General features: G+C 46.3%; 4 protein-coding genes across 4 annotated transcripts; 1 reads left to right on the top strand and 3 right to left on the bottom strand.

Moving 5' to 3' along the window:
* Nucleotides 1–9,500: 9,500 nt before the first annotated feature.
* On the bottom strand, nucleotides 9,501–48,838 carry LOC119172044 (ammonium transporter Rh type A-like). The gene is made up of 11 exons (XM_075892852.1): nucleotides 48,644–48,838; nucleotides 44,339–44,474; nucleotides 26,799–26,982; nucleotides 25,018–25,168; nucleotides 17,995–18,139; nucleotides 17,120–17,283; nucleotides 15,391–15,528; nucleotides 13,932–14,065; nucleotides 13,651–13,832; nucleotides 11,545–11,705; nucleotides 9,501–10,176 (listed from the first exon to the last, which is right to left on the bottom strand). The coding sequence occupies exons 1-11, from the start codon at nucleotides 48,686–48,688 to the stop codon at nucleotides 10,105–10,107; spliced, it is 1,512 nt and encodes a 503-aa protein (XP_075748967.1). The 5' UTR covers nucleotides 48,689–48,838; the 3' UTR covers nucleotides 9,501–10,104.
* A 1,662-nt stretch (nucleotides 48,839–50,500) lies between these two features.
* Nucleotides 50,501–67,477, bottom strand: LOC119171406 (histidine decarboxylase). The gene is made up of 16 exons (XM_075892851.1): nucleotides 67,110–67,477; nucleotides 65,891–65,924; nucleotides 63,513–63,685; nucleotides 62,748–62,861; nucleotides 61,720–61,977; nucleotides 60,930–61,073; nucleotides 60,271–60,337; nucleotides 59,318–59,480; nucleotides 58,797–58,867; nucleotides 58,714–58,733; nucleotides 57,958–58,056; nucleotides 57,268–57,369; nucleotides 55,336–55,567; nucleotides 54,559–54,804; nucleotides 53,270–53,308; nucleotides 50,501–52,153 (listed from the first exon to the last, which is right to left on the bottom strand). The coding sequence occupies exons 2-16, from the start codon at nucleotides 65,916–65,918 to the stop codon at nucleotides 51,960–51,962; spliced, it is 1,950 nt and encodes a 649-aa protein (XP_075748966.1). The 5' UTR covers nucleotides 65,919–65,924; nucleotides 67,110–67,477; the 3' UTR covers nucleotides 50,501–51,959.
* A 1,724-nt stretch (nucleotides 67,478–69,201) lies between these two features.
* LOC119172690 (acetylcholinesterase) lies at nucleotides 69,202–90,357 on the top strand. The gene is made up of 3 exons (XM_037423839.2): nucleotides 69,202–69,280; nucleotides 76,947–78,426; nucleotides 89,867–90,357. The coding sequence occupies exons 1-3, from the start codon at nucleotides 69,202–69,204 to the stop codon at nucleotides 90,009–90,011; spliced, it is 1,704 nt and encodes a 567-aa protein (XP_037279736.2). The 3' UTR covers nucleotides 90,012–90,357.
* A 903-nt stretch (nucleotides 90,358–91,260) lies between these two features.
* LOC119172045 (acetylcholinesterase-1) lies at nucleotides 91,261–106,183 on the bottom strand. Its single transcript, XM_037423014.2, has 4 exons — nucleotides 105,512–106,183; nucleotides 102,020–103,105; nucleotides 100,942–101,369; nucleotides 91,261–92,198 (listed from the first exon to the last, which is right to left on the bottom strand). The coding sequence occupies exons 1-4, from the start codon at nucleotides 105,551–105,553 to the stop codon at nucleotides 92,027–92,029; spliced, it is 1,728 nt and encodes a 575-aa protein (XP_037278911.2). The 5' UTR covers nucleotides 105,554–106,183; the 3' UTR covers nucleotides 91,261–92,026.
* Between the last annotated feature and the right edge of the window lie 27,100 nt (nucleotides 106,184–133,283).

Below are 133,283 nucleotides of genomic sequence, written 5' to 3' on the forward strand. Positions count from 1 at the left end.
TTACTGCAGCTTGCGCCGTGGTCGCGCACAACGTTTTATAGGTTGACAGTGGACTACGCACCGCAGATGTGAGCAGGGATGGAAGGCAATCTAGCAGCGCTCATCCACCGGCCATAACTCCTTTTTTTTTTTTTTTGGCAACAGATGACGCTGAAAGCGAACGTGTTTTCTTTTGCTGTCAGTTGATGGCGCTGTAGGCAGCCGCCACATAAAGCCCCTAGGGGCTTTACCGCCACAGAGCACAGGCCACGCGTTCGCGTGTTCCCTTTTATAAAGGACGACAGTGTACACTGATAGCGGCAAACAGAGCGTCGGCCGTCGAAAAAATGTCTAGCGCTGAAGCGCGTCGGCACATGTACCATCTAATATTCCAGCGTTATTGCAAGTGCCCACGTAAGTTTCAGAAAATCTATTCGCGTTGTGCGTCGTAATCTTATCGGAAGGTTCTATGGGATTATCAAGATGGTTCTTATTGTCATTCGGCGTGCTCTGATTGATTGATTGATATGTGGGGTTTAACGTTCCCAAATCCACCGTATGATTATGAAAGGCGCCATAGTGGAGGGCTCCAAAAATTTCGACCACCTGGGCTTCTTTAACGTGCGCCCAAATCTGAACACATAGGCCTACAGCATTTTCGCCTCCATCGTAAGTGAAGTCGGGATTAGATCCCGCGACTTGCGGGTCAGCAGCCGAGCACCTTAGCCGCTAGACCACCGCGGTGGACCACCGCGGTTCGGCGTGGTCTGCGCAAGACAGCAGTAAAGTGCAATGGAACCGTAACATAAAAATGAAAAATAAAAAAAAATCGCGTTCGGCAATATTATTGTTGCGAGGCAGGCCAGGCGCTGTCATAGTCGGTCGTTCCAGCTGATCCGCAGCCCTTGGGGGGGGGGGGGGGGGGGGCAGAGGTATGGATTTTCCTTCACCCTAACAACTGATGAAAATGGGTCGACATATTGCAAATAACATTTGCTTTCTTTTTGACGAGCGTGATATCACCTTCGATGAGGTACTTATGAGCGCGTAGGTGTTGAAAATGTTCATGAACCGTAAGGCAGCACAGTTGAGGCGGAAAGGTCATACTTTAGATGCGAAGCAGCTCTTGACTAGTCTGTGTAACGCTATAGTAACGCTGTCCCTCCGTACCAACGCGCCGTAGGTGTTGGCTCAGTGTCAAGTAAAGTCACACCTGTGCTTCGCGGTGACTTCACGCTCCCTCGCCTGCCGCGCGCTTGCCACGGCGACCGCAACACCTGCCGCGACCACCGCTCGCTATCGCTACACCGCTGACTCGTCGGTTCACGCGCAATAAACCTGATGCGCCTAATGTATCCGTTGAAACATGTCTGCACGTGTATCTTACAAGACCATGCGCTAGTCATCGCTTCAAACAAATCTTCCAGCGCTAACCGCAGCACCCGCGTTAGCGCCGTTCAACCCATGCGCAACGCTGTTGCTTAGCGTTCAATCAGGGTTCCCTTCGGGGAGATGGTCCAAGTTTTTGAAAGTGCACTTGTAAATGTTGTCGCAGACCAAGGCGTTTATAGCGATCTCGAGACTTTTTTTTCTTTTTTTTTTTGGAAGGGTGGAGGATTGTGTTCCTTAGGTAAGCGTGATTTAGGTAAGCTAAATATGTGTATCAACACATGATTAGCCGCACGGTGGCAATGCAAAGAAAGCTTCTATGCAGCTACTTCTACCCTGGCACTCGTCAAAGTCTTTTACGACCATTGTAACGCGGAGCATCGGTTCTGCAGCTGACGACAGCCGGAGTAGACACTCCTTCACATCAATGCCCCCCTCCCTTCAGCACTTCAATGGCCCGGCTTGTCTATATCAGGGGGCGTGATCACGCTGAAATACAAAAGTGGTCAATACAGGCGTCCAATGATAGCGAGGCTGCAAAACCAGCTTTCGTACAATAAAGGGATAACGTAATTAACAGAAATAACCAAGAAATATTCGCAATAATTAAGCTAGAATGCTGCGGAAGAATGCGGCTGACACCCGCACCGTGCTAGAGCTCGCCAAGCCAGCTATTGCCCGTCCCACCGGGGCTATATCAAAAGGGGAAACAACGTGACAGTACTCGCTGCAGTCGAGAAGAGACGGCCTTTTCTCTTCTGTAGCCACAAGCAGGGATAAAGCGCAGTAGCAAGAAGCGTGCATGTCGCACACAGATTTTACGAATATCCCACACAAGATTGAATGATTGATATGTGGGGTTTAACGTTCCCAAAACCACCATATGATTATGAGAGACGCCGTAGTGGAGGGCTCCGGAAATTTCGACTACCTGGGCTTCTTTAACGTGCGCCCGAATCTGAGCAAATTGGTCTACAGCATTTTCGCCTCCATCGTAAGTGCAGTCGGGATTCGATCCCGCGACCTGCGGTTCAGCATCCGAGTACCTTAACCGTATAGGCGACCGCGGTGGGGCTCCCAAACAAGATTCCACTCGTTCCGGAGAAAACCCACTTGCTTAGCTCAAACATTGACGTCGTCAAAGATATGGTAAATCGAGCAGTGGGAACTCAACGAAAAGAAATCACCTGGTGCTCGTGACACACTCTTCCTCTAGTAGTGGAGCTGCATTTAGCGCAGTAATTAGAACTTCACCAATAGTTGTGCACGTTTTTTTTTTAATTTTAACTACCGGCTTGCCTGAATCTCTCGCCCTCCCCTTTACTGTCGCTGCCGTGCATGGGACGATGCAAGATCTTATGGCATTTACCATTTCGTCGGAACGTCACAGTAACAACAAATGTTTGTTTGGAGTGACCTATAATCGCTATCGCAACAAAAATAGACCGACTCGATAGGCAACTGCGCGTACATGCGATGGCACTACAATGCCGCACCACAGTAGTGCGTGATTTTGCGGTGGTTATTCTCTGCCGATAATATTCGCGAGGTTTGCGTGGCCAGCGCCGCCTCTATTTGGTCTTACTCGATAAGGTCGCTGTATCATCTCACAGTGCGATTACACTCAGTGATATAACCCATGCATAAGTTGCCTTTGCACTTGAAGCAGATGAAAATTCGCGGGTTATTGGTCTCATACAGTTTTCTCCAATATGTGATTGATCTATCCCTGTAGGATGCGTTGTATATGAAACGCTTTTTCAACATTATCAGAAAACGCTGCCAATCGGTGGTTGAGGCTCCCGAGATGAACACGCGAGCCGAATATATAGCGTAGCGCGTGGCCTGGAATATACAATAAATTCTCAAAGTCAGCTAAAAGTCGCTTTCTTCTTTCTCGACAGATGACGCTACAAGCTCGAAAATCAATGCGTAACAGGCCGGGTATCAGCCATTGGCTGATTTGAGCATGGCATGCCCGGTCGTTACATTGGCCGTAGCGGGAGGCCGTGACTTGTCCACGCGTGCGTGCGCGATTGCACTTGAAATCCAAACTCGAAAGAGAGAGAGAGAGAGCAAGTGCTCAAGTTTTACGAGGCGCGCGTGACACATTTACATACCCTGCGCCCTCCCTTCCTGCTTAAGCTTCCAGTGCTTTCGCCGGGACGAGAGTAGAGAAAATGCAGTTGTAGCGTGCGCCAAATTGTTGTAACTCCGCTCGTACTGGACGGAATAATAATAATAAAAAAAATCGGTGATCAATTCTTGAGGTGAAAAGCTCCTTTAGTGAAGCCATTCCATGGCTACTTGTAAAAGTGATGCAGGACCCCTTTAAGCTTTTCGGCACCGCACATGCACTGCGTCATAATAAGTGAACTAAATAAACGTAAAATTCTTGAACTCCTTCTCATTACCTCGGTCCATGTCAAATTAATTATTAGACTGAGAATTTTGGACAGAAAGCTTTCTGTAAAGTGGGTGACCGAAGACTTTAAAAATGAAGGCAATTTTCATTTTCATAAGCTGTGATTTTCTCGATTGAACGTGCTTGATGCGTCACGTATATCCATGACCCCCATAAATGCGGTACGTCTCAGCACCAGAAACATATCAGTTACAGCTATTTTGCTGCTTGCATACGCTTCGATGGCATGCTCGACCGACTCAATTAAAAGGCACTTTACGGACCGTATCACGTATCTTCGTCAAAAAGCAGCTTCCCCTTTTCTCAGAGCATGTCACGTACCAGATCGCTCTATTTTGGGGCAATTTAACGATTCGGAAACGATCGGTTGCGCGTTTCGGTGCCGAAGAATAGGAGGACTGTTGTATAAAGTTGCAGCTGATACGAGCTTCTTCTCACGTTGGACTTTCACCTCTCAAAGGCGCCGCCTCTCTGAATGGCCATGCTTCGCTTGATCGCCTTTCATTGGGATTTGCATTCATGTAGCCCCGCGGTTTCTACTATTTAAGCCACGATGCGTGTTACTTGTGCCACCCTGTAAGCTGTCGTTGAGACTACGGCTCAAATGGTAAGTGTGAGCATCAGATCATGTATTCCGACTTGATCAAGACGTAATCGTTAATTACTCGCCTAAAGTGAACCCCATTGCGAGACATGCCCGGGTTGTCACTCGAGGGGACTTCGCTTGGTTCGTGTGCAGAGCGCACACAAACTAGGCATTTTTCATTGCCTTACCTGGACTAGTTGAACATTAAACTTCACCCATTACACGGCGACTTCCGCAGTTGGGAGCTTTTGTTACGAAACTGAGCGCGCTTCTACGCAGCTGTGCCTGACTGTGCTCGTCTGGTCAGCTGTTGGTCACGTCAGGGCGGACAAGTGTGCTCCTGAAGGAAGCATAGTAAGGAGAAACTCATTTTAAACTTGCTATCACAGCTCTCAATTCCAATTCCAACACCAGATGCGCTTGCACAACCACATATCCGCAATATCAAGACCGAGGAATTTAAGCTATTGAATTAACCTGTTGAATAGTGGCAATTGATCAGATACTTGTAGCCTCGCTCAGCTAAGATGATTGCATTTTGCTCAGAGACGACACAGACAAATAAGGAAGTAAATAATAATGGTGTGCCAGCGTGTTTTGGTGCAGCAGTAAAAGCCATGTCCATTTCTGTGCTGGAAATCAGATTCAGGTGGCCCGAAAGCTGTGGAAAGCTTTGTGAGAAATTAACGCACTTAAAGACTTGGTAGCTTTTCTGACCTTTTACGAACTGTCACTTTTCTTGCATGTTTAATCTCTTTATTTATTTACTGGATGACTCAAGTGCCGACCTCGCGGTTGTGCTTGTGCACTGCAGCACTCAATTACGCACGGTTTGAAATGCGAAAATTTAAATCTGCCTATTATCGTTTCCAATGAGTACGTACAAGTATACCCTCGCATCGGCGTAATTTTGACTCAAACACTTGTTACCTTCAACGTTCAGATTTGCAGCGACATGATGAAGCTATCACGGGCAATCGCTCATATCAGTCGTTATACTAAAAACATTGCCTTTCAATCCGTGAGTACTGCACCTAAAAACCTAATGTATGTATGCATGTACAGGGGGAAGAGTGAAACGTTTCCAGGCCACTATCCCAGGTATTCATATGGCAGCGTGGCTAGGGAACTTCTGACCCCTCTGTATGTATGTATGTATGTATGTATGTATGTATGTATGTATGTATGTATGTATGTATGTATGTATGTATGTATGTATGTATGTATGTATGTATGTATGTATGTATGTATGTATGTATGTATGTATGTATGTATGTATGTATGTATGTATGTCACGGAGTCTGCTCGTTTTCCGCCAGCGTGTAGGCGTCATCCCTCTCCATTCTTTTCGTGCGTCTATGCGAAGCCAAGATCTGAGTGATATCCCATTTACGCCATTGTTTGAAGGCTATTCGTAACGCGGTATGCCGTTACCGACGCTTCCGTATATATAGCAATGACGCAGTGATACGGTGGCGCTGGGTAACACGCGCGCTGTGCCCGTCGCGCGTTCGCAGTGCAACTTCCTGACGCAGCCGTGCTGCTCGACGCTGACGTGCATCCGGTACACGCGCACTCTGGGCATGAACGGCATCTGCATGCTGGACGTGCAGTCGGGCGACGACTACAGCGTGCCCATCTTCTCGACTCCCGGGGGTCGCTCTGACGTCACGCCGTCGCTCCCGCCAATCACCAGGTTCACGTTGCCTCCCTCGCCGACGGGGCCGAGTCACTCGGCCAACCCAGTGACGCAGCACTACTGCTGTACCGCGACGTTCACCTGTAACCGCCGCTAGAGGGCTTGAAAACGCCCACAGATGCGAAAACCCGCAAACAGGGGTTGTGTGCTCAAGACGAAGCTTGGACAAGTGGACCTGTATAAACGTCGTCTAGAGCTGGCCTTGAAGCCTTCCAGCCTTGAAGTCCACTTGTCGAAACGTTGGCTTGAGCGCATAGCCCCGGTTTACGGATTTTTTTCATCGCCAACTTCCACCTTTCCTTTCCTGCTGCTTTTTTTGGAACACACACAAAGTAACTCTATAACAACATTCATTACCTGTTACAATATATGCTGCGTGAACCACACAGTTTAAAATTGTCCGGAATGATTGATACCTTGGGAATGATCAGCAGAAAGAACGATTGCAGGCGGTGGTCCTGGCAACTCCCCTGCGTTTACTGATAACGAATACAATCAGCCCCTCCTTCCCCATGTGATAAGAGTGTACGTAGTGAGCAATAAACGGCTATTTTTCAGTGACGGTTGCATATACGGAATGTTTTTGTATGCACGTGTCATTGATCGTTTGGTAAACAGAGGTGATATAGAAAGGTGACGTACATATAGCAGCATGCCCTTTCACCCATTCAAATAGGACATATGCATTGTACCTTCTCAAATAAAATCGAAATGAGGACGCACTTACGTAACGTTTGCAGTAAAGAGAGTGTCACGCTGGTTCTGAGCATGCTGCCCGTAATAATCATGATGCGTCCACACAATGCGCGCCATGTATTGTTGGTCTTGGGAGCACATATTTTGCTTTAACTGCCCCGCCGCGGTGGTATAGTGGCTATAGGGTACTCGGCTGCTAACCCGCAGGTTGCGAGTTCTAAACCCGGCTGCGGCGGCTGCATTTCCGATGGCGGCGGAAATGTTGTAGGCCCGTGTGCTCAGATTTAGGTGCACCTTAAAGAACCCCAGGTGGTCGAAATTTCCTAAGCCGGAGACTACGGCGTCTCTCATAATCATATGGTGGTTTTGGGACGTTAAACCCCGCATAGCAATGGTATGTTGCTTTGACTACTCAGCATCATCGGAGCAGCTTTTAGCAAGCTTGATAATTGACCTAAATTTTTTATTTAATCTCAAGCCTGCGACAGCTTTGAAAAGCGGGCGTTATCTTATTGTTTAAATCTTTCCAGAACTTAATCTCTTATATGTATACATGAACGAGCACTATATAGCGGGTTTGTCTTGAGTGCGAAATTAACTGAACTGTGGCGTAGGTTCAGAGTAGTGTTCAGTCAACTCACGGACTAGCCTCCCAGATTGCGGAACCTATAGAGTGCGCAGTAGAGCTACTCTATGTGCCACCAACGGTATCATATACACTACACCGGAGCCTGTGGGAGTGCCCCAGTTTGCTCATCGGGTATACTCGAGACGCCACAGGCTGTTCTGTTCGCTCTGTTTGCACTGTACACTTGACAAACTAACCTAACAGCGGCAAGTGGACTTTCGCGACATATATGCGGCTTCACATAGTAGTACAGTTACCGTATGCTCTCGCGTATGCGGGGCTGTGCGAAATGTGTTTGCACGTGGGCGGTATGAACCGTATGAACGAACAGCTCGACACGAACGCTTGCAGAAAGCGCGATTTAGAAAAGATCTGAATTTACGTGGTGTCTGGGCACATATCCTCGTATTTACCTTATTTCTGGCTTGTGTAACTACTTAATTGTCTGAAAAAGTTATATTGTTTGTAGTAAACGATATATCTTTCTATGTGTAACTCGCAGTATGGACTGCGTGGACGGCGCAATCGCCTTTCCTTTACTTTGGGCATGTCCTTAAGTACGAAAGAGACCAACTTATAGCAATGATAGAAACTGTCCACCTAAGAAGAATATTAACAGATGTGAAGCAGCTCTTTGACTCACGTATGTAACGCCGTATGTACGTGCGTCCGTACGAACGCACCACAACGCTTTCCCTTCGCCGCAGCTGGAGCGGTGCCAAGTAGGTCACGCCGCAGCTGCGCGTTGAGGGCACGCGCTCCCCTCCTACGCTTCCCTCGTAGGTGCACGCTGACGTCACTCTCTCCTTCCCGCGCGGCACGCTCGCCGCAGCGTCCGCAGCTGCCGACTCGTAACACACTTCTTTCTCGCGTCACCCTCTCCACCGCCCACAACGCTCGGCCGAACATCGAGTAGAAACACTCTTTCAGCTGCATTGTCTGCGATGAAACTTACACGAAACTCAACCCTCCTCCCGTGTCTTTGCGTTTCAAACAAAGGTTCACTCGAGTAAACGCTACACCGAGTTTCAGTAGAGGTTTTTAGTTTGACGTTTTTACGCTCCGCTTAGCAGCTAAGCGGAACGGGAACGCGAGTGCGCATGCGCCCTCCACTAAGGCCTTAAGCGGGTTACCGGAGCGGGGAATACGGTCCGCTTACGAGCAGCCTAAGCGGAGCGCGGTGCGTCACTGCCGTTTTTGCAAGCGGAAGGGCGACAACCCGCGCGCCCTCTCTCGTGCGTGCAGCAACTTTGCTCATTTCAAGATGGCTTCCTCCGGAGACGGCATGCTTTCCGCGAGTGCTGCAGCTTCGCCGTCACCTGCACAGTGCAAGCCGCGAAAACACAGTTTCAACGGTGAAAAATAAAAACGCCGCCACCACACACGCGTAAAATGCGCAAACAACACACAGTGAATGCTTGCAATGGATCTGGAACGGAACCTTGCTGGCTTTTGAGCGGCTACTATCAAGTCAGAGCTTGCTTCTTTGTCAAAAAAATAGGATGTTAATACATTGAAAGTGGATATCTAAATACTTCATGAAAAGATCATTTATACGTTATTGTTTTGCTTTGCATACGTGAAAAAATGTTTTTTATTTTGTTTTCCGACGATGAAAACGACCAGAGGGCGCTGCAACTGCGAAAGGTCCGCTTCGCTGTCGGCAACGAATAACTAAAAGAGGAAAATCGGCCGCCGCTCCGCTGCGGCTTCGCGGGTGCTCCCGGAGCGGAGCGGACCACAAAAACGTCCAACTAAAAACCTCTAGTATCGCTTCGAACCGTTCTTCCAGCACGCGCGTCGACGCCCGTTTCAACCACGTTAACTCCGTGCGCAGCGCTGCTGCTTGGCATCCCATCAGGGATCCCTTTGGTCCGTAATTTTTTTTTACGTGATGACACACTGGCCGGCAATGTGATCTTTGTATATCTGCAGTTCACCTGATGCGCATATCATTGATACCGTTGGAAGTCTTGTAGCGGGACTCGCTATTTCGAACTAGTTTTTGGAACTTATAACATGTTTTTATTGCTTTCACTTGTTCCGTCACAGAATTGTCACAGACCAAGAGTTCAACATATTGGAAATCAGGCAAAACTAAACAGAACAAACATTTTATTGAGATATGTCTGCGATGATGTCTTTCTGTAGCCCGTGATGAACCATCAGGCAGAGACTTCATTCAACCGATCTCTTTTCTTTTTCTAGCTTGTCGGGGTAAAACAATGATTGTGCTAGTGAAGCATAGGTAGAAATTACAAATAATATGGCGAGGTATTAATAGACAGCAACGTTGATGGTAAGACATAACGGCAGCTCCTAGCTTGTCTAAAAAAATCTGGTATATTTGTTCGTGTGGTTTCTCCACATTCTAAACGTACTTATATTTGGAATGTGCATGTACAGAACAGTGAAGACATGAAGATCATGAAATAACACTAAGAACACAATGATATTCGTTTCTTTTTATCGAAATGTAGTCTTATGTGAAACATGAGGTGCCCTCTTGTACACCACACTCGTTCGTGCACAACTACATAAAGTACGCTGGGGCATTGTGTGTATAGTTTTTTACAGTGAGTTGTTGCACGTCCAAGTGCGCACCGCTGTTGCTCCCTGATGACACGCTTGTTATGTCCGGAGTGGCAAACACCATCCTCCCAAAATATCGCACGTCCGGCAGCGTTCTTGGGGACGTTTGTTCATTGGGCTGGCGGTGGTGCATCGTAGGCGCCGTTGAAGTGTGCTGGGAGCCGTGCCCGCGAAGCGCTGTCCTGAATATGCGAAAGGAAAACAGGTTATAGATATTGAATCAAGGGTCTCGGCCTGGCACGTTTCAGCCTCGTTTAACAGGCATGTGCAGTCGCACCCAATATGGGTTGCAACATGCTGCCCGTGGTTTAAGTGGTGCCAACACTGCACGGTGGTTTCGGCATAGAAAACAATAAATGACTTAAGCATTGTTTCGACTAGTCTATACTAATATTTACAATACTCATGTCACGTTTACCGATGTTACAGTGTGGGCTTGGGGTTCCTTCCACCATGGCCACCGTTTTGTAACTCATTGTTAGCGCCACTGTACGGGTCACTTATGAAAGTTTAGACTTCCCGAGTAAGCATCAATCAATCAATCAATCAATCAATCAATCAATCAATCAATAAATAAATAAATAAATAAATAAATAAATAAATAAATAAATAAATAAATCAATCAATCAATCGCTTTACTCGTGGACTACTCCGTGGCAATAGTTCGAAAGTTGCAGTGTGTGTTTAGTGCTCTGGGTGGGGCAATATGGGATACTGAGGCATAGACTGTGGCTCTTCTATTGGTATCCTTCGTTTAGCACTGCTAACCATGCGTACAGAAGCTGAAGGCTCCACCATTTTAAAGTTTTGTGAGATAGCACTCAAAAATAGACAACGAAGCTGCCTAGTGCCGGATTCACATGTGGACAAAACCGTGGTCGCTAAATGATGAAGATAGCGATGCGGGCTGCGCAAATGCCGCTTTCGGTATTTTGCGTCGCACATTCGCGACGCTTCGCGCTATCGGTTCGTCTGAATTAACCAGGTGGCTGCTAAATGTGACTGAATTACGAGAGTTTGATCAATTGATATATGAATAACCTTTTTATGCCATTAAACGATACGTGCTCAAACTGTATTAGGGAAGAGTGAATTAGGGGACACTTCCACATTATCCGGTTTTATTTTTCAAACAAGTGAGGGTCAACTTAACGAGATTTTACTGTATTACTCTAGTGTATCTGAGAGGACCCGATGATTGGCCCTTTACAGGAAGAAAGATATTGGGAGCGCTGCTATTAGCTCAGAAAGCCCAGAGCCCTCCTTCAATTTTTGAACGCACAGAATCGAGCGGCCATCTGTGATATGCTGCTCTGTGCCTGTGTGGTGAAATGTGTGTACTAGTGGTTTTCTCGTTATACTTTTTTTGCCCCTTATTTCCCTCCCCACATGTGGGGTAGCAAACTGGACGTCTATGGTTAACCTCCCCGCCTTTTCTGTTTTCCTTAATTCTGTCCGTCTCGGTGTTAAAGGCCTGTTTAATCTAGTGAAATACTTAGTTTTATTGCAGCACTTGTAAAAGAGAAGTCGCGGTGTTGGCATGCACTTACCGGTTGCTGCTCAACCATAGCGATCTGGTTGCCCTTGGTGGGTTGTCTGGAGGAGGCCTCTTCGGCGCCGGTAGGGTCAGCCTCCACTTCCCACGACGGGTAGTCGTCGAAGAGCTCGTCCTCTTTGGGAGGGTCCAGCAGCGGAAGCCGCATCACCAGACCTGCTCCGCCCCGGAGAACCACCGACAAGTTCAGTCTGCTCTCATGTTTAGTACGAGTATGAGGGGGAAAATCTTTTTCTTAACCATTATGGATACCTTGCGGGATTCCGCACGACTGATTTGCAAGAGTTCGTGTCTGCTCGCTTCGACTTGTCGATTAATTCACCTAAGCTTCTGCTGCTAGCTCCCTCCTGATTAGCTCCATAGACAGAGCGACTGAAGGCATTGATCCCGCGGTGATGGTGGTGATGAAAGCATTTGTTCACAAAGGAGAGGTTTAGACGTCTTTAGAGGTCTCTGCAGACTAGGTGTAGTCTCTATCTCGGTTCCCATTGGTTAAAGCCGCCGTCCTGCCTCTCTGGACCAAGGCCTGCTGGGACTGATGGTCTGAGTAGCCGAGCAGGGCCGCCTCCCAGTCCTCTTGCCTAGGGTTTGGGTTAGGGGTAATGGCTGCGTTGTTTTGGCAGGCCCACACCATTTGGTAGGTGTCTGCCACCACCCCACAGTGTTGGCACTGTCCTGTCACCGTATGGTCGAAATATTTCACTATGGCAGGACATAGCAATGTATTCGTCTATAGGTGAAACAAAATACGCTCGTCTGATTTTTTCAAACCCCTTGCGGCGCGTCCTTTCTCCGGACGAATCTATCGGCCACCAAGAAGCTTTCCCTTTATAAAATGCTTGTGGTTTTCTTTGTGGCTTCGTGGTACAAATAGTCGACATCTATATAGTTTTCCTTATAGCACCTGTGGATTTCTTTGTGACTTTGTGCTACAAATAGTGCTAGACCTGATGGACCCTACCAAAGAGGACCAGCTCTTCAATGACTATCCATTTATTAGTTTCATTTATTAGCCCTTTACTAGAATTTATTAGCCGATTTGCATTGTAGAACCGATTTGCATTGTAGTTCGAGTATTCTGCGCACCACCACAGGTAGTCGAGCGCAGTAGAGCGCCTTTTAGCAAGAGGCATGTTTCTATAGGATACCACTGACAGGTTTATTGTTTCTTGAAGTATCATGAATGCTTTTCTTTGCTTTGAAGTGAAAACGTGAGAACGCAAGGTACTTCAGAGCTGGCTATGCTAGAATAATGAATTGTTTGCTCTACTGAAAAAGAAACAAGAAAATGTAGAGAATAAATCAAACATTAAAAAACACCTATGCGAACACAAACATGCAAGAAATTTCTCTTGAGAATACGCACAGTTTATCGCAAATCACCTAAAAGTCCACAAAATTCTTTGACACGTGTCGCTTTTCCCCTTCCGCTCCTTTCCCTCTTTCGTTTTCGTACCTTCCTTCTTTATTTAGGTCTTTATTCTTTCCATTCGACAGTTAGGTGTGGTTTCTCTTTCATAACTGGGGACACACTTGTCCCGATAGGGGAGACAGAATGAAGCGTCTTCTCTTTCCTTTCCCAAATACCCACATATATACAGCAGCCCGGTTCTTTTTGGGATCTTCGTGGTTTCTCGTAAGTTTAGGAACAACTACAACAATAACAACAACAACAACAACAACAACTACTACTACTACTACTACTACTACTACTACTACTACTACTACTACTACTACTACTACTACTACGACTACTACTACTACTACTGTAATGATATGTGGGGTTGAACGTCCCCAAACTACCATAACTACCATATGATTATGAGAGACGCCGTAGTGGAGGGCTCAGGAAATTTCGACCTCCGGGGGTTCTTTAACGTGCGCCTAAGTCTGAGCACACGGGCTTACATTTCCGCCTCCATCGGAAATGCATTCAATACCGCGACCTGCGGGTCAGCAGCCGAGTACCTTAGTCACTAGACCACCGCGGCGGGGCTACTACTACTGCTACTACTACTACTACTACTACTACTACTACTACTACTACTACTACTACTACTACTACTACTACTACTACTACTACTACTACTACTACTACTACCTGTGAGCAGTCCTCCGCCAACGGCGATGGCGAGCGTGCACGCCATGGCGGCGAGCTGGTAGAGCGCCTGCGTTCCGGCTGTGCGCCCTTCTCCAGCCGCCACCTCGACCGTGTAGTACAGCACCTGGCTCAGCTCGGTCGAGTTTTCCGTGGGCGCCCGCGCCGGATACAGAGTGTACAGGCTGCGATGGAGGTTTATTATTCGAAATCACGTCGACGCTGTCGAAGGGTTTTACGTCACCGTCACGTCTACCCGTGAGGAAAGAGATTAGCTGTCGTACCTGTACTTGTACTCGTCCTCGGTGGCACTGGCGGCGATTACGGCACTGGTGATCCCGGCCAGAATTCCAGGCATGCCGTGCAGGTTGTTCACGCCGCATGTGTCGTGTATCCTTAGCTTTCGGGACAGTAGCGGCTGCAAACCAGTCCGGGATGTATGTGCACATGCCTTACTGTTAGTGTGGACACACACGCACGCACGCGCGCGTTGCTCTGGATTTTCGAAACAACCTGTTACCTTTGTGTGAGAGATCGCAGATATCGTCACATCGCAAGTCAATAAGTTTGGTAAAATTTGATTGCCAGAAATACGCGTCGACTCGTCCTTCAAGCCATTCTATTTAAACTGATGCAAATACTCATGCATCGTCTGTTCTCTGCCGGCCCTAGCAAGCTTGAGTAGATCAACAATGTTCCGCGGGATTCCTGCGAAATAATTAGAGCGTGGTCATTGATCCTGGGTAGCCTGGAATCGTCGTATAGGCCTAATGGACAGAACAGTGGTTTTCACTGGGGCTTCTTTCGTCTCAAGAAGTCGTGCTCTGATTCACTTGCACAACATCGTGGCTTTCAAAATTTCTTGAAATGGTGGTCAGTATCGACGAGTATTTAATCAATACTTCCTTTCCGTACGCATTTTGTTCGTTCAAGGCTCTACTGACGACGGGGCAAGGACAACACGCGAGTTATCATTAAATGCAACGTGGCATCACTGGTTCGCTTTTGCTTGTTTATCTGTGTCTTTGTCTGCTAATGAAATGAAGAAAAATAAAAGAAATGAGATGGCAGGCCTACTATACATTTGATTAACCCGACATCTGCGAATAATACCCGCAATACATAAAAAAGCAGGGAGAAAATAGAAGCTAAAGTAACATCGCACACGAGTGCAAGCACTTGTGGCATTGCACTCGAGTGCGCCGGTTCATTTACGTGCGTGGTGGCCATAATGAGATGGGAGAGATATCAATCAAACTTTTACACTCAGGTGGGCCTTATAAATTATAACCGCGTGTTGCTTTTGGCACGTAAAATTTCGTAAATAATTTAGCATAAGCACAGTTTGACAAATTACCTGAGGCACCGGTTCAGTTCTCTGATAACATCTACACTAATAAGTATGCTGCTTTTTATCTGCTCCTGAAGGAGCGTCAAAAGAAGTGCTGTATAAAAGTCGCGTGACACATTCTTTTGAAAAGCGCGTAGGCGTATTTAAATTGGAAGGTGTGGGAGGTGCTCTCTGCACCTAGCATTCCTCTAGGTAGGACATCTTGTGGGGTGCTTAGGGACATCGCCCCACTACAACGCGGAGCTCATAAAACGGGCATTCTGATTAGAAACAATAAATTAGATTAGACTGAGAAAAACGCAATTTTTTTTGCCAATTTCGTGGTAACATACATGTTAGAGACACAGGTGCTTAAGCTTGTGTTAACGCGGTAGCGATACGTGTACACTCACCATCATGAACTTGAATCCGAAGACGGACAAAGCTCCGGCCAGGGAACCCAGTATGAGCGCGCCGTAAGGGTGGATCATCATGTCAGCAGTGGCTCCCACGGCAACACCCCCGGCCAGTGTGCAGTTTTGCACGTGAACCTGCGCACGGCACGCTGGTAAGCGTCGAGCGAAACCAAGGACTGTCATAACAGCCCTCCACCGAAAACCCTAGCGATAATTACTGTTACGCTTCTTCACAACTAAGATGATTAGTGATGCTCCTCTCTAATTAAGTAAAAGTTTGGTCGACACTGCGCATATGTATAGGCGCATATACGCACTCCCGTAAGTGCGTCTGCTCAATCTGACTGTTGTTTTTCCCCCTGCAACATCCAATATTACAATGTAAGTGAGTGAATAAACCTTATTTCACGATCCGGCATGTTTGTGGTCCGGGCTAGACCGCACGGGAAGGTGCCAGGAGACCTTGTCTCTGTACAATCTCTTTGGCTTGCTGGATAGCTCATTTTTGGTCCGTACCTCCGAACTGAGCAGCACTAGCCACCACTGCTCGTGCAGAGGGCCTCAGGAGAACGTTATGTTGCGACATTCCCACAATATATGTTTATAAGACGTCCTTTCTGTTATGTATAGCTTGCATTTATTGTCCGGGTAAAGCGTGGGTAGCTCCTGTAGACGTGCACAGGGTTTGGGCAGGAGTTGGTCTGTAACTGTCGATATTGAAATGCTTGTTGCCTGTCTAGACTCAGGTGAGGTGCGGGAAAGACGCACCTTGCTTCTCTGTAGTGTTGTGTGTATTCTGTGCAGCACGTAAATCAGTCTTTGTGTGGCACGTCGGTGGCACCAGGAATGACCACCGAGCGGTCTAATGAGGTTGCGCGGTGGGTTCATTCTCGCGACAACTCGAGAGCCATATCGTTCGGATTGGACGTATCAGTGTCTCTGTGCGCTGGGAATTATATTATGTATTTGTGTTTATCTACCAAAGTATATTTCCGACATTGGTTGAACCCGATTGATGTTAGTAGTGGTTTGTGCAACGCAGGTTGCATGGGTAGAAAAATGCATTCGAACAAACTCCACTCCTAATTTAGTAAACGCTTGTTTTCTGAATAGGTGGCTATTTGGAATCGTGAACATAATCGACTAACGAATTCGTATGCGTCTTTTGGCTTGTGCAGTTCGCGCAGGTAGAGTTAACGAGGTGTCTAACATGTTTCAATAAGCCACTCTTCTGTTTTAAGGCTTTATACCAGGGGTTAGTGGCAACCTTCTGAGGCGGACGGCCGAGTTGCATGAAGCCGATACGGCCGGGGCCCGCCTGAAGGATCGGAAGGGAGAGAAGGGAAGGAGTTGCAGTCCAAAAGATCAAGATCTGCGAATTGATTTGATTTAAAATACTGTACAACACCAAAATAGAAGTCATGTTTACTCTCAAGCATGTTACAAGGTTCCAGCGAATAGACATATAACAAAGTAAAAAATCTATTTCCACGTGAATTTTGATGTTGAACATTCTGAGCCAACTCATGTTTTTGTAAATCAATATTGCTCACCGACAGACGCAGAAAGTTAGGCAGTTGTTCATCAGTTAGTCGGGAGGGGTTAATCAGTTACTTAGGAGGAGGGGGGCTGGCGTTGCAGGCGGCCACGTAATATACCGCCCCGTGGGCCGCTGGTTCCTTCCCTTGCTTCATACTAATTCGACTCGATAGGCGTGTACACTCGCCATGGTGAAGCGGTTCTTGGGATCCACTAACGCCGACACGGCGTACGAGGTGATGGTGCAGGCCACGAGCGCCAAGAATGTGTTGATCACTGCGCGGTGCCTGGCGTCGCCGTACGCCGATACCGCGTTGAAACTGGGCCAGAAGACCCACAGGAACAGCGTCCCTGCGTACAAAGGAAGGGTATAAATGAATACTGGATTGAGCGTATCATAATAACGGTGTCAGAAGTGTATGATTACGCTCGGTTCGGAACAAAACTCTGTCTTCGGGCTTTGAAAATTGTAATCTTCGACATACCCTTAAAGCGGCCTTGTTCAAAGATCTAACCAAGTGTAATGGCAGTGACGAAGACTAGCCTTATATTGTAATCACAAAAGAGAGTTACCTGTACGTTTTCGTAAAGTTCCTGTAAGGTTCCGAAATTCTATTATGCTTTAGCTTTTGTTTTTATATACCTCGAAAAGAAAGAGTATAGTTGTCCGAGTTAATCTATGAATTTGATATATACAAGAAAAAACATTGCATGCATGCGAGTCGAGGTCAATGTGTGGTAAGCATAGTAAATTTATAGATATATCCCTTTGTGATTGTTAGCGAAAAAAAAGCACGTTTTCTTGTGCCCTCGATTAGTTTAAACCTAAAAACACCACAGCGGTAGTGAACAAGGTTTTTATAGTATGTCCGCGTAAGAGTTTTTGCTGTAATACATGAATAAGCAACTCACGCACTGGATTATGCTATATTGCTAACGATGCTTTAGTAAGACGCTGCTGGCACGGACGACCTTGTGGTAGGGCAACGAGATAAGATTGCGTTTCTTTATCTTTGTGACATGTTTTACCTGCTCGATATTTATTTTTCGACAGTTCCTCACCGATCATAGCGAAAATGTCCGAGTGGTAGACAGAGCCCTCCTTGCGGTGGTCGCGGTGCTCCTTCTTGTTCAGCACGAACGACACCGCAAGGCCGAAGTAGGCGCCGAACATGTGCAGGAAGATGGAACCACCGATGTCCACTGCCTGCGAACGTTCGCAAGTAGCGAAATTCCTAGTGCCGCGTGTGAAGTGCTGAGCCTGGACGAGTGGGTATTTTAAAGGCCCACTCAACACAAATCACAATGACTCGACCGACCCGCATGGCAAAGGTGATAGTCTCCTACCTTTTTTGCCCGCTACAGTTAACCCCCCCCCCCCCCACAAAAAAAAAGACACTGTAGACACTGTAAATACGGCTGCGTTTATTACGGTATGGTAAGATACCGCAGGAACTATAACATGAGATGCAAGGAAAAAACTGAAAAAGAAGAAACAAAAAGAAAGTAACACATAAAAAGTAATAATCAACACAAATTAACACGTCACAAACATGCAAGCAGTGTCGTCATGGGAAGTCAGCATTCTTAGCATGGTACGGTATTCGTACGACGTCCACTGCACGATCGAATGTGAAAGGGACCAAATTTCTTTCGTTTTAAAAATGTACATGGAATGCAAACGCGCAAACAAGCTTTCTTACAAACAGCAGAGAGATAACGGAAATAGTGCAGCAGTATTTCCTAAGTCTCCTACGATTAGGGAATAGCTATATGACGTCCTTGCCAAGCTCTTCTGTATTGTGTTTGTTGCGTAGGAGCCATGTAAAGCTCCGAAACGTTTTTTTTTTTGTTTTATCAGAACTGATATTTGTCCTAGTTGGTACCTGCTGTTGACATACTTTAACCAGCCCCGCCGCGGTGGTCTAGTGGCTAAGGTACTCGGCTGCTGACCCGCAGGTCGCGGGTTCGAACCGGCTGCGGCGGCTGCGTTTCCGATGGAGGCGGAAATGTTGTAGGCCCGTGTGCTCAGATTTGGGTGCACGTTAAAGAACCCCAGGTGGTCGAAATTTCCGGAGCCCTCCACTACGGCGTCTCTCATAATCATATGGTGGTTTTGGGACGTTAAACCCCACATATCAATCAATCAATCAATCAATCAATCAATCAATCAATCAATCAATCAATCAATTACTTTAACCACGAAATACCACAAACAGAGTACGAAAACAGCTAGGCAACGACAAGAACAAGCACCACTCTCAACTAAATTAGGCTGAGCGCTAACCAGAAATAAATATAAAACATACAAGGCGTGCGCGGTTTTCACACAGCCTTACGCTATCCAGCTATCAAACAATCTCTTTTGCGATACGTACAATGTCACCGACGTGTCGCTCATGCACCATTTTCTTTTCTTTTTTATGTAATAGGGTTCCATCAACTCAGGCGCAGTTTGATACCTAGAATATTGATTTCTTTAAAACGTGGTTCACCCTTGCAGGTTTCGCAATGCATAGGCAAATGCGTCAAGCCGTCCTTCATTAGCTTTAATTCATGCTCCCTAGCTCGTTAATTAATACGGCGCCCGGTGTGCCCGATGCACGATTTGCCACAAGAAAGGGGAATTTCATAAACCACGCCTTTGACCACATTTCCCGTACGTCGTGGTGGTGGTAGTGGTTATAAGAGGGAGATGGCACCTAACTTCTGCAGCCCGGTAGGAAGCATGGCGCCGTGCCTATACGTCGTGCCACGTTTCTCGCAGCATTCCTGCCGGCTCACCCCTTCCCAAGCAGCTCTCGGGCACAGGTGAGCCATTTTTACAGGTGCAAAAAATTGCGACGGGTATTCCGTACCGGCCTTTTACCCAATTTAAGTTGGTAGGAGACCTAATGAACATAAGGAATCACTGCAGGTCTTACGGTTTTGGTTTCTTGTTACCTAGTGGCAGCTCTAGTTTACCTTCACTCTTCGCTTTTGCAAAAGCGCTTCGGAGACAGCAGACAATGACGAGTCAGGGAATTCCGCAGCTTCTAGTCGCTGTTTTTTTGTTCATTTGTTAGTTTCAAGGAGTGACATGTTCGAGTTCTTGTACTCGGACACCAGAACGAGGTGTACAGAAAGAATGTCCGATGTCCCGAGAACAAAGATCGAACAAGTCGCTCTTCCGCGAATAGCAACCACGTGTGGTCATGGCTGCGTCGCACTAGCTGTACCCCTAGCCGGGGGAAATAAATAACTGCGAATCGCTCAAAGAGGTGCAGTGGGTGCGAACAATATGATTTGAATTTATCTCGGTCGAACACTTATATAAAGAAAGAGAACTTCAGAACACTGGAATCGGTGCTAATGTCCTTCATACTAAATATCTTACGGAATAGATATTACTAAACATCTCACTATCGGTGAAGAAGGAGATAGAGAGAAAAAGGTAAAGGGAGTTCAACCGTGCAGAGGAGACCTATTATTGTAATCTTGTAATCAAGAAGGGGAAAGAAGGCGAAAAAATGAAGGAGAGGAAGCGTGTGTGACGAAACTATATGAAGTCATGACATTTACACCATCCAAGTACTGCCCATCAACATTGTCGGTGAAGTCACAAAAATCAATCAATCCAGTTTGGCTAAAAAACCAGACTGAACAGTGATCATGTTGAACTACAACATAAACAACGTGCAAGTTTTGCCAGTGATGTCAAAAACCTCTTAAGCGGAATCGTAAAACAAGAATAAAATCTTCTCGCTAAAGAAACCAAAACCTACTTTCTTGTCTCGAGAGCTCATCTTCAACGTTTCTTTAGTTTGAGCACATTTACTACGAATGGTGTAATAGTGGGGCATTGTTATATTTACGAGCTGTTGGCAGCACTGGAACATAGCGCTAGCATGCAAACAAAATCTTCGCGAAGTTCACTGCTCCGTCTTTTTTTCGTTCTTTGTGACGACTAAAAACTGAGTGTTCTGGCTGGCTTCTGTACTGCCTCTTCTTTCTTGACTCCCGCTATCACGATACATCTCTCCTGACTGTTTACTTCCGCGTATTTCTTATCAAGTACTTCCAGTTCATGGTGCGCACTCAGCGGTTGCTGTCAAGAGCGCTCGAGAGGCTACCGTTTACTGTTGACTCAACACTCTCTAAGCCAACCGCAGAAAATGGTATAACGTCCGCGGTGGCCTGAAGATAAGTTAACGGTCACCGCACGTCTGCTGCGTTGTTTACCTGGGATAGTCACAATCTTGAAGCTTTCAGATACCTTCGTTGGGTGATGTTTATTGCCTTGCGTGAGAAACTCATGATCTGAGAAATGCTAACTTCTTTATCTGTGTTATTGACTAAGCACTCTACGGCGGTAGCTTCTTTATCTACCGTTATCTACAGTAAGCATGTGTCGTATTTTTAAGAGTTTCACGATATTTTTTTATGACTACCTCAATGAGCGGGGCAGATCTAACGAAACATTTTGTCCACATTACTCAAACACATTTCTTCTTGATTTCAGCTATGATATCCTTAACCACGGTTTGTTCCCCGATCCACTCTGCTCTCTTCTTATCTCTTAAGGTTACACCTATCGTTTTCTTTTCCCATCGCTTGCTGCGTCGTCCTCAATTTAAGCTGAACCCTCTTTGTAAGTCTCCAGGCTTCTGCTCCGTAGGTGAGTACCGGCAAGATGCAGCTGTTATATACCTTCCTCTTGAGGGATAACGGCAATCAACCAGTCATGATGTGAGTGTGCTTGCAAAATGTGCTCCACCCCATTCTTATTCTTCTAGTTACTTCAATCTCGTGGTTCGGCTCTGCGGTTATTACCTGCCCTAAGTAGACATAGTCTTTTACAACTTCAAGTGCACTATTACCTATCTCGAAGCGCTGCTCCTTGCCGAGGTTGTTGTACATTACTTTCGTTTTCTGCAGATTAATTTTAAGACACACCTTTCTGCTCTCCTTGTCTAACTCCGTAATCATGAGTTGCAATTCGTCCCCCGAGTTACTCAGCAATGCAATGTCATCAGCGAAGCGCAGGTTACTAAGGTATTCTCTATTGACTCTTATCCTTAACTGTTCCAATTCTAGGCTTCTGAAAAACTCCTGTAAGCACGCGGTAAATAGCATTGGGGAAATTGTGTCCCCCTGCCTTACACCCTTCTTGATTGGTATTCTGTTGCTTTCTTTATGAAGCACTATAGTAGCAGTTGATCCCCTGTAGATTTCTTCCAGAATGTTTATACATACTTCATCTACGCCCTGATTCCGCAGTGTTTGCATGACGGATGATATTTCTACTGAATCAAACGCCTTCTCGTAATCTATGAAGGCTCTGTATAGTGGTTGGTTATACTCTGAGCATTTCTCTATTACCTGATTGATAGTATGAATGTGGTCAATTGTTGAGTAGCCTGTTCGAAATCCTGCTTGTTCCTTTGGTTGATTGAATTCTAATGTTTTCTTTACTTTGTTAGCAATTACCTTTGTATATAGCTTGTATACTACAGAGAGCAAGCTGATCGGCCTGTAATTCTTCAAGTCCTTGTCATCTCCTTTCTTATGTATTAAGATGATGTTAGCGTTCTTCCAAGACTCTGGTGCTCTTCCCGTCAGGAGACACCTCGTAAACAGGGTGGCTAGTTTTTCTAACACAATCTGTCTTCCATCTTTCAGCAGATCTGATGTTACCTGATCCTCACCAGCAGCTTTGCCCCTTTGCATGCTCTCCAAAGCTTTTTTGACTTCTTCTATCATTATTGGTGGTGTGTAATCTTGGTTACTGCTAGTTCTTATAGTATTAAGTAGAAGTAGATTATAGTATTAAGAAGAAGAAATGGACATGGGCAGGGCATGTAGCGCGTAGACCGGATAACCGCTGGTCAATAAGGGTAACTGACTGGATTCCCAGAGAAGGGAAGCGGGTTAGGGGGAGACAGAAGGTTCGGTGGGCAGATGAGATTAAGAAGTTTGCGGGTATAAATTGGCAGCAGCAAGCACAGGACCGGGTTAACTGGCGGAACATGGGAGAGGCCTTTGTCCTGCAGTGGACGTAGTCAGGCTGATGATGATGATGATGATGATGATGATGATGATGATGATGATGATGATGATGATGAATCAAACACATACGAGGAACGAGCAAATATACTTGGTCCCCCGAGAGTTTTTACTTTGGGACCTCCCATCGTTAAATCACCATGTCACATAACGTTCAACCAAATCGGCAAACGTTCGACCCCAACAATTACTATTTTTAAAGTGGAGCAAACGCGAGATGAAATACAACGACAAACTTATCTTGATCAGTGATAAATCTTATCTAATCAAAGTTGAAACTATGAGCCGCGATAGCTCCTGCAGGTTTATTGATGGTGAACCTCGGCAGCTCGTTGTCCTTACTGGCTACTGCTGGTCAATTACTGCCGGAAAACTAACTACGTAGGAATAAAAGAAATGCACGAAATGCACAGCACAGTCCCAGTACACGATAAGTATACATGTATACTAATCATACAAACTAATGTGCACGAGTTGATAGGTAATGTGTGAACCCTACTGCATGTACTCGTACTTACACTGCGGGAAAGATGTTAGTTATTATAATGTGAGATTAGTGTCAAGCACGCGATTCGCTGTGCATTTGTTTCGCAAAAGTAAACAAAAGACGCGTTGCAGGAGCTCAAAACAGAAATTCGTGAGGAGATTCCCTATCTAGAATGGTCCCACAGTGTCTGAAACACTTAACGGAACAAATCAGGAGCGCAATGGTAGATACGTTTGACTTGGTTACGACAATTAGCATACATTTAGCGAGCATGGTGCGCTTCTACGCACTTATTTTGGAGGGGGGGTAAATTTATTGCTATTTTGTAATTCCTATCAAATAGAACTAGATAACTTGAGCTTTTTTTATTAATTTTATGTGGTTTAGGAGATCTTAGCACTTTTATGTAGCGGCGGCTCCTGAAAATCACAACAATGAAAAACATACACTCAAAGAGAATATTAGTAAAAAGGACGTCTTTTTGTCTCAAAACAATAATAGTCACCTATCTTCTGTTCTTTTCCTTGTATACTATCGTCGCGTGCCCGGCACTTTCAGGTCATGAACGACATGTTATCAGCGTGACATAGCTTTCTTGATAGGAAAGTGGTCAGTGCCGAGTTTGCAAGAAAGGGAGCACGAGCAAGCCGGATGATCGATTGGTGATGATTGATTTGTAATGTTTAACGTCCCAAAACCATGATATGATTATGAGAGACGCCGTAGTGGAGGGCTCCGGAAATTTCGACAAACTGGGGTTCTTTAACGTGCACCCGAATCTGAGCACACGGGCCTACAACGTTTCCGCCTCCATCGGAAATGCAGCCGCCGTATCCGGGATTCAAGCCCGCGACCTGCGGGTCAGCAGCCGAGTACTTTAGCCACTAGACCACCGCGGCGGGGCAAGCCGGATGATGATTACTGTTGTGGGACAAAAGTACAGTTTTTTACTCTATACTTTTGTAGTGTACGTAAAAGTGCACCCAGAGACTGTCCACGTAATAGTCAGTCAAACTGTGAAAAACCAGATAATCACAGCCCATTCACATAGCGACACGAAAGGCAACACAAGCTACGCTACAGAGCACCATAGCTCCAGTAAAAATGCAGTCGCACCTGTTCCCAATATGCTGAACATAACACTGCATATAACGTACAGTCACGCAAGATCAGTGAAATTGGCCAGTTTCGGGGACACCGACTAAGCTTAAGCATGAAGCAACATATGACGAGCCATGGTCACGTCGAATGTTGAAGTGTTCACGAGTTCACTCAAGCTCGCGAAGTTTTCAATTCCACTACCCTACAAATACCTTACCCTGCTTTTATTCATTGCGAGTTGTCATATTGCACTGAGTCTTGGCGTGGCACGTACATAACTTAACTGGACCCGGTTAGATGACATTAAAAGTGTTCTGTGAGAATAATTACTCATTCCAAGTATAATGATCCCAGCAAACCTTTGTTTTCTCGATTACTTCAATTGTCCTTCGACCTCCTATGGAGATTGTGTGCGATGAGTGTGATAAGTAAAATGGCGACCAGCTACACACCTTGAATGCTCCTACGCCGAGTTGCTCATTGCAAGCGAAGAGAACCACTTCGACGGCGGCCATGACGACCAGCTGCAGGGGACTAGTCTTGCCCAGCACAGCGCCGAACGAGATGAGAACGCTCGCGGCTGTGAATTCGGCGCCCACCAAGCTGCATTACACACAATCAAATGACCCAGTTAAGTTGGCGTTGTTCAACGAGTGCACAAGAAGGAACGCAGGCGCTACATTAGAGCAGGCTTTCACAATATCAGCGTTGAGAAATCTCAATTACAATTTACCATTTGTATACGAACACACACCATGAGCAAACAAACTTATCAAGTGTATAACAAAAAATATAAGTGGAATCAAAAAAGAAAGCGCAGGGAGGGGCCCATAAATATGCCTCCGCATAAACCAAACATTCATTAACAGTGTTCAATAAGAACACCACTATGCATGTAATATGCGAATGTCATTATTTAAGTGATCCTGGGTAGGCTACTGAGCCCAGCCCAGGTTTACCCCGTGCCTTTCTGCTATTTTTATTCTCTTTCTCTCTCTTTAAGTCATCCTGACACTAAAAAGTTTCAGCTTCAGTCAGATTCCGTTTATTGATTTAATATCGATATCCTTGTGTGTAAAACAATCTTAGAGTAACAAGAGCCACGCCAATAGCTGGAGATTTAAACAGCATAGCGGGCTGTCCTAAAGATCAGTTAACGAGTACGTGCGCAAACACACGCACGCACACATACACACACGCATGCGCACATACGTGCGCACGCACACACATACGCCAACACATTCCGAGTTTTGTTGGTGCGTGCGTGCTTTCAGTGCACTCTCACTAAATCCGCACGTGAAGTAACGTGCATAACCTCTCGCCACCGTTAACCTCTACGGTTATCATTACGCCTTCTCCGCCCCTCTACGTGAGCAAACAAACCAAGGGCACCTTTTTACATTTCTTTTCAACTCAATATTGGATAAGCATTCAAGTTTCAGTTCACTCAAAGTGATTTTCGTTGCTATGTACAGCGTAATGGGGGAAAAATTATTTCTTCGATGTCGATAGCTGCTCCTTGTCGGGCGGGCTCACGGTTGAAGAAAAATGCTCCGGCGGATCTCGTGGGGAGATGACAGAATCTCACGAAAGGCCTTGTGGCCCACGCGGGGTTGACCCATGTGCACTATAGGGTTGCGTCGCTTAGCCTGCACCTAACGATGCCCGCGGTGATCGATGGCCGCGCGATATTTCGATCGGCACGCTTCGCGACGTGACTGCAGACAGCTGTCCGATTTCCCCGTCCGAAGCTCTAGCGCTCATTGGTTAAATTCGAGGCACAAAGCAATTACAGGTGGAGAATAAACGACGTCAACCTTTGCGCTTCCGTACAAAGTTTGCAACGGTGCATCGGAAGCCTTCTCGTAGTTCCTTTAATTCCAGAGACCGCGCTCAATGTTTTTTTTTTCATCATCGTTTTCCTTTTAATTGAATATTGCTTTGAATGCTGGAAGGTTACGGGTCGAGGTCACGGTATAACCGTAGGGCACGCTGTAGCGGGCTATTTCAGAAAATTTAACCACCTGAGGTTTTTTTAACGTGCCCCTGTAGGTCTTCCACGTGGGTGTTTTATAGCAGAGCTATTGTGCTCGAGGTTGGCCGTGGGTCACAGGTTAAAGAGTATCGTCATTATGAAACGTAAATATAGAAAGAATGATAAATATAGAGGGAGAACAGAGCACTTTCTTCGTTCCATCTGTCCTCATTTGCACTTGTGACGATGATCGCTTGCCTCAGAACGTCCACGACGATCCATCCCTTTCGGGCGTGCCAGACTCCGCGCACGATGGCGGCCCACTGGATGCTGAGTGCGGCGATGAGGAGCGTGAATCCCACGGCACCGAAACCGTAGCGCTTGAGGAACGTCATCAGGAAGCCGAAACCGATGAACACCATCACGTTGACGTCCTGGAACACTGCGTGTAGGGCGCAAGCAAACCGCGTGACGCGTGAACGAATGACACAAACATGCTTCCTAATCAACGTGGGCTTCCCACGCTGACAAGCTCTAAAGAGGTGACGCAACGATAGCACATATTCTTAAGTCGCAGCAAACAAGCACTCTTCGAAAGGTAATGCTGGTTGTCAGTTTGAGAAAGTGTCAGTGGAGCTAATTGTCAATATTCTGACTACAATATACGATTATTCAAAATGTATGCTCGTGCATAGACATCCACAGATAATGGAGCTATAAGAAGGAGCCTTTTTTTTTACTTCCTGCAACCCGTTCCGCCACTCTTTTTTCAGACTCTGGATGTATACATAGTGGTGCGGGCCTAAAACTATTGTCGTTGCGGTCTGCCATCAATGAAAGTTGGCATCTCTGCATTATGACTTAGTTTAACTGTAGCTGTATACAGACCCGCCCTAATTTGATTTTTTAAGAATAGCGAAAGTGATCGATGGCGTCTGAACATGACGCCGTTAGAAAGCTACGTTTCGCCGAAATTCTGGCGTCGGTGTCGGCGTGGGTGTTGTTCGTTGTGAGCACGGGTTGTCAGCGAAAAATCAGCATCTTGTGCGCGACGGAAAAATCGAGAAAGATGCAAACAAAATAAATAATAAGTATTTTCGGGTCCGAATGACGACCCAACCTGGCCTTTTGCGTGGCAAGCAGCCGTTTGACCACGCAGCCCCGCGTCAGCTTGGAAATTCAGCAAAACTTACACGCATCCTGTGTACAGGCTTCACAATACAACATGGACTATCGCAGTAACATTGTGTCGTACAAGCGTGCATTGCCATCGGGCATCGGAACATGTGATTATGATAACGACTTTGTGGTTTGAAGCTGGTTATCCATTACAAAAGGCACACTTGTTACTGGGTGTATTCCTTTATAACATTAACCATTGAGGTTTAACGTCCCAAAATCACCATATGATTACGAGAAACGCTTTAGTGGATGGCTCCAGAAATTTCGACTACCTGGGGTTCTCTAACGTGCATCTAAATCCAACCACATGGGGCTCAAGCATTTTCGTCTCCACGGAAAAAGCGACCGCCACGGCCGGGATGCGTGGAGCAATGCTAGCAAGCTCGAAAAGATTTCGCGCACATAATTGTTCGTTGTTTAAAGCATTATAGCCATTACACAGAATGTAGCCACGTGCGAAAACTTCGCCGACACAAGCCACTTTCAACTTTACCGATCGCACTGTAGTAATCTACAATTCAAACTTCTCTGGTAACATCACACAATAAAAAGTATGCACTCAGTGGTTGAAGTATGTACTTGGAACAGGATATAACTATTGCGTTCAACTCTTAAAGGAAATGCATAAGAATCCCCCAATTTTTCACCATGCTGTATGATAATTCTTTATAGCCACCTTTGCCACTCGCATCTAAGAGTTCTGCATTGAAAACATCTTGTAAGTTCACATCGATAGCTAAAATTATCCTTGAAACTATCTTCAAAAATCGGGGATTTCTCAGTGGGATGATTATGTAAGAACTGGTTTAGGACTGCTCAGAAGTTACTTGTGTAAGTGTTGTTTCAGGAGTGCCTTAAAAACATCGTCGTTTCTGGTTAACCTTACTGCCTTTCACTTACTCTCTCTCTCTCTCTCTCTCTCTCATTTTACTTATTTTTTTTAAGAACCGAGTTGGCGCCATTAAAGGAATTTAGTTTGAAACAGGGTGAAGGCTCTTTAGTGAGTGTCATATATAGGGGCAAGACATGACAGACTTTCTACATAATACACCTGGAGGGTATGGTATGGGCGCTTGCGTAAAAACGTATCCCTGTTGGTACAGGCTTGCGCACAAAGTTGAGCCCCCCCCCCCCCCACACACAAACACAACTCTTTAATCAACAGGTATGCTATATACCTTTACATCAATAAGACAGTCATACCAGTTATATTATTATTATGTGTGCAGGGCTGCAGCATGCAGAATTTGTCAATAATTATGGCCGAGGACCCATTATATTGTATTCCAAGAAACGCTGTCTTCCAAGATTTACGCTCAGAAAGGTCGGGACAGATGACAGGCTGTTGTAAGGACTGCACAATTGCTTATTTTTCATTGCCCCGCCGTGGTGGTCTAGTGGCTAAGGTACTCGGCTGCTGACCCGCAGGTCGTGGGATCGAATTCCGGCGGTGACTGCTGCATTTATGATGGAGGCGAAAACGCTGTAGGCCCATGTGCTCACATTTGGGCGCACGTTAAAGAACCCCAGGTGGTCAAAATTTCCGGAGCCCTCCACTACGGCGTCTATCATAATCATATGGCGGATTTGGGACGTTAAACGTCACATTTCAATCAATCAATCTTAATTTTCATTTTTTAATGCATGACGAGGCCTGTTCTCTTTCGTACTCCTGCTGCCGATACAGGATAGGGAGTGATGGTGAAACATTCCATTCTTCTTTTCATTATTGGAGAGCCCTGCCACAGGCGTAGCCGAGTATGGATGAACCCCGTACAGATCTCCTGCGTTCGGGGGCATATGCTCCTCGGCAAGAGCCACGCAGCAAGATTTCCACACACCTTTCTGCAAGTCATGAGTTTCACTTGAAAAATTGAATTGCTGCACAAACTTGAAGAAAAAAAGAAGGGAGACAGGAAAGAGCGCAGCGTCTCCCTTCTTTTTTTTTTCTTTAAGTTTGTGCAGCAATTCAATTTTTCAAGTATGAACCAACTAGTCTGCAAAAAAGTATTGCTTCAACATGAGTTTCATCTCTTGCGCGCGGTTCAACTTTGTGCGCATGCGCTCACCACACGCGAGGTCAGGCTTGATCGTTAGCTGAGCTGTTGCGTGTACGGGCGCATGTAACGCACCATGTCTCCCTTTCACGTGGTGCCACCAAGGCTGCCTGCGCGGTACGCGCGTGCATTCACAGCCCGAGCACGTTACAAGTTAGCTCGTTTTTCACCGTGCGTGCGGGAGCGGAACATGAGCTATCTGTCATTGCTTTCGTCGTTGCAGCGGTAATCGCGTCGCGTCACGAAATCAACAATCGCTGGTCACTCCTGGATTGTTCGTTCCTTTCGAAACACGGTCTGCGGGGAGTTCGGCTTAGCTTTCACTCTCCGTGCAACATCGACATAGTATACCTTCCCGTCTGCTTCGGAGAGAAGGTGCAAATGTTATTGTATTTGTTTAAAGGATTATCTAATACATATTGTTATGAGACAATGTCCCACTTAAGCAGTGAGATAAGCGCCGAGGAAGACAACGCCGTGATTTTGGTGAGAGCGCATTCTTGTATTCCATCTTGGCTTGCGCGTTGGCGCTGTTCGAATATATCTTAAAACGCCTAGTTTCCCGTGTCCCCTCACGCTGATTGATTGATATGTGGAGTTTAACGTCCCAAAACCACTATATGATTATGAGAGACGCCGTAGTGGAGGGCTCCGGAAATTTCGACCACCTGGGGTTTTTTAACGTGCACCCGAATCTGAGCACACGGGCCTGCAACATTTCCGCCTCCATCGGAAATTCAGCCGCCGCAGCCGGGATTCGAACCCGCGCCCTGCGGGTCAGCAGCCGAGTACCTTAGCCACTAGACCACCACGGCGGGGCCTCTCGTGCAACGGCGACATAGTATACGTTCCCGTGTGCTTCGGAGAGAAGGTGCAAATGTCATTTGTATTTGTTTAAAGAATTAACTAATACATATTGTTATGAGACAATGTCCCGCTTAAGCAGTGACATAAGCGCCGAGGAAGACGACACCGTGATTTTGGTGAGAGCGCACTCTTGTACTCCATCTTGGCTTGCGCGTTGGCGCTGTTCGAATATATCTTAAAACGCCTAGTTTCCCGTGTGTCTTCAGGCTACATTTTGGACATTACAATATCGTTGTAATGTTCAAGCAGGTATCGAGGGTGTATTCACCTTCCTAAAAACATACAAAAAGAAAAAAAATTGTTTCCTGCACCTCTGTTCGATTAATAGTAAGTTGCCATATATATAGAACCCTCCCTAAAGACGCACGTCAACTCTACTTCGGGAAGTCGCGCCTACCACAAATTCCCCAAGAGAGAACAGTGATCCCCAAAGAAGAGTCAACTCTCGTATGTTTAAAGTGAGGTATATATGTCGCAAGTCAGAACTAACCAATTAAGAACGAAGGAAAGACGTGGACATTTTAAGGGCTCGTTTTTCTGTGTCAGACGCAATGTATCTCACCAATAAGAGTGACGGCAACACTTTTTTTGAAGAGCGACTTCAATCGAGATTTTTTCGCCCTGGATGGTACCGCACATGCAGTTCTGTCAACAACTTCAGGAGACACGACAGCAACACCGCGAAAAAAAAAAAACTTACGAATGTATGGGCATCCACGGGGCCGCCGTTGTTGTGCAAATAGTCTTCGTGTCTAGCAGCTATTTGTCGTGTGCACACTCACGTGCACAAATCGCCGCGCATGGAGTGAACTCCCACATTAAGAGGGGAGAGAGAAAGGCCGCGGATGGACGACTTATGTTCGGCATAGGCCGGCCCGCGTTCCCCACAGACACGGCCCGTGCATGGCGTAATAGGCGGACACCGACAATGCGCCGGTAATTGGCGAAACGGTGTGGCCGTGGGGCAAGCGCCGCACAAAGGGAGAGTTCTATACTGCAGAGCCATAGCGCTGCAAAGCGGCAGCACGCAAGCAAGACAGACTGAAAGAAAGAACGAAAGAAAGAAAGAAAGAAAGAAAGAAAGAAAGAAAGAAAGAAGGAAAAGGGGACGAAGAATAGCAATGAGAAGAAAAGAAAGAATGTGAAAAAGAAAAGTAATTAGTATATCTCTTTCGAAGTTAATACAAAGTGGTCACGGCTACAATGCCTATTCTAGCTACTGCAGCTGCGTCCGCAGAGTTTATTACGCGATTAACTAGATGTGCTATAGCGTGCTGGAGCTGCACTGGAATAGGGCCTCGGTGAGCTAGAGATGTATTATTTTATTGCAACGCACGATTTATATAGTTTAGGATTAACTATATTTATTATGGCTAACTTGTGCCAGAAGAGGAAACGAAAGACGACTAGAGTGTTCCTCGTAGGATATCGAAAAATCAATCCCAGAAGGCTCTCGAGCGATACCCCACTTCTTCACCAAACCGTGCGCGGAGAAGGCGCGTGCCGTCACGGCATTTTCTTGTTTCTGTTATCGGGCCGTTGTTCTCTTGCAGCACGCACGCACATGCGCGCGCAGTTTGGACCTGGTGCGTGTCTTGAGTCAATATCAAGGACGTACTTGCCTAAACTCCGTAATTACGGTCTCTAGCCACTTTGGGAGGTTGTAAGTCAAGCAAAATATTGCGTCTTAACGGCAACAATAGGCCCTTGCGCTTAGTTTTACTGCCTTGAACGTTTGGAAGTATAGGTGCTGCATCGAAGCCTTTGTCCCTCTTCCGCCAAAATGAATTTTGTGGAGGAGAACAGGTTGAAAAAAAAAAAAGACGAAAGAACAGGTAGAGGCGCTTGCTCTGAATTTTACAGTAAGAACTGTTGGGTTATGACGTCCCAAAAGCGCAATACAATTATAAGCCGCGCCGTAGTGGAGGGCTACGGAGATTTCGACCTCCTGGGGTTTTGTAACGTGCAATAGGATAGAAAGTTGGCCTAGTTGGCACAAATGCGTCGCCGAAGAGGCTCGAAAAGACTTGGACAGGGAAAGAACGACTCCTACGTGTTCAGGCGTTTCTTGTTTAGGTCTTCTCGCGCTGCTTCAACGATGCATTTCATCATCATCATCATCATCATCATCATCATCATCATCATCATCATCATCATCATCATCATCATCATCCTGACTAGGCCCACTGCAGGGCAAAGGCCTCTCCTATGATCCGCCAATAAACCCGGTCTTTGTGCTGCCACGTTATACTTGCATTGTTTTAAGTGACCTAAATCAAGGGCTACAGCCTTTACGCCTCCATCGAAAGCGCCGCCTTCGGTTCCACGACCGTCGGGTCAGTGGTCGTGCGTCATATACCGCTAGACCACCGTGATGGCGGATTATATGCCGCGTATTGTTCGGTATATTCGGAATCAGGATCATTTTTATGGTAATTAGTACAAAGGTTACATAATATACAGGATGTCCCGAAGTCGAGGAGGCCAAAAAGACCTCCTTTTCAAAATGAATAAGAAATATGGGTTAAGCATATAAAACATAGGCATTACAAAATTTGAACATAGAAATGATTTAATTAAAGTGAAAAATATAACAATATAACGATTTTTGATTGTTTATACTTATTATGATGTTGTTAGGTTCATTGTCCCGTGGTATCGTTTCGACCTATCGTAGTGGCTCCATATATAGCTTCACTCGATTGCTACAAAAGCTTTGAGGACACCGATAATAGTTAAATGTGTGCTTGGTGAATGCGTAAAAACGCACATGCGAGGTCTGTCACTGATGCTTCGAAAGCAAGGACATCCGGTAGGCGACAAAGGCGCCGTCATTGTTTCTGGTACGAACTCCCTTTTCTTGATGCTTGGGTCACTGCGAAACACAGAATCTGTTCACCAGTAAGTCATACACGGATAAAGAAGCAGCGAAGTGTCGGTGAAGTTTCGTGACCGGGAAAGCTATTGAAAGTATCTGCTATGGCTTTGCGTTGCTAAGCTCGAGGTCGCGTGTTCAGCTCCTGACACTCCCGAATTTATGTGACGGGGGCGCAATATGCAAACGCCCATGTATCGTGCGTCGGGTGTGCCCTAATGAAGTCCAGGAGGTTGACGCAAATCCGCAGTCCCTCACATTTTTTGATTCCCACTACGGCGTGCTTCGTAGTAAAATCTCAATTCGGACGCGTAAAATCTTATGATTTAGTATTTGGCTTTTGCGCCATGTTCGACGCGAATTTTTGATTGTCGCCATCAGGTGAATGCGATTTCTGATGCTCTTATTGCCATTTCTATTTGTTTCTGAACATTGAATGCGCTATGTATTAAAGAGTCTGCCATGTTAATTGTAGAATACTTATAATACGTTTTCTACCTATAGATCCTGAATACGCTAATAGCCCAGTACTTAAATTGTACCTCAGTGGGATATTGTGACCCCGAAATTATCATGTTTGTGTATGTGACTTATTACACTGTCGTCTTTTCTATAGGTCGTCCTTCTGGTACCAGGTAGAAAGAAACATAATTGTTAATGAAGAGAAAAAATTCTACTTAAGTAGAATAAATGAAAAAAATTGAAGGGAAGGACGACAAAAAAAAAAAACATTCAGAAGATTCTATGCACTGTGGCGATGGATGCGAGGCACTCATTGATGATCGGCTTATGCCGAGAAAGAAACTTTGACTGAGCCTGTGCAGCGTAGCATACTGGTTATGCAAAACTTGTCAACATCCCTGCATTTCCGCTCTCTCGTTTTTCTTCCTTCCCAACTCACCTTGGCCTAACTATATACTTATTTATATTACTAATTTAAACCGTGCCGATTCGCGCTTCTCACAACTTGCCAGCATCCCAACTGCCAGAACAGAAGTCTACAGCGACGTATCACTCCGCCTATGACGTCATCTGCGACGTTTCTGTTCAGGCCACACTGACCCGCGGTTATCAGGGTGCAGCAGCCACTCTACCCTGTGATGGTTCACATCTGACCCGCAGCCAGGGGGAGGGGGGTTTGCCCTAGAGGTCCGCGTCCCCTCTGAAATTTAGATGAAGGAAGTGTTTTACCCTGTACCAACGTGACGTTTTTTGTCAGCAAAAAGAGCCAAATGCGCTTTAACTAAAACTGAGAAAAAGCGCACTGCTTTGCTGCTGACAATACGGTGGGGCCTGCTTCAACAATTATTGGTCAGTGTTCCCCGTACCCTACATGCATCAATTCTATATATGTTGCGGCTAAATCTATATAGCCCACTGTCGTCAGTATTCAGGATTAAATATTGTATTTGGCTCTTATAGATTGAGACATACCATTTGACCTTGAATTAGCTTGTAAAATAAGACTAAAATATTTTGAACGTACGGCACAGCATTATTTATTTTTCAATAAAATTGGTGTCATACGTCTGCTTTTGTCGGGCGTAATGGCGATGAGTAGACTTGAAGAGCGAGTCCTTCAGGGCAAAAGGTGCGCTATTCTGGCCGGTCAGTGGTGTTTTCTTGTTCTTACAGTCTATTGAAGGCCTCGAAGAGTGCTTCAGATCTTCTGAGCTTGTTTTGTTCCGCAACGTTTCGGATCACTTCTCCTTCAAGGAATAGATCGGTGCAGGTCATCTTCATACCATCTGTCTTTCAGGGGCGAATCACGTTAGGGACTAGTATTGTCCGTTGTGCGTTGTCCGTTGTACGTTGTCAGTGCTCACGGTGAAGATGACGATGACGCTGATGGGTTTGTGCGTTGTTGTGCGTTGTCCGTGCTCGTGGTGACGATGAGGCTGATGACGATGCAAGGTACCCCCTATACGCCATGACGGTGACGCTAATGACGATGAATAATGCACGCATTCCAGACCAAACATTCTCTTTCTCTCATGAATGAAACACGCTCTCACCCGGGAAAGGAAATTTTTATGTTATCAGTTTTCCTTAGAGATAGTTCATTTTTTGGCCAATCCCCCCGGGTGGGTGCGATTCATACATATAGGCAATCATCATTATTTTTTATTTTTTATTTTTTTATTTACTATAATTTCGCCAAAACAGATACAATGGCAAAAAATGGGGAGACGGCAAAAAAGCTGCAGTTATTGCAGCTTGACTAAGCACCGTCCACCCTACGTCAGCAATGACAGGGTAAAAACGAAATACAATAACATGAAAAATGAAAAAAACAAATATTATAAAGCAAGAAACAATACAAGCAGAAAGGCAAAGTAAATGACAGGCCAAGGTATACAAACAAAAAGTAATATTTCATACACACATGAGCACATCATCATCATCATTAACCCCCACGCAGACAGCACCCGATCACGCTGATGACGATGAAGAATAAGCGCGTTTCACAACATATATTCTCTTTCCGCCATGGATAGAAACAAACGTGAACGCGCTATCGCCCGCGAAAGGCAATCCTGATGCAGACAACAAACTACCCTGGAGGCGAGAGCTCGCGAAGCGATGGCAAAGCGGCAACGCCGACAATCTGCTACTCTGGAGTCGAGAGCTCGGCAGGCGGCGGTTCAACCTCTACGCAGAGAGCAAGTTATCCCGTAGGCGAGAGCTCGGGAAAAAGCGGCAAGATGGCAACGCCGGCAACAAGCTGCTACAATGTTGATTGTTTTGGTGATGATTGCCCCATCCCAACAAGTCTCTCACCCCCGAAAAAAAAATTCCTGGCTACGCGACTGGTTAACACATAATGTTCATGTGCACTATGAATGATTCTCGAAAAATTCGACGTCTTTACTGCTGTTCCCTTGTTATTAGTCAGAAGTCCGAATTGATAAGTGCTGTTGAATCATTTTTTATCGTAGTAATTGCTGCTTCGAATGTTTGTGGCACGTATTCACACTTGATTACTAATGATAAATGCTTAGAAAATACAGAGATGAGATAAATAACTCGAGAATTCCCACTTGCCGAGAATATTAGTGTGGGAGAAGGGGCAGGTACAAAACATGATAATTACTGTAAAGCTCTTATAACAAAAAGGAAATGCTATTTTCAACTTCTTCTTTAACCACGGGTTTTTGAGACCTCAGTACACGTATACACGCACAGAGCGGGCCTAGCGATCTCTCCTTGTTCCTTTTGTTCCTTTTCCGAAGAGACCAAAATCACGAAACAATTCTTCCTGAACTCACACAGAAAGCGAACTTCCTCACACTCGAAATTATATTGCGGTAACTTGGTCTACCAGTTGAGTCAACCGTTCTGTTATCATTTGGGACCTCTGCGCTGGGACACTCGGACAGGATTATACTCAGTGTCGTCAAAAAGTTCATATGCGGCTTAAGTTGATGTATTAGTTGAATCAACCGCTAAAAACTCTACGCTATGTCATCCTAGTAAAATATATTTGGTCATTGGGAGGTTAGGCAAAATAGGATAGGCTAAAAGAAGGACCCATCATAATTAACGCTCTGTTATAAGTGCATCTGTAACCTCTATTAGCACTTGCAAATAATAATAAATCTTGACGGCATAATCCACCTGACTCTTGGCCGATCCCACCGAGTGGGTAGGAGCCATTCTTTCAAGCACCATCATCATCATTATCGTCATCGTCATTACCACCACTTCGAAACCGGTAATTAGGGTGTTGATTTAATTCATTATCTATTACTAATTATAAATCTTTATAGTTGGTACGCTTGAGTGAGCATCAAAACTTCATTAAAAGCACGTAATGTCTCATTATTAATACCCTTTACTCGACAATTACTTAAGATTTTATAAGACTACTCAATTCTTGGCTAGTCCCCCACAGTGGGTATGAGCCACAAGAGAATGTGAACAAGAAGAAGAACAAGTTATGCGAGGAAGAAAAGAACGAAAGCTGCGGGTGCGTGGCAAGCGTCAACCATCAAACGCGGTAGATGAAGATGCCCCCGAAAGCAACTCGGCGTCTGCTTCACGCCCTCTCTGGCGTCACCGATGCGGAAGATGAAGTCCACATCGTCCCTTCAGCGAAGTCCTTGGCACAGCAGTCGGAAGAGTACTTGGTGTGTACTGACTTTCTTCCTGAATTGGATCCCGACCAGCTGCGCTACTTCCAACTGATCGAAGCGGCGGACATCACCAATCTGGAGGCGTTCCTCAGTTCTCACCCGCACCTAAAGAGGGACTGCGTCAATTGTCAGGGCTACACGGCGCTTCACGTTGCAGTTCGCCGAAAGGACTTGCCGATGGTGAAATTCTTAGTCCAAAATGGAGTCCAGCTCAATGACGTGCTGCTACACGCCGTAGAAACGGGTGACGTACCATTAACGGAGTTCCTCGTCAAGGAAGCAAGCAAGACCGACCAGCAATGCGAAAAACATGGCTACCCGCATAGTTCTACGTACACCGCCGACGTGTCGCCCATTCTACTGGCGGCACAAATGGGCCACTGGGCGCTGATCCACTCTTTCGTCAAACGAGATCTCCGGGTCGAAGCTCCACACGCGGCCTCCTGCCTCTGCAAAACTTGCATCAAGGAAATGAGGACAGAAGGAGTGAACGCATCGACGCGCAACCTAAACACTTACAAGGCCATCTGCAATCCCCACTACATGCTCCAGGTATCGGGCGACCCCATACTCGATTCTTTCCTCTTCGCTCAGGGCATGGCCGGGGCGTCTCTCGCCGAAGAAGAATTCAGAAGGGAATACGACCAGGAGATCTCAAAGCTTCGAAAGTTCACCTGCGCCCTGCTTGACCAATGCCGCACGATCGAGGAGGCGCGCGTTCTCCTCGAACGACCGGCCGGACTCGAAGGGCGGGTGGCACACCTGGCATTTCCGCGCGTCATCCTGGCCCTGCAGTTCAACGAGCGCGAGTTCGTGACGCACGGCCATGTTCAGCAAGTGCTTCGTATCGAATGGGAAGGAGAGTTCAAGGCGTGGAACCGATTGCAGTTTCGAGTCAAGCTTGTTCATTTCGTGATCAGGTTCTTCATACTGCCCTTCGTAGCAATTTGGGTCAAGCTGATGCCGCAGTCGGTCATGGCTAGGCACTGGTCGAGCCCCGTGAACAAGTACATGAACCACTTCGCTGCGAGGCTCATGTTCGTATTCTTCGTATATATGCAGATATGTCTCGACAAGGCGAGAACGTCCCGGGGCGCTCCTCGCACCGGCGTCGAATGGCTTATTGTCATCTGGGTAATGGGATTCATCGTCGAAGAGGTCGTACACTGTTATACCATCGGCGCAAAGCGATACTTCAGCAGCATGTGGCACTGGTACGACATAACCATGATCAGCCTATTCTTGCTCACTTTCATCTTTTGGGTCGTCGCTTGGGCGGAGTTGCTGGGAGACCCGAGTGGAGGTACCGTGCCGCCTCGCAAGGACTGGCCCAGTATGGACAGCACTCTGATACACGAGGCACTGTTCGCACTGTCTTCCGTCATGAGCGTGTTCAAGCTCATGTTCTACTTTCAGGAGAGCGCCAAACTAGGACCGCTGCAGGTGTCCATTTCATCCATGATGGTCGAGATCGTACGCTTCTTTTTCATCTGTCTATGCATCATGCTTGCGTTCGCGTTTGGGCTGACGCGCATGTACGAGCCTTACAGAGGGATGAAGAGAGTCGAACCCGACGGCGAGGAAGTGAAACAGAGCCCGGCCTTTACATCGTTCGGCAACTCCATGAAGACGCTATTCCTTCGGATGCTGGGCGTCGCGTCCGATGACCAGGCGGACGTGGTGGTGGCTAACGCCGAAAACGGGTCCATCAACGAGCACAGGTTCACCGAAGTAATCGGCTCCACCATGTACTCTGTCTACCAGGTGCTAATGCTCATCGCGATGCTGAACTCGCTCATCGCCATCGTCACGGGGACCTTCCAGAAGGTAATCGACAACGCTGAGGTCCACTGGAAGTTTTACAGGACGCGGCTTTGGATGCACTACATCAACGAGGCACTCGTTGCTCCCAGTCCCTTCCTGTTCTTCCAGATGCCGCTCATGATAGTGGACTTGGTGAAGAAAAGAAGGTACTGGCCTCTGAGGAACCAACCACCGGATTCCTACCCAGACGTTATCCACAAACTGGTACAACGATACCTCTGCCACGAGCGTGTCATACTGTATGACTGAGGCATCTACCGGAAGCGTACATATGCCTAACCAATGAAAATTATTGAAAACACGCAAATATATTCGATACAATCTAATGTTACGCGCGTCATGTTTATAGCTGACTAAGCATCCAGGACGAGACCTAATTTAGTCGATGGTATTTTTTAGATAGCTTGTACAATTTTATTATTTCTTCCGTACTGTCCGAAAACGTAATGTTTTTTGTATGAAAAGTGCTACAGACGAAATGGCTAGTGTTGGAATATGTGGCCCACGAAAAAGATATTTGCCCGAAAACCTCGCGTTATTACGTGTTCTTTTGCTATAATAAATGTATTTACCGTATTCGTCGCAGCGCCAACGTCGAAGTCGGCATTGGTTTCGTCACACGAACAGAAATCGGCGTCACTAATACAGATCGGCACTCGACGTGAAACATTACTTCGTGACGATACCGGGGACTTGTAAACACGATCAATGGCGCCAATCAATCTACTTTGCGGAGGAGGCTACACAGTTTTAGGCACATTTATTAGTATCTGCCAGGTCGTCCGTAAGGAGCGTTCTACGAGCAGAAATGTCACTATAACTACTGAGTGTTGTGGAGCTTGAATCTTCATTGCTGATAATAGGGTATATAATATGTATAGATTTTATGCAAAACAATCAAATCAAATACGTGGTGTGTTCTTTTGCGATGGTCGCTCGAACAGCCTGTTTTCATATGTATGCCTATTTTGTTGTTGTTGTGTGTGCATTTTGTTATTTTGAGTTCGCGTTCTTGGTCATCGACGTTGAGTGAGTGTGGGCGACGCTTGTACTATTCTGGCATCAAATATCTGACAGGTCTCACGCTTTTTTAATAATGGTTTCATGAGAAGGAGTCAGTGAGTAGCTATCTATACGGACATTCCTTTTTGTTGCTGTTTTTTTTTTTTGCTTTGAGCGAAACGTTACGAGGTGTATGACGGAGCGTGTACACTACTCCATTTGTTAAATGGAGTAGTGTGCACGCTGTGACCTTAGTAGAGGCGTCGACTACAATGGCGCCTATAGGGTAGCTCATAGTTTGACGTAACGTCAGCACTCACGATAGCCGCATCGCTGATTTTATCGCAAGTTTTGCTCAGTTCCTCCGGGGTCGAGCAACACATGAAAATAGCTTGCTGAGTAATATAGCACACGTGTCAGGTTTGTCAAAACGAAGTTCACTTTCCTGCCTTCCTCCGAGGTACGCTTGCATGTAGCTTGCCCAGTCACATGAGTACATTTACAAGGTTTAGTACTTCTATAAAAGTGGCTAGCCAACATTGCAATCACAATTGACTTTGCACCAATATGGCACATACACTGCGTGTAGCCGTTTCACGAGCCTGCATAGCCCGGTGGTAGAATACTTGACTGCCACTCAGGACGCCTGGATTTTATTACTCGTCGGATTCTTTCCAGTCACCCGAATTTTTGTTTTTGACTTCTTCACAAATTTTTCACTTCAGGCCAAATCACTTCGGCGCATGTTTTGGCAGGCGAAGGAGCTTCGCTTTCCGGCGTCCACTCCATCGCAAATAATGAGTGCTTCTTGACGGAAAGGAAAATGAGCTAATTTCTGCCTGCCGATTGTGGTGACAAGGCCAAGCTCCTTGTATGAAAGGGGGGAAGGGAATAAAAAGAGTAGCACAAAGATAAACAAGATGGAGCACTCGCCGCACAGGGGCGACAGAGAGAAAGTAGAGTGTAAGGAAAGATGGAGACAAGGTCGAAGGAGTCCGAGAACGGGGCACCGATCGGCGAGAGCTACATGGCACCAGGAGCTCGCGGACGGCGAGAGCTACGCTGGCACCAAAGATCACGGGCGGCACAACAGTTCAGCTTGAATTACACCGAGAGCATAGCTCCCACGCAAATAAACTAGCCGAAACAGTGTTCAATCTATGCGTACTTGAACGTTGCGAGCAGTGGAGAGAGTGAAGAGAGAAAGAGGTGACGCATGGCGAGCGCTCGGCAGGCGAGGGTAGATACTGACGTCACCACGCACTGCGAAGAAAGGCGTGACCTACTTGGCACCGCCCCAACACCTTGCGGCGAGGGAGTGGTGCGGCGTGATCGCACGGAGACACGATCGGACAGCGTTACACAGGCTAGTCAAATAGCTGCTTCACATCTAAAAAGAAAGATTGCCCTGAGTAAAGGTTGGAGACAGACTTTGCGCCGCCCTCTTAGCTGATTAGAGGGTGCTGCAAAGGCCTTTCTGATTGGCACCATTATCGGATTCGACTACATGGCAGAATTCGACTATGTCCGGCAGAACTTATGCAACGCTCTTGAAAGAATCGATACTTTCGTAGAGACGGCTGTTCATTTTGTCCTGAACAGTCTCGATTGCAAAAGCCCGCGTCCAGCATGCAAAGAGGCCGCGGGCATGCACCGGCGTGCCTGAGCGATTCCCCGAAACGAGTAATCGTTTTCGACCGCAACAGTCACGGCCGCTTTGTTTCTCGGTCGGGGGGTATATAATTATATGAGCAAAATTCGGCTTGCTCTCCGCACTACCTTCTTGCCCCCTTTTCCATGGGATGCTCACGTTGCGGCTGCTGGCGACACTCTTGACGTTGTTGAGAAAGTTGAGCAATCGGCCGTAAATCAAGCGATTCGCCGCTGGAGCACACGCGTATACGCAGCTTCTGGGTTCTAAACGTTATAACGCTTTGGCGTCCAACGGGCTTTTACCGCTTCATTCGCCTAGTAAATGTGTGTAATTTGGTGCAACTGCTGATGGCACCAAACCGTATACTTTTGACCAACTGCCCACTAATACAACAAGCCTATCACTTTGTATTCAGTCTTTGTATCGCTTTGTATTATTGCCTTTAACTCACAGCGGCAGTCACCAAGCGTTTTTCTCGTGGTGCTTACTTTTCTCAATTTGAGGGAGAATGTGACAGGATAAACGGCTTAATGATTAAGCCAATGTTTATTCTAGAAGACTACAGGCCGTTTGTGATGCTTTATGATAGAGATTGCTATATGCATGACAGCAAGACCTAGGGGCAGGTTATATTTAACCTAACTCATCATTCTTCAATACCGCTTATTATTATTAAACGCGAAGCATTTGTTTGCGTACTGCAAGCACTCCTGGTATCTATCTATCTATCTATCTATCTATCTATCTATCTATCTATCTATCTATCTATCTATCTATCTATCTATCTATCTATCTATCTATCTATCTATCTATCTATCTATCTATCTATCTATCTATCTATCTATCTATCTATCTATCTATCTATCTATCTATCTATCTATCTATCTATCTATCTATCTATCTATCTATCTATTCATCTATCTATCTATCTATCTATCTATCTATCTATCTATCTATCTATCTATCTATCTATCTATCTATCTATCTATCTATCTATCTATCTATCTATCTATCTATCTATAGTAGTTCTATTATTATTATTAGAACTATTAAAATATTACGAATAATATTACCATCATCATCCTAATCATTACAGCTGTCGTTGTTGTCGTTGCTGAGATTTTACGTTCCAAAACCACGACGACATTCTAAGACATGCCGTAACAGAGAGCTCCAGAAATTTCGACCACATGGCATTCTTTAATGTGTATACCTCGGATTTATCTGGATACACGGGCTTCAAGCATCTGGCCGTCATCGAACTGCGATCGCTGCAGCCGAGACAAACCTCGACGGACGTTGTTTCACGATGACATATGGTGGCGCAGGAAACGGAAAAGAGAGTTGAATGCAATTCGCGAAAATTGACGTCTCCAAGCGGCCATTTTTCCTTCGACAAAGACCAGCGCGTAGCTGATTTCATTTCTAGTTCTTTCCCCCCTCCCCCCCAAACAATCCTCTCGGGAAAGAGCTCTTCGAGCTTGCCACTGCCGATCACTTCCTGCTACGAACTCCCGTTGGCCCGCAGCCTCACGTGTCGAGTATTTTCGGGAAAGAGCTCTTCGAGCTTGCCACTGCCGATCACTTCCTGCTACGAACTCCCGTTGGCCCGCAGCCTCACGTGTCGAGTATTTTGGTCGCACAGCCTCGAGGAAGAGGCTGCCTCGGTGACGTGCCCGACGATGTCGGTGACAGATGTATTCACGGCTCCTCAGTATAGACCCTCGTGAGACACCCGAACCGTGTGTCTTTGAGCTGGCCATTATTACACAGAACACACTAACGTCTGCTTGACGTTTTACAAATCATTTCAGATAGATAGATAGATAGATAGATAGATAGATAGATAGATAGATAGATAGATAGATAGATAGATAGATAGATAGATAGATAGATAGATAGATAGATAGATAGATAGATAGATAGATAGATAGATCTATCATGTATCAGCGCTGTTGTGCGTCTAATTTATTCAGAAAATATTACTAGCAGAAGTTGCTGTCAACAATGTCGAAGGGGATATTGTTTACAGTAGTTACAATAAAAGCTTTGGTATATATATAAAAAAAACTTGTCGGTAACCTTGACTCTACAGCAGCTGTGACCGAATAAAAAGCCAAGAAAAAAAATAACGTCCCTGACCGGGACTCCGAACGAACGCGGCGCTGCCGACAAAAGACGCGGGTAGGGCGCGAACTCACTGGAGTAGTACTTCTCGATGGAATTATCCTTGGGCGCGTTGCCCCCGAGTGCCTCGGACATGCTGTTGAGGCCGTTCGAGGCGTCGGCTGCCACCTCGTACTGCACGCACAGCGCGTACACGATGATCAGGGACACCTGCGTGAAGCGAGCGACAGAAATCTGAAGAGCTCGCTGAGAAGACACACGAAAGCAGCTCAACAGTTGCTGCGTATTAATGCGATTAGAATCAATACAGAACTGCCGGCACTATTCATCGCGTTCGCGTGTGATCACTTCCGCACCACTACTATTGTTTTCCACTGAATGTATGCAGCTGGGAACGTGAAAATAATTCCTGGCTTACCTTAACAAAGCGACATACTCAAGCTGCCTAAGTTCAAGAATCGCTTTTGAAGGTGAAGGCGTACGTAGATGCGTACATTACCCATAATTTAGTCCTCCATTAGGCAGACAAAAATAGTTCAGTGATAACTATGCTTCGTTTCATACAGTACCATATACAAAAATGTTTTCAGGGGGGGGGGGGGGTGTTCAATGGTACACTATGTATGTTCGTGCGTGCATTTGTGTGCGTGTGTGTGTATTGTTATACACAGGCTAAATAGAAAAAAAATTGGGAGGGCGAGGAGTTTGACCCTCCCCCACCCCTGAATACTCCCAAAGTTTCATACATCGGGTGCCATGCTATAGCGACAATTTTTGAAGTATGATGCTGATATGTGGGGTTTAACGTCCCAAAACCACCATATGATTATAAGAGACGCCGTAGGGCTCCGGAAATATAGTCCACCTGGGATTCTTTAACGTGTACCCAAATATGAGCACACGAGCCTACAGCATTTTCGTCTCCATCGAAAATGCAGCAGCCGGAGCCGGCATACGACCCCGCGATCTGCTTGGAGCCCTCCACTACGGCGTCTCTCATAATCATATGGTGGTTTTGGGACGTTAAACCCCACATATCAATCAATCAATCAATCAATCAATCAATCAATCAATCAATCAATCAATCAACCAATCAATCAATCAACCCCGCGATCTGCGGTCCAGCAGCCGAGTACCTTGACCACTAGAAAACCGTGGCGGGGCACTTCTTGAAGTAGAAGCGTCCGCAGCTAGAAACAGTTCAATTATTTTATCACCCATAATGTATGTTTTCCCCCTTTTAGACAGAGTTATGGATGAAGATGGTTTGCGCCTCAGGAATAAACCTCGCTATCTGTATCGTTTTCAAAACGTTCTTTTGGGTCGCTTAGCGCCTCTGTCTTTTCGTATAGTTGCCTCCGCGTTAAGCTCCGGCAGGGAGAAGCCGGAGCCAATCGCGGAGGTCACGTTTACTACAAAAAATTCAAGCTTGAGGCGCGCGAACTTACACATTTTTCTGACGAAACTTCCTGCAGAGATTCAACAGCGTTGCACCTGATGTATCCAACGGACAGGGTAGGATGGGGTAAAATGCGACAAAAATGTGAAAATAGTGAGTACTATTTTTTTTTTCACTCTATACCGACAAATGTTAATGCAGCTAGAAGCTTTCTTTTGGGTAGAAAGTATGCGCTGCATATATGTGAGTATGTTGCCACAGTTCAAAGGGGTGTTTTAAAAATAAATAGAGAATGCACTACATGTCTCATTTTACCCCAACGTTCGGGGCAAAAGGAGACACAGCGTGAGGCAAAACGAGACAGTGTGAAAAAAATTCATCGCTTTAGATTTTGCACTATATAAGTCCCCGAAATTCACTCCGTGGGTCCCCAAGCAGTCTTCACAAGCCCACTTCTTGCACTCCATGCAACATGTCTAGACAGAACCCAGCGCTGTGTTGCTCCGAAACCGCCAGCAGAAGAATCACCTCAGCCTTTTTTTGTGTGTGTGTGCTAATAGTGTCTTTTGTTGAACACTTCATTAGAGTATTCAATGATTGGAGGCTAGATATGTTCTGACGCATCTATATGTTCCGACACTAAACATATGTTCTGACGTTACGTTCTGATGCAGAACTGCATGGGCATTTCGTAGCTTTTAACTTTGTCAGCTGGCCATTGGGGGGCTAGAAATTTCGCATTTTTATCGCTTGTTATTTTGGTGATATATGGAGTTTAACGTCCCAAAACATCCATATGATTATGAGAGACGCCGTAGTGGAGGGCTCCGGAAATTTCAACCACCTGGGGTCGCTTGTTATTTTTAAAATTTTGGTATAAAAATTTATTAAAACTTGATTACAAGACGTGTTTGTGAACGGCCTGACTCGGAGATTAATTTTTTCGTGCGCCACTTGAGAGCATCCTTGGGAACGCAGAACAGCCTCGATGTAGCGCGAAAACAACAGTCAGTGCTTTCCGCCCATGAAGCTCTATATAATATTCTCCTGTACGTCCTAGCCCCCCCCCCCCCCAACAACAAAAAAAAAATCCTGCTGCACAACATTTCGCTAGAGGAAGCGGAAGTGTAACGCTCCATGCGGAGAATAACGGAAATGTGGGCTAGTTGGTTATGGTTCATAATTAATTGAATGGGGCAGCGTTAGGACGAGTACACGAACGAGAAAAGAGCAGCGCTTGTTGTGTATTTTCTCGTTCGTGTATTACGTCCTAACGCTGCCCCGTTCAATTCATAATGAACTCCATGCGGAGCTTAGATAATAGTTGAAATTGGCTGACTGGCCTTCTGAAATTGCGAGATCCCTGATATATTGCAGGGGCATTCGTGTGCCATTTTTCGAAGTGTATGGGCTGTCCATTAGTTTATCGCGAATCTGTCATGTGGGCCATAATACATTAAACGTGGGATTTACAAGAAACTCGAGAACATGTACTACATCTAGCTGCATGGCCGCTGAACCCTGTACTCTCTCTTATATAATTTATTTTTTGTGTGTGTGTGAATTTTAAAAAATATATAAAAATAGAATTCAGAGAAAGAAGCCATGTGTATGTTTTTTTGGTTGGGAAAGTGCCTGTACTTTCACAGAGACTACTCGCATAGTTTTCTGTCATGGCGCCCCGCCATGGTGGTCTTGTGCCTAAAGTACTCGGCTGCTGACCCGCAGGTCGCGGGTTTGAATCCCGGCTGCGGCGGCTGCATTTCCGATGGAGGCGGAAATGTTGCAGGCCCGTGTGCTCAGATTTGGGTGCACGTTAAAGAACCTCAGGTGGTCGAAAGTTCCGGAGCCCCCCACTACGGCGTTTCTCATAATCATATGGTGGTTTTGGGACGTTAAACCCCACAAATCAGTCTGTCATGGCGTGTCCACTTATTGACCAGGCAAGTTCCTGGCAGCAATGCTCAGTCATGGCAGGGAAAAACAACCGATGTTGAAAAGTTCGTATATTGAACTCGTTTCTTGGCCAAAGTTTCACGTGCGAAGATTTTCGCCGTAGAGGACAGATTTAGAAGCTGCGCCGTTTCGAGCGAGAAGTTCAGCGCACTCCTAGGACAAAATTTGTTTTCTTCTTGTGTTGAATGGAATGAATAGTTAGCTTTCTCGTGTGATTTGATTCAGCAATACGATAATTTACATGGCAAAATGAAGCACAATATGAAGGACCTTGCGTCAGGTAAGCTTATATATTCGGTAACGAAAAAGGATTCGTGACATATTGAACATGTAACCATTTTCTCACCCGTCATTTTTTCGTATTTGTAAATTAGTGCAATTCGTTACTTCAGCTTTTTGAACTCTGAATCGTCGAATGCAAAATTTATCTTGCCTCTAATGCGTGCGTTTGTTGAGAATTATTATTCAGAGCTATATTATTTATTAATTTGCAGCAATAACTAACTGATATGAAGTACCTGCTAATAATAATAATAATAATAATAATAATAATAATAATAATAATAATAATAATAATAATAATAATAATAATAATAATAATAATAATAATAATAATAATAATAATAATAATAATAATAATAATAATAATAATAATAATGGTGGCGACGGCCCATCACAGTCGCAAACTACTGGCTGATGGAAGAAAGAAGAATGCACAAAAATTCGGAAATGACGAGAGCATTATAACAGAAAGAAAGCCCTCGCTATGGAAGATGCGTGTTCAGACAAACTTCCATCTGATTACGGTATCACTTTTAAGAAATTGTCCCGGTATATTAACAATGTTATAATTTCAAAGAAAGGAAGCTATATGTTATGCAAAGAAAGAGTTCGCTACACAGGAAACTCAATACCAACGCTCTTTTTTTTTTTCTGTCACCGCTGCACATTCGCGCCGTACCACCGTTCAGCAACACGACGCGCAAAAGCTCCCGGTTTGGCGCGGGGGACAATTGAAAAATACCTGTATGAGCAGGAGGAGAAAAGCTAGTTTTCCCCGCTTCCACATGACTGCCGGGTCCGGTCGCGTCCTGGGGTCCGAAAAAATCACTCAAATCCTGCACGGGCTGCGATCCCACAGGCAGAGCGCGCCTCCGCAAACGAAACACACTCCCCGAATCCGCCACTGGCAGTGGGCATAGCGTCGTCACTTGGCCACGCCACCACTAAACGACATGGCGAGAGAATCCGAAGGGGGCGCAACCAGGGGTTGACGAAGAAGAGGGGGAGATCGGGGGAGGAAAGCACTTCGTCATGTCGCACGCACCGAACGACGACGCCGAGTCGCGTGCGACAGAGGCTGGGGACGAAACGACATCTGTCGTGGTCGCGTTGCACCACGTTTTGCTTCGAGTTCCTTTGTGGTCTTTGCACGACGGACGCCGGCCGGCCTTCGCGGTTGATTAAAGCACGGCGCGAGTTTTTTTTTTCCTGAGAGTGGGAGTTTTACAAAAGTAAAAGGTCCCTGCCCTGGCGCTTTTACTACTGATAATATTGGCACGCTCGTACGCGCGATTCGGGCTCCTCCCAAATTACAGAGAGTGGGACAAATGTGTGAAAGTGCGAGGAATGAAGTAATAAATAAAGATAGAATGAAGGTAGCAGCGATTGCTGTCAATAAATAATAACAACAACAACGACCAGAAGTAAGCCGATCGATGCTATAGTTTTATCGAATTTGTTGAGTTGTCACAGGCGCTGTGTTCGAGAGTCCTAAGGGGTTAGTGCGAATTACTGGACAAGGTTTTAACCTGTGGTACTCCGTTATTTATCGCTGTTTGAGGCGAGTTACACGTTGGGAGAGCTGATAAATATCGGATGATAATTTACAGTTTTGTATAGTGTAGTGAGAGGAGACAAGAACACTTTAGTTATAGTTATGCTGACATTACCACATATGCTACGTGTACACGAAGACTAGGATTTATTAAAAAGTTTAGCACCCAAGAACAAAATTGTCTTGCTCGGCAGGAACAAGGACACATATATAAGTGCAGAGGGCAGCAGCGATAAGCGTTAACCTCGTGGCAAAGATACGTTATCGTGACATCACACTGAGGGAGCATTTGCGAACTGTTAAAATTGTGGTTACGACTACAATTGGCGTCGTCCTACACTTTTGGTATTCGACGTGAGAATGGCCGTTGACGTGCTGCATGATTAACTATCGTTCAATGTTGACACTGGGCCGAAGCTCACACATTTACCTGTCTTCGTTTTTTTTTCAAATAAATAAATAAAATAACAGGGGAAAGAAGATAGATAGATAGATAGATAGATAGATAGATAGATAGATAGATAGATAGATAGATAGATAGATAGATAGATAGATAGATAGATAGATAGATAGATAGATAGGTAGGTAGATAGATAGATAGATAGATAGATAGATAGATAGATAGATAGATAGATAGATAGATAGATAGATAAACTGCTGGTTTTAATGTCAGTTTGACGTCCTTCGTAACGCGACACACATCATCCAGGAACACTTGCATAATTGGCCATATAACCGAGAAATAAATATGTTTATTTCGATGAAAAAAAGTTGAGGGTAATGTTGCTGTGTGCAACGCAGACAGAGGACCCTGACTAGGCAAATAGCTTTCCCCGATCGAATCAACTCACGTGAGAGAAATCGGAACTGTCCGAGGCATCCTCTTGCAAGCACTGGCGGCGCCAGGCACAGCTGTCAGTACGCCACCGTCTTTGACGAGCAACACGTTGTTTGCTGTAGTAATCGAGCACGTATGCCTTTCGTGTTTTCAAGCTCAGTTTGTAAAGAGAAAGAGCAGAAATATGAACAAAATAAAGTAGAACGTTGTGACCAGGAAATTCTAAATTTATTTAGTATTTGCATCGACAGCAAATATCCGGTACAATGCAGATTGTTTGATTCAGCTTGACAGCATGGTGTTGTTCTATATTATTCCCAACTTAGGGAAAGAGCATTGCAAGTAACAACATGAGTCGGGTCCTCACATGACGTGGTTTATTATTTTTTATTTTTTTAGAAAACGAGAGAATAAAGTTGACATGCAGGTGCGAATACGTGAAGGATAGAAGAGCGTTAGGGCAGACGATTAACTTGTGTACTCACTCGCATCTACTTGCAGTACACGTTAGTGCAGTCGTGATGACGTCACTTTGCTCGGCTAATTAACCCAGCCAGCTGCGCCCCGAGGGCTGTTGCTGTGACCAGTCGGAATGGAAACTCGTTTCTTCAGAACCCTTTTAGTGTTATGGTTCAAGTCGAACGAAATTGGTTCTGCATTGAGCTAGTCTGATGTGAGACCACGTGCTTGGATCAGGTGTCCGTGCTCGGCTGGCTGCTGTCGAGAGCCTCTATTAATAGGCATGCGCATGGTAGGGGTAAGTGAGGTGGGGGAGGGGTGGTGGTGGTTTTCTCTAGTTATATAGAGGGGGGCTTTAATTCAACATGATACCTTTACTCCAGGCATAAATGTGTAAAGATAGACAGAGCGGAAAAGGGAACTGGCTCATCGGGTGTGAAATGTCCATTAGAAGTGCCGGACAGAGTTCGTTATGTAAGAATGATGGATGTACAGTTGTAAATAAGGAATAGCCGTTTGAGGATGCTACTGCTAATCAGCGGGAAGACAACTGTGCTGTACCTTGTGAAATCAGCTCTGCCTTCTGCAGTTTCTCTCTGCCCTAATCCAGATGAACCAAGTATTTCAGTCGCAACTAGCGCTGTTTGTAATTGCGACCAGTTTCAAACACTCTCAAAGCCAATCATAGATCAAAATACTCTTCTTACTTTTGGCAAGTTATACAATTAAAGGTGCCATCAATGTCTAAGTGAAATGATCTTAAACTGATTTCAGTTATAATTTGAAGTGTGTCTCAGACACTATTCATAGCGGGGCCAGATACAACCGAGCTCAACTTGCCATCGTAAACCTCTCTTTTGAGGCGAAACAACGAATAGAAGAAAAAAAAAACGCGGTAGTTGGGACAGTAAACGCAAACTGTCCTAGCACAGACTCTGAATTAAGCGCAAAAGCAATACTGATACGGCGCGGTCAATGTCAAAAAGAGCCACGTAACGAGTTCAAATCGTAAGCTGATTAGAGCAGAGGACAGCGAGCAACGAGCCAGCACTGTAGCTATGGTTGGTTCCTGAAAGGTCGTATGGAGTAATCGGAAGTGAACTAAACCTATTTGGGAGTCATAGTACAGGAGTACATGGATGGAGTGTAGAATCAACGCCACTCAAAGAAAGTTGGTGAGTAGCACGGGGTGTCGGGATGGAGCCATCACTCGCTGTGTCGGGAGTCGGTTCTGGCCAGCGGGCGAGTGCAGCCAACGCATGAACCAATCTGGTCACCAGAGGCCCCAGCCGCAGCTGCGAGGGCCTTCTGCGCTGCTGCCACGCCGGCATCCTCGTCTCCCTCGGCGATGGGTCCACTGTCCGTGCTGCTGCCCTCGCTTCCGCCAGCCGCGTCCACACCTGTGTGAATGCCAGCAATCGCTTGCGTCCTTAGCATGCCTAACAAACAGCACATCTGTGAGTGACTGTCCTGGCTACGCTGGGCAGAGACGATCACTCTCAATTGTTCTGGTTTAACCTTGACAACAGACCGATGTTGCTGCCAGCTCTCATCGATTCACATACCAGAAAAATAATTGATGATAAAGCCTACAAATGCAGTGTAAAAATGTTTTAGCACAACAGACTTCCACAAGTGACTGTAGACTGATAGTGATGCTGTGTACCGCACAAAACTGACTTATTGTGACGTTGTGTGTGTTCCCTTTTGTTGTCTCTATCTCACACATACTTTTTCTTCTGTTCTAGCTTTCGAACTCCCCCATCCCCTTGCCCAGTGAAAGACAGCACACCGGTAAACGTCCCTGCCTTCCCTCTTTGTCCTGCTTTCTTTCCTTCAAAGTCTGACGACGCAAACGCAGCGTTTTATCAAGCTTGCTCGTGGACTTCAGTGGGTTGTTCTATTCTTGCAAAAAAGCAAAAAAAAACAAGTGTAAAAACAAGTGTAGGTAAGATTGTTCAGCTTTGCAACACCCACTGTTTGGGACTCACACTTTACAGCGTCCGCTCACAATACTTCCTGTTGTCCGCATGCGCACCTACGATATCCAAAAAAATAATCTATAGGTGAATAAATGTAGCTGGCCAATGCTTTGCAGGAGACTATAGTAGGTGCCGGTGAGTGGCTAAGGCGTCTCTTGACTAAACGACCAATGGATGTATGAATAACAAAATAAAAAATAAATTAAATTGACATAAGACTAGAATAACGCGAGGGATTAATTATGGCAAATTAATTGGTTAATAACTAACAATTGAATCTTTATTAATTAAAAATTGAATGGACACTTGCACACTGCGATGTGAAAAATATTTTGGACGTAAACGTGTGTATTAATTATTTACGTGAATTCCATTTTTATGCTCCACGACGTGCCAGCCATCGCGGAAGCTAGTGAGAAAGCTGTATGGGAGGCTTCATCAGCGTCGTCAATTTCTGAAAATCATCAAAGATACCTTTGCGAAACTTAAAACTAAACCAAACCAAGAAAATCAAGATCAAAACACCTCACTCACATTCACAACAGATGGCGGCGGCTATTAATGCTTGAAGGCCTGTAAATAAAAACAGCGAAATGAACAAAACTGTAAATAAAACAAAGTGTTTTGGTAAGGAGGGCAAATAGTGTCACTGATTTGGTATCTGCATCGCGCACCGCTGAGAAGCTCAAACTCTGCTGAAGCAAAAGGAAGATGTAGTAGTTTAAGGTTAGGAAACGGTTGCACCAATCACTGCAACTTATAGAAGGGAGTAACGCATAGCGTCCAAACAGTGAAGAGAGGGATGGATAAAAGGAGGTGCCATGTTACAAGATCTGTACCCACGTACTACTAAGAATAATGTTAGGTAATCGGGGTAGCTCCCTCACCAAATATATTGGGGTAGCTTCCTCCTCATCAGACAGAAATAGAGGTGCCCGGCATCATCGAGAATCGAACGCAGTACCTCCTCTCGCAGTAAGGCGGAGGCTAGAACAACCAAGCTGGTTGACCTCCCTGCCCCCCCCCCCTTCCCTTCTCTATTAACCCACTGCCTCTGCACACATCGGCAGCCAACTTGTCTCAGTCAACTCGTCAACTGACTGCAGCGAGACCCTGCCCCCCCCCCCCCCCCACCTCGTTTCTTTCTCTATTAACTCACTGCCTCTGCTGAACTCGGTAGCCAACTTGTCTCAGTCAACTCGTCAACTGACTGCAGCGAGACCCTTCATACCGTGCGCTCTGCCAGCCTGCTACTTGCTCGATAAGTATAGTTCGCGATGCATGATTCTTGCCTGTGTGGTCCTGTATTGACAGTTTTCGGCATCGCAAGGTGAACAGTTCGTGCACATATATGTATATACTGCGTCTCTCATAATCAAATGGTGGTTTTGGGACGTTAAACACCCCACATCAGTCAACTTTATTAAGCACTGGGGGAGGAGAGCCGGGTGTTACTTCGGCCTCCCTGCTGGCCACTCCCACGTTGCAACACAGGCGTCCCTTGTCTTTCATTCGACCGTCGATTTCAGTCAGCCTAAGGTGGTCTACCATAAGTGTTCTGCAGATGGTCTATTGACAATATGACATCACACGCGTTGGCGCCGCCACCTCGAGCTACCAAACGAATGCGTTCTTAGTTTTTTTTTTGTGTATCACAACGGGAGTTTGTAAGGTTACGAAACCTGAAATGCATCAACTCAACCGTTCAGATGCGCGTGCGCCTACTGTATAACACTGTTCGCGTAGAAGGTAGAAAACGGGAAGGCCCAACATGACGACACCCATTCACAGAGTAGTCTATACTAGAAGCGGTGTATACGCACCCCTCGAGGAAGCGATGAGCGAGTTGACGAGGTCCATGCGCGAGTCGAGGCTGAGCTGCTTCTGGGAGAGCATGAAGCGGCGCACGCGGCGCCGCAGCTCGGGGCTCTCCTTGCTGGTGAGCGAGAAGCGGTTCGAGTAGCGGCTCACCAGCTGCCTCAGCGCCTCCTCGCCCTCGAAGAGCGCCACGTAGCTGCCGTTGACCACCTTGGGCGTCATCGGGCTGTTGGACAGCAGAAGGCTCGACCCTGCACGCCGTGTTTGGCTCAGTGGACCCCGTTCGTGCACACATCAAGTCCCACTTACTCGCATCCCTAACCTAACGGACACCAACCTGATTTAATCCTGCCCAACCCAACCTAACCACACTTGTTGAGCTGGTGAGTTTGCACGTTAGTCTGCGCTTGGCTATCATTCGTGTTTATCGTAATACTCTCATAGACAAATCATTGTCTTTTTTGTGCGTTCTTTTTCGTTTATTTCTTTTGATGGTATCAGCCGCATTTCAATACCTAAGCATGTATACGAGGGGCTTTTGCTTTCTTCAACAGTTGGAAGAACTCGTCATTCGGGTTGCACCCGACACACGCGGCCACGTTAAATACGAGCCAATAAATCCGCTCGTGCGCACTCAGCAACCGCACTGCATGATCTTCGTTCTCTGTCTCGGTGACACTCCCTGCGAAGACTGAGTGTCTTGAGTGTTGCGAGTGTCACTCGCGAGGACTGCAAGTGATCGGTCAGTGGTTAGCGACCTTTGCGACACTGCAGCTGCTCACCGAATTCGGGGTCCTGCTTCTTGAGCTCGGCGAGGGTGATGCGGTGCGGGCCCACCTCATCGGCCGTCTGGCATATGATCTCCCAGTCGCGAAGGATGTCCTTCTCGTTCGTGTGCGTCGACGTCACCACGTAGCGGATCACGTACTTGCCCTTGAAGGCGGCCGGCACGCAATGCAGCTTGCCACCCGCGTTCAGGCGCTTAAGTAACTTCTCCGTGGTCGCGTTGGCGCCCTGCACCGTGGGATGCAATTATAGGCACACTAAAGAGCAAAATTACTTTTTTGCTTATTAGTAAAGAACAATTACACAACCTCGAAAACGCCGCTCCTACCGCGTAATGACAATTGGTAAGCGCGCATGCGCTCGAAAAGAAAATGCGGGTGGAGACGATAGTTATAGCGCGACAACAGAACGACGACAAAGAGGCAAGAAGGACACGAGGGACACGGGCGCTAACTTCCAACTGAGTTTATGGCGCAGAGAGCGAAAATATATAGAGGAGGCAGTAAACCATGTGACAAAAACAATATGGCACAAAGAGCAAAACATAAGTAAGGAAAAAAAAACAAAAGCACAGAAAGGAGGAGGAGGAATAAATGAGGAAGGACAGGGAGGTTAGCCAAAAAGCACAGAAAAAGGCAAAGAAAAGTCTATAAGGAAACGGAGTTATATTACCTTTACCAAAAAGCACAGAAAAAAAGGCAAAGAAAAGTCTATAAGGAAACGAAACAGAAAAGTAAAGGTAATATAACTCCGTTTTTAGTGCGCTTCAACAAAATTTTCAATTATGAATGTAATCCAACGGGTCCGACTTGCCATCTTGCTGTAATATAACTACTTGCGCGCACCAAAACCTTCGAGGAACCTTAGTTCCTTCTCGGACAGAGACACGGAGGGGTGGAGACGCCACCTTGAGATTCCCGCACCAAACACCGTGTCGTAGAATATTTTGATGGCGTCCCACGTAGTTTGTCATCAGTGAAAATGAAGTACAGTGTCACCTGTGCGTGCAATAAATTTAACATACCAAAATTTCATTGATCCAATGAAAATTTCATCGAGCCAATGTCACGAAAATACGAAAAATACATTTTGAAACCAGTGACGTCACGCGCAGATATTTAGGCGCAGAATTTAAAAATGAAACGTCAATTGTGATTTTTTCATCTAATGTTGAACTTATGATGGGGAAACTTGTACCGTTAAAGTTCTCAGAGTACAGTTTATCAATCTAGACTAAGCCATTGCTTCACTTTAGTGTGCCTTTAAGAAGAGGGTAAAGGCTGTAACTAGCACTCATTTTGCTTGATAAGCCGGTGGAAAAAATTCTCCGTCACAAGGTAACCATCTGACCCACCCCGATGCGGAAATAACATAAGTTTCTATATCTTTTTATGAAATTGCCAATATACCGGGACCACACCAACAAAAGTGTCCTACTCTAAATGTGTTCGTAAGAGCAAAACTCTGCCAGTATTTATGCTGCATCTATCATTAGCCAACCCGTGTTGGCCCATAAAAAAGCGTTCACGAACGACAAGACTTGTGAACGCGACCCCTTAATCTCAAGAATGTTGCCAGTCGTCTTTTTATAGTGTTAATTTCCTACACATATATATCCTGTATTGTTAGCTGTTCCATACTGAGATTGAATATGGTGTTCTATACTTTTTCTATGAACTAGACATGTGTTGATGTACGAGTTGCTGCGGTATGCGCATGCATACCCTAGCACGCCAATGTATGCCAAATATTCATGACCTTGTTATGTGATATGAAGTTAGTCACTAAAGTGTGTTTCACCGCATAAAAGTTCTTTTTGCGGAGAAGCCAGCTCTCACGAACTTTGAGTTGAGGCAATTGTACAAATCTGGACCAGCCAGAGACATGCCAAAATGGAGGCACGTTAGCCCGTGAACTTACTAACTTACCTTAAGCCTGAAGACGACGACACCCAGACGACGCTTGGCGGGAATCTCAAAACGCTTGTCTGCTTCTACGAGCCTTTCGAAGAGCTCGGCCATCTGAACGCCCTGTGGAACAACCGGCAAACGCACATGGTGAGACGTGGCATGGTTTAACGTCACGCTTTGCACAGCGTAACATAGTCTAGCGCGACATAGTTTAGTGGGGCAGCGTTTATTGTAACACAGGTGTACACAATCGGCGCTCCGTTATGTACTCCGTGTGGCGTTAATTTGGCATGCAGAACGGTTGTTCTGGAAGATCCTTAACAATGTCTATGTGGCATAGTTTGGGGAAGCACTTCCACCCAATCGTAAATTCAGCGCTATAAGTTCATTATATAAAACATGAAGTTGATTATAACATACATCCTGTTTATTGTAGTCAGTCCAAATTAGGCAGGTTGTTGGAAGATGCAAGTTTCAGGACATGAAAAGTCCTCGAACCCGGAGCGTCGCTATAGACCACATTTGGGCAATTGCTCTTGTATCATTCAAGACAGCATCAGCGTATACTGTAGCACGTATAAGTGCATGCTTCGTAGAGCGTGCGGCTTACATGTTTTGTGCTAATGCTTGGTCTTTCTACTGGAAAGAAAGTAAGTACACCCTCATGCACTTGAAAAAAATTTGCACATTTTTTGACGGCACACTCACCCTTCGAATGTGGTCTTGAAGACCATCCACGCCATAACTCCGCAGGACGAACCACAACTTGAGGCTGCGGAATCTTCGGCTCAGACCTACTTGCCAGTGCTGTTAGAGGCACAGAAAGGAAGCTTTTGTATCAATATCCGGTTATTTTTTTCGCCCAATGACTGCCAAAAGGTGCAGACGTTGTTATAATAAACGGCGAGGATCTGAAATGTGAATCGCACAATTTTCTTTTCTAAATGTATTGCACCGTAAACATGATTGGGGTATCTCTGCACTGCACCGAATTTCGGGGACATCTGAATTGAAATTTAGTTGTAGAATAACACGAAGGCACGAGGGTAAAAGAGCTAAGGTATTCGTATAATTAATCGCTTTGCAATTCCTTTGATACAAGCACGCATAGTTCTGTCGTACACATTAGCACTTGTCCACCACGTATTGTATACAGTTGACACTAAGCAAACACTAAACGTCAGGTCTTTTTATGTGACAATCAAAATCGTATCGATACCACTGAATTTCGTTAGCTGTAAGAATATAAATAATTAAGTAAGACAAAGTAACAGCAAAAAAGGTAACCGGGAAAAGGTAATGGGAGTATTGTCGAAACACGATGGAAAGATTAATGCCACGCACGAGAAGGTATAGCATGTTTAGAGCAGTGATAATTTTTGATATTTCTGTTTGCAGGCGTTCGACTAAGAATCCGCCTAGTAGATCAGTGACCCAGAAAACATGCAGTTGTCACTTACGTACCATGAAGTCCACCGCGTAACCTGAAACGAAGAGAATGGTCGTGGAATAGATGCAAGATGTGACCGTGAAGGTTCATCGCAAACCTGAGTTTTCGTGTTGGAGGTAGAGGGGCTCAACATTAAATGCGTGGTGAACTGTGCTGCTGTTTTTCACCCTGAAATAGGAACAGCGACAGCTAAGCATGAAATATGCTTCAAGCAACTTTAAATGAATGAATAAATAAATAAATAAATAAATAAATAAATAAATAAATACCTATAATGTTGCTGCTCGCTCGTAAATAACGTTTTCAACGATGATAATCAAAAATTGAAAGTTATCATTTGTTGGCGTACGTATGTTTTTTTTGCCTGTTATTGGGCAAGTTATTTTTCTACATTTGTATGAAAACGAACGCCAGTGATGTATTGGACTATTTTGCTCAAAATTATGCATTAGGTTGTGTTATTACATAGTCGCATTTACTATTTCTGAAGTGCTTTGGCTATTGTGCCCAGATAATTCAGATTTGCTTTGTCTAAAACATAATAATCAATAGTTACATTGTTACTGGGTTATTCATTGTTGCGTCCTCTTGTAAATACTCTTCAGCAGTACGTCTCACCAGAGGCAGCTGCAGTCGAAATGAACCATCATCCACTTGGAGGCGTTGATGACGATCGAGTCAGCGTATTCGATTCCTTGCAACCAGTGTCGGTATTCGGGGCAGATGAATGCAGTGCCGGCATACGCCGCGTCCACGTGAAGCCACACCGAGTAACGCTCACCTGCGTGGCCAGGTACATTCGAATTACCACCACTAGGAAGAGCGAAGAGAGTAAAGGACAAAGCGGAATTAGAAGGATAGAGTTGGTTCATATAGGTAATGTTAGAGCTGCGGAACTCAAAACGTTGTGCAAAAAAAAAGGACATACAGGTACCACAAGGACATAAACAAGAACAGCCAGGGACGTCTCTGCAACGTTCTTACCTGTCCTTGTTTATGTCCTTGTCCTATACCTGTGTGTCCTTTCTTTTACCTTCGTTTTCAGTGCCACTGCTCGAACCCGAGCTATGTATATCACAATGCAAACCATTCAATTTTTAAGCGGTAGAAGTCGTCGTTTTCCTGCCCAAACAGTGTGTGTACTTTCTTATAATACGACATCCCTTCCGTTGTCTTCGGAAAGTTTCTGAAACGGGACTATGCAAGCGAAGTCAGCCACGCCCTGAGAATTAAATCTGTCTTAGCCAGAAGCTGGTCCCGTGTCTACCACTTAAAAAATGCGGATTCTCCAGTGAAGCAAAGACTACAGATCGCAGAGCCCGACACCACTGCGTAAGCGACTGGCTTTAATAGTATATACATTCAGATAAAAACATACAATGGGTAACTTCAAGTTGAATTGTAGAAAACTTTACAAATTTCATATGTTCACTCATTGCCAGAGGAAAGAAAAAACGCTGATATTTCACCCAGTAAAACAAAATTTAGGGTCCATGTCGTTTCAAGAGCAAAACTAGTTACTTCAGAAAAGTAGCAAAAACGCCTTCTTTCCTGAATTTTTTTAAACTCACATATTTCTCCGACTTCTAGGAGGTTGTCGAAAGCGACTGCACCAGTTGTGCCGAGAGTGGCGCAGACCTGGTAAAAGGATGAAAGAAAAAAACTATAGATAAGACGATAAGTAAAACATCAATCTTAGCGGCTACCAACAATCTCCATCAATTTCAGGTTATTTTTGTGTGCGTGTGCCTGATGACATGCGAGATTTCTCGCTGTATTTACTACCATAGATTCCGCCTCGAAACATTGATGCAACATACAAGAAAGAGTGGCAGCCCTCCTTCAGTGAGGCTGCGGAACCCCTAGGAGTCCGTTGAACTATGCGTGCAGGTTTAGAGTTATGTACATGTATCTGTTGCTTACCAGATGTAATTTGCAACTCATTGTGTCGTTCCCCACCCATCACAAGGGGTCAGTGAAGGTTTCAAAGTGCTAATATAAGTTTCTTTCTCTAACCTTATAGAAAACATTCGTAAAGTGGTTTGTTCAACGTTAATGAGGCGTACACGTCATTTTTAGATCAACAGTATCCAATAAGGCTCCTGTTTACCGTACACCTGCAAAGTAAAATATTAGAGTTACCGAATAACGTTACAGTTTCTTTATTAGTTTGCTAAAATTATGGCACCTACACGGAGAGTAATGAATGCAGGTAATAACATGGGCTCACAAAGAAAGGAATCAGTCCTTTTGCTCTGTCCCTGTCCATGGCTTCCTTGAGCGCCCAGCCACGCATGCTGAGGTCGTCGTCCGAATCGATGTAATGCATCTTCACCATGCCTATGAGTCCAGCTTTCTCCACTGACGAGTGTGCCTACAATCGAAAGAATATTACAGTGTCATTGAAGACCTCTCCTTGCCAGCGTTACTAACACTAAGATGTCGTTGACAGCGTGGCCTTGTGGCGTCAGCTAGAACAAAATCTGCTGAAATTATGCTAGAACTATCGCACAGAGGCCGAGACTGTGTTTTGCACCGCCGCGGTGGTCTAGTGGCAGGCCGCGGGATCGAATCCCGGCTGTGGCGGCTGCATTTCCGATGGAGGCGGAAATGCTGTAGGCCCGTGTGCTCAGATTTGGGTGCACGTTAAAGAACCCCAGGTGGTCGAAATTTCCGGAGCCCTCCACTACGGCATCTCTCATAATCATATGGTGGTTTTGGGCCATTAAACCACACATATCAATCAATCAATCGAGCCAGTGTTTCTTTAGTACTTACGGAAAGCGCTGGGCCGAATGCCACAGGAGTAGTACTGTTGGGGGTCGAGTACGAGTATTCAATGCTGCATGGTCTGTCGGCCACGTGCTACAAACAGTCGTCTTTGAACCATTATGCGTAGCCACGATAATCTCCCCTGTCCATATTAAAGGGCCATAGCAGGTTGCATGGCGCGTCGAAGCGGCCTACTTTGTCGGAAACAGAAGAGTTTCTCCGTAGCTGACCAAAAAATGCGGTCTCACCTGGTCCGAGCAGTAGGCCACCAGGCGCGCGTTGATGTCGCAGTCATCGGTGTCCGGATACTCGTGGCGCAGGCTTCGAATCATGTCTGATCGCGCCGCCAGCAGCGACACCAGCGTGCCTTCGCTGGTCGTGGTCTGAATGACACCGCCTCCCCGGCTATGTTGGTTCGAGTGCAGGAAGTGGTCGGGAAGTCCGATCGCCTTCGCCACCCAGTCCAGCACGATCGTCTCCAGTTCGGTACTCGCTGGGCTCGCCGCCTGCGTGCTTCTCAACCTGATGCACCGCCATTTTTGTGAAGCCCACGGGCCGACGTCGTTAATTGGGTAACTGGGGCTGCTTAAATGGTTGCACTGAGCGGCTGACTGAAAGCGCTGTGGCGCCTATTAAAACGCGGACACAAATGAGCACAACGAACAGAATGAGCTTTAACTTCCAAGTGGGCTATTCTTCAATAAGAGATTATTTTCAAGCACGTCCCGAGACGCTTGGTTTGTGTTCTTGTGTGTCCGTGTTCTTAGTCTTCGCCGTCAGGTTCCCTTCGCATATGAATCTTCACCACCTATAGCTCAAATCAAGATCCCGCATGTGATTTGGTGCGAACCATTCGGACCATTCGCAAGAACGTGGTACCCTATATAATTTCGTAAGCAAACCCTTCAGCCAATTTAGAAGTGGGACATACCATCAGGAAAGTTGGCCGAACCATGGGAAAACGCACCAACCGCAAAGATTTTTGGTGAATTTGGCTCCAAAGTAATAGCTGATTATTCCCGACTTTGTCATGTGCAATACTGTATTTTTAAAGCTGCGGTGATGGTGGACCAATTTTTGCCTACTCTTCAGAAGTTGTGACCACCTGAGACGAATATCACACCAACGCCACCATACGACCTATTGTAAGATTATAGTTACGTTGAAGAGAGTACGCTAAACGTAGTATATCACCGCCCAGCTCAATGAATAAAGAACTAGCAGCGACTACTATCTGACGAACCGCCAACATTAAATCAAAACGTGGCTCGCATACCCAGGTGAAGCCGAGGCAGGTGATTCCGTCGGCTAACATGTCGCCTAACAGCGACGGCGGCGAATTGAGTGCCGGGAAGTAGCCGTGCATGTACGGGCTCTGCCAGTGGGTCACCTGCGGGAGGAGGATGTGCTGAAACGAGCGCTCAGCCTATACACTGTACTTGTTTCTTTTCTTGTCACTATGCAACATTTCTTTTGAACATCTTTCATTCCCCTCACCCCTTTCCCCAGCACAGGGTAGCCAGCCGGTGTAAGAACTGGCTAACCTCCCTGTCTTTCCGCTTAAATTTTTTTCCTCCTCCTTTCTTGTCACTATTTATTTCGTTCACACTTTTGAGCTAAGAAAAATGTTAAATGTGATACAATACCAACTAGCTCAACAGAAAGTTTTACTGTAATGACACAGAGCCGCTTAGGGCTCACCTCCTTTTGAACAGACCGTGAACTGCGACACATCACTTTCGGTTTCATTACCCCCGTTACTTCCCCCTCCCCTCATGTCTCATTGAGAAATAAAAGTGGATTGATTGATTGGTTGATAGATAGATAGATAGATAGATAGATAGATAGATAGATAGATAGATAGATAGATAGATAGATAGATAGATAGATAGATAGATAGATAGATAGATAGATACGGAAAGGCTAATAGAAATAATGAGGTCTCGTCCGATTTGCTACCCTGCGCTGGAGATAAAAGATAAAGTGGAGATAAGATGAAAGAGATAAGATGAACACTAGCTAGGGAAAAGAACGTTCTCACCCCGGGCATGATGACCCGTTCGATGTCCTTAAATATGTCGTCCCATTTTTCTCCGTGTTTGGGGGCGTGGTCTGGCACGAGCTCGCGCATGTAGCCCGGCTTGACGTTCGGGAACACGCGCCTCTGCCGGATGTTGGTCAAGTAGTCGGCGATGTAGTCCACCATCTCCTTGCCTGCGCAAGCGGATCATCATCATCATCATCATCATCATCATCATCATCATCATCATCATCAGCCTGACTACGTCCACAGCAGGACAAAGGCCTCTCCCATGTTCCGCCAGTTAACCCGGTCCTGTGCTTGCTGCTGCCAATTTATACCCGCAAACTTCTTAATCTCATCTGCCCACTTAATCTTCTGTCTCCCCCTAACCCGCTTCCCTTCTCTGGGAATCCAGTTAGTTACCCTTAATGACCAGCGATTATCCTGTCTACGCGCTACATGCCCGGCCCATGTCCATTTCTCCTTCTTTCTTCTTCTTTCTTCCATACCGCTTCTTGGGAGTACTCACACAACGTTATATGCAGCAGATCGCTCGAAAAATAAAAAAAGACTACTCAAGAATTGCTTAGGTTGTACTAGCGGGATGGTTGATTGTACTGCATGACCTCGAGAAAAATAGTGCGAAATTCAAGAAAACTTGAACAAACAACAAATGATACACAAAACAAAAGCGCTGAACTTGAAGTTCAGCGCTTGTGTCGTGGATATCATTGATTTATGTCCGTGTTTTTGTTAAATATTGTGCTACTTGGGTATTTCTTATTTAATTGGGTATTTCTTATTTTAAAAAATAAACAAAAAACAATTATTTCACTTCAGTGAACAAAAAATATGGTGTATGGCGTATAGGTGAAAACTTAACAAGGCTATGTTTACTGCTTATCTGGTCAACTCACGTACACGTTCTGAAAAAAGCTTTATTCAGGAAGTATACTTGCAAGCCATGGGTCACATATCGCTTCATACCAACACAAATTTGTTGCATATACAACTGCGATATGTAATGCGGTTGAGGTACCGATGTTTGCAAATATGAAAAATGATTTACGAGCGCGTTAAATTCTCTGAGTGATTCTAAATCATGATGCTTTTTATAAATTACTACTTCCAACAGGTAACAGGATTCATTTTTATCGTATTTTCAGATTTTCATTGCATAATATTTCATGGAGACTAATGAACGATGATTTATAACTTACACATTGCATGTACATATTAAAACTTCAATGACCCAAGCTGCTGATTAGCTACTTCTGCGAGAACGAAAAAGTAAAGTAGTTATGACAATCAAAGAAAGAAGTATGTAGAAAGCCTCATGTGCGTTGTCTTTTTGATAGAAGAGTGGCGTGAATATGTTTCAGCAGCTCACTTCAGTCATCTGCCTCTTTTGTACTGCAACGAAGGATCCAATAACCTCGATGAAAAAGACAAGCCTAGCTGGCTCGTTACAAATCAGACACAAAGGACGCAACGCAGCCATAAAACGTCTCTCGTAACTGCAGCTTTAGCGTCAGCGCGTAAACAATTCTAAACAGCCCTGCATAGCAATGGTTGGAAGTTGGGCCATTCGCCTTTGCTCGGCACGGAATGAATAAAGATTCTGTTCTAAAGTTGCCAGCTTAAAGGGTAAGTTGAAAGCTTGAAGGAATGCACGAAGGTCCTGTTGCCTGAATTCGCGAGGGCTCACTGTTTCGGTTCTTTGCGCCTGCCTATCTTCTACTCTTATTTCGCAAATGAATTTTCTGATTTTCAAGTATTTCTTTGGCAATCCTATTAAACGTTCGTTTCAGCAACGCCAAGAATTCTTAATTTGTATACATGAATGCCGCAAAAAGATCGATAAGTTAAAAAGAGAGACACAAAAATGAGTTAATAGGTGAGCGCAGTTACAGTCGTAACGTGCGCAAAATTTACGAGGTGTAAATGAAATGATAAAATCGACAGCGATAATGAGCCGGAATGCATGTGCCATTTATGCGATAAAGGCGATCAAGCAAAACACGGATTTAAACCTTCTCAGTCATGTGAGATGCCGAATTTTCTCAGTGCTACTAGGCAGTGGCTCAGGCAGAAATATTTTTCGGGACGGTGTACCTTCTTGATCTGAAATGAGAGTGGAACAGGCAGATGTGTTCAAGTGTCATTCGTACTCTGTATGCCAAAGCGAAAAAAAAAATCATGAGGTGGGGTGGGTGGGGGTGGAATCCTGTGTATTACCTCCTGATTACGCCACTGCTATGGGAGTAACATAGTACAAAATCATAGAGTTGTAATCTCATGCGCTCCCGCATAACCGGATGGTCAAATTTGCCGTTGCCGTTCCGCAGAAAAATGGTATTTACTTGTTAAAAGTATTAAAAAAAGCGTGAACTTACCTCTCTTACGGTATTCTTCAATGTCCATTTTCACCTTGAAACAGAAAAAAAAAAGAAAAGAAATCATGAAGTGGTAGTCTTAATCAGTCGTCCCTGAAATACGCCTCGTCTACGCGTCTACAAATTATAACTCGTCAACTTCGCAGATCTCATTATAAAACATCCACCATGCGACAAAAGAGAGAAAAGCACGACTGACAGAGAGAACACGAGGCGTCGACTATGATCCATTGTAACGAAAATCGATCAAGGCAAAAATCAAACGTGAAAATGAACGCTGAATGGGAGAGGTTCGAGAAAAAAAATAATGCTACACCTAGGATATTTTGGTGTCACTCAAAGGCGCCATGTAAACGTCTCTCGTAAGGCAACAACGTATTGTAGATGAAGGAGGAAATGAATTGGAAAGGTACGAAGCGCTAGGTTACATACGAAAGGTAACAGATGACTTATTTAAAAAGATTGTGCAAGGGATATCCACGGTGAGTAAAAATATGATGGAGTGAGCAACCGAGGAAGAGCCCGTAGCGGAGAAGTTGAGGTGGAAGACGGCTGAAGGAAATATTTCAAAGCGCGCTACCCCGGGTTTACATGGGGTGCCCGCCAACCTCATTCACGAACTAGGAAAAGCTGCTCACTCTATGAGCAGCTTTTTCTTTCGTTTCTTTCTTCGCTTCTTTTATGATAAGTTCTTTCTTGGGCCCCAGGTGATCATTGCGAATAGCAACACTCAGAACTGTCAATGCAGATCCTGGCAAACGATGTTTTATTCCAGTAGGTGGCCTTCTAAGAGATAATCGCACTGATATTAACTGCATGCTTTTGTATTTGCATACTTCGCATTCTTTTATGGACTACAGATAAGTACAGATCTAGTAATTTTCTATGATACAGTCTATCTGCCATGTGAAACAAAAAGGTGGCAAGTGTGCTTCGACAGCAGCCCACATCCACATAATTTTTTTTCTTTTGATAAGCAACATTTCGATTGGTTGTAAATATTTTTTTCCTTTAGTTCATATATGTTAGAGCATATTATCTCTGCTCGTATGAGCTACAACACAACACGTTGTAAAAAATTTGACTCAGCTTTAAAAAAAAATTTGAAGCTCCTGCAGTCGATGGTTATGCAGCTTTCCCCAAAATCGACTTTACCCAAAGTGTGAGGGGCAAAACACGGGTATCCGTTAATCGTCACATGAGAACTATACCGACTCACCTGTAGCAGCCGCGGTAGCACGAGAACTAGACTAAACGAACGACTACAATCCACGCAAGGTGAAGCCGAGATTCGAATCGCCCAGTTCTGGGCACTGCACTGCGGGATACTCGTCTAGCTCGGCGGAGGAGTCGAGGTGGCACAGCGAGCGTGGGAGGATGGGGTGCGAATGCTACGAAGCGTGCCCCCAAGAAATGCACACAAGAAATGCACAACGAATGTGAGAGTGTATATATTTCCGTGCCCTGTAGCCCTAATCTGGAAAAGAGCCTTCACCGCAGTGACGTCTTGGTCCCTAGAGCCACGGGGCAACGCTAATGGCGTGCCAGAACTTTGCTCGTACGGAGAGGCCCTTTACAGACCTGTCCATCCCGAGTACATGCTGTATTTTTGGTCAGTAATAGCGCAAGACTTGACGTGTTTCACGACGCACGCATCGGAGCCCCCAGCGGCGGGTCAGGTGTCTTCCACGTTCTCCTCTTGGGGGTCTTCCGCATACGTCACTTCAGGTTACGGGAACCGCTAACGGCGCGGTGCCTTCGGATGTCGACGGAGTAAAGTAAGACGTGTGACAGAGCCTATCAGGCATCCTTCCTCACTGATCAGTTACGAATGTCCTTCACTCTTTCGTGCACTACGTTTATTTTCATCTAAGGGCCAACAACGGTAAGCATGAGAGCCAGTAAAAGCTAAGAATATGAAAAAGTGAATGGTGCGAGGTCTCGTTTCTTCGAATTTAGATCCTGGCAGGAGACGATACGAAGGAAATTGATGGGTGGGTCTTGGTCCTTCGTTAAGGTAAGGTGAGTTCTGCATAGTTTAGGTGTTGATATAGATAAATGAGTAAAAGAAAGACAGCTAAGTTTTATAGAAACGCAAGAAGCTAAACACATATGTGGTTCAAGTTTATTCAGATGCAACTTTTATGAAGAACGAAGGTTCATTGCATGAACTGGATATGATAGTTTGGACAATGTACATCGAGTAAGAAATAGCTGTGGGAGGCCATATATTCGCATACGCAGGCTCGTAGCGATGACTGAAAAGTAAAACAAGGATATCAAGTGTTTGTGTACTTTTTATTCTCTTTTGCCCTCTCTCATCCAGAACCTCATCTTCCTTCCAAAGTATAGCATCTAGGTTGATCTACATTTCTGCACCAAACAGCCCCTCACAGCACTTCCCGCGTTACGTTGGTTTCCTTCATGCAACAACCTCTCTGCATTTAAGAAAGAGTTCTCAATCTATTCACAACTCTCTGTGGTGGGAAAGAAGTTCATTTGCAGAATGTACTGTCTCGAACAACATTACTTCAATGTTAAATATAAGCTTAGAGTTTCCTAGATAACAGTGAAATGCTGTTTAGAACATAGTGGTGAAACAGAGAAGACGACGGGATGAGGAATATACGGGACACGCTATTGCGTCCTGTATATTCCTCTTCCCGTCGTGTGTACTGAAGTGTTCGCAAGAATGTTCACGAACTAAGAGCCCGCGAATATAGGATCGCAGGTGTTAGCTTACACTTCTGTGTGGTCGTTTCGCCCAATGAGGGATATTAAAGATGACAGGTGATGTTTGGTCGACGTCCCTCAATCACAACGACCAGACAATGAGGAAACTCGTGGAAGCATTTTACATTAAACAGAAAGGGGGAATCATGCGTCAGCCAAGCATCGCTATCTTTTCACGAAAAATAGTTAAATGCTATCTGTAGCATGTTTGTCTCACTTGCTCCTTTCGTTTGCGAGCGCGTTTTTTTTTCATAGAATTTCTCAAATATGGGGCCCTCCCACCTAGGGTGACTCCCTTTTTTACGCGCTGAACACTGGTTTGACAAATCAGAAGATCAATCGATCGATCATTCATTCATTCATTCATTCATTCATTCATTCATTCATTCATTCATTCATTCATTCACTCCACCCTCTCAGTAAACGCCGTATATTGTCCAATCATCAGCAGTGGGTAAACGGCATGGCATGGTAAGCTATCACCATCACCGTAGCAATCAATCTGAGAACGATTCACGCGCTCGCGTTCGTCGCGCGTGTTGCGAGCTGAGAAGACGTCAAGCAGTGCGTCGAGAACGATGCCTCCGGTTCCAGCGATGCCTCAGGAGAGGAGAACCGTGGACGATGAGAGGACCGTCGAGGAGAGCCCCGATTTCTGTAAGTTAGTCTCGGCGTAGCTTTTCGATCCACCACTTTTCTGGAAGGCCCAGCGTTTATACTCTTCGGCATAGCTGGCAGAGCGTCATATTAAGGCTTACAGTAGCTGCTTTTTTCTCAAGCTGCGAGCACTTAGGCATTGCTTCGTTCACCTGGAGTAGAGTCGCGAAAACTCCGATATAGTTTTAAGGTTGACCCATCGTAAATGCAGCATATAATAGACGCAGTGTCAATTCTCCCAGCAACCGAGATGATTGTTCAAAAAAATTTCTCCCGGCAGTCGCCTTCCATTGGCTCTCATGTGTCACGTGACTAAGTGCCGTGGCGAGAAGAGAAAAAAAAACTGGCTGCTGCGGGACAGACTGGGCATACGTAGCCTAGCGTGAGTTAGATTAGGTTAGGTTAGGCTGCGAGACAGACTGGACAGACGTGGGCCAGCGTGCGATGGGTTAGGTTAGGTTACATTAGGTTATGTTGAATAGGTTAGGTTAAGTTCTACCGGTTGCCGGGAGAATCATACAAAAAATTTATCCTGGCAGTTAGTCACGTGACTTATTAGAGCCAATGGGAGGTGACTGCCGGGAGAAATTTTTTTTATCAATTATCCCGGTTGCCGGGACAATAGACACACCCTATAATATACTTGACGCGATGAAAGGCAAACAAATACGTGAGGGTGCCTGAGCTACTGGTAGCACGTTGTAATTGTTTATACCATAGCCTACAAGAGAGGCCTTAAGTTGAGAGCGCAATACATCCGCTAGTGAGAAGGTGCAATAACGTTGTCGACAAGCATCATTGACCAACCACGAATGAAACAAACAAAATGAAGTGTGAGGAGAGAAAAGGGAATAAAAAGGCTACATGATCCCATGGCCACACGCTGTTCGAACAGAGCGTTTGTTGCTTGCCTCCCTGTGTTTGGTGTACATCACGCTGACCGCGACATGTGGGCAAAGTATTTTCAAAGCTTCCAGGCTTCAGCATATTCACAGCGTGTAGTCATCTGTCTGGTTCAAAGTTCAGTGAAAGGGGTAAGAAACTTATCGCCACGGCATCCTCTTCAGAAAGTCGTCAATACCGAGAGAAACCGCAGTGGCAGTTACCGCGCTTCTGACGTGTTTGCTGGAAATAGGTTACGGCGAGTGCTTGTGTAACCACGCTTTACGCTTCCTCTACTCCTTAATTTTGTCAATACATCACTGAGGGTGAAATAAATCACTCTATAGATTTTCAAGAATAATTCTTCCGTCTAACTTATTGTCTCTGTATTCCTTTAAATTTCTAATTGACTTCCTTGTTCGTAAGCAAGAAACCTACTATGCAACAAAGCAGATACACCTTTCCCTATGCGAAGTCCCCCGGAACGCGCGTATCTTTAGAATATTTAAACATTTTACTACGTACCGCAAGTATTCCGTCAATTGAGCACAGAGTATACTTTTTGCGGCGCAAGTCACTTTGCTTGACACTAAGGTAGAGTCAGCTGAAGATACTTTAGTCAAAGACCAATGAGGGCTACCCGTCACACCTCGCTTGAAGAAGCTATAGTCGTTACAACAGATTCTGGCCCGAAGGAGCTACGATCTCTAGAACAGGTGCTACCGCTCCACAATGCAACGGGTAACGTGAATGCGATACTTACTGCTGCGCCTTTTATTCCATGCAATGGCCATAAGCAGGTGGAGCTTTGTTCGTGTGGCAAAGGTTTTCATTGCTCACTCTAGGCTTGGGTGTATTTAATAGCAATGCATGATACAGCTGCTTACAACCCGTCAAATGAGCTAAAGCCGACGCAACTACGCGACACTCTATATGTCCTCCATGAAAATATGAACTATATCAAGAAAATACTTGGGAATGTTTTCTGTAGAAAGAGAAATAAACGTTCATTTCGAAACACTGTTCTGAGCGATTCCCGGTATCACCCTGAGGTAGGAGGTTCTTTAGTTCAGGAACCCTATGGCTTCGACTGCCCTATTGGCCCTGGCACCGAGCTGTCGCTGGTCATTCATGTCGTCGAGTACGAGCTTGGCGTCCCACGTTTCGATTAGGTGGTCATCGTTAGTTCTTGGTGCTTGGCCCCGCTCCTGTTGCATGTTGTGGTTTGCATGGCACTGCCATTCCAGGAGCAAGTGTACTAGAGTGCCCGGTACGCTGAAGAGCGGGCACATGTAGCCATGTGTTGTTGGGTAGAGGCGGTGCATAAATGTTTCATGTATGCACGTGCTGCTTTGCTGGTGTCTGATGATCACGCTTTCTTATTTGGTTAGTTTTGAATGGGATGGAGCGTACACCTGTCGATCCAGTCTGTAGTGGTAAAGAAGCGACGAATCGGTGTTTTCTACAGCTTGTCGACACGTTCGCCAATGTCGATATACGGGACCGTGCACAGCAGCTGTTGGAACTACGGGTTCGAAAACCCAATGAAAGCGTTGCTATGTTCGCTGAAGATATGACTCATCTTATTCGTCGAGCTGGCCCGAACATGAGTGAAGATAGGAAGTTGAACTACCTCATGCGCGGTGTTAAATAAGAGCGACTTTTCGCCGGGCTACTGCGCCACCCTCCAAGTACCGTAGTTGACTTTATCAAGGAGGTTATGGTTATTGAGCGGGCCCTCCATCAACGATGCAGGCAGTATGATCGAATGTCTAGCAGCGCCCCAATCAATGCTGCCGCCATACATGATAATCAAGGCTCCCTAGCTGCGAGACTTCATTAGGGAGATAGTTGGCGAAAAACTACAGAAATTCCGGACTCCGGTTCCTCAAACTCCCGTTGCGTCCGGCACTGAACTGGTACGCGACGAAATCCACCACGCATTTTCTACCGCGGGTCCTGATGACGAGCACCGTCCCATCAGCTACGCCGACGCTCTCTGACGTTCACCATCTGCTATATCGCCGTCATACCGCCCAGTGCCAACGACCCCTTGGTCACCACCGCAAAAGCGGACTCTGAGCCGACCGCCAAGCCAACCGACGTATCACCAGTCGTCCACAGCAGCACCATGGACATCGTCGCAAGATGGGAGGCTCAGACGCCCACCGCTCTGAAGAACAGACGCATGGCGCACAATTGATTGACGTCCACTATTTTTTAACTGCGGAGGTGCAGGTAATATTGCCCGTCATTGCTGGCACGGCAGTGATTCGTTCCGCCCTCTTCGGACATGGTCTGACGATCGGCATGCGAACAAAGAATACATAACACGCTGGGAGGATGCCTCTTTCCAAGCAGCCCGTTTTCACTTTTACGACTACCATACTTCTGACGAGGAGGCAATACCTACTCGCCAGCCAGGTTTGGGACGTCGATCCCGCTCTCCTTCTTCCGCGCATTTACCTTCGTCACACCGACGTACCTCCGCGGACCTTAACGAAAGAAGGTCACTCAGCCCGCGCCGGGGAAACTGAGGGCGGCGACCTACGGGGGTAAGGTTGCAGGCCATGAAGATGATGATGAAAAACCCCCATTACACGGCACTGTAAAGCCGACAAGACGTGAGAGCGACGACATTGTGACCGCCGACCTTAGTGTTTTTCTTGACGGCCAGAAAATAACAGCCTTAGTCGACACCGGTGCCGACTTTTCCATTATCAGTCAGGACCTCGCCGTCCGCCTCAAGAAAGTGAAGACGCCGTGGACAGGCCCTCAAATATGGACTGCAGGTGGTCAGTTATTGACGCCCTCTGGAAGATGCACAGCGAGAATTGACATAGGAGGTTCTTCTTTCGTTGCGTCGTTCGTCGTTGTCGCCGCATGCTGCAATGATCTAATTATTGGTATGGACTTCTTACGAGAGTACGGCGTCGTCATCAATATCCCAGACTGTTTGACTACGTTCTGCAACAGTTCGGGCGCACCTGATTGTCCACAGGCACGACCAAACCAATTGCGTCTATTTGATGACGATGTGGCTCTCCCTCCTCGATCATGCACGCTTGTTTCTGTGGCAGCCGCTGTCCAGTTTGACGGCGAAGGAGTTGCAGACCAAATAAGCTCGCTCCTCCTCACACACGGCATTTCCGTCGCAAGAGGTATTGTCAGTGTCGCCGCTGGACGCACGGACTTGCTTCTGACAAGCTTTAGCGGTGAGCGCCGGCGCCTTCCAAAAGGCATGGCCGTCGCTTACTTCGATGATATCACAGACGCAGAAGGCTGCTTGGCAGTAGTCGACGAGGCGCCAAAACTTGATTCAACACCAGTTCTCGACGTTAGCACTAGTTTGCCTAAGAACGAGCGAAAGAGGCTTCTTGAGCTACTACCCGAATTCAAAGACTGCTTTTCGACAACATCAAGAGTTGGCCGCACGCCTCTAACCAAGCATCGGATAATTACCGAGGACATGGCGAGACCAATTCACCAAAACCCCTATCGCGTGGCTCCAAAAGAACGCGAAGTGATAAAAGAGTAAGTCGACAAAATGCTAGAAGATGACGTCATTCAGCCCTCAAAAAGCCCCTGGACGTCACCTGTAGTCCTCATTAAAAAAACGGCAGCCTGCGCTTCTGTGTAGATTACAGTAAATTCAATCAGGTGACAAAGAGAGATGTGTATCCACTTCCTCGTATAGATGACTATCTCGACAGACTTCGACATGCTCGTTACTTTTCATCGATGGACTTGAGGAGTGGATATAGGCAAATCGAGGTAGACCCAAGAGACCGCGAGAAGACTGCTTTTGTGACACCAGATGGCTTATATGAATTTAAAGTCTTGCCTTTTGGTTTATGCTCAGTGCCTGCTACCTTTTAAAGGCTCATGGATACCGTGCTTACTTGGTTGAAGTGGAAAACCTGCTTCGTCTACCTTGATAATGTCATAGTTTTCGCCGCAACATTTGACCAGCACCTTAAAAGACTTGAGGTAGTTTTACAAGCCATACAGTCCGCGGGCTTGACGTTGAAGCCTGAAAAGTGCCAATTTTGCTACGAGGAACTGCAGTTTCTTGGCCACGTTGTCAGTCACGCAGGCTCGTCCTGATCCTGAAAAAATCGCAGCCGTTGCACAGTTTCCAGTTCTGACTGATAAGAAAGCTGTCCGACGATTCCTCGGCCTATGTGCGTATTATAGGCAATTCATCGCGGACTTTGCACACATCGCATCACCGTTAACCCGCCTCACGAGAGAATACGCTGCCTTCCAATGGAGCAACGAAGAGGAAGCTGCTTTTAAGAACCTGCGCCAGCAACTACAGACGCCCCAGTGCTTGCCCACTTTGATGAGAAAGCCCCAACGATGCTACACACTGATGCCAGCAATATTGGTCTGGGAGCTGTGCTTGTGCAGCTGCAAGAAGGCACAGAAAGAGTAATCACCTATGCAAGCCGAACACTAACACGCGCCGAGTAATTACTCCACGACTGAGAAAGAATGCCTCGCCGTGGTATGTGCGGTCACAAAATTTCACCCGTATTTGTACGGCCCAGTCCTTTAAAAGTCATCAGTGACGACCATTCACTGTGTTGGTTGACTAATCTTAAAAATCCTACCGGGCTATTAGCGCGTTGGAGTCTCAGGCTGCAGGAGTACGACATGACGGTCGTACACAAATCAGGGAACCACCACATGGACGCTGACTGTCTATCCCGCTCACCCATTGAATCGGAAACTCTGCCCGATAAGGAGGAAATAGCATTTTTCGGTTTGTTTGACACTACCGCCATTGCGCAGCAACAACGTTGCGACCCCGAGTTACTTGCCCTAATTAATTGCCTGGACGGAAGATCTCAGAAGGCACAAACTGTTTTCGTAAGAGTGCTGTCATCATTTTGTTTACGGGGTGGAGTGTTATTAAAAAAAAACTTCTCTTCGACAGTATCTGCCTGTTTGCTCATCATCCCAGCAGCACTTCGCTCCGAAGTACTCGAAGCATGCCACAATGAGGTGGCTTCAGGCTATAGGTTACACGAGAACTTTGGCCAGAGTATGGCAACGCTACTACAGGCCAAGACTGACTATAGCCGTAAAGCACCATGTTCGTACTTGCCTCGACTCCCAGTGACGGAAGTCACCGCCGACTAAACCAGCTGGCCTCCTGCAGCCCGTGCAGGTCCCAAGAACGCCATTATACCAGATTGGCATGGATATTTGGGGCCCACTTCCCACTTCTACTGCCGGGAACCGCTGGGTTATTGTCGCGACTGATTACCTTACCCGTTATGTTGAAACAAAGGCTATCCAGAGAGGTACAGCAGCAGAGGTGGCACAATTTTTCATAGAAAATGTGGTCCTGAGGCATGGTGCACCAAGTGTCGTAATCACAGACAGATGAACCGCATTTACGGCAGCTCTTTTGGATCAAGTCCTCATGCTGAGTGGAACAATCCATCGTAAGACCACCGCCTACCACCCCCAAACGAACTGGCTTACAGAGCGTCTGAACAACACAATTGAATACATGCTTTCAATGTACATAGACGTCGAACACAAAAATTGGGACAAAATCTTGCCATATATCACGTTTGCATACAACACGGCCAAGAAAGAAATAACCCGGATGACCCCGTTCAGCTTAATTCACGGACGGGACGTACGAACCATGTTAGATGCGATGCTAGCGCACGAATGTGACAACGTGAACCCGGACGCCGAGATGATTACAGAACAAGTGGAAGAAGCAAGGCAACTAACATGCTTGCGAATCCAGCAGCAGCAAGAGTACGACGCAAGCCTCTACAATTCTCGCCGCAGAACAGTCGTTTACCAGACAGGCGACAGAGTATGGGTTTGGACGCCCATGCGGAAAGGAGGACTCTCCGAAAAGCTGCTAAGGAGATACTTTGGGCCACACCTAGTACTGCGACGACTGAGTGACGCTACTTACGAGGTCGTTCCCAACAGTTCGTGTAGTACGAGGTTTCGCCGGCACCGTCCTGAACTAGTTCACGTTGTACGCATGAACCCTTATGCCAGGTAGTGACTGCGCGAGACATTTCTTTAAAAGGAAAAAAAAACTGCCCCACTGATCTAGCATCGCGGCGATTCTCTTTAAAAAGGGGGGAAATGACGCGTGTGTACTGGTCGACAAAAACGACGAAAAGGAGATTCGGTGGACACCAGGTAGTGGAGCTCTGGCTGATCAAAGACAAATAAGGTTATCTAGCTGTTTGGCTGCTGAGAATAGCTGTGCTAAAGTCTACCTGCCTTTTGTTTGCGTTGTACCGCGACAATATGTTTAGCCTTATTCGGAGTGCTCACTGCGCAAGCAAAAGGAGGGAGTGATTCAACAAACTGCTAGGTTAACAAAAAAAAAATCAGTAGGTATCCTTTAGTCACGGTGTTTCCAAACCTTGCTCTTGCCGCGAGTGTTGTACGACTGTAAATAAAATAACAAAATGTAAGATAGCAGCAACAAAAGTTACTCTCACCATGACATTACGACAGCTGTAAATATGATTCGCGTGTTATGTACAACATCTTGGCTTGCCAGATTTGCCGAATATGAATACCGTCGGAAACAGGTGTACATGATGTGAATCACTACAAAGGGAGTTTATTTTGCCGTATCAAGAAAAAAGTCACAGGTTATCTTCGTACCCAATCTTCGTTTGAAGTATCCACGAAACGTGCGTCCATGCCCTGGTGTTTCCACGTGTTTGACTTTTCTATTTTTCCTGACATTGTTTCATACGGGTCCTCTCTCCACATGCTCCCGCAGCCATCCTCGCTGTCCGAACCCTTTTCGCGGTGGTGTGGATCGCCATCACGGCCGTCGTTACGTTCGCGACGGAGAAAGAATACAACGCCCCGGTGTCGTACCCAAACTGTGGGCCACTGCAGGGCGTCGACGAGGTGTTCGAGGAGCGGAGGCTGCACGTCTACTACGGCGTCCCTTTCATGCGGCCAGCGCTGCTCCAAAACCGATTCGAGAGGCTCTCCATACTGAAGCGACCCTGGCCGTTCCTCCTGGACGCCCGTAACCAGAGCCAGTCTTGTTCGCAGCCGTCTCTGAACGTCGGAAAGATGACCTTGTACAACACGAACAGTACCGACGACTGCCTCTACCTCAACATATACCTGCCCGCACGAAAGCAGTCCGAGAGGAGCACGCCCGCCTATCCCATCATCGTGTTCATCTATGGAGGCGGCTACCACTCCGGCAGCAACTCGTTTCCTTTCTATAGCGGCAAGTACCTGGCCGCGCTCGGAAATGCCATGGTCGTGGTGCCGAACTACCGACTGGGTGTGTTCGGCTTCCTGCGGTCGTCTATTCTCGGCTTGAAAGGAAACCAAGGCCTGCACGACGTTCACGCCGCGCTGCTGTGGGTCAAGAACAACGCCGCGGCTTTTGGCGGTGACATTAACAGTGTCACGGTGATGGGCCATCAGGTCGGAGCTGCCATAATCGGCCTGCTAAGTTCCATAGGCGGAGCATCGCAGCTTTTTCACCGTGTCATCATGATGAGTGGGTCACCCTACATGCGCCACAGAAAGGAAGACAGCAAGATGAAGGCAGTGGAGCAAGATCAGCTCATACAAAAGCTAGGCTGCCGCGGGGAATCTAAGGTTGTCCTCGACTGCCTGCGCAGCAAGACGGCTCAAACCATGCTCGACTTCGCCATACGACTGAAAAACTGGAAGACGATGTTCATACCGAATGAATACGAGGACATACACGATGACGCCAGCGTCGACCTGAGAAGCACGGCCATTCCCAAGGACCTCATCATTGGCACAACGATAAATGAGGGCTCGTACTATGCCAACCTGTTTCTGGAGACGTTCTCCAGGTATGACGCCTCGAAGCTCACCCGAGTCGAAGCTTACAGGTATCTCCAGGAGGTCACCGCGGGTCTAGGCTTCCACGGATACAAAGAACTGGTCAGCTATTACGACCAAAGGTACAAGGACCACAGTCCGGAGGCTTTTTTCGCGAACGCCATTGGCGACATAGTGATTAACTGCCCCATGAAGCAGTTTGCCCGCGACATGGCCCGCGTGAACACCAAGGTGTTTATGTACGTTTTCAAGCACAAGCCTTCGTACTCGACCAGTCGTCTTGAGGGGGCAGCTCATCTCGATGACATCTTTATTTCGTTGGGAAACGCTCTCGACGCGCCGATCCTGAACGCAACCGAGGCTGAAAAGGGACTGAGCAGAGACATGCTCCGAATGTGGGCTCGCTTCGCTGCGAAAGGGTGAGTCACGCGTGTATGTGAACTAAGCCATAAGCCCTTTTTATACGTATCTTCTACTTGTCGTCGGGAAGGCAACGGCACCCGCGCCATTTTCATAGAATAGGAGTAGTACATTCGGAACTACACTTGTCTAGAGCAGTCACTTAGCCTCTTCAGCCTCCATTTTTGTCTTTGCAAATATATGCGGAGACTGGCACCCAACGATACCAAACGTAACAACACCACATGCTAAGTCCTTGTACTGCAATGCAAGCATGAACGGAAATTCGTAGTTAATGCGGCATACACTAGCTGTGGACAGCACCAGCGTCCACATCCATGCGACTGGTCTGGACAAGAGTGGTTCCGGCTGTATACGCACAGCCTCAGGAATAGCACTGGAGTCTGGTATGTACTTCAAAGACCAAGGATCCACCACCTTGCACAATGGTATTTACAGGATTAAAGTACACAATAGGCAGAGGTATTGCAGCAGAGCATAGAGCAGGAGCTGGTATATAGCATAAAACATTGATCTGTAACGTACCTTGCTGTTCAAGTTGGTCCGTATTACATTCGGAAGAAAAAGCCCGCGGAAATAAAACGAAGGCAGTGAAGAAGTCATTACTGGTTGCTCTTCGCGGTCTTTGTTTTATTTTTGCTAGATTCCGCTGCCGAAGAAAGCGTTCACCAAGACTTGGATAAGTGTTCAATAACTTTGTTGAGAATAGTTTATGCGAAAGTTGGTAGTTTGTGGAGGCACATCAATGGTATCGTCATTAGTGTATAGAAAATCGACTGCTTAGGTCATTTTGAATGCCACCAGATGTAGTGGTAACCTACGCGGTAAAGTGGCGTATGAGTACTAGAATTTTATACAATCGTGCATGCACCTGTTAATGAGAAATTAGCTTTTATTTGCAAATGAATGAAGATGCCAGTGTGAGCAAATTACAGCGTTGTGTGAAGAAGTCTTAGAGTATAAAAAAAACGGGGGCTCCTCGAGCTTTTTCTTTAAGAGTTAAATCGATGGTGACGTCCTGTCCCCCAGGAGTTCTTCAAATATATACTTTTTTTTATCGTATGATGTTGCTCCAAAGGTTGAGATTGTAGATTCATCATCATCATCATCATCATCATCATCATCATCATCATCATCATCATCATCATCATCATCATCATCATCATCATCATCACCGTCATCATCATCATCATCATCAGCCTGACTACGTCCACTGCAGGACAAAGGCCTCTTCCATGTTCCGCCAGTCAACTCGGTCCTCCTGTGCTTGCTGTTGCCAATTTATACCCGCAAACCTCTTAATCTCATCTGCCCACCTAACCTTCTGTCTCCGTCTAAACCGCTTGCCTTCTCTGGGAATCCAGTTAGTTACCCTTAATGACCAGTGGTTATCCTGTCTACGCACTACATGCCCGGCCCATGTCCATTTCTTCTTCTTGATTTCAACTATGATATCCTTAACCCCCGTTTGTTCCCTAATCAAATCTGCTCTCTTCTTGTCTCTTAAGGTTACACCTACCATTTTTCTTTCCATTGCTCGCTGCGTCGTCCTCAATTTAAGCTGAACCCTCTTTGTAAGTCTCCAGGTTTCTGCTCCGTAGCTAAGTACCGGCAAGATGCAGCTGTTATATACCTTCCTCTTGAGGGATAGTGGCAGTCTACCTGTCATAATTTGAGAGTGCTTGCCAAATGGGATCCACCCCATTCTTATCCTTCTAGTTACTTTAATCTCGTGGTTCAGCTCCGTGGTTATTACCTGCCCTAAGTAGACATAGTCCTTTACACCTTGAAGTGCACTATTACCTATCTCGAAGCGTTGCTTTCTTCCTAGGTTGTTGTACATTACTTTCGTTTTCTGCAGATTAATTGTAAAACGCACCTTTCTGCTCTCCTTGTCTAACTCCGTAATCATCAGTTGGAATTCGTTCCCTGAGTTACTCAGCAATGCATTGTCATCGGTGAAGCACAGGTTACTAAGGTACTCTCCATCAACTCATATACCTAACTGTTTCCATTCTAGGCCTCTGAAAACCTCCTGTAAGCACGCGGTAAATAGCATTGGGGAGATTGTGTCCCCCTGCCTTACACCCTTCTTGATTGGTATTCTGTTGCTTTCTTTATGAAGCAATATAGTAGCAGTTGATCCCCTGAAGATTTCTTCCAGGATGTTTATATATACTTCATCGACGCCCTTATTCCGCAGTGTCTGCATGACTGCTGATATTTCTACTGAATCAAACGCCTTCTCGTAATCAATGAAGGCTATGTATAGTGGTTGGCTATATTCTGAGAATTTTTCTATTACCTGATTGATAGTATGAATGTGGTCGATTGTTGAGTAGCCTGTTCGAAACACTGCTTGTTTCTTTGGTTGATTGAATTCTAATGTTTTCTTAACTCTGTTAGCAATTACCTTTGTAGATAGCTTGTATACTACGGAGAGCAAGGTGATTGGCCTGTAAGTACTTGTCATCTCCTTTCTTATGTATTGTAGATTACAATGTAATCGAGGAAGTTGAAACTGGCTTGCGTCAGTGAAGCTCTCTCATATGCCTGTATTTTGTGTAATTGGTAGCGTGCTTTGAACCACGAGCAATGACGCTCGTGAAATCTTTTCGTACTTGCTACGCACCCACTACGTGGTCTTAAGGGAATAGGCACAGCAACGTGTGTATCTTCTGTAATGAGTGGCTGGCTTTAAACCTCGAAGTCGTTATTACAATCCCATGTTCTGACGCGCGATGGCGATGTACGCTTGTACCACGCGTTATTACGTCGATATTAGATGTTGTATCGTGAAGCCTGTATACAGGAAGCATTAATGTTATTTTCATTGCATTTCCAAGCTGTGCAAGTTTTTTTTCTCACTGAATTTTCAAGCAGACGCATGGCTATGTGGTTGAAAATCTGGTTCTCACACAAACGGCCAGGGTTTTTGTATAGTCACTCAGGCGCGGAAATTTTTAGGCTTTATTTTATTTCCCCCCTTTCTCATTTTTTTCGTTACAAACGCCGATGCCGTAATTTCTGCGAAACGAGCTCTTTAACGCTGTCACGTTAAAAAAAAGTTAGTGGAGCTAGCACTAAGTCGCTCAAGGCTAGGTCACTGCCGAGCTGGTGAACTGATGGTATATTTGCGCATAGCACTTATTGTGTACAGCGTGTTTGGCTAGAAGCAATCGTCGTCACCCTCCTCCTCTTCCTCCTCATCGTCCAACCTTGCCGGAGCATGGCGATGACGTAGTGGTAATAGCACTATGACTCAGGGGAGTTGGTACATGCTCGGATAGGCTTCAGCGTGAATCTGACGAAGACAAAGAAGACACACAGGAGACATACGAGTGCTGACTTACAACCGAGCTTATTTGCACATCAACAAGCCTTTTATGCGCCGAAACCTGCCTGGTTTTCTGGTTCCGTGTTTGTCATTTTTTTTTATCTTGCTCTTCCATGTATTGGCTAATATATGCAGGTTTCAGTGCATAAAAAAGGCTTGTTGATGTGCAAATAAACTCACTTGTAAGTCAGCGCTCGTCTGTCGTCTGTGTGTCTTCTTTGTCTACGTCAGATTCGCGCTGAAGCCTATCCGACGTAGTGGTAGCCGCGAAACCGGACTGGCACGGTGCCGGCACACCGGGACTTATGGGATCACTGATGTGTTAAATGTAGCAACTCTCGCTCATCATTACTGCATCCGACGATGAAGAAATTGACGCATGGGCTCTGGGAGCGAAGCAGAAAAGGAAGAAAATGAAGGCGATAAAGAAGAGGACGAAGATGGCACGTGCCGGTTCATAATGAAGAGTATTTCATATCTACAACAGACAGCAAACATCGACCTGCTGTAAAAGGTCTGAATCTGAGGCCTGAAAAGTCCAAAAAGCCCTATTCTACTTTACCGCGGGCGCATTATACTCATGCTCTCCCTATCCTCAATCACACTTAATGAGTGTTCGAGAGTGAGAAGCAATTCATTGATCGATTTATTTGTGGGGTTTAACGTCCCAAAACTACCATATGATTATGAGAAACGCCGTAGTGGAGGGCTCCGGAAATTTTGACGTGTGCCCAGATCTGAGCACACGGGCCTACAACATTTCCGCCTCCATCGGAAATGCAGCCGCCGCAGCCCGGATTTGATCCCGCGACCTGCAGAGCGAGATGCAATTCAGTGACCCTCATATTCAGCGGACGTCAACGTGAACCTGACTGATTGACGGGTTTGTATAGGGGCGACTCTGAAAGCGAGTAAGTGTTGGCGAGTATAGCAAGGTGAGAGGGGAAGCGCGCGGGGCAATAAATTTTTGAGAACAGGAGAGAGAATGGGTTCTACATAACCCACGAAAAGACTCCTGACAGAATCTCTCCGAGAAATTGTGCAAGTGATGCGTAAGGGTTCACCACCAATCACAGTCTGTTTCGTCGTCGTACGGGGCTGTGGCGGGGCGAACAGTAAAGCTCTCTTACGTTTAATGTAAAACGATTCTATTTCCTGGATTTTCTCTGCGTTGCGGTCTTCACTGATGGGCATGGCATAGGCATGGCTTCATTTTTGTTGTTTTTAAAAAGTTCGTCAGGATCTGGAACACCGCAATGAAAGGTGCATCGAATATGTGGCGTCACTGGCGAAATACTTAGTTTCAAGTTGACAGTTTTCTTGATGTGCGCAATGCTTCATGTCAGTAGCTAATGTGGTTGCTTGAGCGAGTCGGTACGACATGATTCACATAAAAAACAGCGCCAATAATGAGGGACAAGAAAAAGAAGGAGACAGACAGCGGCACTGCCGCTGTCTGTCTCCTTCTTTCTCTTGTCCCTCGTTATTGGCGCTGTTGTTTATGTGCTTCATGTCAGCATCATACTTTCCAGAGAGAGATTCGATTTTACTCTACCATCAAGCAATATTGCAAAATTGTCTCCGTGGAAGCCAGTCGTGGTAGCTTAGCAGCTAAAGTGTGGTGCTGATAAGCTCGGTAGCGTGGGTTAGAGTCCCGGTAACAATGGCTGTATTTCGAATTTTCATGACATCATGGCGTCACGGTGGCAGAGCGTCACATGGTGACGTAATCACAAGGTGGCGTGATTGGTCAAGCTAGAGCCAATCACGGAGACCAACGAGACGAGACGAGTTTCGGAAAGCTTGCAATGCCTCCGATCTTGGAGGCGATTGCAAAACCCCGTTAGTTGCGGAAAGGTTTTGGATGGGTGCGTAGGACGTTGAGTAAAACGACTAAAAGCAAACGATAGCTTTCGCATTCGAGTCGACTAAGGAAGATATCTGAGGGAGATAGTGAGTTTTGTTTATTTTTTTTTTTGCCCATGTACAACACATTCATACGCTCCCCATATACACGCCTTGTGCTAGTGCGCGAGTTCAGCTTAGTTGATATATAAGACACTTGGTGTCTTATTGTGAGGCCTGGGGTTCGAAACCTATCGCGCGTATTAAAAAATTATTTTGCTTATACGCTCATTTTATTGCCCCACCGCGGTGGTCTAGTGGCTAAGGTACTTGGCTGCTGACCCGCAGGTCGCGGGTTCGCATCCCGGCTGCGGCGGCTGCATTTCCGATGGAGGCGGAAATGTTGTACGCCCGTGTGCTCAGATTTGGGTGCACGTTAAAGAACCCCAGGAGGTCGAAATTTCCGGAGCCCTCCACTACGGCGTCTCTCATAATCTTATGGTGGTTTTGGGACGTTTCACCCCACGTATCATCATCATCATACACTAATCTGATTATAGTGTCACGTTTCACGTCACAGAAGGATGAAGAAATTAGGAAGTGGTCTCCTTTTATATTTTTTATCGCAGATACAATGGATTGATACGGTTCACATATAAACGTACCTTGTAAACGTGTGTAGATAGCCTAGGAGGTTGGACACTCGGTTTCCATGTGGGAGGTTGCATGTTCGATGCCCATCGTAGCACAAAAAAGTAATATTATTTTTTTGTTTATTCACTTCCTTTCTTGAGGTTATGCGCTTTATGGGGCAGACAGGCGGACAAGCACAATGTTTTCAATATAGTCGAGCCACCAGAGGAGCGCTTACGCATTTGAATTGAGTATGCTTGAGTATCTTATTGTACCGGGAACGCACCTATTCATTGGCACTACAAATCGAAGAACTCTCGTGTAGCCTAAACTTAGTCTTACCACCAAGTTGCGAGGCAATGTCTTGCTTTGTAGACAAAAAAAAAAAAAGCTTTCATAAACAGTACTCTTTCACACATTTCTTTTTTTTTTTATAGCCAACACAACACATTCATTTGGCTCAGATAAATTCACCTCTCTGCAAGTGCGGCTGTTTAGCCTAGTTAGTATGACGCTCGTCTGTTGATAGTGAGGCCGTAGGTTCAAATCCCATCAGCGTTGCCTTTTTGTTTTATAAATGTTTTGTTTTCTTTATAGACTTTATCGCCAACGACCGAGAGACAGACGAAGGGACCCGCAGTTTTCTCTGTGTTTGCAAACAAGTGCTTGTGCTCTCGGAAACATCGTGGTGATACTCGAGTGCACACACACACGCATATATATATATATATATATATATATATATATATATATATATATATATATATATATATATATTATTATTATTATTATTATTATACTCGGCGTAGCAACTATATGGGAGTGTGAACGAGCAAAGTCACCATCATCAACCAAACCCATACACACCATCTTAGGCTTTCTGATTTTGTGCGCGCACTTCGTCAGTTCTCGTGTATATTAATAAATAACTTTCGACAGTGAAATTTCCCTGATCCGCTTGCTTCACTGCAATAAATGTCAAAAAGCAGTCGAAAAAGTTCAGGCCCTTATCACCTATGATAACGCTCAAATTTAGTCTGATGGCACAGCTTGTAGCGATGCACCTAGTATGCGTATTTCCCGAGCCGAAGGTTCCTGATGCGTTAGCTTCCCCGCAACAATCGTCGAAAAGCAGTCGAAAAAGTTGAAGCCATGATAAGGCTCAACTTTTGACTCGAGATGTACGCTCGTCGCTGCAAGCTGTGACGTCAGCTAAAAGTTGGGGCTTATCATGAGTGATAAGGGCAGCATTTTTTTTTTATTTCGAGCGGAGGTGTGGCAGCAGATTGCTCCTTGCAGTAGCTCGTGTAGAATAGGATGATGGGTGTGACGTCAGACAAAAGTTGAACCTTATCATGGGCGATAAGGGCCGCAACGTTTTTTAACACTTATTGCGGGGAAGCCAACGTATCGGGAAACCTTCAGCTCGGGAAATACGCACACTAGGTGGATCGCTCCAAGCTGTGACGTCAGACAAAAGTTTAGGCTTATCATGGGTGATAAGGGCCTCAACTTTTTCGACTGCTTTTTTACTATTATTGCGGAGAAGCAAACGAGTAAGGGAACCTTCAACTCGGGAAATACGCATACTAGGTATTTCACTACAAGCTGTGACGACAGACAAAGGTTTGGCCTTATCATGGGTGATAAGGGCCTCAACTTTTTCGACTGCTTTTCGACAATTATTGCGGGGAAGCAAGCGTATCAGGGAACCTTCGGCTCGAGATATACGCATACTTAGCTCGTCGCTGCAAGCTGTGACGTCAGCTAAAAGTTGGGGCTTATCATGAGTGATAAGGGCAGCAACTTTTTCGGCTGCTTTTCGACGATTATTGCGGAGAAGCGAATGCATCAGGGAGACTTCAAGCTCGAAAGACATTTATTGAAATGCGCGAAAACAGACTGAAAAAGCGCACCAAACCAGAAACACCGAGGACATTATTATGGAGAAGGTTTTTAAAGGAAGGTAACTGTGCTCGTTCTTGCGTGCATTCCGGCCCTGACGATGTTCGGGCATGGTTTGTCGTTGGACTTCGTAGACGTGCAGATAATTATGTAAGTAATTAGCGTACATTGCATGTATTTTCTATGCGCCTTTGTATAAAACGGAAGTGTTACGGAATTTTTAAGCCCGTACACATTTATTTGTACTCTTTTAGAAGAACTGCGCATCCATCTGTTCGTCCGGCTGTCACATAATACAAAAGACGCAATCTATTTAGAAAAAGAACACCTCTCAGTCGTGGGGGTTTGAACCCTCAACCTAACGCTCACAAGGCGAGTGCTTTATCTACTTGGCTAAGAACGCTTTTTTGCTATGTTACTTCTTTTTGCACATCATACAATAATGATACAGTGCATAAACAGTACATGCAGAGGTAACGAACAGAATAATTACATAATGTCTAGAATTCATTTATACGGATAAGTTGGCTAAGAACGCCTGCATTTCTGAAAAGTGTATATATCTGAACCATATAAATTCGTTGTGCCCGCGATTTCAACTAAAGTAAAAAATACAGCTGATATAAATACTCTTTCAAGGTTATGGTGTTGCAGAATTTGTTTTGCAGGAATCCCGGCGTCGCCGACGGCATGACTGCGTGTGAACAAAAAAAAATTGGAGTGTTTCATGAAATAAATTCGAAATAATGCATGTGAATACATAACAAAAGAAAAACTTCAGTACGAATGGTAATTGAACCTAGGCCCTCTGCGTGGCAAGCAAGCGTTCTGCCACGGAGCAGCGACAGTACTTGAACGTTTGCGGCGTAGTTTATGACAGTGGTTGAATAATTATGGCGTAGTAGCCACTCCACAACTGTACTTGTTGTACGCATTCTCGGATAGTTTTGAATGGCTCCTGTTACGCGCACAAATAGTTTTTCCCCTTGCAGCACGGTTGAAGCTGATGCGCAAGGGCCACAATTAAAGTGTCGCGTTTTACTCCTAAAGGTGAAGCTGGAGTGTACTTATCAAAGCTCGAGCGTCCTGCAAGTTTTTTTTTTTTTTGTTCTTTAAAAACCGAGGCCTTTCTCAGCATTCGCTGGAAGGAAGGAGTTCTGGGTGAATTGCGTTTTTCCGATTTGGCGCTGTTATGCCAGCGAGTCCTCGTCAAACGACCGTGCCTCTGAAAAAGGCAATCTGGGTCAAGGCCAGCCCGCAGTCTGCCTGGCGCGATCACCTCGACGGCGTGAACACGCGCGGCGCCTCTCTCGCCCACGTGCACTGAGTCAGCGGCGCACGTGACAGCGAGCCGGCGTTCTCGTGTCAGGTGGTCTGACGCATGGCGCGGCAACCCCATTGGAAGAATCTGCGCTGACGACCAGCGGCGCTTCTGATTGGACATTTTGGCTGGACCCGGTGTAAATAAAAGAAGCCCTGCGGCGCGTCGCGATCGGCAGTCCTAGAGAGAGGAGTCCCCATGTCGGAGGGCCGACATGTGTGTGAGTCAGCGGTCTTAGGCGAAAGGCTGAACTATGTGTTAGAGAGAAGAACTCGGCTCTTCGAGTCTCTGTCGGCCCCAGTGCCGAAATTGTAACGCCTCTGTATATATGCTGTACATAAACCTTGTTTGACTCACCGTCGTCTCGTCCGCTCGTCTGATCAGCTCTGCGCAGAAGCAGTCGCGAGCTGAGAAACATACGCTACCAAACGGCTGGTGACCTTCCCGGCGGAGTCGGAAGCAGTGGCGCCTTCGGCACCGTGTTGGCGTCGCCGTCTTTCGCAACAGTGGTGGCTTCGGCGGGATCGGTCCGTCGTTCTCAACAGTGGAGGTCAGCTGTGGGATTCGGTCCGGCCTTCGCAACAGCGCTAAGGACGTTCAGGAATAATTTGCCATTTTTCTGCGCAGACGTGCTCTTTATATATCTTCAGAAGCAAGCACACCTTGAATGTAGACTGCATGCAATTTCATATAAACAAAATAAAAAATTCTGGTACTGTTTGCAAACGTTTTCAAAGGCTGTACACCTGCCATTCAGGTGTGAATTGAACTCCCAAGTAATTTGCGCGGTGAAATTTGCGCGGTGAAGAGATTTGCGCGGTGAAAAATTCATTATTAACAAAGGTTATAGGCTTATTCTGGCACAACTAATTTTATAAAACCTTCCCAACACATTTCAACTAAAAAAATACAATATTTACAAAGCTTACCTTCTTGACTTACCTTTCTCTGCAAAAGTTTACCTTGCCAGAAATTCGCCAACTAATTTTATTGGAATCAGACAAAACACTTCCAACTAAAAAAATACAATTCTTTAAAGGCTTACCTTTTTCTCAGAAATGCCCGAAATAACTTTATTATTAAAATCGTAAAAACATTTCCAGTTTGAAAAGTACAATATTTTGAAAAGCTATAGGCTTTTTTTTATTTTTGTCCCAAATTTTCTTTTATTAATTTTCTATTTTCGAGAATGTCACACACACACGCACGCACGCACGCACGCATGCACACACACACACACACACACACACACACACACACACACACACACACACACACAAAGTTTATTCCTTGTACGTACTTGGAGTTGCTTGTCCATTTCCTCTTGTTACTAATATAGTAATATAAAATTTGCCAGCCTCATGCTGTTCACTTCAGTCGTGCACCACGGTAAAAAATAACAATAATGGAGCGTGTACAGCTACCTTCACAAAAAAAGAAAAAAAATGGATGTTCCCCGAGAAACTTGAACCTTCCAAAGGGTAAGCCATCAAAGCAATTAACTAGAAGGAAGCTGCACGACGCATGATTTGAGGGAGAATTCCGGTGACAACAAGCGCATTTCCCCTGCCGGGAAAGTCACGAAACGCTGTGATGAATTCTCTGCAGGCATTTCAACCTCGGAGGCTTTTGTTCTGTTGAGCCTGGTTGCGAACCATGCTCTTCGGCGTTGTCTCGATCTAGCCTTGCGGAATCAGTCGATTTCATTACACCACTGAAGTTACTAGCAGTCGCTTTCTAGAAATCTCCAAGCGGCAATCGGTTATGCGTGTGAAGGGCTTCTATACCCCAATTGGACCCGACCGCCTGCCTGGTCTAAGCAAGAAAGTTAATCATCTTAACTTGTTGCTGATCTAATAATGATCTTTTGTCACTTTGAGATGCCTGGCGCTACAGAATAATTATGAAGGCAGCCAGCAAATATAACGTCGGCCCATCGTTAACAAGGATCACTCACTTTTGCATAAAGAGCTTAGCTAAATAATCTGAACCTTTATTTCGGCTGTGAAGATGTGCGAGGAATTTTATTTCATGGACAGGAGGCACGCTGGTGTAACTATGTGGAAAACGCACCGAGCCACTGATTCTTCTGTCTTCTAGCCCTAACGCTCGTGATTTGATCACCCTTTTTTTTTCCACTGACATTATTTCTCCTTGAGTTTTACTTTGCGTTCTGAAATAGTGCACTTCATTATTTTTATTGCCTACGAAAGGTATTCAGGATAGGTATTCGGTAGAGAAAGACATAGAAAACCGGGGCAAGTCGCAGCGTGTGTGTACGCAACAAGTTCTTATCTTTCAGACAAAGCGTGCCGGCATATATGGCCAGAGGGCATTCGAATCTGTTTTCGATGTCCCCGATTGAAGTCAGAGCTGAACGAAAGCTGAAACTCCGCAGGGATCCGGTCTCCTTGCTCAATGTGACGTGGCCGCAGTTCACGAAGGGCGAAGGAGTCTATCTCAGCATCGGCCCCCAACCGACGCTTGGCAGCAGATACCTGGAGGCCGACTGTGACAAGGTGGCCCGGGCGATCTTCAACTAATAAACACACGTGGACATCGGCGGCTTTCCTGGAGTGCCGCTCATTTCATGCGCTTTGTTTCACGCGTTAACACTGTAGCGCCAGATTTACTGTCAGTGAACCTATTACTGTTGTACAGTGCAATTGTTAACATATTGTCATTTAGGCTATGACCCGCCGAAATAGTCGTAACTACGTGCTTAGAGCACTGGCGTGTTTAATAGTTGCAAGACTTTGCACGTGGCGAGTACACGGCAGTCTGTTCTCAATCATTTCATGATTGGCCGAGGCCATGCAGTGGACGCCACCGTCCAAGTGTAATTCGCGTACTGTCACCATTTTGTAATAAATATGCCATCTAAATGAATATAGTTAATTTGATGGTAAGCGAAGGAAATTTATGGGTATGTATTTGATCTCACGTCCGGCTACTTTTTCGGTATCGCGTGGCTTTAACCGCTCGAGAGTGAATCGACGGTAAACCGTTAATATGTGGACAATTTTTCGCTTATGTTATTATTCATGAATTTTTACTCGCTCATAGAATATCTAGTTTTGGTAGCGCTGGTGGACGCTGCATGCAGTCTTCGGTTGCATGGTATTAAGGCATACCTTCCTCATCTCCTTGATCTGCAGTGACCAGGCTGGCCGCTTTCACAGGGGGAGAACTTGTGTGGGAATTTTGTGCACATTATGTTCATCGCCATAATTCGTTCGGTTATGCGTCCTCATCTTCGTAATGTATCATCATTTTTGCGGGTTTACCGCCCCTGTTTACTGCCGGGACTTCCCCGACAAAATTGCTTACAATCGCTTTAGATACAGAGCGTGCGATAAACGTGCAGAGCACCTAGAATGTGAAAGACTTTTTGACAACGTATACGTATAAATTTTGTGTGTTGCGCAGTTTACTGTTACGGGGAATGTTTACTGCCGGGAGTCAAATAAAAGGCTACGCACTCAAGACCTCACAATACGGTTAGCCACCGCAGTACGCGTGTCCATAAACGTAATGAAGCCGCCAACAACTGTCGCAATGACGGAGAATGCAGGCTTTGACTTTTTGTACCGTTTCCCTCGACACGCTTTCGACTAAGCAAGTGCGTAGCAGCGCCATCTACTGAGAGCGGAAAGTGGTCGCTTTGACTTGAGAAGACTCAATTATTCATGGTGTCTTGTTCCGTTGAGGAACAACGCTGACCTAAACTGTGAACTGGGAGGTAGATCTCGCGTAGACACGATCATCTGCGAGAGCGTTTCAGTTTCGCAATTTCCAACAAATAACAGAATTTTATTTCACTGCGACATATTGCTTAACGGGCAAGAAGGACAAAATAAACAACTTGCAGGAAAATCATGAGGAAAACTACGTTGAAGAACTCAAAGGTGTGTCTAACGTCGCAAACTAAAGACGCTTTGAAGACACGTGCCTGTATGCTAGTCCTCTGAGCCACTCGCAGAGAGACATCGCAGTTCGTTAATAAGCTACACCAGCGCCTTTTGAGGTAATGAGTCCTGCATAGCTCCACTAAAAACCGTAGAATTTTCAACACGCACTGTTCTTCCTTTCTCCGATTTATAATAGTTAACGACACATTCTCACTAATTCACTTTCGACGACGTCATTGGGAGTGACCGTTGTTTGGCCCATCACTCGTGGAAATTATGCACACAGCTCCATTGAGTTGTCGCGGTCAGCGTTAGCTTTAGTTGCAGGAATTCAATGCATTCCCGCGCGAGTATTGAATAGTTTGTGGCTCCCATGGTAAGTCGGTGAAATCGCAGTTTACAGCCCTTAGTTTACGGGCCCTCGACAAACGTCGAGCACGCCCTAAACGTGGAGACGGGGTCGACCTGGTAAACTAGGCTCGGGCGATTGGCGACGTTTCGGAGGCTCGTGGTGCTCTGAATGAGTGAGCGGAACCACACAAACCACTCGGCACATACGCGCTCTGCGTATACACAGTTCGCCACAAATGTCCAGGCATTGCCCCTGCACACTCGAAGTTCGTTCACGGCAGTGACTGCGTCGTCGGTCAACTGGCAACCGCGTTGTCCGGTGTCACCTTGAGGTAGCGTTCCCACGCACGACAGTTCTCGGCGTGCGGTTCCCAGCCAACGGTGAAGTTCTTCGGGCTCAAATTGAGCAGGAGGGGCCACTCGGCCGTGAACTTGGGCCACCGGTTACCGCGGATCTTGGGGACTTTCCTGCGTGAATAGAAATTACATATCATGTTTAATAAAGCGGTTTCGGACACTGATAAGGTGAAACGGCAAGCAACCCAGTGTAACAAAGCCGCACAAAATGTCGCCTATCATGGCGGCCTCTAACAAGATAATATTAAGTTGCAGATAAATATGCTACCGGCAACAGCGCCGTTCCGTCATTGAATAGGAAAGAGAAAACGCACAGTACCATACTCAACCGCTACGCACTATTGATACGAAAAACACAGGCATGTGCCCAGCAAGAGCTTGTGGTTTGATGCATGCAGGTTACTCCACAACACAGAAAATTTATAAGTATACGTTGTCAAAAAGTCTTTCACATTCTAGGTGCTCTGCACTGCACGTTTATCGCACGCTCTATATCTAAAGCGATTGTAAGCGATTTTGTCGGGAAGTAGCAGGCTTGCTTACCTGGTATGTTGCTCTTATACAAAAGAGAGCTTGTCCCAGAAGCTGAGGTTAAGGTAAACTCGAACATTAAGTAAACGGCGAGGAAAGGTAAGAATTAAATTCACCCATTTTTAAGCGCTATCACGCGTAGTACAAAAGACCTCATATGAAGCGAAGGATGAACATCCGCTGGATTTCCACATCATCATTGTATAGCAGTCCATCGCCTTAGCCACTCGGCCACCTCGCCGACACACATCATCATTGTATAGCAATCTAGGCTTTCTAACTGTCGCGCAGCCGTGACCACTAAAGTAAAGGTCACTAAAGTAAAGGTCAAGTAAAGGTCAATCACCGACGCATGTGCCACACCCCAGCGAATCAAGAGTGTTCGCGCAAATCTACCAGATGAACAAGTAGACGTGACCAGACCGGCTGGCTTTGGAATTGGTAGAGCATAATCTCTGCCCATGCAAACGCCAGTGCTGATACTGAATTACGCCATACTTAAACGCTTGTGCGCTGTCTCGTTCACGAGGTGACAATCCTACAGCCACGACTAATCCATTAAACAAGACGCTTGCGCGGTGCGTAATTGCCGATTCCTGCGCCTTGGCATGCGAAAATAGACTTTCCAGAAGACAACGTTATAGCTTTGCGCTATAGTTACAACGCATATGGAGTTGCGAATAATTACATTCGTGGAAACGCTTACTTGATGGATGTTTCGCTCAGCAATGACTGTGAGGCCGATGTCGATTCGCGATATAATGAAATGGTCGTGCGCACAGTTCCTGTCAAGCGGGCGCGTATTGTTGAGCTCCTTCGAGCCGCGATACCTCGACGACCAATCTGTTCACTGAAAGTGCTTGGTAGGGTATGTACTACTGTTCATCCAACCCCAGTGTCGACGTCAAACCACGCGACGCAAACGTACGTGCGCAAGCTGTCTTGCGAGGAGATGTGCATGCAATATTGCAACATTTTGCCCATCCTAACCGCAATGCCGCCACGACCTCTGAATTCGTAAAATAGATATAAAATATTGCTTATCATGTCAGTGCTGACGTTGGTCCGTATGATTTAACTAATTGTCTTGGGAGAGGACAAGCCTGTAACTTAGCGCTTGTTCTAAGCGAGAAAGAAGCCTTCAGGACTAATGCCTTCATTGATAGTGCCCGATATGCACCTGCAAAATGAATAGGCATCCAAATGCCAGCGCTGATGTCGGTCCATGCACGACTCGTCGATATTGCGCATACTGCAGTGCTAGATATACTTGACAGTTAGCTGATTCTGTTAGTTTGCTACACTTTAACCTAAGGCATAGTACTGTTCTTCAGACATTAATGTCACAGCAAAAAAAAATTGCAGTGGCTTAACTCCGATATGCCAGAATATACGTAGCGTGAGCTAAGGTTCAGCTGATTATTCTCAGATTTCCTGGTTGTCTAGGATTTGCTTGATTATCATGCTTACTGTTTGGCGGGCGGTTGGACACACGGACGGCCAGAATATCGATCTAGTGAGCAAGCGATCTCACGTGAGCCAAGTGCCAGCCCACTATAGTGACACGTCACTCCAGAAGCTTCCAGGCCTTCTCAGGCTTGCCAGCTGGGCACCGTGTGACGTCACTGCTTTTCGCGCAGAACTGCTCACCGCAAGCGCCATGAAACTGCTCAGCTCCAGCCAGTGTATAGCTTTCGCGACAATAGCAAGGATAAATTACTGGCTTTAACAAAAGTTCTTCGATAAGTGTTACGATTGGTCGAACAAGAATCGACGACTTTCAGTTTGTCTGCAATGCGGGGCTACAAGCCACCCCACATTGAGTAAGAGCCATGAGAAGAGGAGAAGAAGAAGCAGTCCCAGGCTCCTTGCTTTTCTTCCTCGTGGTACCCACGTGTGGGCGCTTACGAAGGGGTAACTGCAGCCCGTTACGCAAGGGCCAAATCGCTAGCGTAGGGACACTGTCGCGCCTAGCAGCCTAATAAGCTGCACGAACTGAATCAACAACAGCGGGTAACCGAGAAGCACGCAGTTGAGGGAGTCGCGGTGGCCGGAAATGGACACTGCTGCTAAGAGCGCGTCGGTGATGACATATGCTACGTGCGATTGGGAAGAGCACTCAGCAAGAAGGGCAAAGAAGCAGTTGAAGAAGAGACCAGTCGATGAACGCAAGGTAGCGAAAGAAAAAGCGAAGCGAGTGATAGACACGTTTTCATGATAAAACGCGTTTAACTACGTCACCGTTTCGAAAAATCATTGACTCATGCAGAACTGGAACACCACACCTAAATTTTCACCTATGGGTGGGTTAGGCGCCCTTTAATCGTGGGGCAACCGGTAGTTCTTGTTTCTACTATACTTTAATGATACACACAGCTGGAAAACAGGTTGTGATTCGGCGAGGTCGTACAAGTCTGCTCTCTGCGTGCTATTTTTTTTTAGTCGTTATCGTCACCATTTACACTCGGGGATCGCAATAAAAGCAAATTGTGTAGTTCGTGTACGCCCGCAAACGTGCTAACCTGTGCGTTCGGACGCTGACCGCCTCCGGCTGTGCGGTCGTTCTGTATCATACGCACGTACAGGCCGAGCTCTCTTTATTTCTTCGTGTAACAAGTGGCGAAAGTTGGAAACCATGAGCTAATTGAACAGACATCGCGCGAAAGCGATTGTGCCTGCAGGCTGTACACCGGTGCACTGGGTATTGACTGATCATGCTTGCGCAGAAAACTTGCAGTGCGCTCGGAGTGTGATTCAATCACCTCACGTGATACATCAGGCGATTGAGAAGCACAACTGGAAGTGAGACTCATTTGCACACAGTGTGTGCGAATGCCGTTAGTACAGCCCACCACGCAAGACGCACGGGCGCAACGAGAACTGCGGCACGCACTTTGCTCACGACACCGGAAACGGTACCCGCGTTCCTTCCGCACTAGTAAAAAGAAAAGCATTCCGCTCCCCAATCGCTTCTTTTCTTCTGTGTGTCATATACAGCCGTCTTCTAGCCTAAAGGTTACTTAAGCTACTGAGAGTTAAAAGACGAGGTAATCGTTTCTTTGCCGCCTTCACTACCCTTCCTACAGGCACAATGTGCTCCTCGCCACTTATTCATAACAACGTCAGCACTAAATTCACTCTGTTCGGTTACACGTAGTTATCTCTGCCTGTGTAGCCATAAACGCACGGAAAAAAAGTGAAATCAGTTGATCGTGCATGATAGTCATGCAAGACAAGGCGCAACGGGCGTGCTACAATATTACAAAACTTGGCAGGATACAATGCACGGCTGGTATCGCGTGTATGTATGAACCAATCAAGAGCGTATTTCCTCATGACGTCATGTGAACAGACTGCTGACGTTGTGCCGAGAGGACGGAAAGCGCCAGGAGATAACAGCGTGCTCATTCGTCGTATTTTCAGAGGTTGCTTAAGGCCTGCCCACACGTATAGGCGCTGTGGCGTAACAGCGCGTAGCTTTGAGTAGCCGCGCAACCTCTCATTAAATGAGGGCGCCCCGCTGCGCTTTTCGTTATAATGTCCAACGTACTATACTCATGTAAAATGACTAATCCGTCGTAAGCAGGTGGTACGAAAAGGTTAAAACAAAACAAAAGCCCCGCCGTGGTGGTCTAGTGGCTAAGGTACTCGGCTGCTGACCCGCACGTCGCGGGTTCGAATCCCGGCTGTGGCGGCTGCATTTTCGATAGAGGCGGAAATGTTGTAGGCCCGTGTGCTCAGATTTGGGTGCACGTTAAAGAACCTCAGGTGGTCGAAATTTCCGGAGCCCTCCACCACGGCGTCTCTCATAATCATATGGTGGTTTTGGGACGTTAAACCCCACAAATAAATCAATCAAAACAAAAAATCACAGCATATCCACGGAGTGAATGATGATTGGTGGGGCGAAGCGTTCGTCAGTCCGTACGTGCTTCCGTCCATCCATTCGTTCTTGCCTCGGTCCGTCAATGCGTCCGTCCGTGTGTCCGTTCATCAGTGTGACCGTCGGTGCGTCCACCCGTACTTCCGTTCTTTTATCTGTCCATTCATATGTATGACTGTCCGTCCGTGCATCTGTTCGTGCGACCGTCTCTCTGTCTCTCCGTCCATGCGTTCATCCGTCCATCTGTATGTCCATGCGTCTACCTAGTGAACTCTCCAAGTACAGCCATCTCACATCTTTTCATCATGTATTCATCATATACAAGTGCCGCCATCCAGCGGACATTCTAAGGACCTCTCTTTCGCGTATGTGCCACCTGTGGTTACGCACTACAACGAGGGGCGCACAAGCCATGCCATAAGAAGCTTCGCCCCCTAAAAGGTCCCCGCGTGGGACACCCAGGAACTGGCAGAAAGAGCGAACCTACGCCAACAAAAACGTTCGCGGATGACTGCTGCTAGCTTTTCTGCCTCGTCGGTTGCGGGACTAACCTCTTTAGCCGCGGAGACACGAGAAGCATCTGGCGAGCCGAGCGCTAATTCTAAATCCGGATCCGAAGGGCATTCCTCGCCAGACCATTCTTCTTCCTCCCCAAGTGTTTTTCCTCTTCATTCTGGCGCGACGTTTACTCGCTTTCTTTTCACGCGACGTGACCGTCATAACATCGCGTAGGAAGGCGCTCTCACGTACGCTACTACACGCATTCGAACTTTTGATGGCCTTCCACTCCCCATTTCGTTCGAGCGACGATCGAAATAAAGAAGATGCCAGAACTTGACAAGCGGAGGAAGGTCGCTATTAAAGCGTCGACTCGCGGCATAGCCGATAATTTCCGCGCGACGTATAGCGTATGTTTCATAGCGCGGATTGAATGAGCAACGTAAACACGCTCTCAGATTGACCGCTTGGCCGCGTCCTTCGGCGGTCCACGATGGGCGCTTAATGTATTCCTTTTCGAGCAGCCGATGCTTTTGAGTGCTCGGGGCGGGTGCACAGCGGGAAAGACTTAGGAGCGCACACTTCTGCGGGGCGCGGTTGGCGCTGAGCATCGAAGAGACGGCAAAAAGGTCATGCTTCTCTTCAGGGTCGCCAAGCCCTCCTTTTTTGGGGAGCGTGTCGGTCAATTTTCGTTTCTCGCGTGTCTTTTTTCCGAGTCCCTGCGCGCGTGCACGTGCATTCGTGCACGCATAACTAATCTGCTCCGAACAGTAGACGCGAAAAACGGTGGGGGGCCACGGCACGTTTATACAAATCACACACGACGAGCGCGGCCTAGAATTCCGCGCGAAATTTGCATTCGCGCTCGTTTCTATAGCCTGCAGGGAGGACCGAAAATGCGTTTCGCGTTTTTTTCTTCTTTTTTTTTTTTGCCGGCAGCGTTACGTTCTGGAAACGGAGAACGTGCACCGCGGTTTCCCTGCGAGTTATGCTCCAGAAATCGCGAAATTCACGCACGATAGAGGAATAAGTGTGCGAGTAGATAAAATATTATTGACGTTTCGTAATGGTGGTGCCTTCAACAATAGGCTCCTATAGAGGAGGACATTTCAGCATGACGGTTTGCTCGACGTGCAATTCTATTATTGTTTCATCCCCGAATCCTCAGTAACCTGTATAAGGCCGACTCGCTGCACATTCCTACTAATGAACGCACAAAACTGTCCATCCTAAAGAAAAATAAATCAGGGCGTATTATTTTTGTGTTGTGCCTATTTTCGAGAACCAAAATTGTAATTCAGGCACGGGAAACATAGCGAATATTCCACAGATTCTTTTTGGACACTATGTTGGGGAAGGTTCAGTAAAGGAATTTTGACCGCTTACTACGGTAATTGTATTCAAGTAACGTTTAACTATCTCCGTATTAATGATACTCATTTACTCTTCTCATCGGGCCACAAATAAACGTGACCAGCTTGTCGAGCAGGCTGCGTTGACCGGAAAACGATCGGAATACAAACGCGAATTAGGCAGGTACGCTTCTTTTGCATTCGTTTCCACTGAACACTGTATCAACTAGATGTATATTCCGCTTTATACATCAAGTGCAGTGCCGTGTATACTAAAGCATGACATCTATAGCAGTAGATGAGTTCACACAAATAAATAGTCCAACAATTTTACCACCTGTAATATGATTTCTTTTCGTCTTTAACCTGAGTAATAAATGAAGAGGCTTTGTGCCTAAGCTATGAATATACACCGTTATACGGTTGGAAATAAGCCATTCTGGAACACAGCGTCTGTTCGTTTTTTGAACTTTCCGGTGTTTTATTTGATGAAACAAATCAACCAGCACAGGTGCGGCTACCTTCTGTCAAGAACCCTGACTATCGAGAGGGTCCACGATGCGGTGTTATATATAAGTGGTTATAACAGAAGAAAAGAAAGGTGCCGACCCGTAACTGTCTCTCCTTACGAGGACACCTCAACAGGTCAGCAGAGGAATGGGATATGGGGAATAAAAGATATAGGGAAAAAGAAGGAGGGATAAAAAGAATAGAAGGAAAATAGACGGAGAAGAAGCCAGCCAACGAGAGGAAAAAAGAAGGAGATAGGAAAGTGGGGATCCGGTCGAAGCAGTCCAAGGGCGGGGTGCCACAATGCGAGAGCTGCACGGCTTCAGGAGACCGCGGAGGGCGAACCAGTCGGCGGGAGCTACGCTGAAGTCGGAGATCGCGAGGGCACAACCGTCCAGCTTGAAATCCTGCGAGCGAATGCACGATGCGGTGGTCGGGCATGGTCTTATTGTCCCAACGCGGTATCGGCCCTCTGCGTGCTGAGTCGCTCACCTTAGGACTTTCAGTAAAGTCCATCCATCTATTCCGCCCATCGCAACGAGTCACGTGCGGACTTGTACGGCGCTCGCACGAGCGTTAACGACGAATGCCAAGCGCAAGATGTGCGTATTCACGCATATTGCTGGCTGAACTTCTTGCATAGCCTTCGCAGCATTGTTCCTGATGTATGAAACACGGTATAGTTACGGACACTAGGAATGAACAAGTTGTAATTTTGCAAGATGTAAAGAAGTTTTAAGGCCTACCATGTTTAAAGCAATCAGGACTTCAATTGAACATCGTTGTTATACGCACATATGGAACCAGTAAAGTTATGCAGTGCGCAGGGTGTGGATGACCGGTGGCTCATTTGCGCGACAAAATGGGTACCAAGGGAGAGGGGCGCGTTGTCAAGGATAGTACGATTAAATTAGATTCATAGTGCGATCGGAAGTTTACAGACAACAAGATTGAACCAGCTTGCGAAAAAACAAGTCAAATTAAGATTCGTCGGGGAAGCCTTAGTCAAGTAGGGAATAATGTAGTAATCATGGTGAAGATTTATATAAGCAGACAGGTTTGAGCCTGTACAACACTGAGTGTGGTGCAATACGACCACTGTACCGACATAACCAGCAAAAACCGGCAACGAGTGCTGCGGCTCAACTGATCGCCAATTGCCATGGTACATATACTATAAGTGGTTACGACCGGTGCTACGAAGCACTATGGTGCGCATTTCATTTCCAGCAAAGGAGGCCGCATTTCGATGAAAGTCGCTTGCAAAATTGATCGTGAACATTGTTTCACGGGCAGATTAAACAAAAAGCTCCAAATCGTAAATTCGCAGCCTCGAGCCACCACCGACGTCCTGCTTCGATATATTAGCTTGGTTTTGACGCGTACAACGTGATAATTTTTTTGAATTTCTTTTACCCTTTTTACTTCCACATCTGCTAATTTTGGTTATTTATTTATTTTTTTTGCCCAGACTTCACTTAGGCAACACTTTTGGTTCAATCTGCTGTAAAGTATCCTAAGCATATGTTTTTGTACTCGCTATAGTATTTTTTTCGGCTATCTTTAGTTTGTACATTTTCATGATATAGCATCTTTCAGGTTGTTCAAATTGGTGTAATGTACTAGTACATATAACACGCATTTTTATACAGAAAGTCCGCCTTCTGTCAGGTGCTCCAAGAACTCCTCCTGTGTGATTATGTGAGCATGTACGTTTTATACAAAGGCCCCACCGCGGTGGTCTAGTGGCTAAGGTACTCGGCTGCTCACCCGCAAGTCGCGGGTTCGAATCCCGGCTGCGGCGGCTGCATTTCCGATGGAGGCGGAAATGTTGTAGGCCCGTGTACTCAGATTTTGGTGCACGTTAAAGAACCCCAGGTGGTCGAAATTTCTGGAGCCCTCCGCTATGGCGTCTCTCATAATCATATGGTGGTTTTAGGACGTTAAACCCCACATATCAATCAATCAATCAATCAATCAATCAATCAATCAATCAATCAAAGTTTTATACAAAGATAAACACACTGAAACTGAATTAATCTCCTCGAACCGAGAATGGTGAGCTGCCGTTCACACTCACCCTTTCCTGGCGAACGTGGACCATATCTGGATGAGCTTGGAGCTGAACTCGAGTTCCTCCATGGTGGACATTCGCATGTCTCGGAACAGCGTGCCGAACACGAAGAAGAACTCGTCGAAGTGGGCGACACCCAGCCAGTCGCTCCACCAGCTGTACGAGGGTCGGTGGTCGAAGTAGTACATGTACACCGTGCGGTTCCTGGCCGCCAGGTTCTCGGCGAAGTAGTTGACCGGGCACTGGAACAGGAAGTCTCCGATGGCGTCACCAGCGGCAGCCAGCGCTCCGCGACCGTCTTCCGGTCTGACGTCACGCAAATAGTGCGACGTCACTTCGCGCGGACTCTCGCCCAACACGTGTTGAAAGAGCAGGATAAGGTAGAAGCCCACTTCGTCACGAGTCAGGAGTCTCGGGTCCTCTTGGCGCAAAACCTTGAATGCAAGATTGGAGAAAGGAGGCATCCTTAATCGCACCGAACAACAACAGCATAGCAGGAATGCGTCGTTCAAAGCAGCGTTAGAAAGAAGGACGCAAAGGAGAAAAGGAGATACGCAATCTTCACATAGCAACTATGCATAAAGTGGCACTGAAAACGTGCGCCAAAGAAGAAGAAAAAACGCGCACACACACAAGATAGAATTATGTCAATCCAGCTCATGTCGATAAAATATGTGAAGGGAAGCTCACGCTGTAGTGATTATTGAACGCTGTAAGGTTCATTGCTTAGTAGCTAGTAAAAATTTATTCCACGCAAGATGGCAAGACACAAAACCATTTGACTTACGCAGTGGCGCGTTGCGGTGAGTGCATGATCGGTTTACAGTGCTATGGCACTGTCTACTTCGTTATATCTCATTATATTATTTGACCGTGCCCACTAGGTTCGGCTGATTTTATTCAAGACGAAAGCGACTACTACGCATGCTCCCTTTTACGAAGGAAGCAATCAAAACAGAAGTTGGAAGTATGAATAGGAAGTAAACAGGGAAATTAAAAAAAAGTTGATGGATTACACAGGATATCATATAGACGTAAATGGAATACGATAGTAAAAATGATAATCAGGCCTTATCGATCTGACCTTGACCATGAAGTAGTTGACAAATGGGCTGCCCTCGTTCCTGTTGGTTCCGATGATGACGTCAACGTCCGCAATCTGGCCACGTTCGATAAGCGTGCGGGGATCGTCCGGCAGGAAGTTGTCTCCGTAGGAAGGGAAGTAGCTGGCCGGATTCAACACGTTCAGCTCCCTGTTGGCCGCCATCAGGGTCGAAGCGTTGGCCCATCGCAGACACTCAAGCACGTGGTGCCGGTGGTCAGACAGCGTCACGTTCTCGTCGGCGCAGCCCACGGCCTCTGCGAGCTGCTGGACTCGCTCGACGCCCGCTTTGAGACTCTCTGGCTGCAGAAGGTACGGGCTACCGCTCTGCAAGATCGCCCGCTTGAAGAGACCCCGACTGAGCGGTGACAGCATGTGGAAGCCGACCGACATGGCGCCGGCGCTCTGGCCCATCAGGGTCACCGACTCGGGACGACCGCCGAAGTGGACGATGTTGTCCCGGACCCACCTGAGCGCCGCCAGCTGGTCCAGGAGCCCCATGTTTCCGGGCGCGTCGGGGTGGTCCGCGCTCAGAAAGCCGAAGACCCCAAGGCGGTAGTTGGGAACCACGACCACGACGTCGCCCAGGGCTGCCAGCTGCGTCCCGTCGTAGAAGAAGTAGCTGTTGCCTCCAGTGTCGAAACCACCACCATGGAAGAACACGATGACGCTCTTGGCGCCGCAGTTTTCGATGAAGTTGCAGTGTAACGCGGGAGTCCACACATTCAGGTAGAGGCAGTCTTCGGTGCTGTTGGAGGCGTCGATGGTGATATTCTTGGTGACAAAGGTGTCATATTGGAGGCAAGGAAAGGGCATCTGTACCGCGTTGTAGATTCCTTCCCACGGCTTTACCGGCATCGGCTCGCGAAAACGGAGTTCCCGCAGTGGCGGCTCGGCGAACGGAATGCCCAGGAAGGTGTCGATGGGCTTGTTGAAGAACACGTTGGTGCGGCCCATCATGTATCCCGATTTGGTGAACACCACTGGGTTGTCCTTGGGGCGAATGCCTTGGGCGCTGTGGAGCACGGCCAGCAGTGCCCCGAGGAGGATCGCCGAGATTCCATTCCTCTGTACGCGGAAGGAAGAAAACGTAAAACAGACCGGACTTAGTAGCGGGAAGCGTTCGTGCTGTGCACGGCACGCATATGTGCGCGCCGCAGGCGGAAGAAAGTAATAAAAATAGTCTCGCGGACGTAAGGAGGAGGACGAGCCGCACACGCTGCTGTCGCGTTCACCTCTTCTTCATTTCTTTGTACGCGATTCGAGGAAGCTAGGTTACACGCCAGAAGGGGCGGCCGTCCTTTTCTGCTCTCGTGTCTTACGGCGTCACTTCTCTTATTTCTGGTGCTGTCTGAAAGGAAGCGTGGAGTGCCGTTTGTGATAAACAGTTTATGAAGTCGGGGCCCAATCTAGCACGAGAACACTCAGTTTCGGCACAGCCCTCCACATTAGAAGTAAACGGCAAATCTCAGAAAGGCAACTTGTCGTACTTTCAAAAATTAATTCTCCGAGGGGGCGTGGTTTAAATTTAGTTATAGGCGTCATAGTATTTAATCTATGCATAGCGTTCTACTTTCGTCCGCAAAACGAAAATAACTCAGCACTGCAACGTGCTCACAATTCGCCATGACATAAGTCAATCAATCGAAACATTTTGGGCGTGTGATGACAAACGCTTCACGCATCTTTAACGAAGCCCGATGCGTATCACTACGAACTCAGACAAGCATAAAACACGAAACGACGCGTTTTGACGCATAATGGCGCATAGATAATGCGTCACAAGTGGCTTGTCTTGAAGAACAGAAATAGAAAAAATAATGATACATGCTCAAGTCACAATTTTTTGTGTTTCGAATAGCAAACGGCCCCGTTTGCTACATGAAAGCTAGGGCATAGTATTGAGCAGAGACAAAATATCACAGGAGGGACTTCAAAAATTGGTCTCCCACTAGCTCTGTGCGAATAATTTTGGCACCGATTTTCAAGACTGGAGAATCGTTTGTCTGCAAAGGCGGATTACACTGAATTGAGCCGAAGCGAACAGATAACATGAAAACTTCCCGATATGAAAACTCGGCAAAATGTTGCCGAACGTAGCACACAATTGGTGCATTAGCATATAATCTGTGAGCGCAACCCTGACAATATAGCATATACATACGACTTCCCGCCCTACCCATACCTTCGTTATTTATTTATTTTTTCATGAACGCGAAACAGATGCGGGAAAAACTACAGAAGTTTAGCGGGGCATTCACCGTCATAGCATTGTGTGTGGCTGAGCGTGTATTCCGGGCCTCGCAAATACCCACGCACGTCTTCACGTGGGATGCTTGGCGTATGCATATAGCCTTGCGGAAAGGGCTACATCGTAAATCATTTCAACGCACATGATGTAAGGCTGCTTTATTTTTGGCATCAAATTTAGCGCCGTTGTAGAAGGGCATAGGCAAGAACAACTATTTTGGGCACTACTGCAATATTTTACTTTCTCGTATGCGTAGCCGAATCATACAATGTACAACACGTTTGAAAAAGTACATCGATGAGGGTGTTGGTCGCGCATATAGCAGCCAAATATCAATTTAGAGTTAGTAATTAGTTAGAAATAAATTTAACGTTACAAATAGCTGGTGGGCGTACCGTTTGATTGCTGTCCGAAATGTGCAGTCTACTGCATGTTTCTATGGCGTAGTCACCGCGACTGTGAAGTTATACATGTGTAGTTACAAAGGAACACGACTTCAGCTGTTAAGTAAGCTTGTCAAAATAATAAGAAACACGCAGTGCACGCTAGTCTACCGAGCAACTTTGCAGCCCTCACCAAACTTTCTCGGGAATTAAATCGTATACTTACTTGCCCCGCCGCGGTGGTCTAGTGGCTAGGGTACTCGGCTGCTGACCCGCAGGTCACGGGATCAAATCCCGGCTGTGACGGCTGCATTTCCGATGGAGGCGGAACTGTTGTAGGCCCGTGTACTGAGATTTGGGTGCACGTTATAGAACCCCGGGTGGTCGAAATTTCCGGAGCTCTCCGCTACGGCGTCTCTCATAATCATATGGTGGTTTTGGGACGTTAAACCCCACATATCAATTACTTACAAGTTGAATTAGACAAGACAAACCGAAGATGCACTTTGTTAGATAAGATATTAGCGCCTAATACCACTGCTAGCAGTATCTGGAACATGAATGTTATTGCATGTTGTAAATGAAAGAAAAAAAACACGGTAGGAATTAAAAGCAGCTACAGCTAATAAAGCGTATAAAAAAACGTTCTGAGAGGAAATGTGTTCAGAAAGAAGTAATCACACGTAACTATGACGAAGGTGTTGAAGACCGATGTCTCCATTCTACATTTAGCGCACACGTGAAAGACTGGTCCATGTTGCATTAGCAGAAGGGCACCGACGCTATACCGACTTGTACAACACAGTGTCACCAATACACGTATAAAAAAAAGAAACTCACTTGAAGCACTTCCATTGTTATCCTCACTTTTGATGCTTGCATCCAATGTCGCCTATCACTGTCTCCGAAAGGACGAAGGTCAGTCTCTTCTCATCCCTCCACTTCCTCCTGAAGATTCCGCACGGTAATTTCACGCCGCCGCTCAACAGCACACACCGGAGATTATTACAAGGAACTCACAGCGTTGTGGCACACCCGGCGGTTAGCCGCAATTTTCGCAGAGTCAACGTTAGCGATGAGTGTGGAATGACACCACTCGGCGTCAAGATGTTGCAGACAGTTCTTACGTCTCCTAAATGAAATGAATAGTCACACCAACACTGAGATCCCCGATGATATTGCAAACGTTCTTCGTTTCCTTCGAAGATGTGGAAGGGTACAGTATCCAGGTGAATGCTCTTTCCACGGGTGATGATGATGACACCGAGATGCGGGTGCCGGATGGCAGGCCGAACGAGAGTGATGATCGGGGCATCAATAGTCGAAGGTCGAAAATGAGTGACCAACCTAACACACACAAGACTCACGCGCGCGCAAGCAGATCTTTTCGGGCGGGTGTGGGACCAACCGGTGAAAATAATATCCGAGCGCCGGGAATCGCAGGAAGGCAGCGCGCGTGAATGCGGTTCGGTTGCCGCGACCAGGGAGAGTGGAGAAAGGCCGCCGCCTGCCATCCGAGTTGGTGTGGGGCGAGACTCGCCCGAGGGGGACCCCCTCCGCCCGCTGCCAGCACACCTTCTTTCTGGAAGGGTGATGCTGAGCAAGCGGGCGGTGTGTGTGTGTACGTAGACACCGTGCTTCGAAAGCGGACGAGACCAGCAGCAGGAAGCGTGAGCCGAGGGTTGTCCTGCACCCTTGCCGCTGCTGGCGGGACATCCCGCTATAAGCGCGCCCCCGAGCAATCACGGTTAGCGGGTCACTGTCTTCTCGCTCCAGCTACCTCCGTTACATCGCGATGCGGTATACGCGCCGTGTTCTATGGGCAGCGTTCCAATGCGTAAGCGCGATTCGTCACGCCCCGACGCGCGGAATCCGTGGTCCGTGTTGTGCGATAACCTTGCTGACGTATGCGGCCCGAAGAGGAGCTTTTATAATGCGCCATGGAAGACGCGTCTCGGTGTAGGTCCCCGAGCATTGTGTTTCGCCGTGTGGGGGTGGCGCTCGTCCTTTGTCCTTAGCCCACTCACTCACTTGTGCGCCCATTGGCGTTTTCATCTTGGGAAACGGTTACGTAAACAGATGATCCGCAATTGCGGAGTTGTGAAACCGTGGAAGGACACCCAACTGATGGTCCGCTATTGCTCACGAGTGTTGTAGTTCGTATTACGGCCGGGCTGTTGATAGAGCAACGACACCCTCCGTATTGGTGGAATCTGCATGCATGTTTTTGTCGAATATGAATCGCACCGCGTATGCTGGCTAATAGAAGCCTTTATTTTGCTTCACTGAGGCTGTTTGTTTCGGTTGACGCTCGCATTTTCGTGCGTGTAAAAAAAAAAAGAAAACTTCACGCCCTAGAACTTCCCGGAGCTTTCCACGACGGCGTCTCATAATCACATCTGGTTTTTATATAGACGCAAAGATCTGGCAACCCATTCATTATTATTAGTTTCGAAAGCTCGTCAAATGCAAAAAATGACCATCGTCGGCAGTGGTGTAGGCGTCAACATGATTCATAAAAAAACATTATGTGACGACGTTACACATCATGAAGTCACATTATGACGCCACACGCATGACATCACCGCTTGGTGAAAAGTGGGCCGATCTCTGAGGCACTGGAAAACCACGTTGACATACAAAACTTGCGGGGTGAGGGGAAGGGAGTGTTCAATACAATCTTCTGCGAAGGAAAATAAGTAAACCATGACTTTCACCTCCGAGTTGACAGGATAATTTAATAATGACCTTACGTTTTTAATTAAATGTTTACCTTTTCTCCGTGATTAGCATTGCGATTTCATTGGTGAAGTCTGCTGGCATGTGTGGTTTGTGAGCGTGTGTGTTCTTAATTCTTACACGGCCCTTACACATGTAGGAATGAACTCTTCATAGAACCCAAGGGTAAGAAGAACGGCACAATTGCTTCTTCCATTTTTTTTTTTTCGTTACACCAATACTGCATGATGCATTGAAAGCTGCGCGTGTCTAGCTAAGCTAGTGTATTGGAGCCAGCGTCCTCCCACCAATGTCCTTCACTCAAGCACTGGGCACTGTCGCCGTCTGCATAAAAAGGAGGAGGAGGAATAAATGAGGAAGGACAAGGAGGTTAGCATAAAAAAGCCCCCACAAAGCGACGCGCCTCGGCGCGGGGCCTTTTAAACCGCGCCCGCCGCTCCTTTTGACAGCGGCGCCCGCGGGGAGACCCGCCCTTTTGTCTCTCGATCACCCCTCCAAGCTACACTTTGTGTTCGTGGTGCGAGTCACGCAGAAAACGTCCCTATCATCGTCCAGCGTTGTAACGCCAATACACCTCCACTTCCCTCCGCATTTCACTTCTAATGGTGTGCCCGTATAGAACATGGCAGCGACGCGACAAACTCTCACGTTGCGTACCTGCGCTTGCACGACTGTGAACTCAATCACGCTCACGATGACAACACCCACGATTGCCCCATCTCGTCGGTCGACCTCAAGCCAAGCCTCCGCTCGTGCGATTTAACTGAACAAGCGTTCGTTCACGCACGCGACACGTCGGCAGCCGCGACCCACTTGCTCGTGTTGTGTGCAATGCACGGCCGACGTCCCCTGTGGTCTTACAGATGTCCGTCCATCGGTGGTCACTGCACCGAAGTACCCCTTCGCAATTAAAAAAAAACAGATCGTATGTAGCACACGGCTTTGTATACGGGTGCACAACGACCAATCATGGGACACACACTTTTACGTGACATATTCTGGCAAACACCAAGTGTTTCATAAACCAGGATAGCCCAGCCGCGGTGGTCTAGTAACTACGGTGCTCGGCTGTTGACCCGCAGGTCGCGGGTTCGAATCCCGGCTGCGGCGGCTGCATTTCCGATGGAGGCGGAAATGTTGTATAGGCCCGTGTGTTCAGATTTGGGTGCATGATAAAGAACCCCAGGTGATCAAAATTTCCGGAGCCCTTCACTACGACGTCTCTCATAATCATATTGTGGTTTTGAGACGTTAATTCCCACAAATCGAATCAAAAACCTGGATAGCTGTTAACACGCCAATGGTATCTTCTAGACACAAATATAGAATACAGGTTGACCTTACATGCATGTACGAAAAAGAGAATGATAGATACGTGTATTGATTGAGGTAGAAAGGTTAAGAGTTCAATCTGAATCACTGTTATGGCGTGCTAATCAGTCACAAGGAAAGCAAATGATTGGCAAAAGATAGGAGTGTGAAGATGGTGGCAAACTAGCTTGAACTGCCCGAAACCCTTCTCAGTTTCACCTATGCAGAGCACTAAAATGACACGCCACAAGGGTCAGGCGGAAGTTCTCACCAGTAAACCTGCAAGGTAACGGCCAATGGACGCGCGAGAGATGTCTGGTTGAAGGCTTCGATTTTCTTTCTTATCTAAGGTATCGGAAAATGAAAGTAATGAGTGGTATGAAAATTCTAATTTCGATTACGGGATTTCACAGGCAAAAGATTAACCTCACCTGGTTTTGTATAGCCTCCGTCATCGGCCCAACTTTGTCCAAGCGAACACGTCATGTGGTAACGTCATCACGCGGCGTCATTGTGTCAGCATGATGACTTCGCAAACTTTAGCTATCTGTCAGATCGTGATGAAGTCATGCAGTGGCGGCATGACGTGATCATTTTTTTTGCGTCAATCAATCATGTCGAAGCCAACTGTCCAATGGTCACGTTTGATCAGGTATGCAAATCTTTCGCCCTAATACATATATCGTGAACTTACTTACAGCGCAACACCAGAAAAAATACAGGACAGGGAAGGAGCAAAAGAGAAAGAAAAGACGGCGCTTTTGCTCCTTCCCTGTCCTGTATTTTTTGTGGTGTTGCGCTGTAAGTTCACGATGTATCCTAACCAACTGGCCAACTTACCGTCTTATATATCCCGGTCCCATAAACAGCATCTCTCAGTTCGTGCGGAAGCCATGAGATACCACGTGGGTAGAGACATCTAATTAAGCGTTGGGCAGAACACTGCGCAACTCCGTGATCTGATTAGGAGCGGTACGTTTAACCTATGACGTGCACCTGTTTCTTGATTAATATGCGAGGTTTTTAACATTCTAAACCCACCATATGTTTATGAGAGACGCCGTAGTGGAGGGCTCCGGAAATTTCAATCCCCTGGGATCCTTTAACGTGGACTCAAATCTTAGTACACGGGCCTACAGCATTTCCGCCTCCATCGGAAACGCAGCCGCCGCAGCCGGGATTCGATCCAGTGGCCTGCGGGTCAGCAGCCGAGCACCTTAGACACTAGACCACCGCGGCGGGGCGTGCACACCTGTATCTTCCGGGACATCGTTGACGCCATGCAGTTGCATGTCACTAACTGACGCGAGTGACACATACGCGGCCTACTGCTCTTGTATCAGAAAGAAAGAGTGCGTGGGGGAAGAATGGCGAGAACGAGATCACTTTGACGTTGCTGCATGGAAGACTGCTGATGGCGACGTCGCTGGTGTCTTTCAAACATGACGGACAGCTCGATCGTGTCGACGGCTGACGTTCCTGGCAAAGTGGGTTTCGAGCGCTGTACACTCGATGAGCACGTGCAACGTTAAGTTAACGATATGCAGACACGTAACTTCATTGCGTAGTAAACGATGCTGCAGCGTGTAGGGCTCAACGGCACGCTGCAGCGTCGTCAATCACTTTGCTAAACTATGTCATCATACCGAAGAACTTGTAACAAGAAGCTCGCTGACAAGGTTTGCATTACAATGTGTCTCTCCTTTTAACGCGATAGCGTTAGACAGCTCATTTCACTCAAATTACGGCGTTGGCGTCGTTGGTTGTGAGCGAAAAATCATCATCTTGTGTGTGACCGAAAAATCTAGAAAGATGCAAATAAAATAACTAATAGGTAACTCTGGGTCCGAGTTGGGATCTAACCCGGGTCGATTGCTTGCAGGCGGGTGGTCTACCATACAGTCACACGTCTGCTTGAAAATATAGTGAAAATAACGTCATCTGTTTGGAAATGCAACGAAAGTAACTTTATGCTTTACAAACACATGCTTACTGTATACATACTTCACAATACAACATGAAGTATTGCACTAACAATGAGTATTTCAAGCGTACAATGCCACCGGCCATCAGTACATGTGATTATCATAATGACTCCCTGGTTTAAATCCAGCCATACTACACGAGGCATACACGTTACTGGGTTGACCTATTCTCTTAAGGCCACGCAGTGGATGCGCATCAAGTTCGAAAATATTCAGTGCACTAAGTGTTTGAAGTGCGCGCTAAAAGAAGGATACTGATATAGCGTTCAACTCTTAAAAGCGAAGCTAAATGATCTCCCTTTTTTTTTTCATTATTGCACGTAACGGTACAGGAGTAGCCGTAACGGTACAGGAGTAGCAGGGTGGCTACTCCTCTGAGTTTGTCCAGTCTTTGTACATTGTGTATGCCGCGCTACTATTTAACCAAGTATGTGAAAGCTCCATCTCACACAGCTTGGCACATTCGTCTTCTTGTTGATGTGAAACTTGGCAGCACAGTGATGATCACATATATTTTATGTGAATACGCTTGTGTGCATGGTGGTCTGCGTTCATCATTCGCCATCGCGTACATTTGTACTGACTGATTTTTGTGATGCAGCTTTTGCCGTTATCACGCTGCAGGAAACCGTTTTCATGGAGGTCATCTGCAATTTGAATAAATAAGTAAATAAATGAAGTCTATTTTATATCGGCCAGTCTTTGCTAATCTGGCCAGTATCCCAGCCGCCTTGAGTCTGTTTTTACGGAGATTCATAAAGCAAGTGTGCTTTTGGGGACGTGGGCGTATAGTTGTTCAATTCACCAAGACTTTTCGTGTGGTTCGGCCTGGCTGGCCAGACGCCTTCGCAAATTATATCCCGACAAGCACAGTTACTTCTGGCGTCTGCTTTCACTGGAACTGTTCCTGCGCAATAATGTGTGTGTGTGTGTGTGTGTGTGTGTGTGTGTGTTTGCGTGCGTGCGTGCGTGCGTGGATATAATACTAGAGTAACAGCCATCCCCGCAATAATCAACTGTCATAATTGCTGTCAATTAATTCATGCGTGATTCCTTCTTAGGCGAGTAGCAGCGACAACACAAAGCAAGCGGGCGCAAAACAGAGGCGCAACTATGCGGCCCAACACAGGGAGCCAGTTCTCCGACACTTCTCACAGGCTATAGAACCACAAATTAATGTACTCATATCAGTCAGATGTTTTCTTTAGAAAACAGGACGATCTAAAGTCTCTATCAACCATGAATATCAGCCTGGTTCTTCAGAAGGTGAAACGTCCCAAAACGCCCTTTTCTATATTGTTTAGAGATGCTTAGTATATTACGCCCGTCGCGATCAGACTACCAAAACAATAAAAATATAGATTTACTTTTTTGACACCTGTATGCTAGCATGGAAAGACCACCGTAACCTCCTATCTTCTCGATCATTGTTAGCCAGGCTCCCCAGACAAGGCACTCGATGTAGGGTCAACAGTCACAGTGGTCGGACAGGCGGAACAGAAAGGAAACTTCGACCTTACAATTTCGCAATGCGATCGTTTCGGCTCCGTACACTTGGATACGGTTGGTAAGTCCATAAGTAGCAATGTACGAAGAACAGCCACCTCCCCCCCTCCTCCACTGCGCCGAAGCAGTAACCCCACGAAATCTAGCGCCGCCTCTGCCGAATTTCTTCTATTCGGGTCAATGCCGTCCGGCCAGTGCACAGTCGGTGGCGTCAGAACAAAACGCCTTCGTCGCGCTCCACTGAATGCCACCAAAGAAAGCACAGAGAAATCGCATAGCCAATAACTGCGAACGCCTCGTTATCGCACCTATCGATCGCGCCAGGTGAGATTGCCCACTTTCCGTCGTTCGCGACGGATACACTCTCAAAGGATCAATAGAATAAAAAAAAACAGTCGATGAGAAGAAGAAAAAGTCTGAGAGGCCAGTTTATTGAGCAGTAAAGGAAAAGACCGGGAATTTGTGTGGGTATGTCTGTTCACTCCTCCTGTGCTCAGCCCGCGCAAAGACCTTCCAGAGACAATGAGGCGCCGATGTGGGCGAGATGAGAAACACCCATCGCGGTGCCGCTCGACGAAGCTGCAGCCTATTTGTACGAAAGGTCGTACAAGCGACCTGTGTACTTTGTCCTTTGGTTTTTTTTATACTTCCAAGGTTTCCCGATTATACGGGCGTGCCGGGGGCTTATTCTAAATTTAAATTCAAGCAGTATATACGGACCCATTGACACGGAGGTATGAAGAGTTGTGTAATGAGTCTCATTTGAATCTGACAGGGGTAAGGAGGTTCGCTCGAAGGATAAAGCGTCTGCTCTTATTCTGTTAATTCAGCATTAGTGTAATACACTTATGTGCCTTGACTGTTTTAGGGGTGAAGCTCCTTAGGGTGTGGGTCTGTCCTTCGTTGTTGTCGTACGTATAGCCACCCGGGTGTACATACACGCTCTAGAACGGGTCTGTGCCACACGGGATGGAGATGGGAGAGCACTAGGAGTGTTCACTAGATGGACGCATAGACGGACGCATGGACGGATGGACAGACAGACTAGCAGACGTATGGACAGACGCGCGGAGCGGGTATGTGCCACAGGGAATGCGAGATGCGAGATGGTGGTACTGGGAGTGCTAACTAGTTGGAGACACGGATGGACGGACAGACAGACTAGAAGATGGACAGATGGACGGATGCGCGGACGTACGGACGGACATACGGATGGACGGACTCATGGATGGACGCACGGACAGACGGACGGACGGACGGATGGTCGCGCGGACGGACGGAAGCAAGAACGAACTGAGGGGCGGAAGCATGGACGAGCTGACGGACGCTTCTCCCCACTCATCATTCACTCCGTGGATATGCTGTGATTTTTGTTTCATTTTTTTGTCATGCAAAATGTCTCACTCAGTTCCTTCAATATATCCCTCTAAAGGTGCAGTGGACGAATTCAAACCATCGGTGCACTAGCCAGACACTGCATTTATGGTCACCTCGATGCCGCGGAAACTTCCGCCACTGGTGCAGCCGAGGATGGAAGGCAGCATTTGAAAGGCTGGGAGGATAACAAGAAGAGTGTCCGTTTGGCTAGCTTATGTTGGTGAAGAGGAAAGGAGAATAGAAAGGTGAGAAAGAGAGTAATAAAGGGAAGAAGGAAATGAAGAATAAATGCACTTGGTTGGACTACAATAATCAAAGCGAAAAGACTGCAAGCTGCCTGACAGGAGGTCAAATAAGTAGCCTTTGCACAACTATTTTTACAAGAGCGCTTCTTTTTGGGTGAGTTGCAGCATCACACTGTCATGGTTGCGTTTTAAAAGGCAGATAAGATGTAACACATGAAACGTAAGCGAATCCCGTATGTCGATTTGCGTGCCTTACTTTGTATGCCTGTCATCGAGCCCCACCGCGGTGTTCTAGTGGCTAAGGTACTCGGCTGCTGACCTGCAGGTCTCGGGATTGAATCCTGGCTGCGGTGGCTGCATTTTCAGTGGAGCCGAATATGCTGTAGGCCCATGTGCTCAGACTTGGGTGCACGTCAAGGAACCCCAGGTGATGGAAATGTCCGGAGCCCTGCACTACGGCATCTGTCATAATCATATAGTGGTTTTGGGACGTTGAATCTCACCTATCAATCCATTACACCTGTCTTCGAACGTGCCACTGAACGGGTGTGTTCGAATGTTCAGACCGAAAGAGCCAAACGGCGTATAACTTTTCACAGATTTAACCTTGCTGAACCGGTGGATGCTCCCATAGGCGCCCAAAGCTAACGGAAAGAGAAGAAGAAGAAATGTTTTCAAAGAGTTGCTATTGAAACACCTTCTGGCTCACCCATGACCCAAGGCGCGCCTGTCCACGCTACGGCTCACATTCACAAAGGCGTCCTACGCTAAAGACTTTCTAAAGACAATGTTTCAGCCAACCAAGCTGCGTGACATATCATTACCGAAGCCGGCCGATCCATGGGGAAAACGCACTCACGAAAGAGAAGTTCTGTGAATTCTGCCCTAGAACGCCGTTATGCATGCACGGTCGGGCGTCGTAGTAATTTCTTGCTTGTTCCAAAATCTTTGGCATACTATCTTCTTTTCTTTGATTGCAAGCTTTCTTTAACTGTAGGCATTTTTTTTAAATTTGCTGATTGTAATACTATTTTGTTACGGGACAGTACTATTCATTTAACGGTATGAAATTTCTTGCTGTAAAAATCCAGGCGTTAGCTTCGAAAACGCCTAAATGAAAGTTTGCCTGGCGTCGATTAGGTCATTTCATGCATCTGTTCTAACGCCTCTTATCTATACAAGTGAACATTCACACAACCGATAAAAAGAGATATATGTATGGTTTAATGATCAGAATCTACGACAGGTTGCGAACTGCACATCATTCCCACGAGATTTCACCAAGTTGTGTTAAGAGTCCCAGGAAGACATCACTTCAACTCCCATACTCGAAACTTTTCTCAACGTGTTGACTATATATACGTCATCGTGAGAAACGAGAAAATATCCTCGGCCCCGTCTGTATATACCAAGTATAGAATGTTGCTTGCTCGTCATAGTTTGAGTGCAATTGCTTCACAGTGTGGTTTCTCTAACCACGCGAGAATGCAACGTTGAAGCACGTACGCACCACTGAGCAACGACGTCCTCAACAGAGCTGTAGAGCGAAAAGCTTTCCTCGTATGCGCCTCAGTCACTAAAGCTTTCGAAATTCCAACTTAACGGGCGTATTGTACGGCACCGCCACGTCATTTTACACGCTTGTTGAAATATATTAGAGTTGAACTATATTAGACGCACAATTCCAAAAGCCTTTCGTGCTTGAGTGCTCCTCGCCGCATTAATTGTATTCAAGAATGTAGAACGTGCAAAGTAAACACGAACACAAAGAAACAAGACCATGCAAGCGCCGTATTAGCTGATAACACTTGCTTGCATTCGCTACAACGTTGCCTGGCGGCATTCTATACGGCGTCGTAACTTTCCGCAAATCTCAGATCAATGGCCAACTGCCAAAAATCGTTTCTTAGCTCGTTTTGCTGTGCTCGCTTACTACGTTCTGTAACGATACATCGAGGGCGCCTATTGGCCAACAGCTTCTTTTTCGAATGGTTCTACTGATAATTATTCAAGTGCCCCATTGCGATCGAGTATTCTCGTCCTGATTACTTTGAAAAGTAATGAACAGATAGCTGCACGATTACCGCAAGCAGTTTAAATGGATACAGTAAAAGGCCACACATATGCACGTTTCACCTCATGCGATGTGCTCCTTGACCGCCTGCAGTTACTTTTCCACGGTGATTCAACGCTAACGCCCTTGTGGACGAAACGTGCGAAAACTCGGGGCGTGCCTGCGCACATTTCAAGAATGTAAATTGTGCCTCGGTTCGAATAGAGATATGTAGTATGTAACAGCGAGCAGTGAAAGCCGGAAATTCATTTTCCTCGGAGCCCGACATTTATGCTCGGGGCGTCCTCGTGGTCGAGTTGAGAAAGCCCCAAGAGTATAGACCTCGACAACGCCAAGCTGCAAGTCACGTTTTCGTACGGAACAAAAGGACATCGTGCGCCTTGTTCATTACGCTCGGACGAGAACGCTATGTGGCCGGAATGCAATGCGACCGCATTCGTTAGAGGCCTTTTACTACGAGGCTCCCTAGTTGCCGATTCTAACTTTCGCCTTTAATGTGGAAGGGGGGAGTGTTATGTGACATGAAACTTGTATGCGGTACAGACTGATAACTTCCGCGGTGGTCTAGTGGCTAAGGTACTCGGCTGCTGACCCGCAGGTCGCGGGTTCGAATCCCGGCTGCGGCGGCTGCATTTCCGATGGAGGCGGAAATGTTGTAGGCCCGTGTGCTCACATTTGGGTGCACGTTAAAGAACCCCAGGTGGTCGAAATTTCCGGAGTCCTCCACTACGGTGTCTCTCATAATCATATGGTGATTTTGGGACGTTAAACCCCACATATCAATCAAATCAGACTGATAACTTTCGTGCGAGCCCACGTGGTTTATGCCTATATGCCTATATATAAGCACATATAGTGTTTGTAATACTTTGACTTTAATTAAAAAAGAAAAAAACAAATATTTTATGGGTACAGATGGGTGGTAACTTCTAGCTCTGAACAAATCATTTGCGTGAGATGAAAAGCGGATAAGGGCACAAAAGAGAAGTTTTGGTAGAGTGGAATGAAAATGAATTAATATGAAAGTTACTAGGCATCCATTGATGTGTTTACGTTGGCATTATTTCCAAAATGTTTTACCGGCATCCCCGATTGTTCGGCGATTTAAAGCGTCAGATACTAAAATTCCTACCAACACATGTTAAGAGCAGATCCACTGGTCGATAATATTGTTGCACCGACAGCTGGGGGTGGTAAATGTTCACTAAAAGTGCATTCACGAAAACTTTGGCGGCGCAGTTTGCTATCGGGGAGGGCAGGGGCCTCACATCGTCGCGTTCCGCGCGTAAACGATGGAGACTACCAGCGGTAAAAAGAGATCGCGGTCTGTGGGCGTCTCGACAGCACGATGCTCAGCGAATAATGTCCCGGTGACCTGAAAAATGAAGCTGGGACAAAAAAAAAAATTGGGAGCAGGAGTGTCACCGGGCAAGCCCGATAATCGCGGCCTCGCAGTATGTGAAGTAGAATCGAAGGAAAAAAAATATTGAAAAAACGTGAACACAGATTCTTTCGTTATTCATTTTTTATTTTCCTTCTTTGTTTTCTTCGTTTCATTTAGTTTAGACTGCAAAGTCTGAAGAACGAAGAGCGCTGCGAAAGGCACGACTTCATCACATCTGCATAAAGCGAGATGGACGCCGGCCGGCAAGTCGAGCGCTTGTAACGGGGGAACGAACTATCCGGGATCGATATATGCAGACGCCGAACCCCCCTTGTCATCGCATGCACATCGGCAGGCGCTGTGAGGTGCCGTTTCGTTTATCGACGGAGCTACCGCTCGGCTATCGGCGCTCTTTTGCTCCCGTTCAAAAGGGGCCGAAGGGCTCCGATTTCTAAACGTTCTAGTCTGAACGGAATCACTCCGCCAACATTTGTCAGCATAAGCGAGAGGCGATAAGCCAGCGAGCACGAAAAGGCGCGATATAGGAATGGGCTCAATGCACGGAATGCATATATGTTACCATCTCTCTGTTTCGTTTCTCTTTTTCTAACGTGCAAGCCTTAGGCGCCTCATCAAATCAAACGCGAAAGTTGATCTTCGGCGGTGTCAATATGGCTGCCGCTCCCCCCATCAACATCACGCGATGGCATGACCATGCATATGACGTCGTGGTGACGTAACAGAACGTCGACGTCACCTTGACGTCACACGATGAAGTCATGGCCACGTCACCGCGTCACTTGGTCTGGCATCGTCACACATCGTCCCTTGGTAGGTAAAATGTAGGCCACTCCCAGAAGCAGTGTCCACGATTCTGGAGGCATTGCCAAGCCACGTTGCATGCAGAAATTTCTCAGGGCTTTTTGGGGAACGGACTAGGCTGTTTTGATTGTGTTTGCTCTTCGGGGAGGGGGAGGGGGTGCTACAGTTTAGCCTCCCTCGTACCTCCCGCTAGCAGAGGGGGGGGGGGGAATAAGTACATTAATAAAGTAAAAAAACATGGCTTTTGCCATTCAGTTGTCTTAGGTGGATGCGTAAGAGAACTTGCGAGTTTTCAGTTTTTTTTTCTTAATAAATGAGAACACTTACTGGGAATTCGTGTATCGCATAACGTGTGCTTTTTTTTTTCAGTTTGCCATGTGGGTACCTGATGGCATGGCTGTGTGCCACTATATAGACATGTAAATGTTGCACATACGCAGCTGTGCAGTGCGCTCAAGTGGATCGTGGTTTAGAGAAAAGTGACGTGGAAAGGTTATGCCCGTTTGAAGGCGTATCATTTATGTATGCTGTGGACGCGTGGGTGTGCATGCTGTTTCCCACTTATTCGTAAAGAACGAACACTTGCGTCAGCGCATCTCTAGATATAGTAGGTATGGCGCAACGAATAAACCAATTCTGAATATGATGAAGAAAAGAAGTGTCAGAAGCCGCGCTGCCTTGCATTTGAGCTGTACGGCAAAATGGCAACACTACCGGAATCAGAACATTGGACAAAGCTGGACAGTCGGCCAGATATGTTGTATACTCCGTAAATGCTTCACACGAGGTTTATCTCCATGTGCTTGGACCTTGTAGGCTCCGTTGTTTCTGCTACGTTTTTTTTTTTCTGAAACTGCCATGAAATCATAAGCACCTAAAGTAGATTAGCAGTTATGGCTTGACTCCGCAATAAGCCAGTCGCATTTATTTATTTATTTATTTATTTATTTATTTATTTATTTATTTATTTATTTATTTATTTATTTATTTATTTATTGGTACTGCAATCCCCTGGAGGGATTTTAGCAGGTGGGTACAAAAGCCGTAAACATCAGCATATAACACCAGGCAAACAGATAGAACAGCCTATCACATTTCACATAGTGACATTCAGAAGTGACATTCAAAAGGGCCCAGGAGCTTGGTTTTTAGGTGTCCATTAAGGAACATCAGGTGTTCGGAAATATTCCGAGGATTTGCACACCGACATACCTCATAATCATATAAAGGTATGGCACGCATAATCTGCGAATTTAATTAATGTAAACTACAGCCCTGTCTTGTTCATTTTCTTTATTTCTATTGCTCCATGGCCCCGCCGCGGTGGTCTAGTGGCTAAGGTACTCGGCTGCTGACCCGCAGGTCGCGGGTTCGATTCCCGGCTGTGGCGGCTGCATTTTCGATGGAGGCGGAAATGTTGTAGGCCCGTGTACTCAGATTTGGGTGCATGTTAAAGAACCCCAGGTGGTCAAAATTTCCGGAGCCCTCCACTACGGCGTCTCTCATAATCAAATGGTGGTTTTGGGTCGTTAAACCCCACAAATCAATCAATCAATCTATCTATTGCTCCATGCTTCACTCCATACTTCCTTGTTTATGTGATGAAAGCAAAATAAACGCCAACTCCAACTGTACTTATGCTAGACAAATGAAACATTATTAAATGTGTCAAATATGTCGTACGCGCTATCATTCTTAAGGTAACAATTGAATAAATAAATATTTTCATATTGGTAAGGAATGCGGGCGTGCTACTGTGATAGCACCGATGAAAGCTGCGAAGCAGCCACCGAGGTACAGACCGCCACGTGTGCCAGATGGTGGCGCAACGTCCAAGCAACATTATCACATGCACTGTATATGTGGCACGCGTCCAGGCACATAGATACGATCGATTGCTTGTGTGCCCGTTTTCATTTTTCTAAAGCATTGCTCTGTTTATTTTTTCTCGTTACCTTTCTATTCCATTTCGTCCAAGCAACATTATCACACTGTAAACGTGGCACGCGTCCAGTCACATAGATACGATCGATTGCTTGTGTGCGCGTTTTCATTTTTTAAAGCATTCCTCTGTTTTTTTTTCTCTCCTTATCTTTCTATTCCATTTCTTTTTCCCAAGTGCAGGGTAGAAAACCGGTATATTTCTTCTGGTTTAGCTCCCTGCCTTTCAATCAAACTTGTTATCTCTCTCTCTTGCTTTATCGATCGGCGATTCCTCTTTCTTTCCACGTAAACATTTCAGTAAGCAGCCGAGTGACACTTGCACGTCTTCTCTACAAGAAAACTTGTGAAACGTTTTATGCCTGCATGTCATGCCTTTTTCCATATTCGTACACAAGGGCCCGAAAAAATTGTTTTGCTTATACCTTTCTTTTCTTGAATTTTGTAAATTTGGTGTGGTTATTGAGATGCAATCATCACGCAGCAAGAATAACGCCATGACCTCGCGGACTTGTAATAGAGGGAGGAGCTTTCCTTCAGATCTTTCCCACTCTCACTCTATCTGGCTGTCAAGGTGGAAGCGACGTGTACATTCCAAGCATAAGGCAACAAAACCGCACGGACGTTTTGAGAAAACAAGTGTGTCTATCCTCCACCCCTCCCTGCACCGAGTGGAAATTAACATGTTCACTTTTGATCGGCATAATCAGCTCATATAGTTTATAGCTTGAGAAAGTCAGTGCCGAAAGTCTGACTGTTGAAGAGCCCTCTATAAGGAGCCGAAGCACCTGCTTTCAGATGAGCTGCCCTGGTTGAAAGAGATTACGTACATAGAAGAGCTCGCCAGATTACAGAACGCTGCACGCAACATCCAAGGACTGCCGATTACAGGCACGGTAGTTAAACGGTTATCTTTCGCGGATGGTCGCACGTCTTCGTGGTTGGTGGATTGGGGCTGCCATTCCTTCGAATGCGTGAAATTAAGTTGTGTGTATTCGCTCTTTTTTTTTTTTTGTCATGGAGACTTTTAAATTAACTGTCGCTGTTTCCATCACCCTTTTCATTCTGCTTGTGCCCATGCCAACACGACGCTTTCCCGCAACAAATACGGATTCCCCCAAACAAACCGGTCAACTTTCACTCATTACTGGAGAAACAAGCAACTGCCCTTCGGATGGAAGGAGAGAGAGAGAGAGAAAAAAAAGAGGGGGGTCTCCCGCGGCCAGATTGCGGTTAGAGCTGGCCGAGGCTTCTCGTAAAGATCGTCGGTGTGGTGAAAGTTCGGGAGATTTTCAGTCATCATGTCCCGTGTCGTCGTAGTCGTAGTAACCAGTTGCATTTCATTGCATGTCAATAAGAATGGCGTCACAGCATATCCACGGAGTGAATGATGATGAGTGGGGCAAAGCGTCCATTGGTCCGTCTGTGCGTCTGTCCGTACGTTCGTCCGTCCACCCGTCCTTCCATCCGCTTCGCCCCACTAGTCATCATTCACCTCGTGGATATGATGTGATTTTTTATCGGCGAAAGACTGACTAGGGATCAAGAGGAACACGAACTTCCACGAAGCAGAGAGACAGATGAAGTTAGAAAACGACGGTTATTCACCACCTAAGCCTCAGTGATGTTCCTCACACGAGCAGGAATACTGTGAACAGCATGACGAATAGACCATGACTCTAGCGCGACCTCCGCGGCGCCCGGAAGATGTCGACGTTAAAAACATCGAGGAACGTCGGTGGCACTCGGCAGCTCTTGTTTTTCGCTCGATCCGCCTTGTCGCCAGTGCGGCGCGTTGCCCTATAAGCTCCACAAAGTCGCAGGCGACACGCTCCACTTTCCGGGCAGAGCGCGTTCCGACACAGCTCCCCCAAGGGCTCAGGAAAGTAAGTAAAATGGAATAAGAAATCGAAGAACGGGGTTCCTTTCCTTATCGCAAGTTCCCGCGTGTAATCTTCCCCGCGAATCTTCGAAAAGCGAGGCATTCCGCGAGTCTCACAGTCTGTGTCTTTTCCTATTGTACGCACTGCACTTTGGTTTGGATTTCTTTGTTTGTACACGCGAATGTGTGGCCGTGTTCGTGTGTGTGTGCTCGTGTTGCACGCGCCCCGTGGCGATGCAGGAACTGGTGGGCGTAATACAGCTGAAGGCAACGGAAGTTATCTGTAAGGACGGGCGCGAGCGCGCTTTTTTTCAATCGAAAGGCGAAGTCTCATTTGAAGGCCAAAAAAAAGAGTATGGAATTTTTCGCTGCTGGATGGACCTCTCCCACCGACCTCTTACTGCCTTGCGTAACGGAACGCGGTCGATGTAACGGTCGATAATGCGGCGTCTCTTGACTGTGCCGGTGGATTACGTTTCTTGTCAAACATCCGCCTGTGAATGCTCTGGCTATATTGTCGCGAGAGCAAGGTTTCCAGCTCCAGTATCTTCTCAAGAAATTTGTGCAAAACCAACTCCTCTGCTTCTTTTTTAAGTCTTTCTTTGTACTCTTCTACCTTTGGGTTTGTTTCTCTGGTCATTACAGAGCTTCGGCTTTCGACTTTAATGGAATGTGGGATAAATCGTGTTTTCCAGCCTGGGACAGGCGCCTACACGCTGCATTTTACGGCTCACAAACCGAGCAGTCAAGGTCGCCGCGTTCGGGATTAGAAGGGGAAAGCTTACTAGGAAAAGCGTCTAGCAAGAGGCAGGTCCGGCGCCACCGTCTAAGTCCAAGCCATTGTTAACAGGCACGCGTGTCATTTAGAATGACACGGGGACGCGACCACTTAGCCTGACCGAGACATAGTGGGGGCAGGTAAACGACCATATTCTCTCGCGCTGTTGTTAGGATGTCGGGGCGCCTCGCTGTCGCATGTACACCTGGTAAGCAATGGTGTACCCATCGCTCTTAAGGACGCTTCTAGAAAGCAACAGTTAATGAAAGAACTTACGGGGCCCGAGCGTGGGAACGGCTGCCGACGGTAGTCGGCCGAAGGAAGCAGCACGGCCTGGTATGGGAGAGAGTGTCACGTGCGGAGGACCTTTCCCTTTGCGTGTTTCATTTTGGTAAGGAGGTTTTTACAAATGTAGTGCCTTTTATGAAAGTGTTTCTGTGATTGGTTGTGGTGCTGCGAGTCCCAACATGTGATTGGTTTTTGTAAAGACTCTTTGTTCGACCAAGGGTTAAAAAGAGGATGCTTAAACTTGAAAAGTGAGCGGAGCGGAGTCGGGGTCAACGGCGGATCTCACCACCGGAGACCAGCTATGCGGGCCGAGGGGTATGCCACCACTTTCTATGTTTTGTCTTTGTAACCCAGTGCATTTTGTAACTTGAAGTTGTGTTAGCTAAATAAACCCCCAATGAGTGCTCCCCGAATTCATCGTGTTGACTTCTCATCGATTGCCTCCGCGGAGTTTCAACCACACTTATTCGTCTCCCTAGTCGTCCGATGCGCCTAACTTGAACAACCCCGACGTTTCGCTACAATATGTCCCACAAAAGTACAGATGAGACAGTGTGCACAACCCCCAATCTCTGCATACCCATGTATAACACAGACCCACCGCAGTGGCCCAGTGAGGTGGTGCTCGACGGATGACCCGGAGGTCACGGGATCAAATCCCTCTCGTGGCGGCGAATTCCGATGAAGGCGCAGTGCTAGAGGTCCGTGTACTTAGATATAGGTGCACGTTAAAGAGCACCAAATGGTCGAAAATTTTCCGCAGCGTCTGTGCTACGCCATTACCGGTGATAATCACATCGTGGTTTTGGGCGACAAACCGCAACTATTATTATTATGCGTAGCATGATGCTTGGCTAAATTATATGACTGTGGTGTAGTTGTACCTATTGAGCAAATATAAAGAGTTTCCTTCGTTCTCAGACTTAGTAAGCCATGAATGACTACTACCACTGTCTCATCAAGTATAGCTCCCAAACAAGTAATCAAAGAAAAAAACATTTTTTGGTGGCATGACGGAGCCTGACTTTACAAAACACAAATATTCTGATATTCAAAGCCCAATAAGCCACATTTGCATGAACCATTCTTTCGTATTTACGAGTAGCTCCTTGCGTGGTGCATGAGTTATTATGCTTACGCAAGCGCCACTTTGCGTTAGGTCAGACGAAAACGAACTAAACGTGCTGATAATAGTACGACTTAGCCTTGCCTTTTTTGTCGCGCCCTGCTCCTCACCTTTGTGCCCTCGACAAACGTTAGCCATCGACATCGTTCTTGTTACGCCACCAGAGTGTGCATAAAGTGCGCATGCGCCAACACTGTTGTTCGCTTTCACATATACCCTGAAGGGCATGATCATAAGCAGCGCATGAGATTGAAGTTTTCCCTTTCCAGCGCTTGGCGGTGAATTTCAGGTTGCTTAGAAATACGAAACGAGGAAACAAGCGCTACTCATCGCATCATTCTTTGGACATATTTTTCAACTGCTTCTCTAAAGGTTTTCGTTATACAAATTCTAACATGTACGTTTGTTTGATCTGTAAATTCCTTTCGTCGTCACACACAACGATAGAATTCTATCTGAAATGAATTTCTCAAGAAAATCGTGCGACCTTCAGCAAACTAAAGGGGCAAAACACTTTTTTTTTGTCACCAATATGGAAGGCTTGATATAACTTGTGCTTTTCTGTGCGCATAGATGTTGAAAAGTACACGTGCATATAAAGATACCAGTACGCTAACGAGTTCGACCTTCTCACAAAAACTGGGAAGCTTGTAGTAGTTGACTGATGGTGTGCGGGTGAAAGATCTTAGCTATATTCAGACATTATATGTATTTTATGTTTGGACAATCAACAATATTATCAACAACAGCGTCCTACTTGCCGAAATATTAAGGTAATTGCACGAGAACACATGCGCTACGATAGGACATTCCGATTACAATGATTCCGATTACATCAGAGGCACCGCCTACAATTAATCACTAGTAATTGAACTAGCTGCAATAAATAAAGAACCTTCTGTGCATCAAGAGACGCAATAAAATACTATTTGTTCATTTCTGTTTGATTCATGGAAAAAAGAACCGCCGGAGGTTACTGTAGCGAATAGCGCTAGTGGTGCAGAAGTTTAATTTTCACCTGGTAAAACGGGACAAATCGTGTCATCTAGCGCGGCCTGTCCAAGCACGTCTGCCATCTAGCCAAGCGTGCACGTCGGCCATCTTGCAGTCCATGGCAGGAAATCGTTCAATGGTCATTTTTATTTATTTATTTATTTATTTATTTATTTATTTATTTATTTATTTATTTATTTATTTATTTATTTATTTATTTATTTATTTATAATATCTCAAGAGCCCCATTCAAGGGGTGTTACATGAGGGGGTAGACAGTTCACAAACAGATGATTTGTTCGATAGCTTCACTGAAATGGGCGATGCTGGAGTGGTGCACGACGTCAGCAGGAAGATCGTTCCATTCTATTGATGTTTGCGCAAAAAATGAAGAGTGATGGGCAGTGGTATGCATACGGGGTGGATAAACCGCTTTCGAATGGCTGATACGGCATGAAAGACGATGAGCTGGAACTATAACATGGTTTAGGTGCAATGCATGATAAAATTTGTGACACAAACACAGTCTTGAAACTTTACGGCGCGAACCTTAGTCAACCATGTTAGCACGAGATTTTAATTAGCTCGGTGACGCTACTGTGTTAGAAGTAGTACGAATAAATGAATCTGGCTGCGCGATTTTGGATGGATTCAAGTGTTTTAATTAGGGTTATTTGATGGGGATCCCAGATGGCACATGCATATTCTAGTTTCGGGCGGACTAGTGTTAGATAGGTTAAAAGTTTAACAGAAGGCGGGGCTAGTCGTAAGTTTCTTCGGAGATTGCCAAGAACGCGGTTTGAGTCATTAGTGATGTTCATTATGTGGGATGACCGGGTGAAATCTGAAGTTAGAGTGATACCGAGATATTTACGTGAAGTAGATGCTGTAATTTCAGAATCAAACAGGGGGTATTTTTTGGAGGAATAAGATTGCCGGCGATGGAAAGAAATGGCACAGGTTTTCTTTATGTTAAGGGACATCAGCCAGTTTTCGCACCAAGCTTGAATCAAAGAAAGATCAGATTGTAGGATGACAGTGTCGCTTTCATTGTAAACAGGACGATAAATGACACAGTCGTCTGCGAATAGACGAGCGTTAGAAGCTAAGTTATTGGGGAGGTCGTTAATATAGATTAGGAATAGCAGAGGAGCAAGGACAGTGCCTTGAGGTATACACCGGAGGTTACAGCGGATAGGGAGGAGCAATGGTTGTTAGCACAAACGAACTGCTTACGGTTAGTCAAGAAGTCACATATCCAATTAAAAACAAGACATTAAAGGTTAAGACGTAAAAGCTTCAAGAATGATCTATTATGGGGAACATTGTCGAAGGAATTTTTTGAAATCAATGAAGATGGCGTCTACAGGTATATATGTTATGATTTAGGCTAGAGCTTAGGTCGTTAACGAACAGGGCGAGTTGAGTGTCACATGAAAGTCCTTTTTGAAAACCGTGTTTGTTAGGGTGAAAGAAATGTACTGAACGTAAGAAATGTACTATGTGGGGATAAATTATGTGCTTCATTAATTTAGAGCATACACTTGTGATCGAAATGGGGCGATAATTACTCGGTGAAGATGAAGGACCTTTTTTCGGGACAGGAACAATCTTACCAAGTTTCCAATCCTCCGGCACCACTCCGCATGAAATGGACTGCCGAAATATGTACGAAAGGATAATACTTGTTATATAGGCTTAGTGTTCTTTAGTATTTTAGAATTAATGCCGTCAATTCCCGTGGATGACGTCAGTTTCAATTCGTCGATTAGCTTCGCGATTCTGTATGAATCAAATGTAATGACTGGCATGACAGGATAATCAAGGAATGGGGAATCTGGAAGCAGCCTGCAAGATTCAGGGGTAAATACGGAAGAGAAGGCAGAATTTAATACTTGAGGGATAATGTGATCTGGAATCGGATCACCGTGTTCATCGAGTAATGATAATGGTTTTGTAGGATTGGGGTTAATGGCTCTCCAAAATTGTTTAGGATTATTGCGTAGCATATTAGTCAATGTAGAAGAGAAAAGAACGCTTAGCCTTCGCAGCAAGCGATTCAAAGTCTCTTGCTGTTTTGCGGTACCTATTCCAAGCGCTCGTGGTGTTGGACCGTTTAGCCGAGCGATATATTCGTTTTTTCTTATTGTTAAGACGCTTAAGAGATGTGTTAAACCAAGGAGAAGACGCCCATTCCGTAATTGTAATTGTGGGTGTAAACTATTGGTCAAATCATGAATTTTGCACTTGAACAAAGATCAGTTAGTTTCAAGAGGGCGTTGAAAGAAGTCTTTTAAATATACCAGTCGCAAAATATGGATAGTTCGTTGTTAAAGGCGGCATAGTTACCCTTATCGTAGAGTGTGAGGGTTTTCTTGGAATGTATTTGGTTGCTACCATGGCTCCCGCTACTTTCGTTCTGGTGCTACTAGTATCGGCGGCCGTGCAGTAAAGCAGGGCAACGTTATGCACGGCAACAGTGACGTGACACGTTTCGCTTGCGGTGGGTAATTTGAAGTGCGTTAACCGAAAGTGGACCACTAAAACATGCTTTTGCTTCAAAATAAGCACTTCCTTGGCACAAAAAGAACACTCCGAGGTTTGTGGACACTATTTCAACAATCAATGTCAACTTAATAGTTGTCATTAGTGTCCCTTCAAACTTTTTGTCATAAGGTGGGGGAGGGGGGGGGGCTGCGCCATTTTTTTCCTCGATTGACTGTTTCGTCAAGTCCTGAAGCACGAGCTGACCGTCAGAAAGTGCAATCAGGAACCCAAGGAATCCCGACGTGACATGCGCAGCATCGATCAAGTCCATGGTTGGAACGACCTCTGCAATAGGCCGAAAAGGAAGCGAATGCTTAGCTGCCGTTGCACACAAAATAGCACGCGGAAATGGCGGCTTTCGCGGGGACACACATTTGTCATCCGTTGGAAAAAGCGAGTGACTGGAAGAGAGAGAGAGAGAAGGAGCCAAAGATCGCCAAAATAGTCAAGACAGGCGTACAACATCGTACGCCAGGCCGTGCATCGCGAAACGCGCCTTCCGTCGTGGCGTTCAATTTAGGCGTCCCGGACCAAAGCAGGCAAATGCTCTCCCAGCACATCAGTAGGTGAGCGGGTCTACCTCCTTCTCGCGCGTGGGCTCGCCTTCCCATACGCGTTTCCCTCTCTTGGAGGTCGTGTGGATTAGGGGGGAGAGAGGGTCGCGTACAATCCGGTCAAAGTCGTCCCTGCTACGCCTGTCTGCTGCCACCAATGGATCGACTATGTATTGACTGACACTTTCGGCGACTCACATCCGCACTTCACCCTCTCCCAGAGCGCGCCGGTTTCGGCAGCCGTCCGTCCGACCGAGCGTCCGATTTTCCTATTTCGGGTTGCCCTGGAGGTGCGACGGCGAGGCCTTGATCTCGAAGCTACAAACAGTGCTGCACTTTTGTGTGGGTGCCTGCGTGCTTGCGAGTTGCCGGCCAGACGGCCGGTACAGCTATAAAAAGGTGGCGGCGAAGGGTCCCCATTCGGAATGCCCCTCGTAACGGTAAAATCGCTCGAAGCCGAGTGACCTACACAATACTCTGGCACGACGCCGAGAAATAAACGCTTCCGTGAGCTTCGATGTCGCGGCCGGAGTGATGTGTGTCCCGAGGCACTGGCTTCGCTGCGGTCAGCCACCGGTCATCCAATTCTCTCCGATTCAAACGCGATGACCTCTTGCGTTAAAACGCCGGCCAGCCGATGGAATTGAAAGTTAGCGCCACGTTGTCGAGAGAAAGAGAAAGAAGCCATCACCACCTTCTCTTACCCTCCTCTTCTTCAACAACTAAACCTTCTCGCATAACTGCTTCCCGCTCCTCTTTGACGAAACGCTGTGATGCGAGAAGGAACGGAAGATCCGTTGCGTCCGCACTATGCGAGAGAGGCGAACGCGGTGGCCTTCTCTCGCGAACTTCTGGTCCGCTTTTCTTGATTGCTTCGGTAGGCGGCCGTTGTGCATCAATGCGTGCGGGAGAAAGCGTGTATATAAACCCTAGTCCTTGAAAAGGCGGACACACGGCGCCACCTGAAAGAAACATCGCGAACTTCTCAGCTGAAGGAGCAATGGCGCCATTTTTGCCTGGATTGGTCAGGAGCTGCTTACCGAAGAGCGCCGCTGGCTTTTGCGTACTTGAGCTACTGCACGGAGGAAGTAAGTTACTGAATATGGTTTCGAACTCGGACAATCTACCCCCAATATATACCCGATGCTCGGTGGCAAGATATATATGTTGGTTCAGAGCTACCTACAGAATGGATCATTTCACGTGCAGACAGATAATGGCCCGACACCCGAGTATTATTGTAGCCAAGGAGTCCCGCAAGGCGGAGTGCTAAGCCCGACGCTGTTCAACCTAACACTCATTGGACTGGTTGGCAAGCAACCAAGCAATGTACTGCTTTCCATTTATGCTGATGACATCTGTGTGTGGACATCAGGTGTGACTCGACTTCAACCTCGCGCTCGACTTCAGAAGGCAGCATCAGTGACATCGCACCACCTACGCAAACAAGGGCTCGAAATCATTAGTGGAAAGTGTGCATTCATGGCTTTCACCAGAAAGCCAATGTCCGCTTACGGCATATCAATTAACGGACAGTTGGTGTCATGCAGCCGGAGTCACAGGTTCTTGGGAGTCATAATCGACCGAAACATGTCTTGGACCCCACACGTAAACTACGTGAAAAAGCGGCTGACCGCCATTTGTCACTTGTTCAGGTTTCTTGCCGGGAAAAGTTTGGGAGTGTCTGTCGAGTCTATGTTACAGCTGTACAGGGTATTATTTATTGGATTCCTGTCGTACAGCCTACCTGTTATATCATACACGTGCAAAACGAACCTGCGCACAATCCAGAATATTCAAGCCCAGGTGCTTAGGATACGTCTTGGTTTACCCCGCTGCGTATCGACAGCTGAAACAATTGCCATTGCACTGGACTACTCGATCATGACGCACATCACCATTGAAACAATGCGTACGAACTCTGGCAACATGCAATGAATCCTTCCCACCACTTGGCGACCCTCGCTACTGAGAGGCCCCGCACGAAATACAGTGCAATTGTCTGTGCGCATCGTTCGTCGTTTACGTCAGGTTTTACGCCTGCTGAGAAAGTGGTGTATTCTCCGTGGTGCCTGACACTTTCGCAAGTACATCTTCCAATTCCAGGAATACAGAAAAAATCAAATGTGCCTTCGTCAGCCCTAAAACAATTGAGCTTGCACCTCCTGCACGAAATATACAACAACCTCGTGCATATACACACCGATGGTTCAACCACAGCGTCTGGTTCTGGCGGTGCGGTTGTGATTCTACCTAGAGGAATCACTCTGCGAATCAAGCTGTCACACGTCGCTATGTCTACGGCGGCAGAACTTGCGGCTTTGTGTGGCGCCCGAGAGTACATCAAATCCCAGAGACCGAGTAAACGGGCTGTGTTTTCCGACTCGAAATTGGCCCTACAGAGCATGCAGTCAGTCCTTCGACGAGGATGCCCTGAACAGTTAACTTACGAGGTTGTCAAGCTTCTTCACCACGTCACAGAAACAGGCCCCGAGGTCAAGTTTCAGTGGCTTCCTGGCCATTGTTGGATCAGTGGCAATGATTCCGCAGACAACGCGGCTCGCACATCGCACCAAGAAGAGCACACCCTTCCGATTCCTTTGTCAAGGACTGACGCTGCAAAGCAACTTCTTCACCTGGCACGTAGTGTGAGTTTGCAGGAGTGGAACACCCCAAGCATAAGACATACGAGACTATACCAAATAAACCCTCGACTGGAACTTCGACCTCCATTCGGACTTCGTCGACGTGAAGCTTCGCTTCTTTGTCGCCTTTGGTTGGGGGTTGCCTTCACAAAAGCATATACAACCCTCATCGTATTGACCGACAATACGAAATGCGACGTCTGCTGCACCGAAGAAGACATCGACCATCTTACATGCCATTGCCCTCGATTTACCTTTGAAAGACAGAAGCTTTCGGACGCATTGCGACAATTGGATGATCGGCCACTCTCTATGCAGATGGTACTGGAACACCGTCCTCGCCTTTCGTCGGCTCAAAAAGCAGTATAAGCCGTCTTGCGCTTTTTGAGGACTATATACAGGCCTATGTGAACACCTTTAACTTTTGTGTAGTGCCATCGCTGCATACGCGTCAACCCATTAAGTGACAACCTTTTTTTTCTCCCTTTCTCTTCTCTTTCCTCTCTCTCTCATCTTTATGCCTCCCTTCCCATTCCCCCAGCGTAGGGTAGCAAACTGGGCATGTGCCTGGGTAACCTCCCTGTTTTCTCTCTTGTTATTCTTGTCCTCCTCCTCCCCCTCCTCCTCGTCACATCATAAAGTACACATTAAACGCCATTTAAACAATTTCCTTATTGTGTACAAGGGCCCGAAGTAGGGGCAGAACGTCGTATTACTTCACTGATTTTTCAGCGCTCATTATTTTCTGCCAACATATTGGCTGATTCTTATTCGGGGTGTTCTTTTTGTGATCTAGGAAGCCCCTTTAGATTTCTGTTACACGACTCACTCACAACAAGAACTGCATTCCTTTAAACCACACTTGCTTCCCTCGCAAGTGCACTTCAAGCTGTTTTTGTTTCCCTACACCAAGCATTGAAATGAGAAATTATACTTGCTGCCGGGCTGGTAATTGCGGTAGTGCAAAATGTCTTCAAAGGCGTGATTGCTTCTTCATCGGCATCTAATCCATAAGCCAAGCCTTGTGCTCATCATGGTTATCGTGCTAATACTAATACTTGCTTAACAAATTGTAACAGCAAAAAATAATCATAATAAAAATTTTGCCGTTTTGTCCATCTTGTCGCAGTTATGGACAAAGTGCACGTTCCCAAACCAGTTGTGCAATGCATAACACCGATTGCTTGGTCATCAATCTTCCCTTGTTCTTGCGCCTCATCTCTGACAGAGGACTACTCTGTTCTGTCACCTGTAATTAAAGCATGACAGAGACTTTGAGTGAGGAGCCAAGCACACGGAAGTGTGTAAAGCCATTGAAACGGCCTAGATATATGATCTGTGCTTAAAGTACGACTCTAACAAATAGTCCGAAGTTTAAATGAGTGCTCCCGAACGCGAAATTGGTGCACCTTTCTTTTAAAGAAGGGGTACTAATTGGGGACCCGTGGCATATAGCTTAAGGTACCTAACAAAGTGCAGAACTAAGTAATCTGCTTTAGAAAAACAGGCACTGGTCAATGTTTGTCCGTGGAAAGTTTCATGACGTTGTATGTGGCTGGGCAGAGCTCATAAGGCAACAGATCATCAGCTGTCTCCTCGACCTGCACGTCTGACTTATGAAATATGAATACCAGTTTGTCTATGTTCCTGATAAACTGTTGGTTTTATCTGACAAATCAGCCAGGACAACAAAGACAGACTACAGGACAGACTACAGGTCACGGTGAGACCAGCAATGTTCATGTTAATGTAGTTTCAATATAGTCCTAGAAAAAAAGACCAAGAGCTTGGTTGACAAAACAGCAAGGGATCCTTTCAAAAAGGCCTGTGCGAATGCCATTTTCTTGGTTAAAATAAATGAAAGTAACCTTGAATAGTAGAAAATTCGACCTTCAACAGAATACAAGTGATAACCTTTAAAATACTTTACATATTAAAATTTACTATACTTAGAGTGCATAAGCCGGTATAGCAAGCTTTTAATGTTTAAAAAAATCATGAATCTATTAAAGGATAATATTGTGGTCCCTCAGTAGCTGTGATTGATTGATTGATTGATTGATTGATTGATTGATTGATTGATATGTGGGGTTTAACGTCCCAAAACCACCATATGATTATGAGAGACGCCGTAGTGGAGGGCTCCGGAAATTTCGACCACCTGGGGTTCTTTAACGTGCACCCAAATCTGAGTACACGGGCCTACAACATTTCCGCCTCCATCGGAAATGCAGCCGCCGCAGCCGGGATTCGAACCCGCGACGTGCGGGTCAGCAGCCGAGTACCTCAGCCACTAGACCACCGTGGCGGGGCAACTCAGTAGCTGTGAGCCATGAAGTTTATGGTTTGACGAAGCATCATCTGATGGGGAAGAAGCATGAAGAAGAAATGAAATGAAGGAGCGCCAGCCAAAAT

The sequence above is a fragment of the Rhipicephalus microplus genome, chromosome 4 (genome assembly GCF_043290135.1).
Source record: "Rhipicephalus microplus isolate Deutch F79 chromosome 4, USDA_Rmic, whole genome shotgun sequence".
Classification (NCBI taxonomy): domain Eukaryota; kingdom Metazoa; phylum Arthropoda; class Arachnida; order Ixodida; family Ixodidae; genus Rhipicephalus; species Rhipicephalus microplus.

What these genes read in the sequence shown, in the direction of transcription:
- LOC119172690 (XM_037423839.2), top strand. Translation starts at nt 69,202, where the DNA reads ATGCCTCCGGTTCCAGCGATGCCTCAGGAGAGGAGAACCGTGGACGAT. An exon ending in CGAGGAGAGCCCCGATTTCT is followed by an intron (nt 69,281 to 76,946) that starts GTAAGTTAGTCT and finishes ATGCTCCCGCAG; the next exon opens with CCATCCTCGCTGTCCGAACC. An exon ending in GCTCGCTTCGCTGCGAAAGG is followed by an intron (nt 78,427 to 89,866) that starts GTGAGTCACGCG and finishes GAAACTCCGCAG; the next exon opens with GGATCCGGTCTCCTTGCTCA.
- LOC119172045 (XM_037423014.2), bottom strand. Translation starts at nt 105,553, where the DNA reads ATGCAAGCATCAAAAGTGAGGATAACAATGGAAGTGCTTCAA. An exon ending in TAACAATGGAAGTGCTTCAA is followed by an intron (nt 103,106 to 105,511) that starts GTGAGTTTCTTT and finishes TTCCGCGTACAG; the next exon opens with AGGAATGGAATCTCGGCGAT. An exon ending in TCCACGTTCGCCAGGAAAGG is followed by an intron (nt 92,199 to 100,941) that starts GTGAGTGTGAAC and finishes CTATTCACGCAG; the next exon opens with GAAAGTCCCCAAGATCCGCG.
- LOC119171406 (XM_075892851.1), bottom strand. Translation starts at nt 65,918, where the DNA reads ATGGACATTGAAGAATACCGTAAGAGAG. An exon ending in TTCGACTGCAGCTGCCTCTG is followed by an intron (nt 58,868 to 59,317) that starts GTGAGACGTACT and finishes TTCCTATTTCAG; the next exon opens with GGTGAAAAACAGCAGCACAG. An exon ending in GAAGCAGGACCCCGAATTCG is followed by an intron (nt 54,805 to 55,335) that starts GTGAGCAGCTGC and finishes CACGGCGTGCAG; the next exon opens with GGTCGAGCCTTCTGCTGTCC.
- LOC119172044 (XM_075892852.1), bottom strand. Translation starts at nt 48,688, where the DNA reads ATGTGGAAGCGGGGAAAACTAGCTTTTCTCCTCCTGCTCATACAG. An exon ending in GGACATTTTCGCTATGATCG is followed by an intron (nt 17,284 to 17,994) that starts GTGAGGAACTGT and finishes CTTTGTACGCAG; the next exon opens with GGACGCTGTTCCTGTGGGTC. An exon ending in TCGGATTCAAGTTCATGATG is followed by an intron (nt 14,066 to 15,390) that starts GTGAGTGTACAC and finishes ACTGGTTTGCAG; the next exon opens with CCGCTACTGTCCCGAAAGCT.